The 104,301-nt window shown below is 42.6% G+C and overlaps 6 protein-coding genes and 2 non-coding genes across 17 annotated transcripts; 5 read left to right on the forward strand and 3 right to left on the reverse strand.

The window, feature by feature from the left end:
* Window positions 1–18,605: 18,605 nt before the first annotated feature.
* On the reverse strand, window positions 18,606–18,737 carry LOC113032884 (small nucleolar RNA SNORA13). Its single transcript, XR_003273956.1, has one exon. It is a non-coding gene; the product is annotated as a small nucleolar RNA SNORA13 (small nucleolar RNA).
* A 643-nt stretch (window positions 18,738–19,380) lies between these two features.
* Window positions 19,381–19,512, reverse strand: LOC113032883 (small nucleolar RNA SNORA13). Its single transcript, XR_003273955.1, has one exon. It is a non-coding gene; the product is annotated as a small nucleolar RNA SNORA13 (small nucleolar RNA).
* Window positions 19,513–21,977: 2,465 nt separating this feature from the next.
* rab13 (RAB13, member RAS oncogene family) lies at window positions 21,978–36,966 on the forward strand. Of its 2 annotated transcripts, XM_026183977.1 has the most exons (9): window positions 22,541–22,591; window positions 30,435–30,528; window positions 31,536–31,596; window positions 32,690–32,750; window positions 32,882–32,959; window positions 34,656–34,745; window positions 35,062–35,127; window positions 35,253–35,303; window positions 35,410–36,966. In XM_026183977.1, exons 2-9 carry the CDS (start codon window positions 30,513–30,515, stop codon window positions 35,479–35,481), a joined length of 495 nt encoding a protein of 164 aa, XP_026039762.1. In that variant the 5' UTR covers window positions 22,541–22,591; window positions 30,435–30,512; the 3' UTR covers window positions 35,482–36,966. The 2 variants fall into 2 exon arrangements, with proteins under 2 accessions (XP_026039761.1, XP_026039762.1); XM_026183976.1 differs by lacking the exon at window positions 30,435–30,528 and having other exon boundaries at window positions 21,978–22,591.
* A 2,422-nt stretch (window positions 36,967–39,388) lies between these two features.
* Window positions 39,389–50,229, forward strand: fam189b (family with sequence similarity 189 member B). The gene is made up of 14 exons (XM_026185569.1): window positions 39,389–40,111; window positions 40,205–40,261; window positions 40,668–40,775; window positions 40,910–41,023; window positions 41,124–41,231; window positions 42,170–42,330; window positions 42,455–42,554; window positions 42,633–42,705; window positions 45,481–45,778; window positions 45,875–46,212; window positions 46,294–46,335; window positions 47,774–47,949; window positions 48,055–48,195; window positions 48,283–50,229. The coding sequence occupies exons 1-14, from the start codon at window positions 39,878–39,880 to the stop codon at window positions 48,535–48,537; spliced, it is 2,205 nt and encodes a 734-aa protein (XP_026041354.1). The 5' UTR covers window positions 39,389–39,877; the 3' UTR covers window positions 48,538–50,229.
* A 1,540-nt stretch (window positions 50,230–51,769) lies between these two features.
* Window positions 51,770–56,484, forward strand: fdps (farnesyl diphosphate synthase (farnesyl pyrophosphate synthetase, dimethylallyltranstransferase, geranyltranstransferase)). Of its 2 annotated transcripts, XM_026185719.1 has the most exons (10): window positions 51,770–51,957; window positions 52,398–52,550; window positions 52,636–52,776; window positions 53,249–53,329; window positions 53,454–53,576; window positions 54,204–54,292; window positions 54,375–54,447; window positions 54,534–54,611; window positions 54,735–54,869; window positions 55,830–56,456. In XM_026185719.1, the coding sequence occupies exons 1-10, from the start codon at window positions 51,955–51,957 to the stop codon at window positions 56,028–56,030; spliced, it is 1,077 nt and encodes a 358-aa protein (XP_026041504.1). In that variant the 5' UTR covers window positions 51,770–51,954; the 3' UTR covers window positions 56,031–56,456. The 2 variants fall into 2 exon arrangements, with proteins under 2 accessions (XP_026041504.1, XP_026041503.1); XM_026185718.1 differs by lacking the exon at window positions 51,770–51,957 and having other exon boundaries at window positions 52,103–52,550; window positions 55,830–56,484.
* A 1,441-nt stretch (window positions 56,485–57,925) lies between these two features.
* rusc1 (RUN and SH3 domain containing 1) lies at window positions 57,926–76,119 on the forward strand. Of its 3 annotated transcripts, none has more exons than XM_026183335.1 (12): window positions 57,926–58,007; window positions 60,455–63,772; window positions 65,803–66,681; window positions 67,774–67,896; window positions 67,985–68,061; window positions 68,518–68,692; window positions 69,043–69,148; window positions 70,448–70,494; window positions 71,503–72,023; window positions 72,116–72,360; window positions 72,525–72,692; window positions 73,703–76,119. In XM_026183335.1, the coding sequence occupies exons 2-12, from the start codon at window positions 60,574–60,576 to the stop codon at window positions 73,866–73,868; spliced, it is 5,706 nt and encodes a 1,901-aa protein (XP_026039120.1). In that variant the 5' UTR covers window positions 57,926–58,007; window positions 60,455–60,573; the 3' UTR covers window positions 73,869–76,119. The 3 variants fall into 3 exon arrangements, with proteins under 3 accessions (XP_026039120.1, XP_026039122.1, XP_026039121.1); XM_026183336.1 differs by lacking the exon at window positions 57,926–58,007 and adding an exon at window positions 58,021–58,082; XM_026183337.1 differs by lacking the exon at window positions 65,803–66,681.
* A 2,699-nt stretch (window positions 76,120–78,818) lies between these two features.
* Window positions 78,819–92,048, reverse strand: LOC113031341 (histone-lysine N-methyltransferase ASH1L). Of its 4 annotated transcripts, XM_026183332.1 has the most exons (14): window positions 91,725–92,047; window positions 88,139–89,032; window positions 83,062–87,229; window positions 81,371–81,722; window positions 81,040–81,213; window positions 80,836–80,930; window positions 80,678–80,751; window positions 80,546–80,591; window positions 80,395–80,435; window positions 80,225–80,295; window positions 79,940–80,121; window positions 79,337–79,428; window positions 79,078–79,220; window positions 78,819–78,997 (listed from the first exon to the last, which is right to left on the reverse strand). In XM_026183332.1, the coding sequence occupies exons 2-13, from the start codon at window positions 88,817–88,819 to the stop codon at window positions 79,092–79,094; spliced, it is 6,105 nt and encodes a 2,034-aa protein (XP_026039117.1). In that variant the 5' UTR covers window positions 88,820–89,032; window positions 91,725–92,047; the 3' UTR covers window positions 78,819–78,997; window positions 79,078–79,091. The 4 variants fall into 4 exon arrangements, 3 of the variants coding, with proteins under 3 accessions (XP_026039117.1, XP_026039118.1, XP_026039119.1); XR_003273720.1 differs by lacking the exon at window positions 78,819–78,997 and having other exon boundaries at window positions 79,154–79,220; window positions 79,945–80,121; window positions 91,725–92,048; XM_026183333.1 differs by lacking the exons at window positions 78,819–78,997; window positions 79,078–79,220 and having other exon boundaries at window positions 79,365–79,428; window positions 79,927–80,121; window positions 91,725–92,048.
* Window positions 92,049–96,282: 4,234 nt separating this feature from the next.
* On the forward strand, window positions 96,283–103,776 carry dap3 (death associated protein 3). 3 transcript variants are annotated; one of them, XM_026185665.1, is made up of 13 exons: window positions 96,283–96,517; window positions 96,664–96,705; window positions 96,830–96,943; window positions 97,820–97,921; window positions 98,048–98,156; window positions 98,260–98,352; window positions 98,691–98,821; window positions 99,747–99,827; window positions 102,106–102,270; window positions 102,381–102,440; window positions 102,519–102,608; window positions 103,439–103,556; window positions 103,640–103,776. In XM_026185665.1, exons 2-13 carry the CDS (start codon window positions 96,667–96,669, stop codon window positions 103,723–103,725), a joined length of 1,188 nt encoding a protein of 395 aa, XP_026041450.1. In that variant the 5' UTR covers window positions 96,283–96,517; window positions 96,664–96,666; the 3' UTR covers window positions 103,726–103,776. The 3 variants fall into 3 exon arrangements, with proteins under 3 accessions (XP_026041450.1, XP_026041448.1, XP_026041449.1); XM_026185663.1 differs by having other exon boundaries at window positions 96,283–96,485; XM_026185664.1 differs by having other exon boundaries at window positions 96,283–96,474.
* The last annotated feature ends 525 nt before the right edge of the window (window positions 103,777–104,301 follow it).

The raw sequence follows: 104,301 nt of genomic DNA on the forward strand, positions 1-104,301 counted from the left end.
ACTTTGAATATATGTGAATCCAATTCTAACTGAGAGGACAGTGTTTGGAAGAAAAACCAGAAAGAGACATGATGTATTAGTGGGTGGTGAGTGGGTGTGTAAACATTCAGTGTCCAGTCTTTTCCAGTGGCCAAGCCTCCCTCTATTCATTATTTCTGTGTGTGAAGCAGGTCCTCCTTTCTGCTTTACCAGTGTCCTCTATGCTGGCACCAACAGCATTATAAATGAATGTGGGATTCTGGTGAGGGTAAGTATAAACTGTTGTTTTATTTCTTTCTGTGGTTTAACCCAAGTAAAGTGCCACATTTAATATTGTCATCCAGGTAATAAGGGCTACAGCTGTAACCCTCATTCATTCGTACTTTTTTTTGCATTCAGCACGAATACATAATGGGTTGTCTCTTACTTTAGATTGAGTTACAATTAAAGTACACAGAAATGTTGTTCAATTTCAATTCAATAAAACTTTATTGATCCTGAAGGTTGACCCCGCAGGAAATTGGGTTATGTTGTATGTCGTACAACAGTATGTAGTATTACAGCCACATTGTAAATGTGCAGGTCAGAAGTTTTCATACATTCATCATGGGCATGAATGTTATGACAGTTTGAGGCTTTTAATGATTTACTTGAACATTTCTCTTTTCAAGGTGGAATGATTGTATAGCACACGTCTTTAATGACTTAAAAAAAACAATCAAATGTTAGAGTCAAAAGTATGCATACGGACTTAAATACACCCTATTAATATTTGGTAAATTGTTCCTTAGGAAGTCTAAGGAGCTTGGAAAGAAAAGTGTCTGGACTTTAAATTGCTTGAAGACGTTTCACCTCTCATCTGAGAAGCTTCTTCAGTTCTGGGGTCAAATGGTGGAGAGTCCCAGATTTAAACTAGAACTGAAGAAGCTTCTCGGATGAGAGGTGAAACGTCTTCAAGCAACTTAAAGAAGTCCAGACGCTTTTCTTTCCAAGCTCCTTAGACTACGATGACCTGGATGACTTACACCTCAATCAGATGCTTTTGGTAGCCATCAGCAAGCTTCTGGCATAATGCTGTCTGGATATTTGATCATTCTTCTTGACAGAATAGAACAGTGCATTTAAATTGGTTCATTTCCTGGTGCTGATCTGGCTTTTAAGCCTAGTCCACAAATTTTTAATAGCACTGAGGTTGGGGCTTTGGGAATGCCGTTCCAGATGCATTATGTTAGCCTTCTTGATCCACTCCAAAGCCAGTTTTGACATGTGTTTGGAATCAATGTCCTTTTGGAACAAACAGCTGTGTCCAAGTTTCATCTAGCTGTTGATTTAAGAGTTGTTTGGAGGTAGTCCTCCTCCATTTTGCTGTCAACTTTGAGCAGTGTACTATTATCATAAGGAACAAAGTAGCCCCAGAGCACGATGCTACCATCACCATGCTTCACCGTGCTTTTTAGATTTGAAAGCCTCACCATTCAGATCCATAAGGACAAAAAAACTAACAGACTAAGGAACAGCTTATATCCCTTAACCATCACTATGCTAAATGCTGCTAAATTAATATGATCCAATATAATCTTTGTGTATGATGTTTACAGTGTTACAACACAGTCTCATATTTACATGTTTACAACTGTATTTTACCACTGGTACAGTAATACTGGCAAATGGGGACTAGTGCAATATGAAATCAATTGTGTTTGTTGTTTCTAAACATATATATATATATATATATATATATATATATATATATATATATATATATATTGTATTTTCTAATTTAATTTAAATTTTATTGACTGATTGTTTCATATGTTCTGAGTTCTGAGCATTGGTCAGTGCAATAACAGCCATGCAAGTCCTTTATATGGCTGCAAAGAGGAAATACCAGTTGTAGTCAATCATGATCGCTAATGAGATGTTAATAGCTGTCGCCTTGTCAAGTTAAAAGACATTGTAGAACCTTCAGGATCACAAAAGATTTAAGTGAGTGTATGTATATGTTTGACCCTGTATGTGTAGTCTGTGACTTAGAGAAAATTTTAAATAAATTCAAATGTGTGCACTCAATTCTTGTTTTTAAAGCCATTAAAGATGTATATGCACAATCATTAAGCCCTGGAAAAAGAAGAAAGAAATCATAAAAACCCCTAAAATTACTGTAACACTCATGCCGATGATGAGTGAGTGTAAACTTGTGACCACAACTGTATACGCATTAGAAGGATTTTTGTTTAACATTGTATTTTGAGAATAGAGAAGCGTTAGCCCTGTTATAGACTGGCAAGCTGTCTAGTGTGTACCCTGCCTCTCATCCTATGACAGCTGGGATAGGCTCCTGCCATCCCTCAACCCTGAATTGGATAAGCAGAAGCAAATACATGAATGGCTGGAGAATAGACAATAGAAAAAAAGGGAAAAGGAAAAAAACAAAATACTATTCTGAGGGAAGCAAAAGTTAAATTGTTGAGAATAAAGTTGTTTCAAATCCAACTGTATCATTAGTGCATCGCTGCTGGATCCTCTACAAAATGCCTTGTGTAGATGAGTTAATGAAAACACACTTCAGAATTTTCAGCACACATACACTGTGTGGAATAAGTATGAGGGCTTTAAAGAGATGGTGCAGAAAACTGTCTGTTCAGAAGAGAGAAAAAAGAGTTGGCTGCATTTGTGCAGAGTGAAATAATTAGCAATGGACAAACACAACAATATCGATGCTTTAGCAAGTACAAAGGATGTATGTTGTATCAGATGATCAGGCTGTGACTTGAGAAATGCCCATGGACTAAGGGAGTTGACCTCATTCTCGAGATTATATTTATTTTCAGAATGAAACAGTTAAAACAAAAAATATTCTTTTTGTGGCTTCGATGCTACTGAGGTTTGCACTAAACTTGCTCCATCACAGAAGTAAGAAACAACTGACCTTTTGCTGGTGCTGAGAAATACGACTCAAATGAAATATAAACAGGGATGTAGCATACTCTGCCTTCTTACAAAAGCTTTAAAAGATTGAAGGAACTCTTCAGTGACAATAATGAGAACAAAAACACACAAATACAAGAAGAAAGGCCACGGCGTGCTTGTATTTACTTCAGTGGCTGATATAGCAGCAGAACTGATCTTCGGTTTGGACCTTGCCTAATTAACGTGTAAAAATAACCCTGGTGACAGACTCGCAGGTCGCTCATTCACTCATACTATGATACAGTTTGTCTTACTTTACATTTTTCTGTCTTTCTTGCTTATTGTTTGTCGGGCATATTGGTTCTAATTAGGTGTAATCCTTTGTTTGGTTTACAATCTCACTGTTGCAGGCCTAGCAGAGTGCGTTTGGAGTAAAGTTTCAGCTCATAATAGACATGGAAATAAGGAGAAGTACGTTTTCTCTTTGACTTCACTTTTTCAAGTTTTGTCTTATCTATTGAATACACTTAAGTTTGACACATAAATGTGTTTGTATTATTAAACTTACCTAACTTTTTTTTAACTGATTACTGAGGATTACTGAGGATTTGTTTTTGCAACGTTTTATGTGCTTCATAGCTTCAAAGTCTTCGTTATTACAGATGAGTGATAGATGTTTAAATTAAACACCTTCCAATTAGTTCACACTGATGCTTGTCCCAAAGGTGATCACACCTTAATCTAATGGCTTATTATGATTATAAATAAATTCATCTGTCACAATATTCACACATTGTTTCCTTGATATATGAGAGTGTTTGTTATTTTTTCATGAAACAGGTTTCATATAAACTGGCCTGTTGGGTGTTTAGCCAAGAGTGAAAATAAAGCAGAACAACAGAGGTGTGAAAGCCAGGCAGCCTGAGGCAGTGCTCTGCCCCGGGCACTGCACATACCCAGATGTGATGAGCTTGTTATCTGTGTTATTTACTGGCAGGCTCTACTGCCCCCAGGGCTTTCATCATCTCTCTCAGGCGATGTGAATTTTCATGATTGGGTTCTATAATTTTAAGGCCAAGGTAATGTCTGTAGTCTAGTCTTTTTCCCTCTTCCTCTTTCCACCGGTCGCTCTGCTTCTCTCCATTTCTCTGGAAACCCAATTACACTTTCAGGATCTCTGTCTGAGCCAAGGGTAGCAAAGAATATAGACAAAATTGAAAATTTAACATATACTTTCACTCATTTTTAGCCAAAAATAGTGAAAATATGTCTGCATGACATTTTATTACATAGGTGTAATTCACTAAGAGCAAAAGCAAGAAAATGGCAAGAAGGAGACACGTTACAGGACATGAAAGAACACGCTAAAGAAGTGAGAAAAACTGGCATTTTTAAAGTTTAAAAAAAAACAAAACATAATACTTAAGCTGATCACTTTGAACTGTGTGTTCAGCCTCTGAAATAATGACTTGCTGGAGGCAGGCTGTGGATTGATAACAGTGTTGGCAGTTCAATCCCAGGCTCCTTTCCACACGTTGAGTAAGACATTGGCTTTGATGCCTTGATTAGTGGATTGCATAGTGGCTTGCTGCCATAGGTGTGCTGCCAGTGGGTGAATGAGAGGCAGCTTGTAGAGCACTTACAATAAGAGCACTATATAAATGCAATCCAACAAAACAAAACCATAAATCACTTTGAATAGGAGCAACAGATATTGCACCCAAAAGATGATAACATTGATATTTAATGTGTCTAGACAAGAACTGCTAATCTACGTGTTTTACATCTCATTATCCATACTACTGCTCAGACATCATGAGCACCAGTTTTCAGACCGCAGCCTTTCATGTGAAGTTTCCAGGTTTATAGCTTTATAGTTAGAGCTGGATCCAGTAAGCCTTAACAATCCCTTAATCATCCTGCTATAGCCTGCCCTAGTCTCCCTATTTATTTTGTCTTGCTACACTCTGCTTTTCTGTCTCCTCTTTTCCTCCTCCCCCCAACAGGTAGCTACTTCACCCTGAGTCTGGTTCTGCTGGAGGTTTCTTCCTGGTAAATGCGAGTTTTTCCTTCCCACTGTCGCCAAAGTGCTGCTCATAGATCTGATCTGATTGTTGGTTTGTTCTCCCTGATATTATAGGGTCTTTACCTTTCAGTATAAAGCACCTTGAGGTGTTATGTTGCTCTTGTGAATATTAGCTGAAGCATTGCACACAATATCCAGTACTGCATAGAATTTTATTAAACAGTAGCTTTCTGTCAACGAATGAAAGACAGACTTAATACCATTAGTGTATGCAGACGGACCAAACTCCTGTGTGCAGTCAACCCTTGAAATACCATTGAGTGATTTTAATTTATAGTCTTAAGTAGTGGATGAAAATAACAGCGCAGAGAACTTTCAAATATTAGATATATTTTAGTGGTTTCTTATTTGCATTTTTATGTGGTGTGTTTTTTAGGAAGCTGGAACTGATTGAAGGCCATTCATGTGAGGGAAAACATACATTTAGTTTGGTTCCCCAACATGAAAGGTTGTTTCAGGATTGCTTTACCTTAGTCAAAATGATTGAACCGAAAGGCTGGATATTAAATTGTTGCAAATGTGTGCAATATTCAGGACTGTTGGGGAAATGTTTTTAAATCACTTACTTCTGGTGTCTGGGATTTACGAGCTGTTCTTTGAAGATGCCCATCTGAAAACCAATTTAAGGTTCCAAGCCTTGTGTGTGCTTAGTAGGTGGTATGTAACTTTACAAAATCACTATATCACTATAATGTTGAGTATATCAGGTGTCATCTGGGTTTTTAGTAGTTTAAAGGAGTCTGTTTGACTCACCTAGACTGTAATAGTGGTCTTTTACAAGAATGTGCTTGGCTTACGTACCCAGCATTAACCAAGCATATATATACACACAGACACACACACACACACACATATATATATACTATGCTCTATTCATGAATATGTTAGTTTATTCATGTCTTTTTTCTCCATCCTAACTGATTCTACTGCTGCTTCTGCATAATGAACACCAGCTGCCTCATTAAGAATAAAAAACGGTCACCTAACACTACACTTCTGTATCAGCGAAGATGACTAATGAGTGTGCACGACATGGAGCTTTGTAAGTGGAAAAGTTGCTGGAGGTCTGGACTGGTCCATGCTGTACTGGTATACCTGTCAAATGTAATGTCATCATTTTAGAGTCGGGTCAAATATCACCAGGTTCTGTCAGCAGGAGACTTATGGCCGAATCTGTTATCTCCAGCTTCTTAGAGATAAGCCGTTCTGTACTGGGAGCCTCTGCAGGTCAGAAACACACATCATATGGATTTATGTGAGAAAGGACATATATGTGCACATACTGTTGAATTACTACTACTTTTCATGACATTAGTGCCCTTCAGGTGACTGCAAAGGGCTGATGTGCAGACTCATGTGCAGATCATTTTCATGCTCCGTCCAGGTGTTTACCTGATAACCACAGGAAAATATATTACACAGTGCACATGTGTGCTTTGCATATTTACTAGTAGAGGCAGTATTGACTTCACAGCCAGTGTGTTTGTTGCATGCGTGTATGTGTCTAAATGTGTGAGCAGGTAGATGCGGGGAGCCTTTACTCTGAGCCTGGACAGTGATGTTGCTGTGGTGATGATCAAAGGAAAAATACTGCAATAGCTGCGAAAGAAGCTGGGCAAGACTGCAGTTCAGAAAGTTGATACAGTTAAACATTAAAACACCACCTCAGAGAAGATGAATGACACACAGATACACGCACAAATGCACAGATACAAATTCAAATAAAGCTGTATAAACAAAAGCGAAATACGCACTTAGCTCTTGTCTCATAGTGACACCTTTCTTTGTGGCTCTTTTTCTCACTATATAACACTTTCCCACTTACACAGTGCAAATGCTGGCTAATTTGAAGATGAAGACAAAGTTAGGGATAATTTGTTTGAAGAAAATCATGCTCGACCGAATCTGATGCTTCGTGCGCAAATCATCTGTGAATCTTTTTACATTAGCCCCTCTCATAGCCAGTGACGTCAGCGGTTCCAACTTTGGGCCCAGCAATTAGTCAGCACTCTGCTCAAGCCAGCTCTTTTGGCACCGACATCAATGCTTTTTCGCTGAATTGGATGGAGCCATTTCTAGATTAGGCACTGCCACTGGCATGAGTAAATAGATCCTGTAATGTTTTCTTTTTAGTGGTCACAAATTCACTTATTGAGATTATATATTCATACCAACCATTTTCCCATCTTTATGCGCCATACTGCCTTTGTGTTCTTCCTGTGAACCTTTGAACTCATCTGTGTTAGCCCAGCCTGCTTTTTTTCTCTGACTCAGCATCTGCCCAACACCTCCACATCTCTTAGTTACCTCAGCACTTTAACATCTTACATTAGTGGCGGGTGTGTTTGGTCATCAGATTGGCCCGAGTAAGCCAAAGAAAGAGTTGTGGAAGCACATCGCCATCCCTCACCTACTTACTCTCAAGCCCTCATTTCATAGACACCTGTATGAGCATTATTTTTTCATGCTTGCTGCATAAAATATATTACTTAAGAGCAATATACGTCCAGCCTTTTCTTTTCAATTAACCTTTCTCACACTAAATCCATTACAAATATAACTAGATCAGCAGGTTCTATAATACACATTCAATCTTAGGAGTAATGTGTTTGAATTATTAATGAGTTGTTTTGTTGGTATTTCAGATCAGATTACAGGCTCTTAAATGTCTGCCTGGTCCATTCAAGCTTTAGCTTCCTCTACATTAAAATCTGACTAACACACCCTGACTATACAACAGTGATTTTATTTTCAAAGTCTATTAATGTTTTATGTACAAATAAGAAGACTGGCCGGTACCCAAAGAGAAATTTATACAGTAATGTGGACTGCATATATATTTTCAGTCAGGCACTTAAAAAGGGGATTATTGTTCTTAGAAAGAACTGGCAAAGTTGAAATGCTTTATTCTCTAGGCGGCAGGCTGCTATGCATGAGTTGTCTTTTTTCTTGTCCTGAATGTGTGATAAACCTATTCAGTGTGGCGAGGAAGTAAAAATGATGTCTGCATGTCTGTAAACCGTGATGATCGTTGTTCAGGTTGATGTGCAGGTAGAAGCAGTGAAGCAAGGCAATGCCATTGTCACCACAGAAGTGGACCGGTACAATATCGGCTCCATGGTAACGCTGGCCTCCCACACTTCGCTCAGCCTGCATTCAGGGGACTTGCCTGTGCTGCATATGTGCGTGTGAGAGAGAAGGGGGGTATGAGAGCAGAGGTTGCTGATTGACCTATTTTCAGGCTGTTTGTATGAATTGGGATGAAGGGAGAAGTGATGGGGTTTTTAATGATGCCGCAGGGGACTTGTGCATTGCTTCCTCCTCTGATACGACTTCCACTGACATAACTGACATAACTGGGCTACTTGTAAACCCTCTGCATATTATACCCACAGTGAAGACCCAGACCCACTTGTAAGTCCCAGTTCACTTTTTCTCTCTGTGGGTCTTATTTGACTTTGTGCGTGTGTGTGTGTGTGTGTGTGTGTGTGTGTGTGTGTGTGTGTGTGTGTGTGTGTGTGTGTGTGTGTGTGTGTCAGCCCTCATTGTATATGAGGCATGTCTCAAGCTGGTGACTCCAAACCCTTAGGGGTGAGAGTGTTCTTGGTGAAGGTGGAGACAGTCAGCTAATTGGAGGCTAGGAATAGCCAGCAGTAAACTGGTACTCATTCGATTTCAATTCAATTTCATTTCATTTATATAGCAGTAAATCACAACTGTCACCACAAGGTCCTTTATATTATAGGGTAAAGATCTTACAGAATGAGAAACAACCCCCAACAAGGAGACAACCCGCTATGAGAAAGCACTTGGCAACAGTGGGAAGGAAAAAACCCTTTTAAGAGGAAGAAACTGCAGATTCTGGCTCAGGAAGAAGCAGACATCTTCTGAGAGTGGAGGGGGTGAGAAGAGAGAGAGAGCAGGAAGAGAGTCAAGGCAGAGAGAGAGTTTTAAATCAGCTTTTAATAGTTAAATTGAATAGTGATTTATAAACCCAATGAAGAGGAATCTCATGAAGAGTTGAGTGAAGAAGAAATGCTCAGTGCATCATGGGAAGCCACCAGCAGTCTAAGCCTAGTGCAGCATAACTAAGGGAGGATTCAGGGTTACCTCATCCAGCTCTAACTATAAGCTTTATCAAAAAGGTTTATTAGGACACTATGATACTATGAGGGATTAATATGGTCTACTTTCTAGACATTGACAGTACTCTTGCTGCAGCTTCAGCTGAAGCCTGTATAATGTCGATAGAATCTCATTCTTAGCATCCAGGTAGGACCTTATGCCACCAATTATTTTGTGAACTCACCTTTTTAAGCAAAGCCATCTTGGCTGGGATAACCAGAAGCCAAATGCTTTAAGTGAGGAGTGGATCAGACTGATACTCTCATATTTGTTAGTTAGTGACAGCTCTGCTGATTGACTTCGCTTTTAAAACACCTAGGCTGTTTCCATTTTTATTTACATGGGTGTGTGGGACTCTAGTATATTGTTCAAATCTTATGAGATATTTTTAGAAATATAAATCAAATATATTTATCTAAATCATGTATATCTGTGTGTATGTCCAATAGCTGTTTGGTTTTTTCGGAGTGTTAAAACTTCTGGCCGATAGAACAAAAGGTTGAAAGTGGCCTATAACTTCTTCTTCTTCTCCGTCTCTTTCCCCCTCCTCCTCCTCTGTTTGACCCAAATCCCACCCTCAGTCCCAGTACCCCACAAGCACAGCAAGTTTTTTTTTCATTTAGTTTAATTTCCTCTGCTCTTTTCTATCTTACCGCCCTGCTGCTAGCTGCTACACCTTCGTCTGCTTATCACAGTTATGCACTCACAGACAGACAATGAGCTGCATGCATCCACACACACACACACACACACACACACACACACACACACACACACACACACACACACACACACACACGAGCAGAGACATGGACAGAATTACATTAGAATTTCATATTCATTTGAACAGTGCTTTGACGTGGCTCCACTCCTCGCTGCCTCCTTCCGACCTTCCTCAGCTTACTTCCCCAAAAAGTAATGTTGGTTTCTATAGTAACCGCCTGTGTCTATGTTAGAGGGGAGTTTCCTCACGCTGACTGAAAACGATGTTGAGCACGGGGAGCCACGGAAATACACACACTCTCCCTCACTCACATGCTTGCATTCGTAAAACTGTTGATTAGCAATCACCGTGTCCTTCACACTGTTTATTTTTAATGAGCTCAGAACAATCTGTTGATTGGGTGATTCCAACAGGAGTAACACGCAGCATATTACAAATTGAGTATTCACATCAGATGGAATTTTTGTGGCCCTTTGTGTAATGTGAGAAAGGTGAACATGAATGTGTGAAGAGTTCTCTTATTATTTTGCACCTAAGTTCCTTTTAATTGTAGGTTATAGTTATTTTCCTTTTTTGGGATAAATACATGAATACTATTTTCTTTGTTGCACAGAACTATGACTGTGACTATTTTTGTCTGTGTTGTGTTTTGTTTGTAGCATTCTTCTTGATATGCTCGTCTCTCTGTTGGTGTGCTGCTGTGGTGCTCTCTTACTTTTCAAAGAAATGTAGGTCAGGTGGACTGGAGACTGTAAATTGCCTATTGTTGTGGGTTTTGTGCTTCCCTGCATGGAAAGGTCCCAGATATCTGTGATGTATGGGCATAAACAATGAACAAATTAATGAAGCCCCACGAGCCAGACTGAACTTTGCACCAGCTCGTTCAGACTCATCATTTTCACATTAATGCACTTTGCATAAATTGTTGCTCAAATGCAGAATTGCGATACTTGACTTTATGTAAAACACCAACTGAAATATGCATTAATATACTGCAGAACATTTCTGACAGGGGAAATAAATCATTTTGATCTCTGTGTAACGTATTTGGTAACGACTTGGACAACCATAAAACAACTAAGCGGCATCTGGCGAGTGATTGCATATTTACATTTTCTAAGCTTCTCCCTCTTGTTAAGTATTGACAACAGTCCTAGCACATTATTTGTCTCCTCCATTAAGAGCTAGCCTGTGATTGGCCGACACAAAGCAGAAACAGCCTGTGTTTACATCTCTTCTCTGCCGCCTTGTTTTTCTTCCTCCAACTCATTTCTCTCACTCACTCTACTCGTTGCCTTGCCAAATATCTGCACAGATATTCTGCCAATCATATTTTCTTTCTCCACCTTTCTTCTCTCTTTTCCTCCTGGTGTCATGTAGTAAGGATGTAGAGCTGCAGTTAGCAGAGTGTGACCAGAAGGGGGTACAGTTTGACAACCTCCGATCCCTCCCAGTGACTCTGCAAGCTCCACTCCATCTCCCTAAATGTTCTCGCACACAGGGACATTCACAGCTTGCAGACTATTTCAGCTTCATCGTCAGAATAATTAATGCAGGAAATGATCACCGAGACAAGAATGATTAATTTTGAGCTCTGACAACACCGACATGACCGATTGTTGGTGCTGGGCCACCAGGCTTTTAATGCTCACGGCCATCCAGGGATAGCATCCATCACGGTGACCCTCACTCCTGCAGAGATGTGTTCAGTGTGTGTTTTTATGTGGGTGTGAATGCCAGCGTATGTGTGTGTATCATTAAGCATATGTTTACTAATTTAGCAGCCTTGTGACTGTGGAGGTAAGGGGTTACTATTCTGAGATAGTAAAAGATGTTTAGCAGAGCACAACCACCTGAGACCTCTGCAGCTTTCCTGACATGACCTGCCAGGGGCACGAGCTTTCACATTTCATCAGATGGAATTTTTGTAATGTGAGAAAAGTGAACTTGATTATGTGAAGACTTCTCTTATTATTTTGTAATAAAGTTCCCTTTAATTGTAGATGTGACTGTTCCAGGTTTTGGATTGCACAATAGGTTATAGTTATTTTCCTGAGAGGGGTGACATCAAAATTTAGGATAAATACATGAATACGCTTGTCTTTGTTGCACAGTATACTGTGACTGTGACCATTTTTGTCTGTGTTGTGTTTTGTTTGTAGCATTCTTCTTGATATGCTTGTCTCTCTGCCGGTGTGCTGCTGTGGTGCTCTCTTACTTTCCAGACAAATGTAGGTCAGGTGGACTGGAGACGGTAAACTTCCTATTGTTGTGTGTTTTGTGCTTCCCTGCATGGAAAGGTCCCAGATATCTGTGACGTGTGGGCATAAACAATGAACAAATTAATGAAGCCCGATGAGCCTAAATGCGTAAATTGGTGCTCAAATGCAGAATTGCAATACTTGACTTTACATAAAACACTTTAAAATAAGCTGTGTATCATTAAGCATATGTTTACTAATTCATTGACCTTGTGACTGTGGACGTGAGGGGTTACTATTCTGCGATAGTAAAAGATATTTAGCAAAGAACAACAACACCTGAAACTAGCTTTCCTGACATGACCTGGCAGGGGGCTGTGCTTTTACATTTCATCCTCTTTACCACATTTTTACCTTCACATATAAAGATTTTAGCTCTCTCTGTAGCACAGTATGACTAAGGTACTCTTGTTATAAGGTTTAAGGTAAACAGTCCCTATTATAGTGGCAGAACAATCAGGAGTGGGGAAGACTGGATGATAATAAAATCATTTGTCGATATTAAGTGTCCATATGATAATAAATTAAACTGAGAGTGCTTGCAATTGTGTTTTGCACAATTACTACCTCCATTTTGGAATGGATCATTTCTTAATCTTGCTTCTCTCACAGTTTCTCCCAGTTATTCTTCCAAACACAATTAAAACATTCATCTGGAAATAAACAGTTCTTCCATTTTTGAGTTTTAGTCGTGCCAGCTGGTTACTTTCAGCTAACAAAAATAAATAAAATCTTGGGATACATTTTGGACACTGACAAAAAAAATACCCAGAAGTCTGTTTGACATAACTTGTGTGTTGTTGTTGTCTTGTGTCCCAGAGATGCCATCTGGCCTGTGCGCCACGCTTTGTGTCAGCATGTGACAGGACACGACTTGTCACTGTGGGCTCCCAGGGGATGCTGACTAGTGGCTCAAACACTGACTCTCCTCTGCTGGAGGTCGTTGCTGTGGAGGCGTAGGGTCAGCCAGACCTTGTTCATAAGTGTTCAGGTCAGTTAATTAAGTAGGGTATACTAATGATGTGTAATGACTTTGGCCTTGGCAAAGGGAAAACTCAAACAAAGAGACATATGTGTACAGATGAACTGTGTCTCACCAGAGTGGTTTGTGCTTCTGCTACAGCGTGGGAGGGCCCAGTCAGCCCGTCTTTCCTTTGTTATAAGTCACTATTCTGCGATAACCTTGGTCAGTAGAGCTACGCTCACAACACGCACACACCCCCACAGCCTTTCTTGTACGCTCGTTTAATTTCTCCACAGTTTCTGGCTCTGGATTTTTCTTTCTTTCTCAACAGCCTTCTTTCATGTCAATTTTTCATTCTACTGCAGCTCTCATTTTGCCAAATTTAACGCTGAAAAGAGAATTCAAACTGCTCAGATCAATACTATAAAAAGTCATCTGCCATGTCTTTCAGTGATTTTTCTGCCCTTCTCTATCGATCCTCCTGTCCCATCCTCCACTCTGCCTCCCACTCAGAGATGACCTGACGCTGATTACTTCAGATTTTGACAGACGTTTTTGGTGTCCAGACTTTGCAGAACAAAGATTTTCAGCAGGGCCAATAACACCTCCCTTAGTGACTATAATCCCCAATATGTTAATGTTTTCCATCTCTACATCAGTCCAGAAGGAGAATGCATGACACTCTTTAATAAGCAAAAGGGTCAGCAATGGGTATTTAATCAGGCGTTACAGGGCAGACCTATAGCATCTTGGAAGAGGGAAAGTTTGCTACAGGTAGAGAAATTTAATGAGCACAAATGGGTAGAGTTTAGGCTGCTAGTATCTAATCAATGGGCTCATGTCCTCTGTCTTCTGGGTGAAATGGAAGCTTCCACAGTCCCTACTCTTTTAACCTCTGCAGACAAACACGTCATGGTGGTGGTGAGAGGGTTTCAAGCACACATGAAACTAAAGCATGTGAGGAAAAATTACCATGAGCATGCATCTTTTTCCATCCTTTCACTCTTAATGTGTCACTCTTATGCACCATCTTGTAAGAAAGCTTAGTTAGTGTTGCACTTTAGCTCCCCCTACCTTCAATTTTGCATTTTTACAGTCAGCCCTGACAATTCATGGCTTGCTGCTAACAAACTCTTCCCCCGTCATTCATTCCCTGCAGTTGTTTACGGACAGTCACTGTGTCTGTCTCAGGAGGGGTTTGTTACCAGCTGCTCTTGATGGGGCCTCTCTTTGTGGGGTCAGTTCCCTTTCTGTCAGAGCTGCTCTCAGGTGTCCCAGAGGTGCTGCCCGACCTGTTGGCACTCCACCGATCTGTGTTGCTCCCTGTCACTCAGCCTGGGGTTGAGTTTACGGTGATGGGCAGCAAGAACATGCTTTCATCGGTATGTCACGCAAACATCCACAGAATAGATTATTTGAGCCCTTCGTGTACTTACCCACAACTTAGGACATTTATGAAATTCACTGTGGAAAAAAAAAACTAAAGCGTGAGTGAAAAATCAATCAAAACAGAGGGAAGATGAACTGCAGTCTTCTTGACATCATGTAATTTCTTTGACAGACATTCATTATCTGCTTCCATTGTTTCGAGTAAAGACTCATTTTGGAAGCTGAAAGAAGTGGAATTGTTGTGGATGTAACATTTAAATTCCTGCTGTTAAAATTTCAAATATAGGTCAGTGTTCAGTGGATGCCTGAGCTCCAAACAATAGTTAATTATTCTCTCTCATTCATCCATTCATTGATTGCAGTCTGGAGACCGACATAAGTGAGGGGCAGAAATTTCTTTGGTGACACTGAGGTTATATGGTAAGTATCCAAACTCAGCAACCTGGACATTCATTGGAGTTAACCTATGGTGCTCTTTTTCTGCTCCATAGTTTTATTTTTTGAGCTATACTAGAGTGGCTTTGCATGACTCACAGTTCAAAGTAATCCTTATTTGTCTTACACCATGCTTTTGCGCAGAATCTCAGTTTATCCTGTCTGAAATAAGTCAGTCTAGCCTCTCTCTCTCCCTGTTACTGTTAAGAGGTTCTGAGTAAATCAATATTTAGTGTTAAATTTCAGTAGTTCAGAGAAGTTGTTATTAAAACAACTTTTTCAGCCGTGGACAGGTTTGGCTCTTCTTTTTCTATTTATTTTTATGACATGACCACATAGTGACAGCCATACTTTCTCTTGAGTAGATTTCCACAGCTGAATCCACTGAATGTCACCACCTCACCGAGTAGAGTTCAGACCCCGTCTCCACTCCCCCAGTGACAGCCTCGTGGTCAGATTCATGGGTTCTCCTGCAGTAAACCAGTAAGCTTATCATTACTGTGCTCAGGTGTGACAGTATGGTAAAACCACAGGCTTTCAGTTACTGGACTTATTTTCCTGGATATGTAGGTTTGGGGCTTTTGTGAGTTGTTTTGCCAGGAAAATGGAAAATAGATGCAGCGATTTATTGAAATGTCGGTTGGGGTCTACGCTCTGGTGAGGTCGATCCATGAATGATGATGTTCTGTTGTGTGTTTTCTTATTTGGGTGCTTCTAATAAATTGGCAGTTTGTTTGGGATCATTGAAGATGCTTTCACAACAGTATTGCATGGTGGATCAGAATTTGCCTGTATCTGACAGATACGCCAAGATTACGACTGATAGGTCTTTGGGAATCACCTTATTGGTGCAGAAATACTATTTTATTCCTTTCAAACGATGTCATCTTTGGCATGTTTCATGTTCATTAGAATAGAATAGAATAATCCTTTAATTGTCCCACAAGGGAAATTTGGTTATTGGGTATTCAACTTGCTGCTAGTAACAACATGCTATTTAAAATTGGTTCTTTGCAAAGCTGTCTGTTTTGTGCAGACACATGACTGGTTAATCCCACAGGTTATGTATCATTTTATGATTGAATGATTCATAGGTTAGTATCAAGTAGCTTATCAAACAAGAAAAGCTAAATAAAAAAGTGAAATAAAAAAGTACTGCACCTTTGTAAAAGCCTACACATTAAATCTAAACCCCTTATATTTGAATAGTGAAAAAGTGGTGGTATAAGGGTACTATATGATTAAAAGTATGAATAAAATATTAAATTAGAATGGTGATAGTGACATTAATATTAAAAAGAGATCATATAGAATACAAATCTTATCCTGTGTTCGTCATTCAATAAACACAAGCCACACCAGAATCTCATTTCCTGTTTACCATAATTTTATTTGTTAGTGTCCAATACAAGCAAGACAATAAAAATGTAACCATAGCAACAACAAAGTTATCAAATCCCTCCGTCTCCTGATTTAATTTTCATATTTATTCAGTGTACAAATCACTGCTGTCACAGAGGCTGTGCACAGGGCCTACGTGCGCGCAAGCGTAAACCACAGGTGAGAGTAACCTGCGGCCACAACCTGCTCCTGCAGTGTCAGCCCTTTCAGAGCAACTGATTTTTCACAACCTGACAAGAATTCATCCCACATGATCATTTGCACAGAAAGCTCGCAAGCACACATAAATGCACAACCACACTGTTCATTGAAATTTAATTAACTTCCTTTTTAAAAAAAAAAAAAAAAAAAAAAAAAAAAAAAAAAGCAGAGCAAACAGTGTCCTTCCCTGAATAGACCCTCATTCAGACTGAGGGAACCCTGCACTGATGCCACTGACATCATCGCCTACTTTATAGTGCTGACATCACTGTGGCATTAAAACATAAGACACAAGAAATGTATTAATAATTATTCATGCAGAGTGCCCTTTTTACACAAGAAAACTCTGCAGTCAAGTCAACTTTCTTGAGACGTAGCCACAGTTTGCTTCCTTTTCTAGAGCTGGCCCCCTTGTTTCCAGAGGAACTTTGCATCTAGTGCTGGACCTCATCTCTGACCACACCTTCCTGTAAATCATTACTTAGTTGATGAAGGGTGTAATGCAAACAAATGCAAGACAAACAGAAACCCCACATGCATCGTGTCATCTTTAAAGGGTTGCCAGCGGACAAAAGCTGTGTTTTTTCCAGATAAAATGGTGAGTTGAAAGATACCTAATGAGATTATTTATCAAATGAAACTTTATTTAAAGTGAACAATGAATCATATAAGCTGTTGGTGGTCTCTCAACAAGGCCAGGCATTTTTCTGCATATTAAGTAGATAGACTCCCTCTTATATTACATGATTTAGCCATTCCCATTCCCTGCATCAGTTCTATGGCAGTGTCACTTGATGTCCATCAAGTTCTTACTCTTCTCAAGGATGTCGAACCCCATCTGATCAGGTTAGTGCTGTTTCCTCCTGAATGAGCATCCTAAAGAAAGAGGCGAGAGATTGTGGCTCAGACACTGATAGAAATCAACAAGACAGCTTTATTATAAAACACTTAGAGAAGTCTTGGTTATATTATAACCTTATAATCCTCCATAAATATCGACAGCCTATAAAAACGGCCAATCTTGCAGCAAGGTGTATCAACTGACTCCCTAACAAGAAGACATTCACCTAACAGTGAAGCTCATGCTACCATCTGCCTTCACAAAGGCTGAATCACCACCACACTCGTGGTTTTATTGCTCAGAGTTCCTGCTAAGAAGCTCCTGTTACCACAGCAGCGTGGGGTGGCTGTGACGATGACAATATCAGTAAAATTGAACCTTGAACCCCGAGGACATGAAACGCTACACATAAAGGCTAATTTACATACAGGTGACAGGTTGTTAAACGGACCAACAGAAACTGATTTTTCCTCATCGGGCCGGGTGTCGGGCTGAGCGGTGCAATCAGCTGATGCGATCAGCGCTATTTTATGCAATAAACTAATTTCCCTCTTCCCAAGCACATCCAGGCCACTACATACACACCACAAATATAACTATGTTTCTTAGCGAAGCACGACCAGGAATCCCATCACGTCTGCAGGGAAAATAGGTCAACGTGTGCAAAAGGAAGGAAAAGAAGAAAAAAAAAAAAGTAGTCGAGGCTCAGAGGAAGAGATGCCATACTTTTTGGAGATCTTTTGTATTTTCCTCACGTCATCTCACTGACTGGATTACTTCAGTTTAGAAGTGAGGAAATGTAAGTGAAGGAAACTATAAGGTGGAGATTTTTTCCCTGCGTACATGCTGATGAATGTTGGGATTTCCAGTTGCATTTGTTAAGAAATAGTTATGTTTTTGGTGTGGCGCACATGTAGTGACTTGTGTAGAGTAATATTATAAACTGCTTGGCTGTGTTGGGAAAAGAAAATATTTTATTGCACAAAAAAAAAGTGCTGATCGCATCATGCGAACATCTGCTTTGCTTGACTGCACAGCTCGGTACACCCGGCCTGATGAGGAAAAGCTGGAAATGCTGAACTCCAACTTGTCGGCCTGGTGACTCAAACAGGCTCTCCTCCAATCGCTCCTCATTTATACAGTGCTTTACAAACCCAAATATTACAGGTAACAGCTGGATTTTCCCCATTTCATTTCATGTCCTCTTTAAAGGAGACCTATCACCTTAAATCTATACTGGGCCTACCTGTTAATCTGAAAAAAATAAAATAAAATGTGTGTAAATGAAACGTTGTGCTTGCAGCCGATTGTGTAGGAATAGATCAGTGATGATGAATTCCTCTCACAACCACAAGAGTTACTGTATGCCTTAGTTGACACCCTGTTCATGAAGAAAACAATGAAAGGGCAACACAAAGGCAAATGTGAAAGAGTAACTGAGCGTGTGTACAGTCAAGTTCGACCACTCATCTCCGGCCACAAAATCTGGGGATTTAGGGAAAAGCTTCTGCCTTGGGTCATTAAAATATAATTCAGTTTTATTTACGTAGTGCCAATCCAGAGCAACCGTCACCCCAGAGGGGAGACAAATCTAGATTACATCAGGAAGAACACCACCCAACACAACTCTGCCGAAACAAACATGGGGGCAGCTAAAAGTAGCTTCCGTCTAAATTTGCATCAAATGCAAAAAATATTAGATTTAGACAAAAACTCCTGAAAATGTTTTTAAAAACAAGCTTTTAAAAGTTGTTTCCCCTCTCCATCGTTGCCATTAGAGAATCCTCCAAAAGAATCCCAAATTTAAATCTTTAAGCACCACCCCCCTCTCGCCATTTGTGTAGTTCTACACATATAGTTGAGATTTCTGGTTTCCCTGTACCTTCTGTCAGGCGAGCTTTCCCTCCTGTCGGCTGGCACAGGACCGTGGAGCAGCCGACACACAGAACTACAGTCTGAGCATGACTGAAGACTGTGGTGATCTTGTAGCACCCTGCAAACAGCACACAAACCAGTTAAACAACAACAACAACAAGATGATGTCAGGAGTACTCCTGATGACTGGTGTGTCGTTGCAGCCGTTTGTGTAGAAGAGTCACTTGAAGCTCATGTCACAAACGGCCACAACCGTCACTGTATGCCTTACTTGACACCCCAATCACTAACGAAGCAATGAAAGGGCAACACATAAAGGCAAGTGTAGCACAGGAGTGGAAGAAGTGCTCAAAGGTTTTCCAAAACATTAAATTACCCAAATAAATACTTCTCCTGCACCATGACTTGCAAATGGGAAATACACCACTTTGATTTAAAACTGTAATTAGCTGCAGAACTCAAGCAAATGTGCTTATTGTTAGTGGACATGTTTCCATTTAAATCTTAAGTACAACTCATAAGTAAACTGACCTGGACACTTGACATCCATAAAATAGGAGTTAGGACTCTGAACAAGACGCTTTTTCTTGTGTCGTCTCTTTTCCTGCTCGGGGGTTGGGTGCAAAAGATCCTTCGCGAGCTGGGGGAGGAAAGCAACTTTTTTTTTTTCATTTTATTTTATTTTAAACACGAGCTTTGAAAATAAATAAATAAATTATTAATAAAAAAAATTAACCGGAAGGTGCTTTAACATGTAATTAAACTGCTGCGGTTGTAGGCCTCAGTTACAGCGAGGCAAAGGTCGAGACCTCGATACACTTCTCGGATAAGGAAACTGGAAAGTGTTAAAATGAAATTATCGGAATACTCTTGAAGCAATCGCAGCGATGCCGTTAAAAAAAAAGCAATCAGATGAAACATCGTTAAGAGTTTAATTAACCCCCACAACACCCAACATATGTCACAGGTAATCAGACGAGCACGACACCCAGTTATCAGACTGCTGACTAACATTAATGCGCGACATTAACCAGCTTCCTCCCCAATAAAGACATTAAATACACTCAATGCTGAGACTTAAAGCGATACCGTGTGCTGTCAGCGAGCCTCGTGGGTTGCTCGTTGAGCACGTGTTTCGCCATATTGCGCTCGTTCACATCTTTACGTTTACATTAAAGGAAAAAAAACTGCTGACGGATTTTTTTTTTAAACGCACTTTTTAAGCTGTAAAATATTTTAACCGCGTTATAAAAGCACACTTTATCGACTGAGGCAAGTTAGTAGGTACAAAGAGCTTTTGTTACTTACAGGCATGTCTGCGTGTTTGGACTCTCACCGGAAAAAGACCCGCTGTCCACGTACCGGAAACTGCTGACTGACTGGGAGGAAGACCTGGAGGAAGAAAAAATAAAAATACTCGTCGGTGTTTACGTGAAATTATTCGTTAGATAACATCAAATGAATGCTTGAAAATAACTTAATCGTGTAAATACACCGTGAATACAATTTTCATGTTTTTCTGTCGCATTTGATTAAATCTTCTAACTGTATAGCGTTTTCTTGACAAAGCAGACGATTATCCTGTAATTTAAATACTTTTTTCAACAATTAGAATTGTTGAAAAGTAGGTCAGACCCCTCATCATCTACACGTGAAACACGGGAGCTTAAATCCTTAAGTGTGTCCGTCTGAATATGCTCAAGTTAACAATTTTTGTTATAAGTCAGGGGAGCAAGGACTGGGCTATCAAATGCCCCAAATCGACCATCTGCACGATTTTTCAAAGTGTCGTTATAAAGAAGTCTTTAAAAACATGTTTGTTTGTTTGTTTTTCACTCAGTAAAATAAATTCAATGTAATGATGTCAGCATCCACTAGGAGTGGAAAATAAAGGACAGTAAAAATATAATTTGTTATGTTCCAAAATACTTTACATGTAAAAAGTGTGCCTCTGTGAACCCGCTGTGATCTGCAGGGTTGGATGGTAACACACAAACAGAGATATTAGATAAATAAATCTAAGTTGGCTTTAGTGGTCCGGCCTGTATGAACTAAAATGACCTCCGGTCTAGAGACATAAACACCCGAGAAAGTCAGAGGGGAACTGTTGTTACCTGCAGGTGACACCTGGGGAAAGTTACAGTGTGCTTCTCTTCCTGTAGGTGGTGCAGGTTAGACTGGAGCTACAAAGCACTGAGCAGAATTAAGAAAGTGTCATTTTACATATATTCTTCTGTCGAGGCCAACTTTCATGCTTGGTGGTCACATTTTAAACGATGACTCTGATATCCAACAGTCTCTTTCTTGCAGGGATGTAGAACATTAGTTGTTATTTGATTAAGCTTCATAAACAATGTTAGCTTTGTATTGCTTTGTCTTATTAAGGGTACAAAGTATTCACTTAAAACGTACTCCAAGTAAAGGCCCTGCATTATGTTACTTAAGTAAAGGTTTAAGTAAAAGTACTCTTCAGTGAGGGAGAATTACATGAATGCAGAAGGACTTTAAGCAGCATTTTACTGTTTTTGAATATTTTTTACTTCAACCTCAATTCCTGATTATTTCCTTTAATAATCAAATGACTGAGAAGGAATCAAAGTTGAGCAATGCTGTTAGAGTTATCCAAGAGCATTTCTCAACAAGAAAACCCCATGATTATAGATTATAGATTTATTAATATCATTTTATTTCATGGAGGATGTAAGGAAAGAGCACATGTTGTTTAAACCAACTTTTTCACTTGTATCGGTCCATACACACGTGTTTACTGATCAAATGGTGCCACCTAGTGTCCGTGCTGAGTGAGTGCCTGCGAACTGTGAACCGTTCACTCCCATAAAGCTCTCCCACACGTAGCTGCTGTGGGATTGGGGCCGACAGCAAGTTCCGTTTTCTTTTTTTTTAAGTGGTATTTCTGCAGACTGGATAAACTTGTTTCCACCCCGATATGCTTGTAAACGGGATAATAACGACTCTCTAATTGCAGCGGAATGAAACTTTAATACATGAGGGCTGATCTGAAAGAGTCTGTACAACTTTATCCTGCGCAGTCCAAACACAACACGGAGGAGGATCGGAATTTACCGGTGACAAGTCTGAGAGTGAAAAGAGGAAAAAGAAGAGGATCCACTCGCAGGAGATTGCTTATTTTAAGTCACAAGGAAAAGAAATCTAGATTTAACGCGTTTGGTGGTGGATGAGAAGATCTCCGGTGAAGAGACAGACCAAACTTTCCCCGCTCCTGCTTTGACTTCTGCTTGAAGAACAACTTCGACCATGGCGAAAAAGTATGATTTCCTTTTCAAACTGTTACTCATCGGGGACAGCGGAGTGGGAAAAACGTGTCTGATCATTCGTTTTGCTGAGGACAATTTCAACTCTACGTACATTTCCACCATCGGTACGTTTAATGTTTGAATTACAGTCTGCGACATTTCTGCTTCAGCTTATGATTGGCTTCTGTGAAACTTGGGATATGAGCAAGACAAATGTTTGCTGACATTTCAAGCTCCGTTTTGCCTCTGTTTACTGTAAGAGCTGGTTTCCCGGACTGCTTTCATGTCCCAACTAGTCTGCGCTCTCTTATTTTCTTTTTCTTTATTTAGTCTCTCTCTCCTTTTTTTTCTTTTCTCCCTGCTGAATGTGTGTGCTCTCTCTTCCCTGACCCTCTCCCCCATCTCTCCCTCAGATCTCATTCCTCTCATTTGGCTCACAGAGGGTCCACCCACCCTCATTCCTATCTCTTTTACCATCTCTACGTTCCCAGAAGAATGGCTGGCTTTCTGGCATGCACAGTTTTGCACAGTCAACCCCCTCTTCTGCCCCGCACTGTCTATGTGTCTGTCAGCTTGTCCATCCAGCAGAAAAACACAAAAACACAGCAGTCTGTAGCAGTTTGCAGGTCTGTATGTCTGATCTTTATGTCTGCTTGTGGATGGCAACACCCTGGGGGGTAGGGGGTGTATGTTCAGTGTCGCCACCTTAGTGAGGGTGACTCATATCAACTGCAATTGTTACACACTGAAGGACGACAGGGTTCATTCAGGTGCACATGAAGATTTATTGCGCTGAAACACAGCAAAACAATTCAGTGTTACTGGCGGCTTCCATTGTAATAACTGGCCTGCGTTACTTTTGTGGCATTACGTGTAATGGCCACGTATTAATCAGCCCTTAACACACAGAGAAAATGACCAGTACACAATAGACAACATAACATGTACTGGCTGGTCTATTTCCTATAACTTTAACTGAAACCCGCTAACAGTTTCCTTTCACCTTACTGATGGAACAACACGGTTACAGAGATTAATGCAGGAGGCTAACATGACTTAGCTAGCGCACAAATGTTACTAGGATTACCCACAGATAACGTGAAACAACTCCCTTATTCGCTCACATTAAACACCATATAAACAAGAATTACACTCCAAACATGTTAAATAAGCATCAACTTTACATAAATGTATGTAGTTCTCGTATATTGCTCTCACCTGAAACACAGCAAAACAATTCAGTGTTACTGGCGGCTTCCATTGTAATAACTGGCCTGCGTTACTTTTGTGAAGGATTATTTTGCCAGTTACCCGTTTGGCTGAGCCGCCACTGCCACCTACTGGCGAAACTAAATATCGCCCTAACATCACATCAGGTGGGAGCAAATGAGCTTTTCGCTCTGTGTTATGATGCAAACTATTGTCACAACAAATAGCAAAAAATGATGATGGGGGGTGGGCACGAACACATAAGGAACACATCTGAGACTTGTTCTTAATGCGCATAATACTCAGGGCGCCACACCCTCCCCTACTTAATAAAAAAAGAAAGAAAGAGGGAAAAAAAGGCTTCCGTCTATTTTTTCCTAAACTCTTTGAACATGTTTGCCGTTGTCAGTACATTTCTTGTGTACTATTAGTATACCTATCCCTGGGTAACAATTATGGCTACACATGCTTCTGACATCTGTTCAATGAAACATTGCAATTCAACAATTTGCATTCAGCAAATTAAAAGTCATGGTAGAAGCTAATCATGAATCATGTTGTGCCAAGTAACCATTTTTCTCCCTCAAGGTTAGTAAACAAGTTCATCATGTTACTCTGAATTTCTGACTGTAACCAGACTCAATATTCGGCCAACAATACACTAGTCTGTTACCACACTTAACTTTGTTTACATATCAAGGCATCTTTTACAGATGGTCATCATCATCATACGTTCAGCATGTGACAAGTTAGCACACACCATAAGAATGAATGTTAGATTCTGTCCATTGTCTGTTGGTGCTACATTTGCTCTATTCTGCTTGTCACAATGTTCATGTAAATGTCTTCATTTTGGATCAGTTTCTTATTACTGTCTCTCACACCTTGCTGGTATATCTTCAGGCCACCAAGGCCTCCACAGTCTCTGGGTGCAAATAGCTCCCATCTTAACACTGTCCATATCAGCTTGTCTGACTGTGGGTTGTCCTAATATATCATATGTCAGCATTTTGGGCTGACGTCGCTCTCTCTTGGGGTGTCTGAGGACAGGTGACAACCCTAGTTCACTGTTGGAGTCACTGTCTCCTTGCTCATCTTGTTGTTCATCCTGTGACTCCTGGTGGTTGTAATGTTGCTCTGCTGTCTGCAACTCAGGTTCGTGTATCTCTCTGTGGTCCTGTAAGAAAGGGTCGAAGTCAGCTGTTTGAGGCTCCCCCAGTTGTTGTTCACCCACCAGAGATTCCAGGGTTGGAGGGATAATGGTGGTGGTACTGTTTTGCTGTGGAAACCTCCACACAAGCTCACCCTCATCCTCACTCTCCACGTCTGTGTCTTCTTGTAGTAGCTGTTGTTGAGCTTCTACCCCTTTTTGTCTCAGGCTTTTTCTTTTTTCGTTTTGCTCCTGTCTGTGTGGTTTTTCTACAGGTAGACTGTCACATGGAAGCAACAGGTTCCTGTGTACTGTGCGGCTTTTTCCTCCCCTCTCTGGCTTGATCTCGTAAACTGGGATGTCAGGGCTTTTTTGACTCACCACCACATACACTGTATCCTCCCAGTATGACCGAAGCTTGCCTGGGCCTCCTCTCTCCTTGAGGTTGCGGAGCAGGACTCTGTTCCCCGGATGAAGTTGAGCTCCGTAGATCTTACGGTTGTAATACTGTTTACCTCTTGAAGCTTCTTTCTGGGCTGCCATAGATGCAATCTCATAGGCCTCCTTCATTCGGGATTGCCATTTTGTCACATACTCCTCGTAGCTTAATTGCTGTTCCTGTGAAGGCAAGTTGAACAAGATGTCTATAGGGAGTCTTGGAGTACGGCCAAACAACAAATAGTACGGGGAAAACCCAGTAGCCTCATTCCGAGTGCAGTTGTAGGCGTGCACCACTTTTGTCAATGATTCCTTCCAGTCTGCTTTTTCAAGGTCAGTTAGTGTTCTCAACATGGACAACAAAGTTCTGTTGAAACGCTCCACTTGCCCATTTCCTTGTGGATGGTATGGGGTAGTGTGAGAGCCACGTAAACCACAGACTTTTTGCAACTGGGAAAACATCTGATTCTCAAATTCCCTGCCCATGTCATGGTGGATTCGTGCTGGGAAACCAAAGTTCAGAGCAAAGTGATTGAAGACCTTATCCACCACTGTTTTTGCAGATTTGTTTTTTGTTGCATAAGCTTGTGCAAAACGTGTGAAGTGGTCCATCACTACCAGTATGTACTCATATCCCTGTTTACAAGTCTCAAGGTGCAAAAAGTCTATGGACACAAGCTCAAATGGGAATGTCGTTGTAATGGTGGTCAGTGGGGCCCTGGTAATCTTACTTGGCCGCTTTCTCTTGAGGCATTCGCAGGCATGCATTACAAAATGCTCCACATCGTTTTGCATTCGAGGCCAGTAGAACCTGTCCCTTATTAAACACAGAGTTCTTTCTGCCCCCAAATGTCCCATCTCTTTGTGCAGTTCCCTGAACACAGTGTCACGATGCTCTTTAGGGAGAAGAAGCTGGTCTCTGCCTCTCACTCTCCTATAGAGGACCCCATCATCATTTATGTGCACTCTGCTCCACTGCCTCAGCAAGATTCTGACATCAGGGGGTTCTGCTGTTAGGGCACGACCTTTTGGTAAGTAGTTGTTGATTTTGTGTTGTAAAAAGCGACTGATGATGGGATCTTTCTCCTGACTCACTCGGATTTCCTCGGGTGACAGAGACTTTCCAGCAGACAGTGTGACCGCGTCTTGCACTAAACTGACGGCACTCAGGCTGACAACAACAGTTTCATGCAGCAGATTCTCCCTCTGCAATACTGCACTTTCAACAGCAGCTCTAGCGACACCCTGTTTGACTTCTGATGTGCACTGTGCCATATACTGCTCAATGTTTAGTGGTAAGCGGGATAGGCCATCTGCATCAGCATTTTTCTTCCCTGGCCGGTATTTGATAGTAAAGTTGAAGTCAGCCAGTTCACTCACCCAGCGGTGGCCTGTGGCGTTCAGCTTTGCTGTCGTAAGGACATATGTCAAAGGGTTATTGTCTGTGTAGACAACAAAATGTGGGGCGTAATATAGGTAGTCCCGAAAGCGTTCACAGACTGCCCATTTTAAAGCCAAGAATTCCAGCTTTCCCGAATGCATATGATAGTTTTTCTCAGGGGGTGTTAATGTCCTTGAGCCATATGCAATGACCTTCATCTTGCCTGCTTGCTTTTGATATAACACAGCTCCCAGGCCCTGTTGTGAGGCATCACAATGGAGTACAAAGGGCTCTGAGAAATCAGGGTAACCCAGAATAGGTGGCTGTGTTAGACAGTCAGTCAACTCATTTAGGGCATTTTGATGGCTCTCAGTCCATTTAATGGGTGTGTTAGGCGGTGGTCGACCTTTCGGTTTTGTCTTAACCACTTTCCCCTTTGCCCTGGGCACTGGTGGCGGTGCTTTATCTGGAGGCAGTGTCAGCAACTGGTACAGGGGTTTTGCCACTTTTGAAAAGTTTGGGATATAGGATCTATAGTAGGACAGGAATCCTAGGACCCGACTCAGTTCCCCCACTGTGGATGGTGGTTTGTCTCTCAGAGCTTGTACAGGGACTATTTCCGCTGGGTCCATGGTATATCCCTCTTCGGACACCATCCGACCAAGGAAACGTACCTTTTTCTTGAAGATGTCACATTTCTGTGGGCTGAGTTTGACACCATGTTTTTGGTATCTCTGAAGGACGGCTCTGATGTGTTCAAGATGAGTATCAAATGAAGTAGAGTGGACTAGGTTGTCGTCCAAATATGGCTGACAGATTACATCCCGCAGTCCCCTTAAACAGTCCTCCATGCTCCGCTGAAACTCTGCTGGGGCTGAGCTGAGGCCAAAGGGTATGCGGTTCCACTGGTACAAGCCCCAAGGTGTGATGAAGGCTGTCAGGGGGCGACTTTCAGGGTCCAGGAACCCCTGATGGTATGCTTTCCCCTGATCAAGAACAGAGAACCAGGAGCTGCCATGAAGGGAATCTAGCATATCCTGAATTCTGGGAATTGGGTGTCTGTCTGGTACTGACTTCCGGTTGAGTTCCCTGTAATCACAGCACAATCTCAATTCACCTGACTTCTTCCGAACGCAGACGATTGGAGATGAGTAGGGTGACCTAGACTCTGAAATCCACCCACGGTTCAGCAGGTCTTGAAGATAGTCTTTCACCTCTTGGTGCAGAGGCTTTGGCACAGATATGTAGGTTTTTCGAACAGGTGTTGTGTCATGCAATGTGATGTGCATGTTTAAACTGGGGATGCACCCAACATCTTTATCATCATAAGCAAAAGCATGACATTCCTCTCTTAACAGCTGTCTCACCGTTTGTTGTTCATTTTCACTGAGATGGTCCAACTTAACTGGAGGGTCCCACTGAGGTGGCTTATGGCTGGAGGAGGGTGTGTTCATAACCTCATTCACCTGTATAGGAGGCTGTGATGAAATCTGCTCCACTGAGTCTTGTGTCTTTTCAGGGGTGATGGGGTACACTGTTTTTATTTCTTCCAGATGTCCCAGAACAGTGTGAGGGATTAAGTTGACATCCCGCTTGTTGGTATTAGCTATCGCGACTGGGATGTACACTGACCTGCCCTCCATTATGGTGACCAGTCCCTCTTGGATGACAAGACCCTCAGGCAACTGTGATGGTTCATTCGGGACAAATAACAGACTCTGTCCTGAAAACTGGGCTCCAATGTGTGCACGGACATATGTGGTGGTAATCTGTTCAGCAGCGAGACATAGTCCCCTCTTTCCTGCCAATACTGTGCCCACACTTTGGTTTTGGTCTGGTGACTGCAATAGTTTTAGTACTGATTTAGCAGTGTGTACTGATACTGAAAGGATTTGGCTGATTTTTCGAACGTTGCGTGAGCTTGGTTGTCGCTTGCCCCATTTACTCACAACTTCCTCTATTACATTAAATCCAATAATGGGCAGTTGTGCAACATTGGGGTCACTGGATACAAGCATTGGGACTAGAAGACAATTTTCAGGGTTACAGTCCAAATAGAATTCTGTCTCTACCCACCCATCATATGGGATTTCACTACCATTAGCTGCTAAAGCCACTAGAGGTTCTGTTCCCAACAGCTCAGCAAGTGGCCTGACAGTGCTGTGTGGTAGGTGTTGTTCTCGCCATTCATTGTTAATCAGACTTGCCTGAGCTCCAGTGTCCCACAGGGCCTCTACTGGTACCTTATCTAGGTGGCACTGAACTGTGCATCTTTTCCCAATGAGACTGATGAGCTTGGTTTGCCGTTGTGAGGGTATATAACCATTAGATGTGTCACTTGTCAATTTGTTGCTGTTTGGCTCTTTGGGGCCAGTTTCAGTGCGTGTGAAGTCATTTTGTGGTGCTTGTTGATGCGGGGTGTCTTGCCCATAGACAGGATTTACCTGGGACCTGGGTGATGAGTGGGCTACTGTGGGTCCCGGCTCAGTAGCCCCCTCCCGTTTCCCTGGGTGATCCTAGCCTGCCTGCACCCTCGGGAAAGGTGACCCTCCTGACCACAGCGATAGCAGTGTCTACACAGATCACCAAGCTGAGCCTCTCTGCACATTTGGCAACCTCTAGCACGTCTTGTTGTAGGAGAGAACCGACTGTCCATACTTGACCTTACTTTTGTTGCTTCCAAAGTCTCATTAAACATTTTCTTTACTTCAAGCACATCAGCTTTCAGGCCTTCAATCAGCTTAGCTGTCTCTGAATCCAGGCCCTTATTCTGTCCTTGCTTTTTCTTTGTGGCACCTCCTTCACCCCCCTTTGTCTGGGTTTCATCCTTTCTGTCTGGTTCACTGTTCAAAGGTGGCTGAGTGTGGTTGTGCTGTGACTCTGTGTGTACCTCATTTATCCTTGGTGTTTTTACTGTAGTATTTCTCCTCAGTTTATTTTGTCGCTCTAATTCAAGGCTGGCTGCTTCATTTATCTTCTCAATTAGAACCTCATCTGTTACTTGGTAGTTGCCAAGATAAGGCTTTAACTGAAACTTCACGGCTTCACTGAGGAGGCCAGTCTCTAATGAGCGCAGGAACTTGCGCTGAATTAAGTCTGGGCTGAACTGCTCCCCTTCATCGTCATCACCAGACTTCCAGAGTAATTTCTCTCTGAGTTCTATTGCCCTGAACAGAAAGCACTGAGCAGATTCTTTGGGGTCTTGAGATATGCTCATGAGTTGATGAAGCAGGTCAGCTGACGAGTCTACTTTGTAATGTCCCCGTAATATAGTTCTTAGTGTGGGAAGTGTGAGGTCACGCTTCACTTCCAGCAAGTCTCGAAGGTGAAGGCCAGGGCTTACTGCCTTAATCACAGCTTCAATGATTTCAGTCTCTGAGTAGCCTTTCTTAAGCCCGGAATCAATTTGGTTGGTCAAGCTAGTGAAAGATAACTTGTCTTTTTGTCCTGCTTCCCCGATCTGACCCCAGATCCGAAAGTCTTTTCTCAAAGTCACTTCTGGTGTAGTAAAGGGTGCAGGCTGACTTACTTGTTTTTCACTTATCCCAGCTGCACCTCTAAACTCGGTCCCCAACGCTTCAATTTTTTCTTCCAGAACACGTCGTGCTTCTGCTTGAGCTTGTTGGAGCTGACTGTACTCTTGTTTCAGTTTTTCTATCTCACTGAGCTCTGCTCGTTGTATCTCCACTTCAGCTACAGGATGTTCTTGTAATGACTGTATGAATGACTGGAGGTCACGGATGAACTGCTGAAACACTTCAGATTCCTCTGTTTTTTCAATCTCGTCCAGAGTACTTTCTGCCAGCCGAATCAGAGCACGTCGGGACTGTCCTTTAAAACCCACCCCTGCTGGTTCGCTGCACTTAAGATGCTGGCATACCTTGGTGAGTTCGGGTTTCCCAAGTGTCCACAAGGCTGTGCTGATCTCATCCTGTAGTTGTTCCATCTTTACCAGATGTTGATTTAACGTGTTCTAGGTTCTTGTCTGGAGCAGGAAATCTGCTCCTGGCTGGTGGCTCGCCAAATTATGTTACACACTGAAGGACGACAGGGTTCATTCAGGTGCACATGAAGATTTATTGCGCTGAAACACAGCAAAACAATTCAGTGTTACTGGCGGCTTCCATTGTAATAACTGGCCTGCGTTACTTTTGTGGCATTACGTGTAATGGCCACGTATTAATCAGCCCTTAACACACAGAGAAAATGACCAGTACACAATAGACAACATAACATGTACTGGCTGGTCTATTTCCTATAACTTTAACTGAAACCCGCTAACAGTTTCCTTTCACCTTACTGATGGAACAACACGGTTACAGAGATTAATGCAGGAGGCTAACATGACTTAGCTAGCGCACAAATGTTACTAGGATTACCCACAGATAACGTGAAACAACTCCCTTATTCGCTCACATTAAACACCATATAAACAAGAATTACACTCCAAACATGTTAAATAAGCATCAACTTTACATAAATGTATGTAGTTCTCGTATATTGCTCTCACCTGAAACACAGCAAAACAATTCAGTGTTACTGGCGGCTTCCATTGTAATAACTGGCCTGCGTTACTTTTGTGAAGGATTATTTTGCCAGTTACCCGTTTGGCTGAGCCGCCACTGCCACCTACTGGCGAAACTAAATATCGCCCTAACATCACATCAGGTGGGAGCAAATGAGCTTTTCGCTCTGTGTTATGATGCAAACTATTGTCACAACAAATAGCAAAAAATGATGATGGGGGGTGGGCACGAACACATAAGGAACACATCTGAGACTTGTTCTTAATGCGCATAATACTCAGGGCGCCACACAATGTATGAGTTTTTGTCTCCAATAGGGGTATTTAATGCAGTCTTTGCCCCCCCCCCCCCTTGTTGTCTCCCAGGAATCGACTTTAAAGTAAAAACCATTGAAGTGGATGGAAAGAAAGTGAAACTGCAAGTCTGGTAAGAAGTGGCATGTGGTTGTTTGTCTGCAAACGGTTTGTGATATGGTGAGGCAGATAGACCCTGATTTGTTGAGTTATCTTTCTCTGCCCTCTGACTGCCTCCGGCTCGTTTTCCTGAGAGGAAGGAGGAACCTCCCTCTTCTTGTCCAAATCAGGATTTTATGACAGGGTTCATGTCCAAGTCCATCACACACGGCCACCACAGAGAGCTACTCCATGTCATTTAAGGGTGCTGCTAGAGAAGATATAGCAGCGTCAAATACCAGCACAGACAAAAACACGTTTATTTTTTGTTGGTTTTTTGGTCAGATTTGGCCTGTTTTGATTCCTTCTTTCACATCAATATAAAGGAAGTATTTGAAATACAAACGTAAATGTGTTTAATCTTGCTATAAATTCCTCTTAATGCATGCAGGTAATCTGTCTACAATTACAGCAAAGAAACGTATGGATTTTTACAAAACAGTTTCTCAAAAATGATTTTTTCCCCTCATTTTAGAGCCTAAACTCTCCTTTTCAGCAGCACCTACAGACACCAATCATTGCTGAGCGATTCTCTTTATTCTGCTGTTTTTCTTCTTGTTTTAAAGAGAGGTTTGCTCATATATAATTCAGAACCAAATTTATAGAAGTTTTTTTCTGAAGACACGGTGAAAATAAACCTTTTATGACTGTTGACAGATCTTTCTGATTTATGGAGTACAAAAAATGAGAGATCCAAAATCCCCTCTATAAAAACCGTCGGCTCTGGGATGCCAGCAAAACACAAACAAGAACTTTGATCCTGGCTTCATCGAATGTTTACATTTCTCACCTGTAAAAGTTTGCAAAAAAGTTTAAATTTATACATTTTGATATTAACACATAGTTTCAGAAAACCTGTGATGCAAAAAAAAAAAATTCTTAGTGGAAGTATTTTAGTGGGAAAATGTATCTGTTAGTGCAAACTTACCCTGTAGCTTGTAGCCTGTAGTGTCTCACCTCAAATGAATCTTTCTGCATTCTGCTATACTCCAGGTTTTTTTCATATGATAGAAGTATTTTAAAGACCTTGCAGCACCTTTTTGATTCTAAGTGTGTGCTTTTTCTAGGGACACAGCAGGGCAGGAGAGATTCAAGACCATTACAACAGCCTACTACAGAGGAGCCATGGTGAGCGCAGTATGCCTCCAGGACAATCAGGCCTGGATAATCAGGCTGACATCACTGCCTCTTTGTGCTCAGTCTGCACCTTTGACTGACTCCGTAAATGCTCTCTCTCCTGTCTGTTCTCTGTTCATCAGGGCATCATCCTGGTGTACGACATCACTGACGAGAAGTCCTTTGAAAACATTCAGAACTGGATGAAGAGCATCAGAGAAGTAAGCCGGTTTTCTATTAGCCGTGACAAAGATAACTAGGAAAGACCAAGACTGCAAAGCTAATGAGTTTATCTGGTCAGTTCATTTAAATCAAAGAAGCAAAATTCCTGTATCTTCTACTGAGGAAACAGTAATCTCTACACCATTATGTATGTGGATTGTTCTCAGGATAACCTTTCTTGTTCATAAACCAGCATAAAACTATCCAGCATGGCCTCTTGTGCTCACTTTGTTAATGATGTTTTTCAACCAAAGTAAAACTTTTAGTTGATTAAGGACTGAAGAGGTTTTCTACTCACATGTTGGCTAGGTGTCACGCTGTGTGGGAGACCTCAGATAAATGTAAAACTTTCTAAAGTCCTGGCTAGCAGCTAGGAGCCACGCTAACAAGGGCATAACATGAAAGGAAAGTTACCGCTGTTGTCTCACAGCAAGAAGGTGCTTTGAACCTCCTGGTCGACTGGGACCTTTCTGTGTGGAGTTTACATCTTCTCCCTGTGGCTCCAGCTTTCTCCCACAGTCCACAGATTTCTGGTCCTTTGAAATAAGGTTGACCGATGGTTGTTAATTGGACATAGGTGTAGATTTGACCAAGCATGTGTATATGTGTTTTTGTTAGCCCCATGCTGGACCTCTGCCCACCCAGTGGCAGCTGGGGACAGGCACCGCACCCGGGAACTCTTAGTTGGATTTTTAATGTTGCTCAGATATTCAAGAAAAACTAAAGATAATGCAGGAAGCAAGATTATTAAAACTGAACTAAAACTAGATGTTAAAAAAATCAATTAACTAAAGTAAAATAAAAACTAGACTTTTGAAACAAGCTAAAGCTAACAAATGATTTTGTGAACTTGAGTGTTACTTTGGTTAAAAAAAGATATAAAAACTTGCCTTGAGAGATGTGTTTATTGACACTGGCATATGCCCTCCACACACAGGAATAATAACAAAGACTAAAAGTAAAACTGAAATGAATAGAAACTTTTCCATAAATAAAAAATGAACTGAAATGGGCAAACCGACTGAAACTAAACTGATTTAGAAGCAAAAACTCAAAATGAAATAAAAATAAAACCTAATGAGACTAATTACAAAACTATAAGAAGCTTTTTCAATAAGTGAATGCTGCCCATTTTAATATTCCAATTAAACAGACAATATGCAAACACGTGGTGTTCAATATCTTTACATCAAGTAAAATTAAGAACATATTATAGCTATAAATGCGTAACCAGTGTCATTGTTTACAGATATACATGGCGCTTGCTTACCTTCTTCATTTTCTTTTTGTTTTTTTTAAACACTTTCATGTAAGCATCACAACTGAGCTGAACTGAAAATCGCTTTTATAGCTGTTTTCAGTCTGTTCACAGCTGTTAAACATATGAATGATTCAGTCACATTTTCATAAAGCAACTGTTATGATTTCATGTATTTGTGGCCCGCAAGTTGTCAGCGACTCTGAGAGATTTGTTTTGCTTGTTTTGCCTGTAAACAAACTGTAGACGGCAGCACTGACGAACTGCGGAAAGATGGCAATGGAGCATTTCAGGGAAATGGTCTTGGTTTAAAGGGAGAAACCGCTCTGCTGACAAACAGCTGCTATTAGTGTCTCTGTTGAGGTTTTTGCTCTCTGTGCTCTCTTTCACTTTGTTGAAGTCATTTTGATCAGTTAATCACATTCCCTCTTTCCCAGAATGCATCAGCTGGGGTCAGTCGGATGTTACTAGGTAATAAGTGTGACATTGAGACAAAGCGGAAAGTTTCCAAGGAGACAGGAGAAAAGGTAAGATGTCGCTTGCGTTTTTTTTACTTGTAATGAAACAGCAGAGGTGTAGGTTTACTTTGATGGTAGTTAAACTATCATCCAGGGTAAGATACACATGAGTAGATGGATTCAAAATTAATCATTTGTGGGGCTACTTTGCAAAGATTTCATTTTGAGAAAGAATATTGCATGGATTCCTCCCTGTTAAACTTTAGCGGACAGGAATGCTTGGGAAATGGTCAAAGTTGCTAAATTTACTCGAGATAAAACCCAGGAAGTGATTATTACCCATATCCTGTCCTCCTGTAACCATCTCTGTTCCTAATGTTAACAGCTGGCCAAAGATCACGGCATCAGGTTCTTTGAGACCAGTGCGAAGTCCAGCATTAATGTCGAGGAGGTGAGCAGTTTCTCCATACATTGAGCTTGTTTTATTATAGCTCTTTTGTTAATGTTTGTTGTGTGTTAATATGCAACAGACCTATATTTTCTCTCTTTCTGTGTTTCAATCTATCTGTCCTGCAGTCTTTTCTGGCTTTGGCACGAGACATACTACAACAATCCAGCAAGAAGCCAGTAAGCCAAAACACAAGATCAGTAATGCAGCGCTATAAAGAGTAATTTTGCATGCTCTACATACTGTATGACGGTAACGTAATTTTTTCGTCTGTTTGTTTGTCAGGGCCCCAGAGGTCAACAGGTGAAAATCACCAGCAGCACAGAGAAAAAATCCTCCAAGTGCGTTCTTCTCTAGACATGATTTCACTAGTGTATGGAAGAAAGAACATAGAAACTTAGGAGCGCCTGTGTTGACAAGGAAAAATGTGGCAGGGTTTGCAAATATCAACGACAGAGAGGTGCTAAAGCTCTGTTAAACTACACTATACTCCCTTTATAAGTTCTTCCACAAGAATTCTGCTGTCTCCAAAATAATATATGGATAAAGCAGCCCCAGTTTTTCAGACTGAACATATCCTTTATGTGACATCTACTGCGATAAACATGATTCCACAAAAAGTTGGAGTCTGACTCCGAGACCTTTAAAAAAAAAAAAAAAAAAAGGTCCCCACCATGGCACACATTGCTGTCACTGACCGTATATCTTTCTCGCTTACGTTATCGTTCCTACAACAGCACACCAGCACTTAAAAGAACTGCAGCTGTCTCTTAATGCTACCATTTCATTCATTTCTAATGTGTGAGCATGTGCAGGAGTAGCTTTATGGAGCTCAGTTGGCCGTAAAACACTAATGTGGTCTGTTTTGATTCACTTGATGGACACAGGGTTTTATTTAGAGTTCAAGTGGTCATAAGCATCTGAGAAATTGAGGTTTAAATACTACTGGGGAATTCAAATTTATTAAAGAGGACCTATTATGCAAATTTCCAAATTCATATTTTTTAGTCTTGGTCTCTGCTAAAGTAGCTTTACATGATTCACACCTTTTTTTAAATGTGTGACCTTTGTGCAGATCTTCCCTTTAAGCCCACATAAGGAATATGTGGGCTCTGACATGTATAAAACTGAGTTTTTGGCTCACATGAATTGCTTGCAAAAACAGTGACCTCATTATTATAAGTTTTGGCATTAGCACAGTGGCATATGCATAACAAAAAGGAAAAGCATGATAGGTCTGCTTTAAGTTATAAATGATAAAATGACCAGAATTGTTAGAGCGAAGGTAAAAACATGACGTACACATTAATGATGAAACAAGTTGGTCGCTGGACTTGAATGTGAAACAAGTTCTGTGTAAAACAACGCCTTGTTTTAATAGATGAATGGATTGAGAATGTGGATATAGATATTAGATATGGACAGTGATAAGTGCAATATGAGAAGATGAGTGGAGAGATGGGAAAAAAAAAGATGGATTAAGCAAGTGAATGGGCAGGATGTAAAAGCCTAGGAAGCAGCAGCGTGTTCATGTGTCCCTCATAGCGAATTGATTTAGTGGGTCTTGCCTTTTATCTGAAGTGCCTGGGAAAGCTCTTACTAAACGCTACCACATATTAGCGACATCTGACATGGCAGCCTCTCTGTTCAGGCAGTTTGATGATCGTTCAAAATAACCGATTGCAGGTCTTCATCTGATTCTGACAGATCTTTTTTTTCTCTACACACACGCTCTAAATTTCTGTTTTCTTTTGTAATTTCCTCCACATTGTTAGTTTTCTTACACCTGCCAGATTGTATGCAAGACCTGACGCTTGATGAATAAAATTGCAAAACTATAAATATATTGTTTGTTGTATTTTTTTAAGTTCCTGTTGGTACAGTGACGCAATAGTTTTTCTTTCCTGGTTTAGCATTGTCATAAATGTTATTCTCTGTATTCACATTTGCCTTAAGGGGCTTTACAGTTTGTACAGCATCCAACATCCTCTATCTTTAGATTCTCAATCTCGATAAGGGAAAAGCTCCCCTCAGAATCCATTTAAAGGGAAAAAATGAAGGAAACCTCAGGAACAGAGCAGTGATCCCAGATATGTGAAATAGTGAAATGACAGCTGCACAATTTCAATACTGAAAATCATAATGTTATCAATTAGGAAAAATATGGATACAGTGTTGTATTGTGAAAGACTTAGCTAGGCAGAACATCTTTTTTTCTTTAATTAAATACCTTAAATGACATCAATTAAGCGATGTTAAACTCTGTGTCCTAGTCCATAGACTTCATAGAAAAGAGGGACATAGGTTATAAAACTGTGTTGTGGGGTTTTTTGTTTTGTTTTGAAAATTCTTCAGTGTGAAAGCAATTTCATGATATTCAACAAGTAAGTGGTGGCTTTAATTTTTCAAAAGCACATTTTAAAGCATTCTTTAAAATTGGGGGACTTAATTTATTTATTTATTTTAGGGGTTTTTTGGGGGGGCACTGTCTGACATACCTGAGTGGGGGGGCTTTTATTTTGGAAATTTCAAATGCATTTAAGCCATAGTGAGTATAAAAGATGCACATAGCTACCATAGCATCACCCACCGGTTTGTGAAGCCTTGAGATTTGCTATCACCATCTTGGTTTCCAAAAGAAAAAGAAAAATGATGTGATGTGATGACTGACTGTGAAACTGTGCTCATTGGCTAAGGACTTGAGATTAAGAAATTGTTTGCCAATGAGCTGTGGTTTCACACCACAGATTTATTTTGAGACATAATATGACAACGATTTACAAAATACACTCATTAAAAATTATTATTATTCAATAGGACCCCACATGAGTGGCCAAGCCTTTAAACTCAGCAGGAAACTGTTGGCAGAGTTCAAGTTAGAAAGCAGTTTTGTGACTTCTATAGAACTGGAAGTGTTTTTGAAAGTTATCACCTTCTCAGAGTATTCAACACTTCCACATGGGCTTTGTTTTTCCGACCTGGAAGATATATCCATCTTTTATTTTGTCTGTGGTTAAAGCATACTGGACATTCCACACACACAAAAAAATAGGGCTTTTACTGTGAAAATCTATCATCCAAGTATAATGGTAACGTCCTGTAAGTCCCGTAGTATTTATTTTGAGAATCTGACACCGAGATCTGTTAGTCACTATGAGGGTCTTTGAACGAACAAGAAACATTACATATGATAGACACATCGCTGGTTGTTTTAGACGAGCCACCTACAGGACACACATTCTCACTACAAAGAATCTCTGCCACCGTCTATTTCTCTTTCTTTCTTTTTTAACTCTCCTGCCAACAGCAACTGCTTCGGGTTTTTGTGTGTGTTGTTGTTGTTGTTTTAATCGTCGCTGCAGCAGTAAAAGCTGGATCCTGTCGCTAGGCAACCACCCCTCCTTCCCAGCATCAGCACCAGGACTGTGTTAACGCTCTCTGCCGCATCACCGAGTTGGCTGCACGTTCTGCGTGCCTTGTCATCACGTATAGGGCAGGTTGTGGTTTGCAAACACGATCCGTTCCTCTGCCAGAGTCACAGCTCGGCTTGGAAACAGAGGAAGAGATGCGAGGGCAGCAGAGGGGAGGGGCGAGCAAACACGATAATGAAAGATAAACTTAAGTTGCTGTGCTATGAGGGGGCACGGGAAGGCTAAGCGGCTGTATTGGTGTGATGTCTGGTGAAAGGCTGTGAGGTAAACGTCGGGGGTACATACACACATTCACAAACACACGGGCTGAACGGGATGCCCGCGTGACTGCAGGGAGGAAAGAGGCGGCGGAGGAGGAAGAACAAGAGGAGGAGGGGAGTCTAGGTGCTTGTGTGGACCGCCGCAAAAACCTCCGAGGTGGAGTTAACAAAGATAGATAGTCTGCTGGTAAATATTCCAGCCTGGCTGCTATTTTGGTGCAGTTTGAAAATCGATGGAACATTTATTTCCTGTTCATGCCGGGATAGCTAATTAGTCTTAGGGTGATCTTAGGGTTTTGATCTCCTCGCCGTCTTTTTTTCTCTTCCGTGACAGGATAAGGAGCTGATAAAAAGGTCGCGGGAGGGGAGCGCACATGTTCAGATGATGTTCCTCAAGACTGGACGCACGGACTGACCCCCACATGCCGCCTCTGCTGGGAGTAAAACTACAAGCGAACAGCTGCTATCTCTGAGATGCTTTAGAATTTGCGGCCTGCTCGGGTCTCCAGTTACCGCAATGCCACGGGCTAGAGGAGGGAGAGAGGGACGAGAGGAGGTGGAGAGGAGGAAGCAGCAAAAAGCAAATGAGTAATAATAGCAATAATGTGAAGATTTAAAAGGAAAACGAATTGCCCAGTTTGCCTGTTAGCGTTATAATCAAAGAATGGCTGGGCAGCAGAATGGCGTAGACTGTACTATATAAGCTACATTGGCTTCTGAACTGAGTGGGGTGAAAGAGACGCTGTGTGGACTTAAAAGTATAAAAGCTGAAACATCAGATGAGGTGAGTATGGTGCCTGCGACTGTGTGGTAGCAGCTCATTTTTTCAACTTTCTGCTGACAAAGTTATTGGACTCACTGGCTGGACTACAGTGTGCACCATGGGACATTGCGCAGAACCTGCCAGTGGAGAATTTGGTGCATAACTGTGACAGAGCAGAGCTCTGAAGCCAGCATTTATGTCTCTCTCTCTCCTGCTCTCCTGTGCTTCTGCCCACACAACTTGTCTTATGAACCCGCTGTAAGCGTAAACCCTTTCCCTGCCTCCTCCACAAGCCAAACATGCCTTCACCTTCAGACTCTAGCAGCGTGGCTTCAGCCTCTGGGTCCCGGGGTTGGTCAGACAGCCGCAGGGGCATGTCTGGCCGGGGGCCTGGTGGAGCCCGACTGCTCCTTTACCTGGGGCTCTGCCACCTGGGCTTGGGAGCAATGGTCCTGGCCTTCTCTTTCACCAGCATGGCCTTCACCACCACTCCCCGCGTAAGGCAGTCCTGTCCATTCTGGGCTGGTTTCTTTGTAAGTGTAACTCGTACTGAAAACAAACAACAGTATGTTACAGCAGATATACTAAAGGAGGTATTTCATGGTGCACATGCTTTTTGTTTCCAGGTGGTGGCATCGGGGATTGTTGGAATAATCTCATGGAGGAGACCTCTGACGCTGGTGGTATGTGTAGCACATTGCATCAAATCTTTCTGAGAATTTCAAACTTTTCATCCTTTTTGGCATAAAAGTGGGAGTTTAAAATGTGCATTCTTACATAACTGATAATTGAGGGTCTTTGTACTGGGGTGTTTTGTCACTATGTGGTTTAAACAATTCTATATCTGCATGAAAAAATCTATCATATTTTATATTTTGATTACACTGTGCACATGAAGTAAAACACTTAGCAGGCTTAAGATTTCAGTGCATTCAGGACAGAAAACAGGACCAGGATCTAAAACAGGCACTTTCATTGAACATGTTCTTTACTCTGGTTGAAAGCATCTTGAACCATGAGATATCCTGCTGTGGTCTTTGGTTGAATGCCACACTCTAACTCAAACGTCATCTCTGTGTATCTCCACAGGTGTCACTGTTTATGCTGCTGTCTGCAGTGTGTGTGATACTCAGTCTAGCTGGCTCAATGCTGTCCTGTCAGAATGCACAGATGGTCAAGTCCATGCTCACCTGCCAGGTACAGTGAGCAATATTATGCAAGCTTCGTCTTCTACCTTCATGCTTAGATGCATGGAAAACGTGACAGGAATAGCTGCAAATATCCACTTTTGGTCTACCGATTAGTGCTTTACACCAATCCAATGTGTTTAGGTGGAAAATGGTCTGTGTGTGTGCTGTGCACGCACAGACCCCTGCTCCACAGATGAGGAAAAGCTGGTCCTCAACCAGGATAATGGGTGCCACTCAGTCAGAAAACAGCTGAAGGTAGGTAGAATATTTTTTGACCACACTGGAAATCCATTTTCCACATAAAAGATTACATAAACCAAGATTTTGTTTTCTTTTGAATGCATCGTCTATACAGGACCTTTTGTTCAGTGCGTGTGGTCTCAGCATTCTCTCCACCATCATTTGTACCCTGTCCACCGTGACCTGCAGTATCCACATATTCTCCCTGGACCTCCTGCACCTGGTAGGAACAGATTCAGCACATTTTACATTTAAAATGTGGACCCTGCAAATGTGCTGGACTGCTGCCTTAAGAGATTAGAAAATATATAGTGCTGTGAAGAAGCATTTGCTCCCTTCCTGATTTCTTTTCTTGCATATTTGTCACACTTACCTGTTTCTGATTTTGAAAAATGTTTAAACATTTAGATAAAGATAACTCAAACAAATACAAAATTCAGTTTTTAAATGATTTATTAAGGGAATAAAACGTCCAAACCCACCTGGCCCTCTATGAAAAAGTAATTGCCTGAAACCTAATAACTGGTTGTGCCACCATTGGCAGCAAGAACCGCAATCAACAGTTTGCAGTAATAGGCAATGAGTTTTTCAAACTCGCCATCAGACCCAACTGTTCTTTGCAGAAATGTTTTAATTCACCCACACTGGAGGTTTTTCCAGCATGCACAGCCTGTTTAAGATAAGTCCTGTTTAAGTCTTGACTTTGACTAGGCAACTCCAAAACCTTAATTTTGTCATTTTTAGCCATTCAAAGATGGACATTAAGGTGTGTTTTGGATCATTGTGCTCCTGCATAAGCCAAGTGTGATTGAGTTTCAGGGCATGAAATGATGGTTAGACATTGTCCTTCAGGATTTTCTGATAGAGAGCAGAGTTCATGGTTCATTCAGCTAAGGCAAGTCGTCCAAATACTGCAGCAAATTTTTCACGTAGGGCAGGTAGGTTTGCATATTTTTTTCCCTTAATAACAGAATTCATCCTTTAAAAACTGCATTTTGTATTTACTCAGGTTATCTTTGTCTAATTTTAAAATTTGTTTGCTGATCTGAAACATGTAAGTGTGACAAATATGCCAAAAAATAAGAGATCAGAAAGATAGAAGATACTTTTCCACAACACTGTATCTTTTAAAGATGTACCCAATTTTTTATTCCTGTCCAGCTGGCCCCACATCGCTCTCGGTCTGTCAACCCAGAATGCACCACTCCTCAGGATGCCTTCCTGACCAACATCATGGACTTTGAGGAGTTTGTTCCACCCATCCCTCCACCCCCCTATTATCCTCCTGAGTACACCTGCAGCTCTGAGACAGATGCTCAGAGGTACTAAACATGCACTTAAAATGCATCAATATCACTTGTGTTCGACGTTTAGTAGCCATTCACTTACATGATTAGGCTACATTTTGTAAAACCAAATGATTGATATTTTTGAATTCACATTTAGCATCACCTATAATGGCTCCATGGAGAGCCCCGTTCCCCTCTACCCCACTGACTGCCCTCCTCCTTATGAAGCTGTGATGGGACAGAGAGCTGCCAGTCAGGTAAGTATGTGTGTACTTGTATGCGTTTGTGTGATGGACTTAGTGAGAAGCTGATCTTTGTCTTTTGTGACTATCAAGGCCACAGTGTTTGACCCCCACGGCACTGAGCTGTCTGGAGAGAGAGGAACTTCCACCGCCTTCAGTGGAGAAGGTTAGCTAATGGAATATATGTTTTATGGAGCCATTTGCATTTGGAATATTAAAAAACAACTATTATTAAAAAATTATTAGAAAAAGTTACTAAAAATCAACATAATTATCATTTTAAAAACTAGTTCCAAACTTGAAGGGGTACTTCACTCCCAAACCAAATATACAGATTTTTATTTAGCCTTGTGTAGGCGAAGAGGGTGGGGGACGGTAACAATTGGATCCGGGTTGAAATGAAAAGAACGCCAGGCAGAGGTATTTAACACAAAATAAATCTTTATTATAATCAATTAACTCAATATTCATATAAACAGTAACAACAAAAAGAGACAGCAACGCTGCTTTAATGATAAATCAGACAGTCCAACCCAAAGAGATGGTGACCACTTCAACAAAGAAAACAACTATAAGGCTTCAACAGAAAAAGACAGCAACGCTGCTATTAGCAATTACTAGGCAGGCCAAACAAAATAATGGAGGCCACCGACACTTAAGGAAAACCACTGCTCAGTTAAGAGCTACTCACAAAGAGCCACACACAGCAGGCCTTTTCCACACCTAGACCAGTATCACACACTGACCAGCACAGAGGGGAAAACCACCAGAAGTCTCTCCCACATCCACACTGCTCTCCTCCAGCTTATATCACCTCTGAGGGTAATTGGTGGTCAACAAGGGCAAATGAGCAGCAGGTGTGTCCTAAAGGAGAAGGCAGGGACAGAGAGAGACAAGGGGAGGGGCAAGAAAGAAGGAGGAGGAAAGGGAGAGGACAACACCACGCCCACACACTCCCACGTCCTCACAGGATGTAACACCTTGCTTACATGATTGTAAAAAGACCAAAACATTAATACACATATTTTAATTAAAGCAATTTTCAAGCCATACAAGGTAGCATTTTAATATAGGTGTTACTAATCATATTAATAATACTCTGTTCTAAACCGGTACACAAACAGATGATTTAGGTACACCAGTGTTAACCTGCTATTAAAAAATATGACTGGTGTGAACTCTGTCTATCTTTTTCTTTTTTTGTTCGTCATAATTTCAGAAATGGGACAGTACTGTTGTTATGACATTACATAATTTTTGGGTTGTTTTTTTCTTTTCTTCCATTTTTTGTTCCTTTGTACACTGCAAGCCAAGTGCCATCTAGTGCAATTCAACAGAAAGGTCGACATCTCTACAGCCACAAGATGGACAGATACTTTTTTTAAACTACATGCTAGAGTAAAGAAAGAAATAAAAATAAAAATAAAGTGTGGTTAATTTTATATTGGATTAAACACAAGTGTTAAACCTCATCTGCCAGTGACTTTTTTCAAATGTCAGCAATGTACTAAAATCAGTATTCACTGACAGTAAATATATTGAATTAATCAGATCTATATTTCAAATTAAGACAAACTGAAAATGAAACATAAAGCAGTGTGTAAAAGTCTTGCACCACCTCTCATTTCTTTATATTTTGCTCCAAGGAGCCACATATTGTCTCTTTTTTTTTCAGTGATCATAAGGAATATTTCTCCAGGCTTTCTGAAGTTCTTGCAAAGTGTTTATTTGAGGATTGGTTCCTTTGCCACTTATTTTCAATCTAGTTTCTACCTGACCATTTTCAGATTAATGTTTATTTATGGGGTAAGGGTTAAGGTTATGCTTATCATGCCTCTTAAGACTGACCATTCAGGCATGAAAAGCCTCCTAATTCAAGGGATGAACTAGTGTTGTATCTGCACATAACAGAGAACTTAACAAAGAATCCATTTTTAACTGTGTCTTTAGACACTTTGTTATTAACAGCCTGACACAAAAAAACTGATCATTTGTTCACACAATATTTTTCCACCAACAAGGTGATTCCCAAAGAGAAGTGAAGCCTCATCAGAAATGGTCTCAGTGGAAGTCTGGCTGTCAAGAAGTCATTGTTAAGCAAGGGAAACAGGGACAAAAGGCTGAGGTATGCCAAGTTACACAAGAACTGGACAGAAAATCAGTGGCATTAGGTCTTATTGAGTGATGAATCCAAATGTGAAGTCGTTGGTTCAAATCATCAATAATATGTACAGAGGAGGTTGGGTACAATGATCTACAGCTGCCTGTAAATTATGGTTGAAGCTCTGCGATGGTTTGGAGCTGCAGTTCAGCCACAGGTGTTGGTGATCTTCCCAAAACTAATGAAAATATGATCACACAGAAGTACCCTAGAATTTTGATCCACCATGCAACACCAACTGGAAACTTCTGATTGGTAACGGCTCATTCTCCAGCATGACAATGATCTCAAACACACTGCCAATGGAGTGAAACCACACCTGGATAGAAAAACACACAAGGGAACACTCAATTGCAGGCTGACCTCCTCAGAGCCCAGAACTCAACATTACTGAAGCAGTTTGGGATCATCTCAACAGTAAATGGATCAAAAGGCAGCCAACAGCCAAAGAAGAGCTTTGAATGTCCCTCAAAAATCCTAGAACTATTCCTGAACACTACTTAAATAAATGCCAAGAAAGCTCACATAAAAAGATTTCAGGCTATGTTGAAGAAGTAAGGTGGTCATATCAAATTTTCGCTTTCAAGCTCATTAAAACTCCACAAACTCTGTGCAGTGTTGTACAACAGAAAACAAAAAAGCATTAAGTCATAATTTTTACTGACAATATTATTGCTGAGGTATAGTAAGGAGTTTTCTTAGATTACTTAAAAAGTCCTATAAATGAAATCAAAATGTAACATTTTCCCTACATAATAAAGGATTACCTTTTTTTCTTAGTGTCTATGGACAGTGGATCTCTGTTAATGTCAGAGATTGTGGACATCCCTGATGATTCCTCCCCCTCTGAGGACTCCTGCCTCTTGGAGGTTGGGCTGAGAAACCAAGGGGAGAGGCGTAACAGGAACGCTAGTGAGGGTGGAGACGGAGGAGATGGTAGGGAGTATATCAACTTAGGTGGCCCACCGTGTCAAACACCAGAGAGTCCTCTGGCAGGAGGGCCGAGATCCAGGCGATTCCTCAGAGGAGAGCGGTCCAACTCCTGCTCCTCACCCAGCACAGCCACCACCACATACAGGTGAGTGCAAACGTCCGATGCCAGGTTAAAATCAGAAGTTGAAACTGCAAACACATGCCAACATATGTTTTGGCATTTTCCGGTTTTGTCATCCAGGTCTCCAGTGTTGCGGCGCCAGACCATCCTGGCTAGTAGCTGTTCCCAGCTGGAAGCAGTAGGGAGTTGCACCTCTCAACACCAATCCTCGATCCCAGAGATTCGAGTTCGCCCCTCCACCCCTTCAGTCCAAGGAGCCATCCCAGCCTCTTCTGCTCCCCTTACCTCATCCTCCTCTGCTACCAGTGAGCAACCCCATCCGCACCAACCCCTGTGTCTTCACCGGAGAGCTGGGAAGAATGAAAGAGATGGAGAGAATGTACAAAAAGACCGGGAAGGCTTCCTACGCCTTGTGAGGTCACACAGTGAGCCAGGTCTGGGCTCCTCAACTGAGAGAGGTAAGTCAGACACCAACGTAAACACATGTCTTAAACTAGCTTTATAGATCCCATAACCTGTCTGAACTTACATTTCTCTAGTTGACTTTGGCTCTGGAAGCAGCAAGGCATCTATAGACACAGGTAAGAGCTCACTCCTATGGACCTTAAAGATGAGATAAACTTTATCAGGCAGTGTGATGTACAAATGTTCTTAGTTAAAGAGCTGAACCTTTGCTGCATTTCATCACCACCTCTGTCATCCTTTCTTCCTCTTTACTTGAGATTGTCTAATTAGAAGGAGAAACCCCAAAAGAGATCATGTCTCAGTTGTTTTGATCAGACATAGCTCAGCTCATTTACCGCTAATTGCCCTCATTCATCAAAGCCTCTTAGCAACGACTGGAAACGTACGCTTCAGAGGAGACATGGAGATCCAGCCCCATGTGCACGTGATTTATGAAACTTTTCCAGAACATCAAAATTAGCAGTGATTTGATTACATATTGATAAATGACATCACTTTGTGGAAACAGTAATGTGCCTTCTTATCTGCATTTTCTTTTTCAAAGGACAGACCCCAATGGATGGATGCTCAAGCAGCAAAGTCATGGATACAGTACGTCATGGAAAAATGCAATAATCCATGATTATCCATGATACAGGCCTTAATGTCACTATCACAGGCATAAGGTTTTAGGTAGCCTAATTTATTATGGGAGATTATTCCATCAGACACACTAAATAGTATGCTCTTTACTGTCTAGTCAGGGGGACAGTCTGGTACATTCTGTAATACCATGCAGCACTTCCTACAGTCTATATACACTATACCTCTTTGAATCATCAGCAGCAATATTTGTGTTTTTGCAGCTGTTTCATCTGCTTTTTTATTCAGCAAAAGTCAGAATGTTTGTAATTTAGCTGTTAAATTTCAGCTATGTCTACCTGTATGTTGTTTCCCTCACTTCCAACCTTTCTAAGTATATGTTAAGGTTGTTTTTCACCATTTTGTTTTTCTATCAGCTCAGGACTTTTTGGTTTGCAATTTTGTCTTGGACTCGGCCTACATCTTTATTTATATAGATTATACAGCAAGAATAAAAATATCAACACATATTGTACTGTAATGTGGAGGGATCTACAGTTTTCCTGTGGCATCTCCCCAATCAGACTGCAACTACTATATACTGCTGCAGTCACATTTTTTTTCTGTCTGCTGGTTGGGTGAAATTAGCTGAATGTCTAGAGTGAACAAAGATCCATATTTTAAATCAAGTAAATGGGCCTGCCCCTGGCAACTTTTCTAAGGTGTACCTTGCCTTTTGCCCTATGACAGCTGGGATTGGATGGGAGGATGGATAGATAGATAATTTATTCATACTTAGCCCCCTGCAGATCAGCATTATGCAAGTTGCTATAATGGTCTGCACAGCTCTGTGCCTGTGTCTGTTTTTTAAGGATATTTTTGACTTGGCATTGGGCTTGTTTTGTCACACAGACCTGGCAACTCTGCTGCTGGATCAGCTAAAAGGATATTATAGCTCTGCATGTAACATTTTCTTTTTCTTCTTATGCAAAGGCCCATCCTCTGAAGCGTGTCTGTTGCCCCGCACTTCTGTGCCTCCGGTTGCTGCTCTGCCCAGAAAAGGCAGCATCAAATTAGCAGCCACGGGGGTGCAGGTCCCCTCCAAACCTGCACCCACTTCACCGTTACGTTTACCTAAAGACTGCCACCGTTCTCTCGGAGACCTTAAGGCAAGTCAAAAAAAATTCTTGAAGGAAGTTACAGGAGCAGTAAGGTGGCAAATATGAACGGCTGTGCAGTCTGCTCATTCTCTGATCTCCTTGTGTTTCCGTCAGGTCACTCGGGTTCTGGTGGCTCGCTTCTTGCAGCGCTCCAAACGTAACCTGGCACCCCCATCTGAGCATGCTGGCAGCGCAGGGCAGGGACCTAAGAGAAGGAGTGGAGCTGAGGGTGCCAACCACTTGCCCTTGGAGCAGGTATAAAAAGAAGTCCTGATTACGCTGTTATGTCACTTTGCAGCAAACCTTCTGCCCTTTCTCACAACTTCATAAAAATATCTTCAGGTGTTGCGAACGCCTTGGAGCACAAGCCGCGGACAAGCCAACCATCATTCCCATCATCCTCATCGACGCGGACATCACCATTCCCACAGTGACAGTCGTCACAACCGACACTACAGCAGCCGGGCGCCTGAAGGGATCCACCTGCGCAGCTGTGGAGATTTAAGCTTCTCCTCCTCAGCGTCACTGCGTCGATTAGTGACACCTCATGCACCACATGGGTCATCGGGAGCTCTCTACTCAGAGTCTGCACTGTGAAAAGAAGAGGAGAGTGAAGGAGGGGTGGAGGAGGAAAATAGGTGCCACGCAAGATGACAAGGCTGTAGGGGGAAATATCTAGAAGCCTATTGAGATATTATTCCCTCCTTTGTCTCTTATTCACTTCCGTTTCTTGGAGCAAGCTGTGCAAATGGCCTTACTTAGTGGTGCTCTTTATCATGTGAACAACATCTTAGAGCTCCCTCACAGATCAACAGCAGTGCAGTGCTCTGTAGATGTTTATTTCTGATGGGCTCTCTTTAGAGAACCTATTGGCCAAGATCAACCTACCAGAAGCATCTTTTCTGCCACACCAATGAGCTCCTAACTCTGACTGGAAATGGAACTCAACTAGCATTCAGATTTACTTACACTTACTTTTAATCTCAGTCTGTTACACAATGGGTTGCAATATGCTTCTGGCCCTTTTGTACATTGCTATTCATTCACGGGATCGCTCAGGTGAAGTGATCAAGGAAAGCTCTTACTTTGTCTTCCATTGATTAAACAAAATGCATCATCATATAGTCAGCTGAGTACAATGTAAGATAAACAGACAACACATGAGAAATGCTTTCACATTACTGAGTTGCTAATTTTGTGTTTTTCTAATTCAGTCACACTTTTTCCACCTACACGATGGCCTTCGAAAAATAAGGCAGCCAGCATTCAGACACTGACATTAGTGCACGCCACAGACACAGGCTCAGCCTGTGAAATGTACTCTCTGTGGGTGGCCCCTGGACACGGTCATTTCATTTGCTCGTGCGCATGTTTTGCTACAACCGGCGATACAGCAGAAACCTTGTGCATTGAATCCTGACTGTCTGTGTAATTAAGTAACATGTCCTTCAGAATGTCTTTATCTGCATGTTTTGACTATGCTTCCTTTTTTTTCCTCCCCTTGCACCCAAGACCTGTGATAGTCGGCAGTTACAATGTATTTGTTTTAATAGCTAGCTCTAAGGACAAGGATCTGCAGCGCTCCCACGGGCTCCAAACATGCCTCTGTATCCAATTTGATTTTAATCGAGTTTCAATATGTGACACTGGCTAAAGCAGCTTGATCCTGTAAGATAAATAGGTGTAACTTGTACTCCGATGATATGAAGAGTCTCTCGCAGTAAATGTACAGATGAATTGATTAAGTGGTCAGGCTTCACAAAATGTGTTAGCACATGTCCCTGTGGACTCTACGGGTTGCTGATGGTTAGTTGAATGACAAAACAAAAAGAAAATCTTCCAGATACTCTCATGACAGGGAATTTATGATGGGTCTGGCAGCTCTGGGTACTGAATTTTGAAGTGTAATAATATATTTGTATCAGATTGGATTTCTTTTTTTCTTTAGAAAGACTTTCTGGTGTGCTCACCAAGTGATGATACTGAATACGTATCAGTAAAGGCACATTTTGGATACACTCATACGTATGTATCTAAGTTTAAAGATTTACACACATACACACTTACAGGCACATGCATACACCTATAAAGGCACTGAGCTGTGTTTCTACCTCCTGTCTTGCATAAAACATAATTTATTTCAAGAAATGTATATCTGTATTGCAGGCTTAACAGGACAGAGCCTTGAGATCTGAACAATAAATGTAATCTAAGTATGACACCTATTCCAGATTTTAAATGCAGTGTCAATGTATTTCATGAAATGAAATAAATGATAGACAAAATGCAGTGTTGTGCAAAAGTCTTCAGCAACTCCTCATTTATTTAGATTTTGCTAGTAAACTGTAAAGTAGCTTCAGTGTTTTATTGAAATATATGCAAACATAAATGGAAATACAGTGTATAAGGTCAATTTTAAGCAGCTATTATTTAGCTAATATTAAATGTACAACAGCGCCAGAACTCTCTTAGGCAAGATTTCTTATAATTTCTTATGTAGTCTTGAAGGATTGTTGTCCATGCTTCTAGAAGTACAATCAAATCTTTTCTTTGGGTGTTGGCTGCTTTTTCATTTAATTCTCTATCAACATAAAGCCACGGCTCTGAGGAGGCCAGTCCATGACTAATCATGTGTGTGTTTTTTTATCCAGGTATGCTTGTAATGCATTGGCAGTGTATTTGGTTTCACTGTCGTGCTGAAAAAAATAAGTTTTTAACCAAATCAGATACTTTCCAAATTGTATTGAATGTTGGATCAAAAGACCTGTTTTCCAGATTCAGCTTAAGAAATAAGAACAAATTGTGTTTTTTTCCAAGAGACTGCAAGTAACAAAGAGCCTCAAGATACAATTTAAAACTGTTTCTTTGCCAAGTTGTCTGGTATGTGTAGACACAACATTGGTTCATCTCATGCGTTAGGTGCATTTTTATGCTTGAATTCTGTCAGATTAAATTGGATTAACAAACAATAAAATAAAGTAATATTTATGGTAAATGGCCTGTATTTATATAGCGCTTTACTAGTCCCTAAGGACCCCAAGGCGCTTTACATATCCAGTCATTCACCCATTCATTCACACACTGGTGATGGCAAGCTACATTGTAGCCACAGCCACCCTGGGGCGCACTGACAGAGGCGAGGCTGCCGGACACTGGCGCCACCGGGCCCTCTGACCACCACCAGTAGGCAACGGGTGAAGTGTCTTGCCCAAGGACACAACGACCGAGACTGTCCAAGCCGGGGCTCGAACCGGCAACCTTCCAATTACAAGGCGAACTCCCAACTCTTGAGCCACAATCGCCCACTTATAATAATAATAATCTCAAAATGGCAAGATACAATGACTGGACTGAAAATTAATGAAAAGGTGGTCAATGTCCAAGGAAAAACAAACCTTTAAAAAAGCTTCAGCTATTGCTCAAGATCACTTTAAAAAATTACTTGCTCCATGCAAGCAAAATAGAAAGAAATGAGGAGTGGCTCAAGACACTGTAAAATACCTGTGTTGTATATAAGTACAAACTAGGATATAATATATTATTTTAAAAATACAGTATAGAAATTATCTATGTACTGAATAGGATCATATAATTTTCTTATATACTGTATACTACTGTGTACTATAATACAGTATAGAAATTTCTTCATTTGCTTTATCATACTCCTCTCTCCACTCTTGCCACCCCACTTAAGCTCCGCCTCTTCTCAAGTCCTATTGGTTAGCCATTGTGAAAGCCCATCCTGGTTCGATGCACCAAACCAATGAAACCCCTTAATGTCAAATGGAGCCTTTTAAAATCTCCGCCCATATTTAACCACTCGCAAGGAACACTGGGACATTTAGTTCGACTGCGGTGTAATAAAACAGACAGCAGCGTGATAGCAAACTACAGTCTGATATCCTGGTTTTAGGAGACGTTCACAGACTCCAGTTTGACAAGACTGAGAAAGTGAAGACCGGCATTTTATACTGTATTACATCGTGCAGTCTGGGATTACAGGGCGGCGTTATTATGGTGAGTAAAGGCATTTGTATGAATAAGAAACATTTTCATTCGTTATGTTATAACTAGCCTAGAAGGCAGAGTGAATGAAGGAAAACGATGTAAGCTAAAGTCAGCAAACGCTTCTTTTCATGATAACGGAACTAGCTAGCTAATAATAGTTTCTCTTTAGCTTAATCCACTCTGCCGGATAGACCATTGCCTAGTAGTGTTAAAGTAACCTGGTAGTGTTACAGTCACCTGGTTGATCCTCATCTGGAGCAACCATGTGATTTACCTTTACCTATAGAAACGTTTGTTACTGGTCGGCACAATTGCACGGTTGAAGGGTAATGAGACGCTTGCTGAGCTGGGTCTCCAGTGCCCATAAAATTATCCGGACCGTTTGGCTGACCGTGTCCCCCCTCGGGCCAAGAAACACCTCTCACCTGCTGTGCATCTCGTCTTTGCAGGGAGACAGAGTTTGCAATGGGACGCACAACAAGAAGGCTCTGCTTTCAGACCCTCAGCTGTTTGAAGACCAGTTTGAGGAGCTCGTCACAGAGCTCACAGAGAGAGACTTTACAGATCCCGTGCTGGCAGACGCATTGAAAAGACTGAGAGAGGTAAGTATGTATGACTGGTCTCTTTTTTTCCATTTAGCAGAGGGGGACAATGATATGTAGATGTTCATATGTGTTTTTGTTTGAGGTTTTGGTATACAACACTCCTGGAGGAAAGAGGAACCGAGGCCTTTCTGTGATTGGCTCACTCAGGGAGCTTGTCCCGCCCTCCCAGCTTACCCAGGACACCGTGCAGCGGGCTCTGTTGGTCGGCTGGTGCATTGAACTGGTGAGGGTTTGGTATGGCGTGCTAAATTAAAAGTCTGACCGTATTTCATTAATTTTTTACCCATTAAAAGTCAGTGTCGGTCACAGGTGATTTTAATTCTGTTCCAACCTAATTAAGCATTAAGATGTTAAGCTGCTTTAAAAGATTGCACTACATAGTTATGACCTCCTTTAAAGTCTGCAATCTTCAGTAGGGGCTTGGGACCACAATAAGCAGTACAAACAATATCATTACTACTTTAACCAGTAACTTTACACTATCCTCATCTGCAATCATGTTTAATCGTGATTTATCTTTAATCATTGTTGAGGCTGGATTTTACTAAATTGACAGGAAGGTAGCTGGAATATGCAGGTTGTGTGTCTTTAAAACTTTCTCTCACGAGCAGACTCTTGACTGTAGCTTTTAACACTTTGCACAAGTGCTACGTTTTCTAATTTAGGTGTTGCCGCTGTGTGTCTGATACTTGCAGCTTCAAGCGTTTTTCCTCGTGGCAGATGACATCATGGATGGATCTGTCACTCGGAGAGGGCAACCCTGCTGGTACAAGAAGGTGAGACTTAATATATTCTAGAAAAGGAGACTAGTATGAGTTTGTGCTGTGGTTATTTTCCCACTTCCCTCTGGTTACCTATATAAATCCTACCTATTGGTTTGCTTGTTTTTGTTTTTTTTAGGATGGTATAGGTCTGGATGCCATTAATGATTCCTTTCTGTTAGAGGGGTCAATCTACAGACTGCTTCGCAGATATTGCAGAGATCAGCCCTACTATATTCACCTCCTGGAGCTGTTCAACGAAGTGAGTCTTCTTGGCTGAAAGTGTGCTTGTGCATCTGGCAGCAAATTCATCACTTCGTTCGTAAAATGTATGCAGTAACGGCTCTTAAAAGCCAACTGAGAGACTGCTGAAGAGGTTATGACTGTGGTTACGCATGATTTCACTCAAATGTCCAGCTTGAGCAATATATTATTGCATAGTTAAATCCGGCTCAACACTTAGTCATCTTCAGCATTGTCCACTGTCCACAAACTACTCCTCAGAAAATGCAAAACATCCTTCAATCCATTTTCTTTACCGCTTATCCCGTTCGTGGCAGTGGGGAGGTGGCTGGAGCCTTTCCCAGCTGCCATAGAGGGAAGAGGAAAAAATGTCCTTTACAACATTTTCCTCAAGCCAACACTGTCATCTTGCTGATGTGTGTTTTGTTCAGCCAACCAATTTAATCAGCCTGCATATTTAGATTGTCATACAAACTAACCACAAAATTTTCAACACAGTTTCCTAATTCTTTAATTAAAATCTCTCAAATTATTCATCAGCTGTCAAAACATTTGCTTATTAAGTGACCGAACAGTTATTTCAGAAACTCAAGTACTTGTGAGTTTTTACTTACCTTGTGTGTTTTCTTCTTTCTTTTCCCCTCAGGTCACTTTCCAGACAGAACTCGGTCAGGCTCTGGATCTCATGACTGCTCCACCCAGACAAATTGACCTCAACAGATTCACCATCGAAAGGTCAGAAGGGGAGAGAGTGTTGAAAGATGAGTGTTGTTTATTGCAATAAGTATTTATTTCTTTTTCTTTTTTTGTCTTTAAGGTATAAAGCAATCGTAAAATACAAGACTGCCTTTTATTCATTTTACCTCCCAGTGGCAGCTGCGATGTATATGGTGAGTGTGTCAACTTCATGTTGCATAAAAATGGAGGTAAAATAATACAGCTTTAAAACACTCTTTGTACCTTTTTTCTTTTCCAGGCAGGAATCAACAGTGAAGAAGAGCACAGCAACGCCAAGCACATCTTACTTGAGATGGGGGAGTTCTTTCAAATACAAGTAGCTACTTTTCCTCATCATTGACCTTCATAGCATAATATTTCCCATTCGTTAGCTGCACGTGTTGCATAATACGCTGCTGACTATTCTGTTTTAATGACCATCTGATGTATTCTGTCACAGGATGATTACTTGGACTGTTACGGTGACCCTGCTGTGACAGGAAAGATTGGCACAGACATTCAGGACAACAAATGCAGCTGGCTGGTTGTGACAGCCTTGGAAATCATGACTTCTAAGCAGAGAGAAGAACTAGAGGTTGGGCCTCATTAAATAAATGCTTCTCTTCTGATCACGTAAAATTTATAAATATGTGGCAGAGTTGGGTTGCCACTGTGTAGAATTTTCATTTTGATGATGCTTAGCTGTACGTGCTCTTGTTTTTTATCCTTTAAATGTGCATTTGTATGGTTGTTAGTTTTAAAACTTTTCGTTTTTAAATCAACTGATATAATGAGCAAAATAATAATATTAACCGTATTAATACATTATGTTGCAGAGAAAGTAGCAATCTCTCTATCTAGCCCTGTCCCTTACATTCTTGTAATATTACTTTGTAATTAAGGGGGGGATTTTGAGTTAACATAGCATCTCATCTAGAGAGAATTTTCATACGGACAAGAGAGTAACCACTGTTTGTGTATACTGTCGTTAGACTCTGCAGTAGGATAGAATAAACATCTAGATCTGCTGCCGGGGTAGCTTCATTATTCATGTCAGCTGGTTGCAGAAATTAGTCCTTGGCATCGCCAGATGTTGCTAGGGCCTCAGTCACATGCCATAGAGACCAGTCAACGGTTACACTCTATTGTCTGCTTGTTGTACAACAAGTTGAGATACATCCAACTACAACAAACTACACAGCAACTTGATTTAGTGCTGGCAGTTATGCAGCTCTATGCTCTAAAGCTCGCATTGCTGGCTTGCGTCTTCTATAAGAAATCAATACTAGTTTCTGGTGGAGTAGTGGTTCAGCTCTGTTTGCGTCATATGATATAAAATTGCTAATCTTACCCTTAACTTTTCTTACTAGCAGATATTCAATGTTCTGGGCATCCAGAAAATTCCCCTGACGTATGTGATCATTGGTACAGTTTAAGTCGGTATTAAAACGTCTACACCTTTAATTCTTTGACGTTCATCTGTTCCCACCTTGTTTAGACTCATGACTAGAGTCATTTGTTAGTGTTAACAAGTTCATTTTGATCTCCTCCTCAGGGATGTTATGGACAACATGATGAAGCCAGTGTGGAAAAGGTCAAAGCACTGTACAACAGCCTGCAGATGCCATCATTGTACCAAAAATATGAAGAGGAAAGCTACCAGCGCCTCCAGAAACTCATCGCCAGCCACGCACAAAACCTTCCTCACTCTGTTTTCCTCAATTTTGCCCAAAAAATCTACAAGAGAAACAAGTGAGAGGGCTTGCTGCTTTGTAGAAAATATGTTAACAGCATCAAATACACAAGTCTGGTGACTCTTATGAATACGCACAAGCAGGTCCTCACTTATTTAAATAAAGTGTTTCAGACTTCAGCAGTGTAACTCAGTCAGGACTTTGTTTAATAGACGATGTCCTCTGTCAGAGGAATCTGACTGATAGAAGGATAACTTTGGAGTGAATCACAAAGGGTCTGATTTAACTTCAGTGTGCCTGAACTGAGGAACACATGAGAGGGATGATGGATTAATGTTTTTTTGATTGCATAATAAATGGGTGAATGCTGATGGCAGAGGACAGATGATGAAAACTGACAAACTGTTCCATATGTTTTATAGTGTTTAAAGTCCGTACTAGCCAAGAATTTATTGCTTTTAATAAATAATATATAGTGTATGAACAAACATGGTTGTGTACATTTCATCTTTTTGTGTGGTATGTTGTTTAAAGAGACAGGATTTTTTTTTTTTTTTTTAGCACAGCTTTTCCAAACATCCTGGTTTTATTTTGTATGCTTGCGTTATTTTACTTTCCTCACACAAATCAAAATTATTAACCACCATGATGCTAATAGTCAATGGTGTGTCCAATTTGTAGTCAGTTCTAGTTTTCACAAAGCCTCACATACGTCTGAGCAATCTCAGCCCAGCTCTCAAGCTCCTCCAGATTTGATGGTCTTCCCGACAGATTTACAAAGTCAGGGCTTTGTGCAGACCAGTCTGTAATGTTCACTTTGGCCATCTGGAAGCAGTTCTTCAACAGAGGCAACAAATGTTTTAAGTCACTGTCACCTTGGAAAACAAAGCGATGACTGCTTGAGGTTTTCTTCCAGAATCTTCACATATCCTTATTTCTTTGTGATTCCTTCCACTTTCATGAGATTCCCAATTCCAAATGCACTGAAGCATCCCCACCATGATGTACCCCCAATACGGGTGTTCTTTGGGTTGTATTTCTCTCCCTTCTTTCTCCAAACATAAGCAGCATCCCTGCTCTAGATTCAGCTCATCTGAGGAAAGCACTCAGCATATTTAGCATACTTTAGTCTGACTTCAAAATTTCTCGCAGTTTTTCTTTCCAGAGTGTTTGAAATCTTTTGCTTCCTACGTCTATGAGACTTGGTCTGTATTGTGTGGCTCCCTTTGAATTTCTTGATGATACTTCTCACTCCAGTTCTTGACACTTGGATATGCTGTGATACTGTTTTATATCCATCTACTGCTTTATCAGCATGAATAAGTCTTTTTCTCGACTCATAACTGATATCTTCTGTTTTTGGCATGATTTTTACTCAAGTGACGACTCAAACCCTTGCTGACATTTTTATACTGTGTTTAACTTGGAGGATAACCGTCAGCTTGAGCTTTGAGCACTACAAAATAATAGCATGTCATTGCACAGCAGTGGTTCATGATATAGCTCAATAAAAAGATCCGTTTTTCAGCGGGCTAATAATTTTGGTCATGGTATTTGTTTCTGAAATAATTTTGTTATTATGTACAAATAGAAATAATTGTGTGTGTGTGTGTGTGTGTGTGTGTGTGTGTGTGTGTGTGTGTGTGTGTGTGTGTGTGTGTGTGTGTGTTGGGAGAGGATAATAATTTTGTCCTTTTCTATATGTATTTAAATTGCAGTTAAACGCAATTAAATATGACTTTTTTTATATGAGTTAATTTTCTGTTAAAGAAATCACCAAATGCATAAATCATGATAATTGGGCGGTGAACACTTGAGACTCATTATTTTAAGGAGGCAAAGCTAAAAAGGACTATAGATTAACTGAATGTGATGATAAGGCGAGGGGTAAGGGGTGTGGTTTGATCGGGGGAGGTGGGGGGATTTCTGGATGCTCGCGAGAAGACAGATGCTGAGGCTATTCGAGATTCACATTCTCACGGACTGGGGATGTGAGAGAGCCCGACGAGATGGAGACCTTCATCCATCTTTATCTGAATGTGAGTCAAGTGCATTTTTATCAGCTTTATCGTGCATGTAGATGTCTTTCAAGCGAACCTGCATGAGACGATCGGGTAAGAAAATCCTCCTCTTACCCCCCCGAGACTGCGTAGGATAAGACAATAAATTCCTCTGTTCGCGGTGGCATTTGTCGGATTAGATAGCTTTGCGTAAATACGCAAATAACTGTTTTGTCTGTTCTAATTGTAGTGTGAAAATGATGGTTTTTGTCTGAGTTGTAATAGGGGCGTATGGGCCCGTTTATCAGAGCGATGCGGGTTGGAGGTACTCCCCTCCTCCCTCCTCCACCCATCCACCCCTGTCTCCATCAGCTCTGTGGGATCAATAGATACAGGGTTAAACTCTGAGCACAGGACGGATTGCATTACATATGACGGTATGCTGTGTTTTATATTTTATTTCAAGGCTTAGTTTGCTAAGGGCCATCCCGACGGAGGCCCAGCAGTGTAAACAGGCACTCCAGTGATTTATATTCTTCAGTGATGTGAAGGGCACTGTGGAGGAATATATGAGCAATAGCCTTCAGTAGATGGGCTTTTAAAAAGCAGACTGGGTGTTGTTCTCTACCGCTGAGTGATTATTTCATGCTCCACTTAAATGTATGTGTGTTTTCTTTGTTATTTACGATTTGTTTCTTTTGATCCAGATTTCCATGAATATCATAGCCCAGTGAAGACGAGCATAACTGATGACAGTTATCAGACTATAAATTAGCTGACAATTATTATTACAAGGAGAATCATTTCATGTGTGTGGGTGGGTGTTTGAATAGTTGGGTGTTGTGTGACACCAGCAGATGAAAGGAGCCGTGAAGGTATCTTGCAGAAGCACTGCATACAAATAGAGAAGCTCTAAAAGTATCTATTTAGCTGCAAGATTGCAGGAATTAAGTATTCGAAATTTTGTATGGAAGACACCACCTTCTGTATTACACTATTATCACCGTTTGCATCATCTCACCATTATGACAATGTAATTTTTTGTTTATGTGGATATTATTATTCCCAGGGACGCTGGAGCTTATCCCAGATATTGTAGGGTTCACTCTGGACAGGTGCCCAGATCTGAATAATATTTTTGATCATATTAATAGTCATTTTAAGCCCTAACATACATTTTATATGTTAGGGCTACATTTTTCCAAACAGATGAGTCCCAGCTGTGGTCTTTAGATGTCTCAGTACCTACCATAGTACCTCTAAATCTTATTCCTAAGGTGTCAGAATATTTAATATTTTAATATCTAAATATATTTATATAATATTTAATATCTAAAGCTGTCAGAATATTTAATTTTTGGCTTTAAGAATAATTCTGCTAGTCTAAATAATAGAGCTACTTTTAGCTGCTCTCTCATTCACAAGGGGCCGACACAGTGAGTAGCTCTTCATGTTTAATTTGGCAGATTTCCTTCCAGGATCAAACCGGAAATCTTTCATTTTTTTAGGCAAAGATGTAAACCACTGCCACATTAGAGAGCCAGTTTGCCAGTATAAAAAAAGTCTAAAAAATTATTTGCATTTTTTCTCAAGAAAAAGTCCCTTTGATTTGTATCCACAGCATATGGTCAGGGCTTATCAATGATGACTAAGACCTCACAGGGTTAAATGATTATTTGATTATGACTCTTGCTGATTCACTTTCAGTGAAACTGACTGCTGGAGAGGCTGTGGGATGGAAAGAGCAAATCTTTTCCATATATTCTTTTGACGATAGGACAGAATGGCATTTGGATATCTAGTTTTCAAATCTTATATTTAAGTACCATCACACCGGCTTATATATTTCTATCAAACCTGTAATGATCCTGGTTGCTCTGCATGTGTTAGCAGATTTGTTTGACTTCCTGCAGGAAAAACTAACCTTTATTTGACCTGTTTATATTTGATAAATGCTTGAAAGGATGTAGTAAATAATAATAAAAATTCAAACAATGTAAACCAGACTTTGTGTGAAAGTGTACAGTTATAATTTAACACCGTGTTACACAGCAGTGTAATCTGCTGCACCTGGTTTTAAATATTTTATTTGTTTGTTTGTTTTTTACTTTTGGTTGGTTTTGCATTTATTGTTTGGATTGGTATGCTCACCTTTAATACTAAAAGAAAAAATCCCACCTCAACACACACACACACAGAGGAATTAAAATTAACTACTAAGAGTTCTCAACGTATTTATTTTAAGGGGCAATGCTTGACAATGTGCTACTCTAACTGTGAGTCACAGTGTGTGACTTCCCGGGCTGTGATAATTACAGAACAGAAAACCCTCAAAAGCAGTTGCCTTTTAATGAATAGTCTCGATGATGGGTTCGCTTCAAAGCTTAAACCTAATATGCAAACATGTGTAGAGTAAGAAATCGCTCTGCGATGAGCAGAAGCTGCTCGTATTTGTTATTCACTGTGTGTCTTCTTTGATGTTACAGGATCTTGGGAGTCACGCCAAGATGTGACTGTCACGGCGCGTCATAGTTTGGAGGCTCTACAATACTTGTTTCCATAGCAACAGAAATATCAGAATATCCAAAAAAGTCCCATTCCCACAATGCAGTCCTCTCAGCCGCCGAAACCGCGGCGCTTTGACGTCAGCAGACGGACCAATAACTTAGCTGCACCAAAGTCTCACGGCCCTGGGTTTCAGAGGGAGGATAAAAACATGAACACAATCACCACGCCGTCCCCACGCCGGGCCACCAAGGGTCCCACTGCTCCCTCCAGGACCAGAGTGGGCGTACAGCCTCGAGCTCCAGTAAGCCAGTCCAGGTTAAGCTCACAGAAACAGGGTTCTACTGTCTCTAAACTAGCTAAACCCAAACCCAAGAATGCCCGTGCATCTGCAGCAACTCAAATTGTACCCGCAGCGGATCCGCCTCCTCCGCTTCCCTCGGTTCTTCCTGTTGACCCGAACTGCAACGAGCCGAGCCTCCCGTGTCTATGCTGTGATGGCCGATCCCCGCAGGACAACAACAGCATGTTCAACCACAACCACAACAACAACAACACCATCTCCCTCAGACATCAACTGCAGCTACCGCCTCCACCGGCCCCGATGCCCCTGAGGCAGGATGGGACCGGGGCCAAGGAGCAGGCACAGGCAAAGGCCCAGATGGAAATTTCTGCCTGCCCTGCTGCCAGTCTGGAAAATGAAGAGAAGATTTCAGATGAAAACACTGAAGTAGACAATAAGAAAAATGCAAAGGTGGAGGAAGATGATGAGGAAGAGAGCAGCGGGGATATTGAGATTGATGATGAAGAGGACGATAACGATGACGATGAAGATGATGACACCCTGGTCCCCTCGTGCTGCGACTGTCCCCCCTCCCTCCTGGAGTTCTCGCTCTCCTCTTCTACCTCCTCTTCCTCCACTTCCATCAGCTCCTGTTCTGATCTGGAGTCTGACTGTGCCGATCAATCTGCCTCCATCTGCTCTTCCCAAGATCAAGACAATCTGTCCGTCTCTCTTTCCTCCAAAGACCACTCTCTCCTACAAGGCCCTGATAGCAAGCCTCCTGCTCGCTCACCTCCATCCCTCCCTCTGAACCGAAATCCCTTCTGTTTAACATCTCATTCCCCGAGTCCACCTTGCTCCCCAGATGAGGGTTACCCTTCTGCGCTTGACTCACCTTCCCCTGACTACTTAGGAGTCAAAGATGATTCTGAGGTCACCAAATTAGGCTTGCTTGACTTTCTAGAATCGGTCGGAGAATTTGGGAAAATGGAGCGGTTCAGCCAGGTGATCCAAGTGGCTCGCTGGGATCTGGACGGGGAACAGCACTGGGATGTTCTGCGGGATCGCTTAGATCACCTGGATCGTTTGGAAAAGGTGAACAGGGAAGTAAAACTGACCTACATTGCCAGACTCCACGAGAAGGGACTTGATCTTGGAGATCTGGATGAGCAGGACCTTTCGGATGTCATGGATGAAATGGGCAACATTGACATTCCCTGGAAGCTGTATAAAACACATGATGGAACGATGGGAGAATCTCAGGAGTTTTCCGATGCCGGGGTCGACTTAACCGCTCCGTCAGACTGTGAAGATCCCCTCGTTCCAGATTCCCTCACACCTTCCCCTGTTGAACCGCCACCTAGACCCCCAAAACCTCCAGTGCGACATGCCAGCGTGAGCTCGGACCTCCACACCTACATAAATATCAGCAGAGAGACCACCTCCATTGCTGTTTCCACCTCTCCTACATTGTCTACCTTCTCACCTAACTCCTCATCCCCCACATTCACCACTTTTAGGTGTGAGAAATCCCTACCTTCATCTCCACCATCCATTCCTCCTCTCCCTGCTTCTAAGCCAGTTCCTTACCTCACTCTGTATACCACCCCTTCTCCACCTCCCTCTATCCCCACCCCAACACCTCCTATCCCTCCACCTCGAAAGCGACACCTCGCACGGAAGGAAGCGCAGCGCCTCGCGGCTCTTCAAGCCGAACAGGAAAAGACCCCCATGTCCCTCCCCCCACCTACCACCCGCCCCCCACCACTCCCTCCTCCACCTGTTATCTCAGTCTCCTCTTCCTCTCCTCCTGCCATACCACCTCCACCTGCGCTGCCTCCTCCACCATCCTTCCACGCATTGGATGTAGAGATTCGGAAACTGCTCATGCTTGCTGGACTTACCCAAGCTGAGCTCCTCAAACTCAGCCCTGAGCTTGGTGTCTGTGTCGGGGGGTTAGAAGACGAGGGAGATGGAGATAATTTCATGAAACCGAAATCTCTGGAGTCGCAAGAGTTCAGTCTGCGGTACAGAGAAGAGGAAAGTGAGCCTGACACACAGCTGGTGGCCAGAGATCAATGGGTTGGCACTGAAAAGTTGGAGGGAGATCAAAAAGCAGATATAGCTGAAGAAGGCAAAAAGAAAGAGGAGGGCAGAGACACACAGAGAACAACGTCATTTACTGAGATGGCAAGGAGAAGGAAGAAAAACACTGGCTTGGCATTCGACCAGTACTACAGTTTAAGCAATACACATGAAGATAAAGCAAAGAATGTGAGCTTTGGGGCTTCCCGTTATTCTGCTGAGCCACCAGAGTCACCGCCGCCTCCTCCTCCCCCTCGCCCTCTGCCACCCATTCCTCCATGTTTGCCATCCCTCAAAGTCAGCACTCTGCCCGCCAACTCTGAACAACCTGAGCGTTTTGATTGGCTGATAGCATTCACACCTGAGTGTGAAGCCCCACCACAGCTGCCACCCCTAGAAAAGAGAAAGGCATATGTGGAAACCCAAAAGAAGCCCAATTCGTCAGGTACCTCTCCAGGGTCAGCTCCAAAGGTCACAACCTTTAAAGAGTTGCGTTTCCGCAACAAGAGCTCCTCTCCTCCGACTAAGGTGATCATTGAGCCCGATCCTGACCCCACAATAATCACTCCAGATCCAGATATACTCTACAACTTAAAGTGGAGGAAACATAAGGAGGGAAGTGATGGCAGCCAGTGGGAGTACACCTCTCAGGCTCAGGCCCTCTTCATGCAGCCGCCGCCAGCCCTCACCTCAATGGCTGCTCTGCAGGAAATGCTCCAGAGAGCTGATAAGGAGGGGGGGCAACTAGAGTTGTGCCCATCACAGAAGATTGGCTGCTCAGTCAGTGACAGCAGCCTGTGGACCTTGGGCAGAGAGTGGGAGGGGGAAGAAATTAAGAAGGAAGAAAAAGAAGGGAAGGACAAACTAAAGGAGGAGGTGGAGGTGAGAGGACAAGCTGATGGAGGACGGACTTTTGAATCAAGAACTTCAGGTGAGTGTGATTTTAGTGGTAGTAAATTGGAAGTTATATTCAATAACACAAAGTACAGTCCTGCCTGTGCATGTGCATAGAAGAAAGTAAACACACAAAAATAAGTCAGAGCAAATTGGATGACAGAACAGATCTGGGACGGGCAGATGATGGAGAGGAACAGATGGGGAAAAGGCACGCTCACAGTCGTCTTGCTCAGTTCTTCAGTGATGCACAAATAATATCCTTTGACATTACAATGAAAAGAAACAGAAAGCCAAGGGAAATGAAAAAAAAAGTACACTCATTTGTGGAAATGATAAATGGAGCCACGGAAGAGAGATGGAGCGGGAACATGAGTCACTGAAAAGGATGATGCAATGATGCGATGGCAGGGGATAAACAGGGTGATTTTAGATAGGGGAGTAAGAAATGTGAACACAACAGTGAGAGATGGAAGAATATAGTGAGGCTAGTGAAGGTAATATGAGGAGAAAGGGGAGGTTGGAAACTTTCCAGCCAGTATTTCCTGTACGGGTTATCAGTGTGTGATGTCATCACAGACTTATTCAATTATTCATCCACTCTTCAGATTGAGGGGGAGAGGAATAATGGAGCTCACTCACTTTAAATCGGACTTTTTCCTGTTTCCTGTTTTTGTTTTTTTCTTTCTTTGTTGGCATCCTGAAATATTTTCCTTCTCCCCTCTCTCTCTGCTTCTTTAATAGTTTTGAATCCCAGTTTTGGGACATTTATGTGTTTTTACTTATGCTGTCTCCACCCCAACACCCCACCCTTTGCTCCCTGCAGCACAGATAGCTCAGATCAGGTTACGTAGCTCATATGGTCCTACATTAGGCTACATTAAAACTAAGTTGTTCATGTACAGCAGGGTGTTTAAAACCAAGACTGGATAATTTTTTCTAAATGATTTATAGGTTAAAAATTTATAGGTTAAAAGTTTCAGATCTTTTCTCAAAACCACTGCAGTGAGGTAGGTTTGGGGGATAGGTGTATACACCTTTAAGAGCTGAAGGGGTGGATCTTAGTACATGGACCAATTACTGCCAGCCAGGGTCAGAAAACTAGGAAGTATCATGTATTTGTTGCAGTTCAGACACAGCTCAAGTCTAACCAAGGTATGGTTGCTTTCTAGCTCCTTTTTTAGTTTAAGGTAAATACAGTGTAACGAGAGTCGGGGTGCCACTCTGAATTTCCACAAAGGCGGGCCTGATGATTGAGCAGAAAGGAACAGAAATCTGTTATCTGTTGACTGACTCAGCAGTACAGTTTTTGCTGTACTGGTGGAGAAGGGAGGGGTGGTGGGGAAGAAGGTAGAGAGAGATAGAAACTAAAAGCAGAGAGTGAGAGAGAAGGTGATCCGGAGGTGATGACAGCACGCACTGCAGTAAAGTACAAAACGTTTAGCAACACCAGTCACTGACTGTGGTTATCACTCATAACTCTCAGGTGTCAAACAGAAATCTGATGTCACAAAGAAAACGTGGATTCTTAACACGTGTTGTAGTAGGATGACTCTTCAGGAATGGCATTTTAATTATGATGAATTAAGCGAGTGAATGACAGACCAAGTCCTTCTACCGTGCAGCTGTGAGACTGCTCCGTAATTATTCTTTTACAGCCTCCGTGTCATTTCCTGTCATGTCAGACCCCTCCTAAGCGAAAGACTGTGTTTATTGCTCTTCATTGACTTCCATGCACCGTTGGTGTGTAACTGTCAATCAGACGTTTGACTGGAATAAATACTGCATGGTGTTTTGAAGATGACTGCTAGAATACACATGTGCATTTTTTCTCTCAACAGACACTAACATGTTCTGCATCTCTCTCTCCTTCCCATTTCTTTGCCGCCTCTTTCTTACTTTTATCTTCCTTGTTTTTCTCACTTATCCATCCTGTTTGGTTTGTTTCCATTCGGTTGTCTCCATTTTGGCATCATCGCTCCCTCATTACCATTTATGCTTGTGCGTCTGCCCTCTCCACCCGAACTCCTGCACTTTTTGGCCTTGCTCTCCCTTTGAACCGAGCAGTTTCCTCACCCCCGCTCTCCCTCGCCCAGTCCTCCCAACCCTACTTCCTCCACACCGCTATCCCTTCCTTTCGCCCAGGCTACTGTTACTCCCACCCCCTTGCAGATCCCAGGCCCTGCAGTCATGTAGGCCAAGGGCCCACAGACACACACAGAAACACACGGTGGACTCCTGCTGTCCACTCAGCTTGTATCCACAGAGATGAATCGAGCTCTGGGTTTAAAGATGAATCCCCGGCTGCTTTTGGTGTAGAGTCTCCACGTGACTGTGGGGATAAGTTTAAGCAAAACACACATTCAGCTTACCAATATAACAGCGATCCCAAAACCAATGAAAGGGACTTTGCAACTGAGTCAATCTGCAATCTTGACTCCCTTTACCAAAGTGATTCAGAGAAGCAGAATGATGCCAACGCCGTGTCTGTTAGCAGCACCGCTGAAGCTCCAGGTTGCACCACACCGTATAAGAATATCGATGTTATGATGATGTATTCAAACAGCATTGGTGCTAGGGATTCGATGTATTCAGAGAAGCGCTCACTCTCACACACAGACCAGGTCAGCATCAAGGCTAGGACATCCAAAGATCTCCCTCCCCTCCCCACCTATTACCTGTACCACCCTAAGAACTGCCCTCTTCACAGGGGGGCTCCCCCCCGCCTCTCTCCTATCGGAGCCCTCTCCCCTCCCCATCGCTCCGGAGCACCCCCTCCCGGTGCAGCAAGCTCCTCCCTCAGCTCCCCGCTTTTCCCCCGCTCGCACACCTTGCCTGCCCTCGCTGCTCCCCTCTACTATCCAAACCTCTACCCTCCTATACCGCCCAGGGCGCCCCCCCTACCCCCAAAACTCCACCAGGCTCCTCTGCAGTCACGCGTGGCGAGTAAGATCTCTCTCTCTCTCCATACATCTTACACTTTTTCTCCTTGTCTGACATCTCGCATGTCTGTCTATCTCTCTGTCTGTCTCTATTTCTGTCTCTCTTCTCTCGTCTGGATGTGGTGGCCTACACGCTTGTGTCACCTATGGCCCCGGGGGTTTGCAGATTTGAAAGAACTAGGTAACTGTAGCTGTTTTATATATCAGAAGGTGCGTCCCTGCAGGCCATCTGATACGTCTTATCTGCTCTGTCCTTTCAAATCCGCAAAGGGCCTTCAGAAGGGTAACAGCTGTTTCTGTCACAAGGTGTCTAGAGTCACTCTCATCACTGTCTCTCTCTCTCTGTCTGTCTTTCCTCACCTGTCTGTCTCTTTGTCCCGATGTTGTTCTTGTCGTCTTTTTGTTTTTGCATGGTGTACCCACACAGACACGTGCATTTCATGCAAAGCGAACCTTAAGTAGCTGCTTGATGATGATGTGATGCTAATAAATAAATAAAGTTTTCATTTTTATTTGTTCTGTGTTCGGTTAAGATCCACGGCATCCTGTCCATTGTACACATTTGCATTTATCGATCTAGTTTATATAAATACATTTATATAAACAGCAAAATGTACTTTACACCTACCCTTTGCACATGGATGTACTTTCTTCTGACCTGGTTCTTGTGGTAGTTCCTACACTTGTTTGTTCCTAGCTCTGCAGTTCCTCCGTGTATGCCTATATTAAGTATGTGAGTATTTGTATAACTGTGTTTGTGTGAGTTGAGGTTAATTGCATGGGATCCTGTTTAGCCCTGAAGCAGACAAAAAGTTGTGTTCACAGATCCAGTTGTGAAAACCTCATCACAGTAATCCTACAGGATGTGCTCGCTCACTGTTTGTCGTCAGCAGTAACGACTGCTTCCATCTGCTTCTATCTGGCTTCTTCATTGCTTAACTGCTCCTGCTAATAATGCTAATATTTTAGTTGTTTTGTTTCTTTTGGTGGCGATTCATTTTTTTTTAAGTTTGTTAATTTGTATTTTTTTTATCACTTGCATACAAAGTAATTGCGATATATATTTATTTGGGGTTTTGTTTACCATCGCTGTCAGCTGTTCGCAGTGTCTCATTTGCTGGCTCTGTGCTGAAGACAGACACACCCTGGATGGGCGAGGATGTGAAGCATCCAATGAGAGGTCTTGGCCTATCCTCTCTGTGCCTACAGGAAAAGAAAGGTGGGGTTGGATGTACATGTGCAGGATGTGCGTTTGTTTGTCTGTGCACGCTCTTCTAACCAGCTTTACACCCGGTTCTCCTCTCTAGCCCTGGTAGGCGCAGTTAGTGTGGCAGTGGAAGCCATATTGGCCCAGTTCAGTTCTTCAAGGACTGTGGTTCAGAAGGTCAGTACCTGCTGGTTTGATGACAGTAGCTAGAAGGACTGTGTGCTTTTTCATTTTTAGTCACCCTTTATAATCTATGTTTTTTTGGCTAAACTTCATGGTGTATTAAATTCATTATGTACCTTTGAAAATATTTCCCCTCTTCCTTCTTGTTTTGACTATTGTGTGCCTTCCTCCAGTCTTCCTCAGTTAACAGGGTACTAGAGTATCTTAAGATAACCCAGTTTCTTAGTCACAAGAATTTCTTTGTCAACTTGCTGCTCACTCACCACCCAAATCATCCCTCATTACATCATGTTGATCATCATCACACAATCCCCCTTTTCCACCCCTCCCTCTCTCTTTGAGTCATCCTTTTCATCTTCTTGTCCAATCGCTGCACATCTTCCTTCTCACCAAACACCCATTTTTTTCCCCCCCAAACCGTGCTCCCTTCCTTTCTTCTCCTCTCCTCAGGCCTTATCAGGAGACAGCGCTATAAATCCATCACTGGGCCGTCTGGTGCTGCAGTGCCTCTGCCCCGCCCTCCACAGCTTGCTGACTGATGGCTTGAAACCCTACCAGAGTGACCTGATTGCAGGCAGAAGGCCAAACTCTGCTTGGAGTCTGGTCCAGGCTTCAACCAGGGCAGGTAGCATATCATGCATCATAGCCGTGGATATTAAAAATCAGATATTATCCTGTTGTTCCTCTTGAGGTTTGGTTTCCTGGTTGATAGTGATAAACTCTGCAATTCGTCTGTCTCCACTTTTCTCCCACATCAGTCAATACTTGTTGATTTTATCGTCTAAAATGCTGAATAAAGTGAACACCAGGACACAGATATTGATTGGCCTACGAGTGCCAAGCTTCACAGCAATTTTTCACTCACTTCTGTAAGGTCCTTCATTGATCTCTCTCTCTCTCTCTCTCTCTCTCTCTCTCTCTCTCTCTCTCTCTCTCTGTGCATTTTATCCTCTTCCTCCCAACCGATCTTCCAAGGTCCTAAAACTCATGCCTTGTTCAGTCTGCAAGTTCGAGTTGGAGAGCTACCCCAGCTCAGACAGAGCAAACACAGGTTCAACGCATTCCTCCTCGGCCTACTGAAGTAAGCAGTGGCTATTAACAATCCTTGATCTCCACTGACGACTCGTTTAAGAGCATGCTATTCATTTTATTATTGCACTCACAAGGCCAGATTTACTAATGGTTCTGCGCAACCACAAAACCATTTTGTGGCATTCATTTACCTCATATACCTCAAATTGCAGTAAATTGAACATAGAAAAAAGACTTGTTACATTTTGTGCCTGGTGTTGTTGTGATAGTTGCATTAGCAGTGTTCATTTATTTGGAATGACAGGATACCAGTGTGAGTACGTAACGACATGGGTGGATGGGTCAAAGTTGTGAGTGTGTGTAAAAGGTTCGACTACATCCTGTAACTCTTCGCTCGGTCTTAACTCTGCACGCTTAGATCTGAGCTCCACATATTTGTGGTCCGTAGTAATACTGGTATTTTGATGAAGTGGAGCCTAACTTAACCAAACTGAAGTGAACTGAAGAGTCCTGATGTTAAATAGGCAACAGGGTTATATTTTAGAGTGAGCTGATGGTTTTCAGTGTTTCAGGCATTTAGTCTCATTTCAGTTTATTTATTTATTTTTGCTCCTCTCTATCAGAGCTGTTACATACCATATTGGAATGTGGAGCTGAAATGAAAACGGGATCTTTGTTAATGTGTTAGAAAAATGTCTTCATCTTACAATATGTAATATTGACTGAAATAGGTATTTAGCGCTTCATACAGCCTGCAGGAAACAAAAAAGCAGATCATGCACTTGCATAGCGGCACAGTAACAGTATCTTCAGTAAGACACCAACAATAAATAGTGATTTGTGTTCTCCTACACATGGTGCAGGTCAGCTGTTACACATAGTGTGTAGTAACGCAGCTCTCGTCTGCGCTCCACCGGAGTCTCAGTCCTCAGGTTCACACTCAGTCTTCAGTCATTTCTAACAGTGGAGTTCAACCTTATATTAAAGATATTGTCTCTCCTCCAACTGCTTGTCATTTTCCTGAATTCTCTCACTGTTTTCAGAGAGAAACACTTGAGTAAAACCTGTACTTGCACTGTTTTACTACACCCTCATCGAGGCTGCTTGTTTTTAACCTGCTAATTTGTGCTGCTCTTGCAGAATGCTGAAATCAACTGCCTGCATTCTTGTTTATAAATTAGCACATTGTTAGTAGATCACCCACATAACTTTCCACTCCCATGGGCGCATTTCTGCATTTGGTAATTTGCTCCACTTAGTAAATCCGGCCTAAACTGCATAATAATTTCTGTGCACGTATCTTCTTTGTATCCTCGTTACTCATCTTCTTTCTGTTTTTGTCTCGTAGTACCAAGCTTCTTGACTTCTGGCTGTCTTACCTTCAGTCTTGCAGTGGTAAGTTTTCCTCTCTTCTAGCAGTTGTTGCAGTTATGAGCAGGGTGCAGTTTGCCAGGGTGGGGATGCAAATGCAGGGGATTTTCCCCTGTTTGATGAATAAATGAAATGAACTCAGAGTATCAGGAGACCGCTTGCCTGATCAGTGACTTCAGAATTTCCTGCAAAGGTGAGCTCCACAGCAGCTGCTGTGACGGGCTGATTGAGAAGAGCAGTCACGCGTTCATGTAAAAAGAACCTGTCCACAGTTCAAAGTTAGAGCAGGTGATTTGCGACACTGTAAGACGAGGTTACAGAAGAAAACAGGTAAGTGTTGAGAGAGAAAGGGGGAAGACACTCAGCAAAGGGCTGTGGGTCAGACTCAACCTGTGCCACCGAACACTGACCATAGGGTACGTGGTCACCTGCTGAGCAACCAGACTCATTTTTACACATTTTTTAACTCTCAAACTCGAAGATCTCCAATTGATTCAGTAAATGAATCATCCAGAGAGAAGGAAAGCGAAGCACTTCAGATGACGCGGGAAAGCAGAAAAACTCTTTCATCAAAGCAGGCTGTTTTCTTGATGTAGGTATATGCTATACAGGACTAATTAATATTTTTCAAATGCAGCATTTTGTTCTGTTGAAATTTGTACGTATTTCTTTTCAAATATTGAAGCTTAATGGCAAAATACTATTAATTGGATTTGGGACCTTATTCTTGCATGTCAAACCTTTTATACGGCTGCATTTGATCGAGACGTAAACATTAATATTTCTCTAGAGGCTGTTAATATTCCTCATATTAATTTCATTGAAAAGAATTCATGAGAATATTCTTGTAAAAGCTGTGGACATGTGTTTACGTCCTGAATTTGTTTAGTTGGATTCTGTAAACGATACATTGACAGCAGCGATAAATGCCATTATTTTCATGTCGTGGTGCAAATCTGGTTACAAGCATAAATGTAAATACTGAAACTGACCTCTCTCTCTCTCTCTCTCTCGCGCGCTCTCTTTTCTCAGATGTGCTGGAGACCTATTACCACCCCACCTCTTTTATGCGTCTGTCGCAGACCGCCTGCCAGCCTCTGTTTGAGGAGCTGCTCCTTGTGTTGCAGCCTCTGAGCCTGCTCACCTTCAACCTCGACCTGCTCTTCCAGCACCACCATTTAGAGCCAGAGAGTCACAGGCCAGAGATCCCCAGCCCTCCCTTTCCGGATCCTGGATCCCAGCTTTCAACAAATGAGACAGCAATAAATGGGTCTCAATCCAAAACTCCAGACAGCAGATACAGTGAAAGCCTCTCAGAAGTAGACTTTGGAAGCCCAGATCATCAGGCAGCTAAAGATGCTAAATCATCACCTGTGACTAATTCAGATAATGGAGGATCGGCAGCGTCAACAGATACCAGTTTTGGACCCACAAAGGCTTCAGTCACTCAGGAGGAGACGAGTCCTCAACTGTTGTGGGTCCAGGAAAAAGAAATTGAAGATTTGCCTCCTCCTAACGTTGAGGAAGACAGCCTTGCTCAGCAGGCAGGACAGGTAGCCACAACTGTTCAACTCCTCTGCCTTTCTATTCAATGATGATTGTGTGATTATGCAGAAATTAATTTATCTGTTTTTTTTATTTACAGGTAATTCAACAAGGATGGGGTGCTGTGGTGCGCTGGGGAGGCCGACTGAGTCAGAATCTGGCTGAGTTGAGCCTCTCTGCAGTGAAGAAGGATGAGATGAACACAGATCTGCCAGATCTCCAGGCTCAGGCAGGAAGCGACTACACTCCAGTCAGCGGTAGTACTCAGGTTCCCTGGGGTCTGGGCCGGCTCTTTGGAGCCTCCAAAACTCCCACCAGCCCGACAGGTCACACACAACCAACCAGGTCAGTCATTAAATATGTAATAGTTATTATGTAGTCTAGACTACAGAAATTGGTTTTACTGATAATCAATCAATTGAATAAATTAAATTAAATCAGCTTCTGAAGACAATAGTCTGTGACTCATGCCTGTTTGTAATTTTCCAAGTTTCTGTAATTTTCCTCAGACGTCCCTCTCAGTGGTTTGCACCCGGTGTCACTGCGCTGACCCGAATGGTGAGCAGCAGCTCCACACCAATGCTGAGAAAGATCCCCGAGACTCTGGGAGAGACCGGATCAGAGTCCGAGAAAGATGTCGACACACTGGAGATGAAGGACAAACCCAGACCACTCAGGTACAGCAGACATAAAGTGATGGCAATGATGGATAAGGAGCAATGACACAGCATTGCTGTTTTCTCACTGTTACTGTTGCAAGCGCTGATTCTGTTTCCAAGTTTTAAATACATTTATATGACCTATATTGGCCTTTATAATGTAGACCAGGGGTCTCCAACTCCAGTCCTCGAGAGCTACTGTCCTGCAGCTTTTAGATGCGTCCCTACTCCAACACAGCTGAATCAAATGGTTGGATTACCTCTTCAGCACGCCATCAAGTTTGGCAAAGGTGATAACAAGCCATCCATTTGATTGAGGTGTGTCGGAGCAAGGATGCGTCTAAAAGCTGCAGGACAGTAGCTGTTGAGGACTGGAGTTGGACACCCCTGATGTAGACTGTCTTTGTTAAGTGAATGGTAACATCTCAAAGCCCAAAACTGGCAAAAATCAGATGACAGCAGTGTAATTTTGGGTCAGACCTTTACACAAGTGGGATCCTAGTCTGCATATGAAAGATGGATCCAACTTCAAGGTATGAGTAGTGATACCAAGCTAGTGCCTCAAATCTGCATGCTCTCTTCTCATCTGAGAAGCCCCATTGTTTACACGCCTGTGACAAAAAAAATTGACCCGTGATGTCAGTAAGTTGTCCCAATGATTTTATGGTCTCAATCGCTGGTTTCAAGTCAAATTTTACATTTCCATCCAGAGTAAATTAGATGATAGGGTTTGTCTGCCTTGTGAGTGTGCAGTGTCCTCTATTTTTCACCCAGATCTGGTTTCAAAAGACTAATATGGTCACAGTGGGTGACACAGTTATTTTTATGTCTTTTCTTTTGCAAATCAATATTTTTCCCCACTGATAAGGGCGGCAGGGGTTATACCAGAGACACCAGAATAGCTGCTGTTATCAGTCTGAAGTCTTGTAAACGGTGACTCATCCCGTCTGACATTATACGCTGACGTTACTCTTTGTGGCTGGTGTAAACGTCGATCACTGCGGCTGAGACAGTGTCTTCTGTCCCAGGTCGGTGCGAACGCTGTGTGACCACGCTGGATCCGGTTCCGAGCTCAGCTTCCGCAAAGGGGAGGAGCTCGTGGTGTTAGGAGGCGTCGATCAAGACTGGATTCGCTGTCGTCAGGGAGACAAAGAGGGGCTGGTACCTATTGGCTACACCTCTCTCATCATGTGACCATAACTGCTGCACTTAATCAACACTAAAAAAATCAATAAATAATTATAAAATATATATATATATATTTTAGGTGAGTATTGAGAGGTTATGGTAAGGCTGCACCACTCTGAAAGGGATATTTCACACAGGCTCGGTTACAGTTTGAGTTAAGGGCATAACACCATCTGTTGTGCTTTATGTGCATCAGAGGCAATCTGCAGCCCCCCCCGTTATGAACATATTGGAGCTTTTCCCATCACAATCATTTCAGTTTGGTAGCGTTCAACTAATAGATTTTAGCAGCAGGAATTGAGCAGATGGTGCGAAATAATGACTCGACTCAAACTTGGATCATTTCAAACCAGAAGACCTTTGATCCTCGAGTGAATTATCCCTTCAAATGCCTTTTTTCTCCATTTCCGCCTTGCTTGCCGGCCGCTGATCTGAAAGCGATCGCCAAAATTCTTTGCAGTCTGTCACACTCGAGTGCGTTCAAATCAGCGGCTATCTGTCGCGAGGAGGCGGCGGTCGACAGCCTGGCTGCAGGTCGTCGAGTGGGGAAAGCATGTCGGAGTAGTGGGCCGTAGCTCCTGTTGCATACTGCGTAGTAATGTAGTGAACTGTAGCTGTGTAGACCCGTTCTATTGACCTTTTACCCTTATTGACCTCTCATCTTTCTCACCTAGTTTATGTGTGTTTGACATGTTTCTGCTACTGTATTTGACTGTATAAATATACATATAAAAATATATATATATAAATATATAGCTATATAAAACGAGATTGATATTACCAAGATAGATAGAAAGGTAGATAAATATGAGAAAGTAGCAGCTTAAGGCTGCAGCCGTATTGATGGAGTGATTATTCATCTTTACATTTGCAACAACATGAAGCGGATGTCATACATGCAAAAACAAATGAATATGTGTTTATTTTAAGTATGCAATCCAGTATCTTCCCTATTGTGCGCTTTATGTATTGCCATTGTCATCATATTCATAACATGATTAAATTGAGCTCATACCTTTTAAACTCTGTATGCACTGTAATGTACCACGAATGCTCTGAATGAAAACATCTTAGATATCCCACAAAGTTATAGACGACAGCGACCTGTAGCCAGAATCTCACAGAGCCTCCGTGGGTTTTAGCAAAAACCCTCACAAAAGTCTGCCCCGCTTTCTCGGCACTGTCTGAATTTCAAATGAACGCCGTGAGAAAAACCCCAGATGTGATGTCGATTCATAAATGCTACAAGTCTGTGGGTTTGGTGGCTGGTCTTCACCTCGTACCTCAGCTTTTGTATTTATCTTAACCCCATGTTTGCCGATCATAATCATTGATATTAATGGTAGTGGTAGCAGTGGAAGTGATTCGTTTGTTTTGTTGTTGCTTAAATGAAAAGAAAAAAAAACCTGTTGTTTTGTGTCACATAATTATTAGTTATCTGTATCTATGACTATGCATATATTTAAATGCGCAACTAGAAGTGTGTTTAGTTTGTTATAAAGTCGATTTTAATTTGATGTTATCATGCAAGAGGAAACCGGAAGCATAAAACGATAAGTGCTTAAATTAAAAAAAAGAAGGAGGGCGATTTTTAAGCGGCCAGGAAAGGCTAACGCTAAAGGACCTCTATTCAATCAGCAGGAAAGTTCCATTGCTATTGATCAATCAGGGAAAAGATCAGTTCTGCAGAGTTTCAGTGTAGCATGCGATTGCTGGCAACAGTCCAGTAGCATTAACTTAAACCAGTGTCATAACTCATTATCAGGAAAAAAAAATGCCTACACAAGTGATTAAAAGAAATAAAAGAAACAAAGTCTAGATACAGATAAAATATCAGTAGACACATTTAGTTTGTTTCTTTCCGATGTGAGATTACAAATGCATTTGTTTAAAAGCTATTTATTTATGGGATGTATTATTTATTGATCTTGAGGTTTCTGAAAGGAATAGCTCGCTAATTATCCGGGTTTTTCGTGTGCGAAAATGCACGCATGGCCGTGTGTATGTGCGTGTATGTGAAGTGAAAGCAGAGATGAGTTCGAGCACTTCTCTGTCAGCGCATCCTGCACTTTCACTTGTGTGTGTGAGTGACAGTTAGTTCTGTTCCTCCCTCTCCTCTCTGGTGTCATGTAGCCCGTAGACATCCCGTTGTCCTACTGTTGCGTATAGAGTGCCCCTCTAGTGTCAGTCACTGTTCAGCTCCTGCATGTGCTTGTTTGTAAATACACCAAATAAAATATGTATAAACCAAACATGATCACCTGTTGGAGTCATTTTTTTTTGCACTATAGTTCATGTAAAATCCCCTATTAAGCCAGAACCTCAGCTCTATACTGAAGAGAACCTGTTTATGTGTTACAATGGTGGATGCTCAAAGTAAGCATGCTAAAGTTTAAAATAATGAGATTATTTTATGTGGAGGTAGTGAATGAGCCATAATCTCAGTTCAGTCAGGTTTTTCTGGATCTTTCTTGGATCTTCATGTTGTCATGGAGAGGGGATGCCCTTAATTAAGACATCTCAGGGACACAGCTCTGACTGTGAGGACAGCAGTCCATCTAAACAAGGTCCAGTGTAAGATAAATAAGGATTATTTTGAACTCTGAGCCATGGACTTTGCATGTTTCTTAATATCGATTGCATTTCATTTATTTGTTGATGTCTGAAATGTGCAAGATTACAGAGGAAATGAGGAAAGCTCATAATGTAGTATCCTGTAAAAACAACAACAATAATAAAAAAAACACAAAAACTTTTTTAAGCTCCTGAGAAATCATAATCTTCCCACTTTATTTACTCAGATCAAGATCTCTGGGTGTCTTTTGGACGTTCTGAAGGGCAGAAAGAGGAGAAAACGTCTCCAGGGCGAGCTGCAGCCCTCCCCCATCTTGTAACCGTTTCTGTGGTAGCGTCCTCCTTTGTGGGTCATTATGGAGGACAACACATTGTGAGATATACAATCTAACGCCACTAGATAGCACTGTTAGCTCAAGCTGATGTTAATCAGCTTGAGCTAACCCCCGTCCCCTTATAGTAAACAAAGCAAGAAGGAGGTCTTTAAGCTGAGACACCACGAGCATTCAGGGTTTAGTACTAGTAGACATAAAATGCTTTTATTATTATGGATACAGAGGCAAAAAGTTTGAGCTGACATTCTATGGCGTTGAGTTATCACTGTTTTTTTTGTTTGTTTTTTTAAGCACATTATCAGAGGCAACAGGCAAAGGTTACATGTCATGCAAACTAGATAAATAACTCTTTACGTGTACCTTTGCTATAAAGTTAATCATCCACTGGCAATAATGTAGTGCTCTTAGTTTAAAAAAGGAAAGAGGGAAAAATATACATACAGTATGTAAACAGTCAAAGAAATTGCACTTTCTTGGCTTGTTATTAGAAGCCACACTACTGAAAGAGAGCAGAAATGTAACACTGGAAAAACTAAGTCACTGTCACTGATTGTCTGACCAAAAACAAAAGTAACGCTCGGCTAAAGAAAATCAAATAAAAACAACCAATAAAAGAAAACCCAAACAAACCAAACAGACAAGTTATGTCCTACAAAAAACAAAATAAATCATATACAATCATAGTCAACTTTAAGGGAAAATGTCTGATATATTGGTCAGCTGTATAGTTTCTTAAAAACATCTTAGTAAAATGAAAGGTTTATTAACTTTCATGTATAATCCAGACTGTATTGTGTATAATACTAATTTTACACGCTACTGCTGACAGAAAGAAAACAGGTCTCTCGATGTACTGTACATTCACACGTAACTAAACGCTTATGTTACTTCCAATAAGTGGATTAGCCCGATGTTCCTAAGATGAGAACAAACTACTTTGCATCTGTACAGAAAAATGACCTCCAATCTTCAAATATTCACAACTTTTTTTTTTCTTTTTCTTAGTTTATCTTAAAAAGGAAGTTCTTATATAGTCCTTATCAGAGGAGATATTGCTTTTAAAGACTGCATGAGTTCGCTTAGGTACGTACACAAGACAACATGGCACTTCTACAGAGCATTTGGGGCAAATCGATTCTCATTCCCTTTCCGCTCTCCTTCCTCCCTCCTGCCGAGGACATTCTGATTGTCAATGCTCTGAAGCAAAGAGTGAAACATTCTCAAAGGCAGTCTGAAGTAAACAAAAACACTTTTTACACGTCCACCTCTCCTCCCTCAGAAGCAATACTGAAAATAGTTAACAATAAACATTCCTATCGTGAATATATTTCGTCCATTTCTTTTAGCGGACACGACTCAAGCTGTCTTTGTTTTTTCTCCAAAAAATAACTTCTTTCTTAAAACCTCATTAGAAATTCTCTTGCAGCGATGCCAAAATTCCTATCACTAAGCCCACCCCCTCCCCTGCCTATTCACTGGTACATAGCAGACACTGTCTTGATAAAGTGAAGAAAACCCCCTAACACTGTCTCAACAGCTTTTAACTGGCTCACGTCTCCTCTCGTGTCATTTTCCCAAAGGTGCAATGTGACTTTGAAAGCTTACCAACTAAATGAGCGTTCAATTTTGACCTACTTAGGGCCCAGGCTACATTTTGTATTGCTCTGGGCAGCCTGCGAGCTCCTCGTCTCTTGGAAACGTCGGAGCTGAAATGCTGAGTACCATATAAGTCCATATCCAAACTCCCCTGCAATGTCCGTCTTTCCCAAATTTGCTTAAGGTGCTGAAGTAAGAGCAATCAAAGTGTACAGTATGTGTGTGTTTATAGTGTGTCCACTCAGCATACATACAGTCTTTAGTGTGCTTGTTCAATCAGCACTAGTGCAAATTCATTTCAGCTGGTCTGTTTCTTTCTTTCTTTTTCTTTCTTTCTTTCATACGGGACAGTCTATCTCCGTTTCTCTCATCCCTCACCGCTTGGACAAAAGATGTGTTGCCATGGTTTCATCCTTGATGTGGATGCCCTTCAGAAAGCTAGGATCAACACACTCATCTGTCAGCGTTTGAGATGTCTTTCTTTTGCATTTTCAGCTGGTATAATTCGCCAGATCTCGTCTCCTTTTTCTCGCTTCTTCTCTGCGGGACTGCCATTGTTAACAGCAGCGTTGTGACATCAGTTCATCTGTCCAGTGGTGGGTCCTGGTCCCTTTCTCAGAGTGGTCCCACCTACACAAAAGAAAAGATACTGTCAGCTAAATAGTACACATACTTCTGGCTTCTGCTTCAGCGGCAGACGTTTCACTTACCCCCTCTTTTTAGCTTATGAATGCTGCAGGTTCAAAAGTAAATCATTCAGCCGTTTCCTCCTCTGTTCTCTGCTGCAAACTTCTCCTTCCCCTTGTTTTTCTTCCTCTCCCTCCTCCTCATGTCTGCTGTGGGTTTTGGTGGGCTGGAGTGAACAAGTATGCACAGTTAATTTCAAAAGCAGATTTTTTATCCTTGTGGAATTTTTGCATTGTTAATATATATATATATATTTTAATGTTTGTAGATTTGTTGACTCACACAGGGGCTGGCAGTGAACGAGCTGGAGGTGTCCTGACTTTGGTGGGGGGGGTCACTGCTGATAACCGTCACTTCCACCCCCACTGGATGATCTGAGGGTCAAAGGCCAAAGAGTTTTCTGTATGTTAGTGAAGGCGACGTAGGAGGAAATGAAAACTGCGCTCGTTTCTTTTACAGAAATGTCTCTAATTATGCAAGTGTCCTTATTTCCCCTTGATTTCTATCTGCAATCAGTCATGGAGTCTTTGATGGAAACTGTGTGTGGTTTCACTGTTAATGGGGAAAGTTGATGCCTGCTGGGTTCTTGGACACCAGCGGTGGATGACAGAAATGGGGAAACATTTCTGCAGGCTGAATTCTGTGGTTGGAAAACCACTTAGTTTTTGTTGCTGAGTATGATATGCAGAGACAAGCCAGTTGTGAGGACGGCGGTCTGTACGGCACACACGTACACATACATGCACACGTGGAGGAAAAGACACAACACAAGACGCCGAAAGAAGTCGGTAGAAATGAAAATGTATAGAGTTTAAACCACATACACGGGGGCATACACGAACACCTACAGAAACAAAAACTAACACACACACTTGCTTCATGGACCTGACTTGATGTGGCTGTCGTCCCCATTGGCTCCTTCACAGGACAGATGTCGTGAGTCGCCCTCCTCTCCCTCCCCCTCTGCGTCTCGTTCTCTCTCCCTCTCTATTCTCATCCGGATTTGTCTGTCTCTCACCAGCTCCCAGTTCCTCACAAGGAACACATGGTGCTTCACCACAAAGCTCCTGGCCCGGCACAAATGGAGAAACATGAACTGCTGACATTAGTTCAATAATATCGCAACAAATAGTTTAATGTGAAACGCGAATCGTCGTGTACTTTCCGTACCTCTCGCTGCTGGTCAAAGGCTCCATGTCGAGGTGCGGGAACAAGCTGGTAATGTCACTGGAGCTCTCCTCCTTTACAATAAATGCAGAGACGCGCGTAAGCTTCGGGACAGATTATTGCAAAAACATTCATCACTGGAATCAAATAACCACGAGCCACAAAAAACTCACCGCTGTCTGCTGATATGATGCAGTCCTCTCTTTCAGCCGGCCTGAGTGAATCAGAGAGAAAGAAACACGGTAAGAAAGAAATTATCCGGCAAGTCAGCTAAACCTGACGACATCTAACAACTGCTGTAACACTGTAATAGCGGCGACTCACAGTAACGCCGCTTCCTCTTCAGGGGGACAGCAGGCTGTCGGTGAAGCTGTAACCAAACAACATGAAAGTTAGATCCAAGGACATTTTTTTAAAAGCTTGTGCCCTGCAAAGTCTGATCTGGTGTGACTGTACCTGGTTGTGCTGCCAGAGCCACATCACATCATAGGGCAGCTGGAAATTAATTCTTTTTAGCCTCAGGTACTTCCCTGAAGAAGATAAAGTGAGCTTAGCTGCATTACTACAAGAACATAGTACACACTAGCAGTGTTTACATTTTCTTATATACTCACCGACATGGATGGGAGCAGGTAAAAGGGTGTACTCGTTCTCCCCTGGCGTGTACTCCATGTTCTCTTTGCAGTTCTTCTGGGTTTGGGAGGGGGGGCTAGGAAAGATGCATAATAAATATTTAAACAAACAAACAAAAAATATAAAACAGATAACGGAAAAAAAACCCCATTATAATAGTTTGTTTATGGATTCAGTCAACTCACTCTGTAGTTTTGTAATCATCAGAGTAAAGACCTGCCCTCAGGAATTTCTTCCTGGGAGGACCATCGGCCTTTTCCTCTCTTTGGATGGTTACGGGTTGGGGCGGAGCCTGGTCGACGTCTGACTGGCTAAAACATTCAGGGAGGGCGTCGCACTCGGATTTATCCTCAGCGACACTAAAAAGGAAAGCACAAAGAGAGAGATAGAATGATAGAGAGGGAAAAGAAAGAGAGAAAGGCACTGGTTTAGCACACAGTGCTGAAAACGATGGGTTAATAGGACAGTAGTGAGTGGTTGTATTGAATTTTCAAGTCAACCAGCTCAGGTGTTTACCTCTGATGACAGGGCGAGTCACTGTGTTTTCTCTTCCGTCCTCTCTTCCTCTTGGCCTGCAGCTCCGACTCCGTCACCTGCTGCGCCGTGTCGCCTCCTCCCCTGTCTCTCTCTGGCAGTCTTTCTTCTGTTCTCCCTCCCACTTCTCTCTCATCTCTGACGTGGCTGTGTCCTGGCAAGATTTCAGGTGAGGACATGGACGGCGTTGCAGATAAGTGCGCGAGGGAGGACACAGAGGAGGGCAGCGGGTGCTTCCTGGGCCGTCCTGGCCTTCTTTTGTTCTTCAGCGCCGCGCTGTCTGACGTTGGCACACTTTTCTGCTGCCCTCGGCTTCTCGAGTCACCTTGTAAACCTGAAGTCATCGAAATAACAAGGGGGGGGGGCAGTCGGAGGCATGAGGGGAGGGTGGGGTGTAAGTGGTGGAGAGGAAATGAGACAGATGTGGATCTGTGATTGAGCCGGCAGGAGGTGTGAGGTGAGGCCAGTCTAGGCTGAGTCATGCACATAGGCCGCACATTAGGTGAGTCACAACATTTCCTCTGACCATTTCACTTCTGGGAAACACATTAAAAAGTGATTTATGCACGCCACAAAAAACAAGGAAAAGAAAAACAGACATAAACACGGTGCATCATGCATACTTTTTCAGTGAGCATGCACAAATATGCACTAAGCACACTATTTATTTTTTACAAATTCGGTTACTGTGAAATACAACCCCAGAAAGCTCAGCAGCTACAGACGGCGAACGGATGTCAAATGTATTCCTCCGCTTGCAAAAACATTTTTCCTTTGCCCCTCGTCTGACCTCTGTGCTATTCCTTTATCCATCTCTCTGAGGTCATTCGTCTTTTTGTTCCATTTTCCACTGCCAGTGACAAGACTGACCACTCTTTCCTTATTGGATTTTTCCAAGTCAAATAGGCCTTGTTGGGCAGCAGTGAGGGATAGGCCAATCTTTAAATAGCCAATCTGGTGGTTAACTAATGACTGTTCTCACTGGGTAGCCCTAGGCTGCAACAGCGTGTGGTTCACTGCCGACCAGGAAGATTTCAAAGATTTTCTGGCAGATTCCCATCAAGACGCTGCTCTCCTGCTATAACACTTTATAAAAATTCCAGCAGATAGTGGTTGCTGAGAGGCTGTGTGTTTGTGTCAGGCATCGTCTCTCGCACAGCAGAGAGAGTCTGAAATTAGCTATAAAAAGAATGGAGTCTGATTTCCTCTCAAACACCCTCCAGGCTTTTGATGCATGGCTTAACAACACCTGAGAAAAAGCAGCGCTGTCCCTATACTGGGGACACTACTGGTAGCACAGTTTCATCTCCACATTGCACAAATATAAAAATCTGTCATACCGTGCAAGTGGAAAGAAGCTCTTGGCATAAATCTTATTCACTCAGCTAGCTGTCATGATTTGCTCGCTGCTGTCATATTTCAGTGGTAGGTACATTTGATGATAGATTCCCTGCTTTATCTAGATTACTGTCAGTATCCTATATATTCATATTCTCCGCCGTTGACACAGTAGCAGAACACAACAGCCTATTCGCAAAACTCAAAATGCTCTCAGTGGAGATTTCTGTAGCATTCATCAGCACAGTCACGCTGTCATGCGATCGCAGCCTCACACTGATCGATCGGGTGAAAGCAAAGACTTGTCAGAGATCAAATCATTCATGCACCCTCACCTGCGTCTCTCCTCTCTGTCCACGCCGGTTCGTGTCTCCTCCACGACCTCTCTACATTTCCTTGATTCCTAATGGCCAATCCACTGCTCAGACCCCTCCCTCCTGTTGCTATGGCAGCAGACGTGAACAGGTTGGTGTGTGTCGGCGATGGGGACGTCGTGTACAGATGCGACTCTTGAACATCCTCGTCCCCATCTTCGTCCTCGCCGTCCGACGCGATCAGTCTTCCTGCATGCTGGTCTCCGGTGAAGCCTCTCCAGCTGGGGTTTGAGTTTCCGAACGCTGTAGCTCCCAGACTCCCAAATTTCGCCCAGCTCTGACCCAGGCCGCCCCATCCTCCTCCGAATGAAGACAGGTGAGAGGATCCCAGCCCCAGTGACGTGAGCGAAGTGTGTTTGTACCTGTCTGCGGACGATGACGATGAGGCAGCGGCAGCAGCGGCAGCAGCGGCAGCAGCGACAGCGGAAAAGGAATCATTTCCATTCTCACGCAGCCAAGTTGATTCTTTACCCAGCATGCTCCCTGTTCCCCTTGCCACTTTCCTTCCTCCTTCTCCTTGCCCCAAAACGAACCCCAACCTTGACTTTGAGCAGGCCAGCCCCTCTCGTTCCACTCCATCTTCCTCCTCGTCCTCGTGTATCTCCTCCTCCTCGTCCACGTCTCGTTCGCAGTGCCTGTGACGATGTTTATGTTTGTGTTTGTGTTCACTCCTCCCGCAGCCGTAAAAGAAGCCGGATGCGAACCCTGAGCCGAGGTGTGGCCGTCCTCCACTGCCTACCCCGATATCCCCTTCGATTTCCCCTCCTAAAGCTCCCTCCCTCAGCAGCCTACTCCTCCGCCTGTGAAACCTAGGTGGATTAAGGAGAAAGTGGGCGTGGTGGGGCTGATGAGGGGCATACTGGTGGGGAGATGGAAGCGTGTAGGAGGGGAGGTGGTGGTAAAGTGTTGTGGTTGTGGGATAGCTGTTGTAGAAGCCCATATTCTCAATGGTCTCCTGAAACTTTGAAGGGCAGCCGCATTGCCTGCGGTCTGGCTTTCTGTTGCAGTGGCAAGGGTAGAAAGGCTGCGGGGAGAACGTGGGATTAGCAGAGAAAGATGACGGGTGAGGAGAGTAGAAGCCATTTAGATTGATCCTGAAAATGTTGGAGCGGTGGGAAGAGGAGGAATGATGTCGCCTTCCTCCGGCAGCATTCGCACTCCCATCAAAGCCTTGTCCCAGTCCTGTCCTCGCCCAGCTACGCCGTCCGATATGTACCTCGCTGAACTGACTGATTAAGTCTTCGAGTTCGGCCAGAAACTCTGGGTCCTGCATGTGCAGCTGCTGGTGCTTCTTCTTGTGTTTATTTTTCTGTCTCTTCAGTGCATTGTGCCCAACACAGGAATAATAGTCCGAATGAGTGCACTTGTTGTGTCCTGGACAGGGGCAGGGACACAAGCAGGTACAGGAAGGAGAACAATCGTAATCCCTGCGCCTGTGTCGATGTCGGTCTCTGTGCCGCTCCATGGTATTTGAGTTGGCCATGGGGTTGGTGTGTCTGGGGATGTGAGACAGAGGCAAAGAGACTGGAGAGGGACAGTCCATGATGGAAGAAAGGTGCCTTTGACCACCTAGAATCGCTCCTGACCCCTGACCCATCCTCAACACGCCCCGAGGTCCCCTCATCTCCCCTCGCTCAGAGACGCTGTTGTTGTCTGTTCCGATCCCGCTGTCGCTGGGCAGGGTCTCTTCGCTGTGTGATTCACTCCTCGGGGACGGGGTGGCCTCTTTCAGGTGGCCAGGAGAGCCAGGTGTGTGATGCAGTGGAGGGGTGGGGCAAGAGAGCTTACATGAAGACTGGTGAAAGGGGAAGTGATGCCTTCCCTGACATGGACAGCTCTTCTTCACAAAGGGAGAGAGCGATGAGGAGGAGGGAGGACGGGGGGAGGTACAGGAGGAGGATGGGGAGGGGAGGTAGAAGGGGTGAGGAAAAAGTAGGGAGGATGTTGGTTCTGCGAGGCTGCCCTCACTGTAAGGACTCTGGGCCCCACTGGAGTGAGTAAGAGATGGGGAGGGAAACGGGTGAGACGGAGGAGGCTGGGGTTGGTTAGTCGAGAAGAGAGAAGTTTCTGAGGGACTGGTAAACAGAGAGGAGTGAGTGGAGTTCTGGGAGTTTGAATTTAGGTTGGCGGTTTGGGATTTAGGCTTGCGTCCTCGCCTCTTGCCCATGTAGATGGTCCCCCTCTTGCTCACATTGATCTGAGGGCCTAGCTTACTTCCAAAGGAGGAGGACAGGGCTGAGAGTGTGTGTACTGTTGTAGCCTCTATCGATTTACACATTCTCTGAGAAGTCTCACCATCTGCTGCCTCTCCTGCCCTTCCTTCCTTTCCTAAATACCCAGACAGCATTACTTTGTGAAATCTCCTCTTCTTTCTTTTCTTCATCTCATTAATCAGCCTCCTGAGCTTTAGCTGCCTGTTTCCCTTTTCAGGGGGGTGAAAATCTTTACCACTCACTGTATGATCAGCGTGATTTAGTGCATCTCCACTCGCCTCCTCGGGGAAAGGTCGTTTGGGAGGCCGGCCACGCTTCTTGGGGCTGGATTTAGACTGAGCCACACACTGTAGTATTGCACTTGGCTCCAGCACAGGGGCTTTCGGAACTCCGTCACAGCCCCGGAGAGGCACCTCAGTTGCGATATCGTTTGGAGTAAGCTGAGGGGGAGGTTCGTCTAAACTAGAGCTGTAGGATTTAGGACGACCCCTTTTTCGGGCCGTGTTTATGGGGTTTCTGGAAGAAGGGGGGCTGGATTCTGATGTGGGGTGATTCTGCTTTGGGGTTGGAGGTTTGGTTGCAGAAGACACTGGGGAGGAGCTGCTGGTTAGGGAGCCAGAGGTTGCTGGGTGTGACTCATCACTCTGCTGAATAGTGGCTTTGGCAGGAAGGGGCGTCTTGGTGTTCTGGGTGAAACTCAGTAAAGGATTTTGTAGTGAATCAGAAGGAGCTTCCTGATTTTCCACTCTCTGAGCCCGGTGCACCAGCTTGGTCCAGCTGGGCCTTCTGGCTTTACGTTTTTTGAGCGGTCGGCTATCCTGCTCTTGTGGGGAAGAAGGGGGAGAAATGGGAGAATGGGCAGAAGGCGTGGGCACAGGGGGAGGAGCAGAAGAGGAGGGGTGGCTTGGAGGCACTGTTGAATGTCTCGAGACGTCCTGTTCTTTTGATTTACTCGTGTCACCTGTTGTTGTTGCTGCCTCAGCTTGTGTAACTGACTTGCAACTGTCATCTGTCTTCTCCTTCTCATCTGGTCTGCCTGTATTCACTAATTTGCAGGTTTTATCTAGCTTGCCGTTGTCAGCAGTTTCCCCACATTTTGCACTGTTATCCTCTATTCTTTGTCTGTCTGGGCTGAGCTTATCCCTCTTTTTCTCAACCTTTCCTCTGTCACTCTTTAGATCATCCTTCCGTATATCATCACTTCTATGTCGTTCATCCTTTTCTTTTCCATGTCTCGATTTCCCATCCTTCCCTTTTTCCTTTTTCTTCTTCTTACCCTCCTCCTTTCTGCCCTCGTTTTTTGCTTTATCAGCCTCCAGCCTATCTCGCTTCGACTTCTTGTCTTTGCGTTTCTCTTTTTTTGCTTTTCTCTCTTTCTCTCTCTTTTTCTCCAGCGGGTGCTCTACAGAGGGATCGTGACCTTGGGATTGGACAGAGAGTTCCACAGCGGGGGATGACTGCGGTTTTGGGGTAATTGAGGGATAGGAGGGAGATTCTGGCCTGCTCTTATTGGAAAGGCTAAGTTCTTTATGGGAACCAGTGGAGACTAGAGGTCTTGTTGAAGAGTCCATGGAAGAAGTAGAGGTGGAAGTGCTGTGTTTTCCAACTTTGACTTTGGATGAAGTAGGAGTGCCAAGAATGTTAGAGGAGCCTTTCCCATTGGACAGGCCCTTCTGTTTGGTTGTCTGTACCAAACCATTATGCTTCTTGGAGGTGTTTTCATCATTCCTGGTTTCCAGTGGAGACTGCGTCTGGATGCATGGGCTGGAAGGAGTAGTTGAAGCTGCCTGGTCTGTTGTGGGTGAGCAGGGTTTGGGTCCTGCAAGGACGGGCTGGCCATTGACGCTCTGAGATTTGTCTTTCTTCACTTTCTCAGATGAATTCCCCTCTGTCTTATCGGCCAGCTTGATAGGAACCTGAGAGATGAAAAACAGAGAAAAAAGAAAGAAAGAAAAAAGCAAATCTCTGTCATAGGCATCTTTTAGTTTGCTGTCAACAACAGTGACGGACAATGAAAAAGAGACAGTAACTGAAATTCTTTTGTTATTGTTCCCCATTAAAAAGGACAGTGAAGATAAAAACGACTCAATCAAGCAGAGAAACGAGGGCACACTGAGGAGGAGAGAGTGGAAACAGGAATGGGGTTGACAAAGAGAGGAGAAATACAAAGGCAGAGAAACGGAGAGGAAGGGAGTGGGACAGGGACCGAGGGGGAGTGAAAGATAAATGAGAGCAGGTAGAGAAAAGAGGGGATGTAAAAATAGAAGAGAGGGACAGATATAGAGAGCCAAGCAGAGACAGAAAGAGAGGGAGAGAAAGCCTTGCTATTGGTGGCTATAAATTGCCACTAATACAGATGAGAAGGCTTGACATTTCATACTTGTTCTGTAATTTTGGTATGCTGTAGCTTGAGTGGCGTTTGTGCAGCTAAAGCTATAAGCTTTCCCTTGGGTGATTGTCATAAGGACTGATGGGCCAGTGTCTGTAATAACTCCAAGCGGTTGCCGTGCTGTTGTCCTATTTATAGGTCTGTTTTTAAAATGCACTGCTTGAGTTTCAGGATTGAGACAATGGCTGTTAGATAGATATTACAAGTGAGCTCAATGCTGGGTGATTTTGCACCACATCAAAGACTCTATGAGAATGGTGGTTAGCTGTAAAAAGCCTAAACAAAGCACAAAGGTGCCATTTCTCAAGCTAACTTCAGCTAATTGCAGATTTATTCAGATTCAGATCAACTTTATTAATCCCCTTAAAAAAGGGCAATCTGTTGGCAACTGACATGAGGAACGCTGTACATATGTGAGGCCTTGTCCTTAACTTACCTGTTTGGCAGACTTCGTCCCTTGGCTGGTTACGACAGGGACAGAGGCCGGGCTGGAAGCTGTAGAAAATGTCGGTGACAGCGACAGTGACTGTGATGACGAAGACAACAACGGTATTGATGATGTAACTGGTGGTGAAGCAGCAGATGCAGTTTGTTTGGATGTGGTCTGGACAGCATCCAAGCCTGAGTGTTGCTCTCTGTTTGCTTCGTCTGGGGCAGAGCTGGTTTTACTCTGCTGGCCCGCTCCCCCTCCTTCTCCATCGCCCTTTAGCAAACCCCCCCTGCCTTGTCTCTGATAGGTCCTGATGGTGGGCTTGCAGACGTAGCTCTCCAAGATCTTGGGCGGTTTCTTGGTGCGCTTGGTTTGGAGACCAATTCGGACTCTTACATTCCCCTCGGGGCAGCTGGCCTCTCTGCCAGAGAGCTGAAGCTGTTGCTGCCCCACGCTGCCACAGCGCCCCTCGATGAGCAGCTCTAGCACTGCCCCCTTGTCTCCTTCTCTCTTTCTTCCTCCTCCCTTTTTGTCCTCCTCCTTTTTTCCCACTGCCTCGCCATTCTCTACTTCCCCTCTCCTCTTTTTCTCTGCCACTTGGTCCTGCTCAGAGTCTTCAGGTGCAGAGGCGGGGTCCAGAGTGGAGGCTGTGGTCGGAGGGGTTCCCCCCTTCACTCTCTGGTCCATCAGAGAAGTCGGGGGGAGAAGTAGGATGCTGTGAGGTTACCAGTACAACACTTTAAAACGACTCCAGTGGGGTTGGTGGGGTCAAGGGTGAAGAGCAGAATGCAGGTGTCGATCACAAGGGTCACAAAAAAAAAAGATCCAGTAAGAGTCCAAGTGCAGCTCTGTACCTTCATCCGGCAAGGGAAGGTCTCTCTGATGTCCTTTACAGTTACACTGAGACAGAGTAAAAGGCAGAAGGAAAGTGGAAGAAAAGACAGAAAGATAGAGAGGCCAGTGATTAGTCATTTCAGTGAGCTAAGATGTTGAACAGCAGCAGTACAGGAATTGAGGGGAAAGTCCCCTTCCTTCAGGCAGCTGTAGCGAGGTGCTAAAGTCTGTGTCCACAGAGATGATCTCATCATCCAGAAAACCCAGGAGGCCAATCAACGTTGCTGATTCCCAGAATGTCGGCATTAGCTGGAAGACTGACTTACATTCCCCCCAAAAAAACAGCCTGGGCTAGTTCGCTCCGACAATCCGCAAATATCGATGGAGCTAAAAGACAGCGAACACACCCCAAACCTCTACACTTTTCACTTATGTCGTAATCCTTCCCGTGTCTCTCCGCAAATCAATCTATCAATCAATCAGCTTCTGGCTAATTCAAACACTTGATCCAGTCTCCTCCCCTGCTCCCTCCACTGTCTTTGCGCCTTCTGTTCTCAGCTACTCCCACAAGCACTCCTCCTCCCACCCTTCCCGCTGCTGTACTTTCTTTTCTCTCCGAAACTCCCCTTTTCATGTTTGGCAGTAAGCTTTTGCATGCATTCTCTATTAGTCCCTCCACTCTCTCTCTCTCTCACTCTGTGTGTGTGTGTGTGTGTAGACCACACAGTAAAATGGTCAACTCATACACTGTATCCATGTTAATCAGAACCATATTTCCTCTTCCTTGTCGTTCTTTTCCTTCTCTCCAACTTAAATCTCTCCATTCACAGTCCGACTGTTCCCCTCCTCCCCTTTCAGTAGTGGTAACACAAATCCGTAGGAAAGGGTAAAACTTATTTTTGGAAAGGAGCGCAAATTCCTCCTCCTCCCATTGCTTCCTCTAAGTCAAGTAAGCTTTTCATTGACCCCCATTGTAAATGGCCCTTTAATGTGACATTATAGTGAAGTAACACACCCTAAAATAACATTCTCCTCACCAGGAAAAAACTTTCACTCTCATTCGTGGTGTTTCCAGACCGCTTTTCAACGTGTCGAAGGGAAGCAGCATCTTTCTGTCATGCTTCCTTCATTATTCGCTCTCCCTCATTAAGGGAGACACTCATCCATTTTCTAATAAAACACACCCGGGCAAGCATTCTTGCAGCTCTCTCCTGAGCGCCTCTTATGAAATAGCTCATCTGTCTCTCAGCGCTCTGAACTGCCCCCTTAGACTTACGAGAGCATCTCAGATAATGTTTTCATTTAAGAGCTCAGTGGGCTATCTCTCGTGCCTCTTGGTCCCTCCCTCCACACCCAAATCATAGAAGCTCAAATCAACATCTGTTTCAGTAACCGCTGTTATGTAACAGTTTTGGAAAGCATTTCCAAGACCAGTCCTCCTTACAATGAAAGAAAATGAGCGTAGAGGTGGACAGTGGTCCTCTTGAACTTAACTGCGGCAACTTTTATTATCAAGTCCACTCCAGAAGCCTGTGCAGAGGGGCCGTGAGCACAAGCAGTATGAGTTACAAACCTGTTTGTGAAAACTCGCCATAAGAGGAGAGCCAGAGTGGCAGGTTTTCAGACTTAAAAGGGCAAGCCCATTCAGCATCAGTCAGAGTGCATACTAATGGCTTTTTATAGTCTCCAGAACTATACCTCTCACACATAACTCAAAATTATTCTAACATTAGACCAGAAGCTATTTCCAGTGACAGGATGATGGGTTGACTTGACACTGTAGTCAGTGCGGTGGCTCGGGAGCGCCGAAGCAACGATTAAATCATGATAATGGCCCACCATATTTCCAGCCATCATCACCATCCCATGACAGCGTTATCATCGATAACTACAACACTATTATCATCTGCCTGACAACAGCATGAGCCCAGCTGGAAATTGGGCCCCTGTGATGGCATCTGAAATCACTGAACCACGAAGCCTCGCGGTAAGCGTACGGGGAAGTTTCTCACGTGAGTCCCCCTCCTCAGACGCGCACACGCACACACACTTTCCCTCTAGTTAGTGCGTTGGCCGTACATTGTGTACCCGGGTCGCAGCTGCGTAGGCTCACTGATGTTGCTACTGTAGATACAGTATGGGCAGTGGGGGTGTTACCGCACTGGAGCAACCTATCACTGGTTTACCGAGGACGTCAACAGGAGCTTCCTTCTCCATAATGACTTTGCGCACCTCGGAAAATCACTACCCGCCTGATGCTGTCGCACTTACAAATGATACACACATGCACGTGTTGTTGTTGTCGTCACTCCTGTCTCCTATTTTGAGACATATCGCACATCTACGCGCCCTAAAACATGACCCAGCTGCACGTTTCAAACTCAACATGGAAGTGGGAGGCTACGTAGCACGAAAAAATGTGCTTGCTGGTAGTGTTTGTGCTGGTGCGGATTAGTACCGAGCCACCTTTTTCCTCAGCCCCCCCTCCCCGCCTCTCCTCTCTCTCGCTCTCTCTCTCTTCTATCTGTCCTCTGCCAGTCCTTCTGCTGGTGTCAGCAACATTGAAATAAGAAATATCACCGTGCGGGGAGAACAGAGGGGAGGGAAACACACTCGGCAACAAGGGATAAAATTAGCGCAAAGCGGATGCACAAAATTCTTAACCTGCTGCGCTTTGAGCCCGCTGATGATGACAGGCCTGCACGCATTAATACGGACTGCCATGACAAGCAGTAATAAGGCTACGTAGGCTACTTACCCCGAGAGCGCGTCCCAGAGCCAACTGCGTTTAGGCAGGAGGTTAAGGTGTTGCTGTCCTGCTCTCCCCTTTCGCACCAGCGGCGATCCACGGCTTTTTGGTGCATTAGATGTTGCTTTGATTACATAACTAAGGCCAGCGGAGGTTAAAACACCCCCTAAAACCGAGTTTCAGTCCCATCAGAGCGCAGAGCCTACTGTGCAACAACATTGGCGCGGGTGTTTTCATAATCATACAGTCGACGGATCTCCGTCGGCGCGTCTCCGCAGCTAGGTGGCGGACTGGTTACGCTGGATCTTATTTTTTTTATTTTTTTGCCTACTTCTCTCTCTACCCCCCTCTCTCTTTCTCGCTCGCTCTCTCTCTCTCGGGGGGAGGGGGGGGGGAGTTACACCGCTCCCGCCAGTTATAATGGCTCAGATTGTGCTCTCGTATGCGCACAGCCTGCTAACGTGTCGTGGCGACGGGCTGAAGGCTGCAGCTGCGTGTGTGTGCGTGCTTGTGTGTGTGTGTGTGTGTGTGTGTGTGTGTGTGTGTGTGTGTGTGTGTGTGTGTGTGTGTGTGTGTGTGTGCTCGGGGTACAGGGCTGGCAGCGCAGAGGGGTTGTTGGATGTGCGGGAATGCAACTGCGTGGCCATTTTCATGTGGCCAGAGGAGGAGATAAAACGGTGGATACAGCACAGGATCTCATTGCGGTTCATAACAGGCGATCGGGGAGGGCTATTTAGGCGCTTAATAAAATGGCGACGACTTGGCGAAAGTAGGCTGCTGGTAGGATTTTGGGGAGCAGCCGAAAAGTTGCGTCGCGTCATGCAATACAAGATTCGGCTTTACGCGAGTGGGAGAGGCACGCGGGGATGGTAAAAGTTGATACGTGAGAGCTGTTTACCGCGCGTTTGGTAACATTTCCCCCAAATAATAAAAAGCACACAATTTGAACATGAAACATTTGCAGAAGTGTGTTAATATGAGAACACAGTCATAATTAGTAGTGCTAAAAACAACAGTCACAGATATATAATTACAGTATAGTAATGATTTATTTGGCAGTAGAAGCGGTATATTCTCCAAAGAGTTTAGTCCACTGTTAGGTCCTGATACGCATATAAGATTTGGGGAGCCCCCGTGCCTCCTATTCGCTACACACTGTTTACACCGTGACCTCTAAATAACCATTAAACACACTGCAGACTGCACCTGACCGCGCACGTCTGTATGATCCTGAATTTGTTAGTAGCACTAAAAGTCCTGAAAACACGCACCATGTAAGGAATATGTGACAAAAAGCAGATAGATGTTTGCCCCCGTAAGTTTTAAGTCCAATTAACAAGCACGCAAATTTTTACAAACCAAAAAGTCCTTCAGGCTCTCTGGGCCTCCTGGGAAAAAGTTGTTGTCTAACCCTTGTGACACAACCGAGTTTTGCTTGTTGTTTGCTTTGTTTTTTTTAAATTCTCTGTCAAACATTATTTCGAATAAAAAGGGTCCAGATTTATTCGACTGATACTGAAGCCAGGATCTCTGTATGTCAGTCAGTTTCAACGCAACCTTATTTTAAATGTTAACGACAGCGCTCGTCTATTTTAGGATCAGTGTACTCGTTATAACGTGAACAACTGGGAAAATAAAGTCGAACTAAAGTCGATCAAAGTGATTAAAGTTTAACAATTGAAATGCTCATTAAATACCTGCATTGGTGCGAATGACTAGAAAAAACGAGAGCAAAAGAAAATCAATGCGGAACTGAATTTATGCTCAAAAAGTCGCATAAAAACTTTGATCACATTGAGATAGACAAATATCAGAGTCCTAGAGATGCTTAGAGACACAAACATCCATGTCTATAAGATGCCTATAGCATGTATGCATAATGAGAGCGTAAGCTTTCAAGATTATTCACAACGAGCACTAAAGATAAGAGAGATATGCTTTGCACACTTAATTTAATCAGCAATAAGGTTTTGTTGCTGTCGTTGCGATAAAAAGTGAATACTTGATCCGTTTCAAACACCTGCATAAGTTCTAAATGTTCAGAACCTTTCATTGTCAAACACATTATAAAATAGGTGATAATGCAGGGCATTCTTAGTTAATTACTAAAGAAATGAGCATTGCCGTACAGAAAATTTGGTCTTTCATGGGAGCAATTTTCCTGTGATTGTGGGTAGACGCAAATCTGCACACAGTAGACCATAGAGCAAAACAAAAAAAAATCAGCATACTAATTGCAAGTCCAATTAATAAAACTAAGAAAATAATATTTTTTTTTTATGTTATACAAACAGACACAAAATACAAGGGCAAATTAGTGAAACTGTGTCCAGGGGAGGACTCTGATACTCTGACCTAAAGGATAAAACATACAGAAGAAATAAAGTCAGAGATAAAAATTTATTTAAGAGTGAAGACAGAGTGTTGAGATGATGGAAGAAGTACTTTGAGAAGCTTGTGAATAACGGAAATGAGAGAGAGAGGAGGACAGATGGAGGAAAGTTAGTGGATCAGGAATTTCAGAAGATTAGATTTCAGAAGAGCTGCTATAAAGAGGATGAAGAGTAGAAAGGTGGTTGGTCCAGATGACAAGCCTGTAAAAGTATGGGATGTCTAGGAAAGATGAGAGTGGACTTTTTTCTTTCTTTCTTTTTTTTTTTACCAGATTCTTTAACGCAATCTTGGAGAGTGAGAGGATGACTGAGAAACAGAGAAGTGCATTGGTACTGATTTTCAAGAACAAAGGTGAAGTGCAGAACTGTAGTAACCACAGAGGGTTAAAGCTGATGAAATGCACCATAAAGTTACGGGAAAGAGTTGCTGAAGCTAGGTTAAGAGGAGAGGTGGGGACATGATGTTTGCTTTGAGGGTGTTGATGAAGAAGTATAGAGAAGGTCAGAAGGAGTTTTACTGTATCTTTGTAGATCTAGAGAAAGTATACGATAGGTTGTCAAGAGAGGAGAAGGAGGCATATCCTCACGCAGGACAAGCACGAGGACAGCAAGACAATGATGAGGTGTGGAGTAGGTGACAAATGGGTTCGGGGTGTCGGAGGAATAACATCGGAAATCATCTCTGAGGCCCTTTTTTGTTTGTAGTTTGGATGGACAGGCTGAAAAATAAGGTAAGACAGAAGTCTCTGTGGACTGATGTTTGCAGGCAACACTGTGGTTTATAGAGCATGGAGCAGGGGAAAGAGAGTCTAGAGTGGTGCAAGTGTGCTCTGGAGAAAAGAGGAATGAAAGCCAGTAGAAACAAGACAAAATAGATGTGTGTGGATGAGAGGGCAATAGAAGGAAAGATGATGCTGCAAGGAGCAGAGGTAGTCAAGGTGGTGACTTGGTGAATTGAAATACATGGGATCAATGATTCAAAGCCACAGACAGTGCACAAGAGAGGTGAAGAATAGCATGCAGAGAGGATGGAGTGAGGGGAGATGAGTCTCTGGGGTGATTTGTGACAGAAGGACAGCAGCAAGAGTGAAAGGGAAGGTTTAGAAGATAGTAATGAGACTGATGGCAAAGCAAACATAGAGACAAACTAAAACATACAAAATCTCATTTACTTAGTGCAATATATATTCCTATGCAATACACATTTCAATGTGGAGTAAATATCTAAATGACTGTGCAATATTTTTCTCATACTACACTGGAATTTGGGAACTACCGTCTCATAGCTGAAACTAATTTACATGTTACTTCTTTTCTATATATATATTTTTTTAAACAAACACAACAACAACAAACAAAAACCTTAGTGTGCACTGTTTTATACACCATAAAGAGATATATATTTATAGAGTATTTATTTGACTTTGACTCTAATCTCTAAGAGTTACCTAGACCTTAGTGTATGTCTCCAAATTGCAAATACACATTTTTATCTTTATCTCTTATGATGTATGGTAGCAGTGACAAAAAGACAGCTGGAGGTGGGAGAGTTGCAGATGCTCAGATTTTCACTGAAGAATGAAAAAGATCAGAAATGAGTATATAAACAGGAAAGCTCAGGTTGAGCAGGTGGAGACAAAGTTGGAGAGACAAGGCTGAGATGGTTCGAACATGTGCAGAGGAGGGATATACTGGACAAAGGATGCAGAGTATGAAGCTGCCAGGCAGGAGGAAAAGAGGAAGACCTCAAGATTGGTGGATGTAGTGAAGGAGTACACGCAGAGGGTTGATGTGACAGAGGAGGATGCTAAGGATAGGTTGAGATGGAGACAGATGATCTGCAGAGGTGATCCCTAAAGAAGAACACGAAGTATATTGCATGAGCAAAGACATTTAGCTGATTAATTTCTCATCATGACTATTCATCACGAGCCTTGTAACTTTTTTTGTTTAATCTCCAGGCAACTAATCTGATGGTTAACTGAGATGACTGTACCGTTGCTGTTAATCTTACCTAAATCCGGAGAACAGGGATATATCTAATGCTTTAAAGATCACTGTCTTTACCCTTTATAATGTATTAAACAGTCATAATAACTGTACCGTAATTATCAGAGGCCAAACGCCAAAGTCTGATAAACTCCATTTTCCTCATTTGTTGTCGCCTCGCCTCGTGCGGTCTGATTGGCTAAACCACCGCGTCACGTCACTTCCTTTGTGTGCAGCATGATGGCGGTGTCCATGACAGGTCTGGCACATTGACATCGGCTCGGTTTGTGCAGTATTTACTTTCCGTGACCGGAGTCTGGAGAGCCTTTTCAGCAGATGACGTTTGTCGAAGTCTTCCTCACTGAACATTTAATGAAGTGAGTCGCAGGTGAGCAGCTTTCAGCGTCCGCGCGGCTCTGGGTTCGTTCCCGTTACTTATTACATACGTGTCTGCAGAACGACACAGCTAGCTGTTAGCTAACTGTTTATGCAAGGTTACAGGACACTGGTGTGTGTTTATATATCCTGGCGTTTTGAATTGTTTCTCTCTGTCCACCCTGTTTCAGGTCATGGCTCTTCACAGATTGTCCTCAAGGCTACGGCCAACGGTGAGGATAGGCTTTAGAAGCTGCTTCTTCGTAACCTGGACAGTACTTAAATATTTCACTTTATTGTCAAAACTGTCAGGTCAAAAATGTTTTTACTAACAGCTGTTGTGGCAAAATGTTGCAGGTAACCCACGTAAGGTCCCTTCACAGCGGTGGACGCAGGCAGCAGCAGGAGGCTGTGGCTGTAGACTCGGAACCGGAACCTTTCTCAGTCTTCAGGACACCGGAGAGCGACCCGGTAAGCAAGACATGAGGCAAAGCTGGATTCATACTCGTGTTGTTGGGATAAGTGTTGAATCATTAGTCTATTAAACATGTACCTGCCCAACATTAACTTAACAAAGAAAAGCAAAACAGATGAACAAACCACCACTGCCGTTCAACACACTGAAGGGAAAATTATTTAAACACAAATCTTTATTTTTAAAAATTTTTTAAGACTAAAAATCAGCTATAGCAAACAAAAGGTCCAAACTTACCAAAATGAAAAAACAAACAAAAAGAAAACGCATTATCTTCTATTTCAGGTCAAAAGCCACATGTTAGACTTTACATTTATTAGTGTTTGTTCCTTTTTTTCCTTTTTTTTTTTTTTTACTATAAGTTGTTATTTTTCTGAATAGAGGAAATTGTGTTTGATCTAGCTGAATTTCTTTTACGTTCAGGTTATGTTGCATAAATGTGTTGCCTTGAAAAGCGACGCACTCACAGAATTTGGTGTCTGTTCAAAAGATTTGTCAGTGAGCATTGTCAGTCTTCATTTTACGGTGTTTCATTCTTTCTTCTGCTGTCCTGAAGATTTTTGTTTGTGCTGCATGAACTGCATGAGAACTCGTTCGTGACCATTACAGCCAGATTGAGATTTATACGGTGAAAATGGTTACAGGATGGTGGATAAAATGTTGTTATATAGAGGACGAGTATATATTTCTGTTTAGGGCAATCTGAGGGTTGCTGAGCAACTGACAAAGATCCAATTTAAAAACATTTTGTTGCAGCTTTTATAGAAATGCGACTGCATTGCTTCTTCTTAAATCAGATATTTGGAATTTGTTGTCCCTTTAATTGAAATGACTGAAAAAAGCTTATGAGTTTGACCTGCGTTTCCTTCCAGGCATGTCATTCAGAGACGCACATCGGACAGTACTACACTCTGCCCTCTGCACATATCCGCACGCTGTTCCCTTCAGGCCTCCCTTGGCGCTATCAGCAACAGGTAAGTTCATCCTTGGATGTGAGATCTGCATAGAAAAGTTACAAATGTGACCTTGTTTGTAGATTACAGTGTAGTTTTTCTTAAATGATTTAAGCAGCACTGATAAATTCTTCTCCATGGTTTTAGGTGAAGACATTTAACGAAGCTTGCATCATGGTGAGGCAGCCAAGCCTTGAGGTCATCTCTTACCTGAAAAAAACAGACTACAGCAAACCTGCTCTGCGATATTTATTTTGTATCCTTCAGAAACACACCTGCGCTGCCGCTTACAGAAAAGTGAACGCACTCTAGCTCTTGATCCTGATTAAAGCAGTCGTTGTCCTTATCAAGGTGTTCAGATGGGCAGAAGGGTACTGGGAAGACGATTTCTCTCTGTCACGCTGTCCACTTCTGCTACACACAGGGATGGCTGGTGCTTCATATTCCTGATGGTGAGACAGACACACCGGCTAAATGTCTGATTAGTAAACAGTAAGAAAGTGTTTGGGATGCGCTGATTCAATGGCCTGTTATGTGGCTCGTTGACTGGCATCAACCTGTCAGCAAATAAAATGACCTTTAGTGATGTTTTTCTGTTGTATGCGATCAACTTTCAACCACCCTGCTTGCAAATCCAATGATAAATGTATTAGTCGTTCAGAAAGAGTGTGGTGTCGGTTTAAAGGTCTTTAAACCTATTTATTTATTTTTAATGATGAATATATTATTTCACAATCGCTGCATCTCCTTCGTGAGAAGTTAACGATCAGTATCTTCTTTGCTCGCGCAGCTCATCAATGGGTGAAGAACTGTAAGGAGCTGCTGCCTTCATCCTATAACGCGTCTCGCTTTGATCAGCCATTACAAGCCACGACATGGTTACGCAACTTCAGGCTCACCAACGAACGCTTCCTTTCAAAGGTAACAATATGGACACAGTAATACGCAGTATTTAGAGTACTTTGAGTATTCAAAGTGAGATAAAGGCTTATCAATAAGCTGGACAAGTACTGGCTTTGATGTAGTTTAGGACTAACTTAAGTTATTAAATGACACCATTTAAATCTACCCGTCTTTACCCCGGAAAATGGTATGTTTGACATGGAGACACAGGTTCCTGTAGCATGTAAATTTCAGCGATGGTCTTCATCCAAACTTGTGTAACATTTTAAAGAAAAAATGTTCCACCAATAGCACACCTGGTTGAGCAGACGACCCGTGTGCCATAAACTGTGATCATTATTGATCCAGTAGTTTGGATCCCAGTCCACTTCATTCACTTCCAGCCACTCGCCCTCTTTCTGTCCCTACTTTAATGGCTAATCTATACTGTCCTTTCTACTAAATGCACCCCCCTAGAAAAAAAATGTCTATAAATAGTAAATATATGTACCCATATGTAACCACCAAACTTGAAAATTACTATAACTGGCTTAAATTTTCCTTCGTTAGATTCCGTCTTCAAGTCTTCTCCTTATGCACGTCCAGACCACTTCCATTTTTACGATGTTCTGTTCTGACTACTTGTACTTATGAATCTGTGATTTCACCATGGCAGGAAGTTTCTGTCTACACTAACACAATCTTGGCTCCTCATCTACCCTACACACCAGATCTGTTCTCCTCTGACTTTCACTTCTTTCTCAAAATAAAACCCTAAGGTTGCCATTTGAACACACTGGAGGAGATTCAGTATATATTGCAGGTGCACATATGCAAGTGGGCATAAAAGTAGTTCAAGGTAGCAAATCTAAAACTATGAGAAACATTGAAAGGGTTGGGTAAAAGTCTGGTGAGGAATTCAAATAGAAATGATGAGAGTTTAATGTTTCTGTTTCTTTGCCAGATAAAGACAAAGCATCGCTACATGTGGACAAAGAGAGAGTTCACCGAGGAGGGAAGTCTGCTAGGAGAGCTGGTGGATCAGGTGAGTCCTCCCTCTGTACAAATAAGTGGGAGTTCTGTTGTTTAGAGGATTTGTGTTTACCCTCCAAAACATTTTCATCATCCTGTTACTGATTCTTTTGTCCTGCCTGACTGATTCCCAACACACAGGTCATTAAAGTTTCATCTTTCACCTTGCCTGTGCTTGCTGGAGATCAATAGCGAATGAACTGAGCACTGATGGATCAGAACAATACTTTTGCACCATGCATGCTGACAAATGCTGCAGGAATTTATATGCAGCTTGTCAATTTCCCACTTGTATCAGTTGTCTCATTATTCCCATTTCTTTAAAAGATGGTGCATATATATATATATATATATATATATATATATATATATATACAGTGGGGCAAAAAAGTATTTAGTCAGCCACCGATTGTGCAAGTTCCCCCACTTAAAATGATGACAGAGGTCAGTAATTTGCACCAGAGGTACACTTCAACTGTGAGAGACAGAATTTGAAAAAAAAATCCATGAATTCACATGGTAGGATTTGTAAAGAATTTATTCGTAAATCAGGGTGGAAAATAAGTATTTGGTCACCTCAAACATGGAAAATCTCTGGCTCTCACAGACCTGTAACGTCTTCTGTAAGAAGCTTTTCTGTCCCCCACTCGTTACCTGTATGAATGGCACCTGTTTGAACTCATCATCTGTATAAAAGACACCTGTCCACAGCCTCAAACAGTCAGACTCCAAACTCCGCCATGGCCAAGACCAAAGATCTTTCGAAGGACACCAGGAAAAGTATTGTAGACCTGCACCAGACTGGGAAGAGTGAATCTACAATAGGCAAGCAGCTTGGTGTGAAAAAATCAACTGTGGGAGCAATCATCAGAAAATGGAAGACATACAAGACCACTGATAATCTCCCTTGATCTGGGGCTCCACGCAAGATCTCATCCCGTGGGGTCAAAATGATCATGAGAACGGTGAGCAAAGATCCCAGAACCACACGGGGGGACCTGGTGAATGACCTGCAGAGAGCTGGGACCAAAGTAACAAAGGTCACCATCAGTAACACACTACAACGGCAGGGAATCAAATCCCGCAGTGCCAGACATGTTCCGCTGCTGAAGCCAGTGCATGTCCAGGCCCGTCTGAAGTTTGCCAGAGAGCACATGGATGATACAGCAGAGGATTGGGAGAATGTCATGTGGTCAGATGAAACCAAAGTAGAACTTTTTGGTATAAACTCAACTCGTCGTGTTTGGAGGAAGAAGAATACTGAGTTGCATCCCAAGAACACCATACCTACTGTGAAGCATGGGGGTGGAAACATCATGCTATGGGGCTGTTTTTCTGCCAAGGGGACAGGACGACTGATCCGTGTTAAGGACAGAATGAATGGGGCCATGTATCGTGAGATTTTGAGCCAAAACCTCCTTCCATCAGTGAGAACTTTGAAGATGAAACGAGGCTGGGTCTTCCAATATGACAATGATCCAAAACACACCGCCCGGGCAACAAAGGAGTGGCTCCGTAAGAAGCATTTGAAAGTCCTGGAGTGGCCTAGCCAGTCTCCAGACCTCAACCCCATAGAAAATCTGTGGCGGGAGTTGAAAGTCCGTGTTGCTCGGCGACAGCCCCAAAACATCACTGCTCTCGAGAAGATCTGCATGGAGGAATGGGCCAAAATACCAGCTACTGTGTGTGCAAACCTGGTAAAGACCTATAGTAAACGTTTGACCTCTGTTATTGCCAACAAAGGTTATGTTACAAAGTATTGAGTTGTATTTTTGTTATTGACCAAATACTTATTTTCCACCCTGATTTACGAATAAATTCTTTACAAATCCTACCATGTGAATTCATGGATTTTTTTTTCACATTCTGTCTCTCACAGTTGAAGTGTACCTCTGGTGCAAATTACTGACCTCTGTCATCATTTTAAGTGGGGGAACTTGCACAATCGGTGGCTGACTAAATACTTTTTTGCCCCACTGTATATATATATATATTTTTTTTTTTTCTTCTTTTTTTTTTTTTTCTTTTTTTCTTTAAATGTAGGGGTAAGCTTGTCATATATATGGATAAAGCTTATATTAAGCAATTATCCTACAACAGCGAGTAGACAGACGGGTAGCCAGGTTTTTTTTCCTTTCTTCTTTTGGCTTCTGTATCAAACAGCTGGATGTTTACAGGCTTCCCCGTCCCACCCACACGCTACAATAACTCAGATTTTCTTCTGCTGCAGAGTTACTGTTATTTATATTCTTGATTTTGCTTCCATAACAAATGGTATTGCATCACTCTAGGGTATATCTCGTGTGAAGAGCAGCAGTGATGTTGTGGGGGCGGTGATGAAGGAGCTGAGGCTGCAAAGCGGGCAACCGGGTTCAGACTTCCACTTGGCCGTGGCAGTGGATGGTGTCAATGGCCTGTGGGGAAGATCCACCATCAAGAAGGAGGATAAGAGTGCTGTGAGAAGACACATATAGAGTCCTGTTATTCCTCAAAGATGTTTTCAGGCTTCTTCTACGTTTGCCACAGATGGAAAATCTCATGCGTCTCACTTTCTCACTGTTATCAGGTCGATCCAGAGGAGCTCACTTTGATTTATAACCTGAGGAAGCTCATGAGGAACGACTGGGTGAGAAGAGCACAAGGTGTTTACGAGAATATTACGTTGAAGAGATTTTCCATTAACGCTCTCTCTCTCTCGTTTTAGACTGGAGGCGCCATTATCGCCACTCTGTCCCAGACGGGATCGCTCTACACCCCCAAATCTGCCTACTTGCCTCAAGAGCTGCTCGGAGAGGTTAGAGGTCATTTGATTGTGCTTTATTATCTGTAGCACTCGCCCTCAAGCAGTGACGGCAGATTAGTCTTTGCTTGTCATTTTCAGTTTCGGCTATTAGTCAGGAAATTGCAGACTGAGCAACATTTTGTTGTCTGTGAGCATCAAATCATGCTGCATAACCAGCAATATTGTCAGAAAACAGATTTCTTGTGACATTTGTCAACAAAGGATGAATCTTATTCTTTGTTTAGTGCATACACGCCCTCTTTCTTTAGTAAGCTGGCTCTTCTATGCAGCAGCATGAATGTGAATGCTTCTGTTACTGTTCCCATTCTGCTCGCTGGGTTCAGTTTTGCAGTTATACAGCGTGACTGTGCCAATGCAGTCCGTTCTGTTCATCACAGCCATATTTGTCTGATGTATGCGTGTCACAAGATTCATTTGCAGATGGACCGATAAATCCATCTCTGTCGCCCACTTCTTACTTTGGATAACGATTAAACAATAAAACTCAAAGCAGGCTCGTAAAACATTCTGTTGGTGATGTAAGTTCACACTGTGTGGGCTTGACCTGAACTTTTTCTTTTCTTTTAAATGCATTAATTCATATTTAGAAATGTGCATTATTGATTTTTTTCCCCTTTAGTGCATCTATCTTATGTAAAGACTGATATTTGTTAGAGCCTGCAGTGCATGTTTTGCATTTTTATGATGATTCATACGTTCTCTATTTTTCTATTGTAAGTTATTGTCAGTATGTAAGTGATCATCAGCTGTATTGAAAGGCTTTAAACATGGTTGAAAGTGAGATTTGATGTTTTGTGTTCTGTTTGTGTTTTCATCATCAGAGGGGGTTTGACAGCATGGATCCATTCATTCCAGTTTCTGTGCCCAACTACAGCGAGAAGGAGTTTGAGAGCTGTTGCCTCTACTATATGGACCGCCACTGGCTGCAGCACCCACAGAGTGAGCGAGGATGGTGATGGTGACACTAATAACACGTAATTTAGGCTGTGTTTCTAATATTTTAATTTTTTTCCTCTAATCAGGTCGAACTGAGGAAGGGAAAAAAGAACTCGTCTTCTTGAGCAACAAGAATCCATCAATGTTGGACAGAATTTGTGGCTTCTTATGAGGATGCAAACAGATTAAAATCTCTCTCACACACACACACACATACACACACACACACACACACACACACACACACACACACATACACACACACACACACACACAGTATCGGTCTACTAGAAATACAAAAACATACATGTGTCCATGTCTGTAATATGTATACTGTTGTAAACTATGATGCATGCGTGCTACTTTGATAATAAAATGTTAAAATAAAGAAAATAGTGCTTTTGGTTTTGTCAGCACTTTGATCTTATGTGGTCCGAAATCCTCAATTTCTGTCAGTGTAAATAGTTTAACTACACATTTAATCAATTAGATATCTTAATATAGGATACTGTAATGTGTAAAATTACAGAAATCTAAGTTTAATTACTTTGGTATATTGTGAGTGGCCATGGGGAAGGTGTTAGGAAAAGCTTTAAAATTGGATGCAGTTAAAAGTCCAGTCTTTCTCAGGGTGATTCTGGCCCCCAGGACTTTTGTTTCACACCCCGGAGTTTGGGTTTCAGGTACAGTCAGAAACACACTTTTCAAAAACCAGGACCAAAGTCCAGGTGGATCTGCTATACCGAGC

The sequence above is a fragment of the Astatotilapia calliptera genome, chromosome 11 (assembly GCF_900246225.1).
Source record: "Astatotilapia calliptera chromosome 11, fAstCal1.2, whole genome shotgun sequence".
Taxonomy (NCBI): Eukaryota; Metazoa; Chordata; class Actinopteri; order Cichliformes; family Cichlidae; genus Astatotilapia; species Astatotilapia calliptera.

What these genes read in the sequence shown, in the direction of transcription:
- rab13 (XM_026183976.1), top strand. Translation starts at nt 22,468, where the DNA reads ATGGCGAAAAAGTATGATTTCCTTTTCAAACTGTTACTCATCGGGGAC. An exon ending in CCTACTACAGAGGAGCCATG is followed by an intron (nt 32,751 to 32,881) that starts GTGAGCGCAGTA and finishes TCTGTTCATCAG; the next exon opens with GGCATCATCCTGGTGTACGA. An exon ending in CCAAGGAGACAGGAGAAAAG is followed by an intron (nt 34,746 to 35,061) that starts GTAAGATGTCGC and finishes TAATGTTAACAG; the next exon opens with CTGGCCAAAGATCACGGCAT.
- fam189b (XM_026185569.1), top strand. Translation starts at nt 39,878, where the DNA reads ATGCCTTCACCTTCAGACTCTAGCAGCGTGGCTTCAGCCTCTGGGTCC. An exon ending in AGTCCATGCTCACCTGCCAG is followed by an intron (nt 40,776 to 40,909) that starts GTACAGTGAGCA and finishes CAATGTGTTTAG; the next exon opens with GTGGAAAATGGTCTGTGTGT. An exon ending in CCCTGGACCTCCTGCACCTG is followed by an intron (nt 41,232 to 42,169) that starts GTAGGAACAGAT and finishes ATTCCTGTCCAG; the next exon opens with CTGGCCCCACATCGCTCTCG.
- fdps (XM_026185718.1), top strand. Translation starts at nt 52,278, where the DNA reads ATGAGACGCTTGCTGAGCTGGGTCTCCAGTGCCCATAAAATTATCCGG. An exon ending in CATTGAAAAGACTGAGAGAG is followed by an intron (nt 52,551 to 52,635) that starts GTAAGTATGTAT and finishes TTTTTGTTTGAG; the next exon opens with GTTTTGGTATACAACACTCC. An exon ending in GGGAGTTCTTTCAAATACAA is followed by an intron (nt 54,612 to 54,734) that starts GTAGCTACTTTT and finishes ATTCTGTCACAG; the next exon opens with GATGATTACTTGGACTGTTA.
- rusc1 (XM_026183335.1), top strand. Translation starts at nt 60,574, where the DNA reads ATGCAGTCCTCTCAGCCGCCGAAACCGCGGCGCTTTGACGTCAGCAGA. An exon ending in TTACCTTCAGTCTTGCAGTG is followed by an intron (nt 70,495 to 71,502) that starts GTAAGTTTTCCT and finishes CTCTTTTCTCAG; the next exon opens with ATGTGCTGGAGACCTATTAC. An exon ending in GACAAACCCAGACCACTCAG is followed by an intron (nt 72,693 to 73,702) that starts GTACAGCAGACA and finishes CTTCTGTCCCAG; the next exon opens with GTCGGTGCGAACGCTGTGTG.
- LOC113031341 (XM_026183332.1), bottom strand. Translation starts at nt 88,819, where the DNA reads ATGGACCAGAGAGTGAAGGGGGGAACCCCTCCGACCACAGCCTCCACT. An exon ending in GATGATTACAAAACTACAGA is followed by an intron (nt 80,931 to 81,039) that starts GTGAGTTGACTG and finishes CATCTTTCCTAG; the next exon opens with CCCCCCCTCCCAAACCCAGA. An exon ending in CCTTTGACCAGCAGCGAGAG is followed by an intron (nt 80,122 to 80,224) that starts GTACGGAAAGTA and finishes GTGCCGGGCCAG; the next exon opens with GAGCTTTGTGGTGAAGCACC.
- dap3 (XM_026185665.1), top strand. Translation starts at nt 96,667, where the DNA reads ATGGCTCTTCACAGATTGTCCTCAAGGCTACGGCCAACG. An exon ending in TGCTCTGCGATATTTATTTT is followed by an intron (nt 98,157 to 98,259) that starts GTATCCTTCAGA and finishes CAAGGTGTTCAG; the next exon opens with ATGGGCAGAAGGGTACTGGG. An exon ending in AGCTCATGAGGAACGACTGG is followed by an intron (nt 102,441 to 102,518) that starts GTGAGAAGAGCA and finishes CTCTCGTTTTAG; the next exon opens with ACTGGAGGCGCCATTATCGC.